The 144,179-nt window shown below is 40.0% G+C and overlaps 2 protein-coding genes across 4 annotated transcripts; one reads left to right on the top strand and one right to left on the bottom strand.

Moving 5' to 3' along the window:
• Nucleotides 1–48,527: 48,527 nt before the first annotated feature.
• Nucleotides 48,528–107,794, top strand: SLC25A24 (solute carrier family 25 member 24). 3 transcript variants are annotated; one of them, XM_079913607.1, is made up of 10 exons: nt 48,528–49,099; nt 69,100–69,226; nt 72,746–72,833; nt 77,114–77,225; nt 79,173–79,331; nt 81,596–81,748; nt 87,883–87,990; nt 89,468–89,635; nt 104,295–104,445; nt 105,709–107,794. In XM_079913607.1, the coding sequence occupies exons 1-10, from the start codon at nt 48,917–48,919 to the stop codon at nt 105,891–105,893; spliced, it is 1,434 nt and encodes a 477-aa protein (XP_079769733.1). In that variant the 5' UTR covers nt 48,528–48,916; the 3' UTR covers nt 105,894–107,794. The 3 variants fall into 3 exon arrangements, with proteins under 3 accessions (XP_079769733.1, XP_079769734.1, XP_079769735.1); XM_079913608.1 differs by lacking the exon at nt 48,528–49,099 and adding an exon at nt 50,417–52,892; XM_079913609.1 differs by lacking the exon at nt 48,528–49,099 and adding an exon at nt 57,030–57,293.
• Nucleotides 107,795–117,629: 9,835 nt separating this feature from the next.
• LOC307195122 (protein LTO1 homolog) lies at nt 117,630–118,770 on the bottom strand (the record flags this gene model as incomplete). The annotated part of the gene is made up of 2 exons (XM_079938909.1): nt 117,630–118,342; nt 118,711–118,770. 2 exons carry the CDS (start codon nt 118,768–118,770, stop codon nt 117,773–117,775), a joined length of 630 nt encoding a protein of 209 aa, XP_079795035.1. The 3' UTR covers nt 117,630–117,772.
• Between the last annotated feature and the right edge of the window lie 25,409 nt (nt 118,771–144,179).

Below are 144,179 nucleotides of genomic sequence, written 5' to 3'. Positions count from 1 at the left end.
TATGTGAAAGTATTCAGCAAAATTTAGTTAGTAATAGCTAGTTGCTTAATTTTAAAACTCAACTTTGTTGAGGCATAATTTACATTTAATAAAATGCACTCATTTTAAGTATTCATTGTGATGAATTTCTATGAAAGTATATATTTGTGTAACCACTATCACATTCTGATTTCTATTGTTTCCCACGATGTATTTGAGTTTTATCCATGTTGTGTGTATGAGGAGTTCATTCCTTTTGAACGCTGAGTAGTATTCCATTGCATGACTATACCACAATTTGTTTATCTACTTATCTGATGAAGAATGTTGCTTCTAGTTTTTGGCTATTATAAAGCTGCTGTGAATATTGGTGTACAAGTCTTTTTCTGGACACATACTTTCATTTCTCTAAAGTAAAAACATAGAGATGGAATTGCTGGATTATATACTAAGTGTATGTTCAATTTATGAGAAACTACCAAACTATCTTTTTGATTATACTATTTTCCATTCCCACCAGCAACATATTAGAGTTTAAGTTGTTCTATATCCTCAGCACCACTTAATACTGTTAGTGTTTTAAATTTTATCCATTCTAGAGTGGTATCTCATTGTAGTTTTAATTCATATTTCTGTAATGACTAAAGATTTTTGAGCATCTTTTTATGAGTTTATCGGTCATTCACATATCTTCTTTTGTGAAATGTTTGTTCAAATCTTTTGCTCATTAAAAAAATTGGGTTGTTTGTAATATTTTAAGTGTTCTTTAGTATTGTGGATACAAGTCCTTTGTCAGATATGTGTATTGAAACATTTTCTCCCAGACTCTGTCTTGCCCATTTTCTTAATGGTGTCTTTTCAAGACATAAAGTTTCAAGTTTTTTTTTTCCTTTATGGATATCCTATTGTTCCAGCACCACTTGTTGAAAAGAGTACCCTTTCCCCATTGAATTGTTGAAAATAAATTGATCATATATGTGTAGGTTTATTTCTGGCCTCTGAAACTTACTCTTTTTCAAAATGGCTTTAGCAATTCAACATCCTTTGCATTTCCATATAAATTTTAGAATCAGCTTGTCAGCTTGTATAAAAAAGCCTGTTAAGACTTAGTTTGGGGTCACAATAAATCTCTAAATCAAATTGGAGAGAACTGACCCAATCTATGAGCCTTTCAATCTATGAAGATGATTTATCTCTCCATTTATTTAGGTATTTTCTTCAACAATATTTTCACATTTAGTGTCAGATATTGCACATATTTAATTAAATTTATTACTAAGTATTTCAATTTTTGACGCTGTTGTAAATGGTATTAGATTTTATTTTCCAATTATTGTTATATATAGAAATATAATTTTTTATATTGACATATCTGGCAATCTTGCTAAATTCACTTATTAATTCAAGGAGCTTTTTTGTAGATTCCTTGTGATTTTCTATGTAAATGATCATGCCATCTGAGAATAAAGAAAGTTTGACTTGCCTCTTTCCAATATGTATGCTTTTCCCTTTTCCTTGCCTTACTGAACTGGCTAGAACATCCAGTACATCGTTGAATAGAAGGGGTGAGAAGAGACATTCTTACCTTGTTACCTTGTCTTAGTGGGAGAAGACACTTAGTCTTTCACCATTAAGTATGACTGTTAGCTGTAGTTTTACATAGATGGTTATTCAGGTTTACTATTTCTTCTTTTGTCAGCTTTGACAATATGTCTTTCAAGGAATGTTTCCATTTCATCTAAGTTGTCAAATTTATTGCCATAACAGTGTTCATAATGTTCTCTTATTATTATTTTAGCATGTCTAGAATTTGCAGTGATGTTTTCTATTGGTAGTTTTTTTTTCTTTATTGGTTTAGTTACAGGTTTATCAATTTTATTAATTTTTTCAAATAAACTAGCTTTTACTTTTACTAATTTTCTTTACTGTCTTTTATTTCAATCATTTCAAGTGTTACTTTAAAATCCTTCTTGCTACTTATTTGGCATTAATTTGCTCTTCTTTTTCTAATTACTTAAGGTGGAACCTTAGATCACATATTTAAAATTTTCCTGTTTTCTAATACAAACATCTAAAGCTATGTTAATTCTAGGCACTATTTTAGCTGCATTCTACATATTTTGATATGCTTTCATTATAATTCAGTTCAAAATATTTTCCTATTTTTCATGTGATTTCTTCTTTGATCCATGTGTTATTTAGAAGTATATTATTTAATTTCCAAGCATTTGTGTATTCTCCACTATCTTTTTGTGATTGATTCCTAATTTAATTCCATTGTGGTCAAAGAACATACTCTGTATGATTTCAGTCATTTAAAATTTATTGACTTGTTTTATGGTCCAGCATATGGTTATGGTTAGTCTTTCAACTTTACAGGTGCAGGTGAAAATAATGGGTATTCTGCTGTTATTGGGTGTACTGTTCTATTAATGTCAATTAGTTGATCATGTTATTGAAACATTTTATACCCTATTGACTTTGCTTCCTCATTCTATCAATTATTTGACTCTAACTGTGTATTTATCTATTTCTCTTTGCAGTCTGTCCATTTTTACTTTATGTAATTTCACGCTTTGTTATTAGGTGGCATACACCTTATGACTGTTATATCATCTTGATGAATCAATCCTCCTAAGATTATAAAATGTCTTCCTTGTCTTAAAGTCTTTTTTGGCTGATATTAATATAGCTACTCCAGCTTCCTCATGATTAGTGTTTGCACAGTATTTCTTTATCCATCCATTTACTTTTAACCTATCTGTATCTTTATATTTCATTTCTGTAGAAAGTATATGGTTGGGTCTTGTTTGCTCTGCCTTTTAATTGGAGTGTATAGAATGTTATACTTAATGTAATTACCTACATGGTTTTAAGTCCCACATCTTTCTTATCTTGCTTACCTCAACTGTTCTTTCTCCTTTTCCCCTCTTATATTCTTTTGTATTAATTCAGTAATTTTTGGTATTTTATTTTATCTCTTCTATTGTTTTATTAGCTATACCTCCATGTTTTTTTCAACGGTTGCTCTAGGGTTTCTAGCATGCAGTTTTAAATGTATACTACCTCACATATAATGTAAGAAACTTTTAGCAGTATACTTCCATGTCTCCTCTCACATCCTTTTTACTATTGCTGTCATACATTTCACTTCTACATGTTATAAGTTCCACAATATATTATTGTATTTGTTTTTGACAGTTAATTATTTTTTAAAGAAAAAAAGTCTTTTGTATTTATAAATGCCTAGCACTTAGAATATTTTCTAAAAGCTTTATTAATAGCTTTCTGTTTTATTATTAATTCCTAAAACTCATTCATTTAAATAACACATATTTTATGACATTTGGTCACATCTTAATTATAGCATATTTTTATTAAGTTGAATTTTGTTTATAAACTTAAGAGCACACTAGATAGTGAGCTTCTATGAGAGCAGATTCAATGTTCTGTATCTTTATATCTCTAGCATTTAACAAAATGTCTGGTATAAAAACTACATGGAATAGATAACATCTTAAGGTTATTTTTATTAAATAATATTTATTAAATAATAAATAAGGTTATTATTATTTTATTATTAAAACTGCTATTTTGAAAAATAAGTGAACTTTACTCTGTGGTCTGGAATTTTATGAGAAAACTTTTCAAAACATTGGTGGGCCTATCATTAGACTGTGCCACTGACTTTCAAAGGACATGACTAGGGATTGAGGACACAAAGCTTCAATGCAACAAATTACAGAACTAGGTTTTTACCTAATCCCTCAACCCTATCTACTGCAATTTTCTAGAGCCTCTGTTTTAGAAGAATTCAGGCTCTTTTTGTGGGAGCCTGTAAGAGAGTTTGAGGAATGGCAGAAATACGTGGTGCTCCAGAAGACAAAGGAAAAGGTATTTCTGGATGGAAGGTGTGGTCATTGGTGTTTAAAAAAGACTGGGATTAAATAAGGCAAGGATTTTTAAGTTTCCTGTGGATTTTGTGACGAGGAAGTTCAGTGAGTTAGGTGGTTAGAGGTGCTGGTCAGAGCAACTTATTTACCTGCTGCCGCAGGTCCGCTGCGTTTGCCTGGTGAGATCCTCGACGCCCGAGCGCTCTCTCGACGCTGGGGTAGGCGTTCCTCTCCCCAAACTCCCCTCAGCTCCCGAGTCGACCGTAGGCTGGAACGGTCTTGGCCGTCGCGTTTGGAGCCTCAGCTTCCAACTTCCGGGAGGGCCGACTCCAGCGTGGCGCCTGGGCCACGGCCTCCCACGTGGCAGACCTTCCAAGGTTCCCTTGGCGCCGCCCGAGAGCCACAGGCGCGGGGACCCTCGCCTTAGGCGGCTCGGAACCGCGGCGGCTCGCATACAGCCGCCGCCGCATTCGCGCTGACTGCGCGGACCCGCCGCCCTGCGCGAGCGCGGCGTCGAGAAGGCGGCAGGTGGCGCGGCCGCCGGCGGGACGCCCTCGCTGGGAGCAGAAGGAGAGGCGGCTTGCGATCCCCGCCGCCGCGGCCCAGCGCCGGCAGGGCCTTGCTGCGCTGGCTGCGGGGCTTCGTGCTGCCCGCGGCGACCTGCCACACCGACGACGACGACTACTTCCGCTACAAGATCCTCTTCCAAGACCTGGACCACAACGGGGACGGGCTGGTGGACATCGTGGAGCTCCAAGAGGGCCTGAGAAACTGGAGCTCCTCTTTTGTCCTGCACTCAGAGAAGGTGAGTGGCCGGGAGAATGTGGCCCCGCCAGCCCAGAGAGATTCCCCACCAGGGTTCTTGGCCTTCCTTAATCAATAAAAATTGATAAGAGGCCAGACAAGAAATTCAGGCAAGGCTTTCTCGGGGCCCTTGCTGCAACAGGGGCTAGTGAAATCAAGCAACAGCTTCCCTTGCTTGCTTCCTCGGGGGGGAGGGGGGGAGCTGGCTCCTAACATGGGATGAGGGCAGGGTGTGTCCAGGGGTGAGGAGGGAGGCGTGGCTTAGGTGGTTTGCCCACCCCTTGGGTGGTGTTGCGTTCTTGGGGCATGCGCAGTACCCTGCTTTTGCTCCCAAACTTATGCTTTTGCTCTGGGCTCTTCAGAAGTGGCAGTTGGGTTCTTGGTCCTTTTGTAACTTGTTGTTCATAATTTGCCCCAACTGTGCATGTAAGCAGTTAGTTTTAGTCCCTTATAGTTTATTTGTATTTTGTTGCTGGAGGAGATGATTGTCCAGGTGCAAGCACTGCAGCAAAGGGTCCCAGGTCCCAGCCTGTCTCAAATCCAGACTCGCCCTTTCCAGAGCTGCTTCCAAGGGCCCTGAGTGGGCTTCTCTTCCGTGAACCCCTCACGAGGGATAAGGCAGCCCAGCAATACACCTTCTCCACCTTCTCAAAACGGTCGCTTTCCACAAACACCGCAGCCTTCTCTCGGGCTTTTTGGGAGATGCTGAGTGGGTTTCTGGTGACTCGTTCACCATTTACTGAACTGGCACAGAATTTCAGGGGCCGCATTAGCCTTTGTGAATGCACGGGTCAAAGACCTTATCTATTCTCTAAAGGTTCACGGCCCAGGATTCACACTTCAGGGCCTTCTTCAAACGACAGGCACACATGTGTCCCCAGAGCTGCTCTCCCACATCAAAGACGGAGGGGGAGTCACACCTTGATCCATGGGTTTACACTTTAGCTGTTTGTTTTAGTACCTTACCTAAATTAGGGATGTCTTTCTTCTCTAGATGAGTCTTGATTGTTTAAAAACGGTTTAGATGGAAGTTTCAGAATACAAAGAGAAAACAATTATTCTATTTCCACTTTATCAATGCAAAACAGTCTTCTGATATTACTGTACTTGTTCAGCTGTATCGGTGAGGGTGTGTGTGTGTTAGAGATCCAAACGGTTCCCATGGCTCAGGAAATTCCTTAAGAGTTCTGTGCTCCAAAATGTATTGCTCTGATTTGATCTTTATCTCATTATCTCAATCCTATATCCTCCCACTCTGCTTAGTACCTTCAGATTGATGACTTAATGAAACCATCTGCATGGCTTTATTTTTCTTTTGTCCCTGAGTCCTGTCTCTGAGGACAGTCTCTGGTTATACATCCTTCTTTTAGGTCAGAATTCCAGGACACTACACCTCAGTCTGTATCTTAGACTTCTGCTTATGTGAGAAGGAATATCAGAGAATTAACCTGATAGAGAGGTAGGAATCAGAGAGGAATGGTAGGGATATAGGAACATTAGCATGAATACTGATTTAGTGTGTATACTCTGTCTTCGAGAATGGTATTCCATTCATGAAGGGTATTATCTTTAAGCTGTCACTTGGAAGAAAACCACTTGTTTGTTCTGTCACTATAGCAAACCAGCAGCTTCTGGGTAGTGCTTTATGTCATAGGACTGGTGGGTCCTGTCGTCATTATATGGCCCCTTTGCAGTATAATAGGACTTTTGGTCCAATGCAATGTACTGTATATACACATGTTGTAAGATCAAACACTCTTAACTGTTGGATTGTTCTGCTAGCTGAGGCTCTGCAGGCAAATAAGGCAAACACATGCTTAGAATATGTGTCAATTCCAGTCAAGATGAAACACTGTATCTTTCAGGGTAGAATAGCTTCAGAGTAATCAACTGGCTGCTCAGTGGCTGGTAAATTCCCTGAAAGGATGGTGTTGTGTCAGTGGCTCAGTAATAGTCTCTGATGGTAGTAGCTTGGGCATTTGGTAGCAGCAGTAGCTATATTAGGCTTGGTAAGTGGGACCCATACTGGTTGGTCCATGGATAGCATCTATCTCCACTACCATGGCTGCTCCATTCCAGAGCCCGTTGTGTCAGCACTGCTGTTCATTATGTCAGCTGATGAGACAGTCTGGCTGACTTCAGCTGGCTGGGTCACTCTGTCTACTTGGTTGTTTTGTACCTCTTCCATGGTAGCAACTATACAATATGAAAATATTATTACTTTGTGTTCACTCCCATATATCCATCCTCATGCATATTCCCCAGACCTCTGTGTCTCTGATCTTCTAATCTTTTTCTTTCCAAGCTACTGATCATCCGACCAAGCGACTCACCACTGCCCATGAGTCTCTATATATTGTTATTGCTGGCCACTTCTCTTTCTACATAAAGTGAATGATCAGGTACACCACTTGACATTCTTCTCTCCGCTTATTGCTGTCATTCTGGACTATTCCTGAGTGGTTGTGTAGTGCATATCAGGCTGTTTTCAGTTTGCATTCACATACTCAGAAACCCATCCATGGACCAAGCTTATCCTTTTTCCTTTTTCCTCCTGTGTTGGCTGGTCATAATGAACTTCCAAATCGTTGTAGGAGTGAGTTTAAGGAGAGGTGATGGTATAACAGTGGTGGGGCCTGGAGATCTGAGCCATTCTTTGTTTTGTTTGTGCTCTGATTCTGCTTGTGCTTGATCTCAGATGTACTGTTCCATCATATGGATTGCTGCTTGGCTCACCAAAACTTATGACTTGGTGGGTCTGACAGAACCCAATTCATGATAGTCAACCCTGGCTGTATGGTCATTTGATGTCCCATATTTAAGCAATCTGTTTCTACCAGGGCCCCATAGCATGTCAGGAACTGTTACAGTTTTCTGCTGCAGACTCTCCTTTTGGGGCTTGCTATAAACTTCACACAATATCTTTTTATACCTCTGATACTTTCAGTACCATAGAGTTTGCTGGGTTAGGTGGCCCAAGAGGCAGGGCTGCTTGCTCTATGACTAGGACATGTTGAAGAGCTCTTTCCCACTGTGGTCCCCATTGAAAGCTATCAGCCTTTCCTTTTTCTCAGAAATGGGTCATAGCAGTGTACATATAAAATGCTTAGAAGTAAGTGCTCAATAAATATTAGCTGTTATTATTATCATTATTATTGTTTTTTCTAACTAACATATGTTCTGCCTGCTTACAGATACTGTCACATATACTTGGAATGCCCTGTCCCATTTGTCTGCCCAGCTAAGGCCAGTTTTTCTCTGCAATTCTCAGTTCAAGTCCTCTCCCTCTGTGAAGGCTTTCCTGAATCCCCCAAACTCCACTGTACCTTGAATACATTCCCATCACATCACCTAACAGATTCTCTTTGGTTATGTGAATGGTCTCTACTAGTCTGTAACTTCCTTCAGGGCAGGGATTGCATCTGCTTTTCTTTTAATCCCTACCACCTAGTCCATTGCCCAGTTCACAGTATTTATTAATTCAACATATATAGATTAAGGACCTTTGAATGTCATACTTTATGCTAACCATTGATGGTACAAGAATGAACAAGACATGGTCTCTACATCTGAGGTAGGAGTCTGCTAGAAATATATATGATGTGCATTTAAAAATTATGATTATTATTATTTTATTTAAAAAAGCAGACCATCCCAGTGAGATTTGAACATACACTCTTACTTCATAAGGCTAGGTCTCAAATCATTAATTTGTGGGTCATACTAGAATGTCACATATTTTCTATCATTTAGTTAATAGAGTGTGAGGTCTCTGATGGCAAAGACTATGTACCTTCATATCTTTATTCCCTCAAGGTTCTTGGCATTCATTGTTTACCTAGGTAAATACTTACATATAAGACTCAAAATTATTTGGAATGACATGATGGCTTTTGACTCCAGTATTGCACAAATTAAAAATCACCTAATGTGCTTAGCTTTGTAGCTGTGATTGAAAAACTAGGACAATGGGTGCTGGTAGAAATCATAATCAGCATGAGTGAAATGTGCCAATGTTAGCATGGTATAGTAGCTTTACTGGCGATAAAGTACTTGAGTTTCTTCTTTCTTGTAGTATACTTTTTTTTTTTTTTTTTTGCGGTACGCGGGCCTCTCACTGTTGTGGCCTCTCCCGTTGCGGAGCACAGGCTGCGGATGCGCAGGCTCAGCGGCCATGGCTCACGGGCCCAGCCGCTCCGCGGCATGTGGGATCTTCCCAGACCGGGGCACGAACCCGTGTCCCCTGCATCGGCAGGCGGACTCTCAACCACTGCGCCACCAGGGAAGCCCTTGTAGGATACTTTTAAAGCTGTAGATGCCAATGCTGATTCCAGATTGGACTTTGAAGAATTTATGTCTTAAAGGCCATGAGAGAAAAATGAGGCTGGCATTTAATAGTATGCACAAAAATAATGATGGTGTGTGTGTGTGTTTTAGTTTCTAATTTATCCACAATTAGATTAATATGAATAATAACTAGGAGTACTAAAGGATATTTTTACTGGCTTTTAAGTTACTCCTACTATCAAAGATTCAATTATGTCTATTGTCTAGCAGTAATTTTTTAATTTCTAAGAATAATATATAAACTATACTTATTAGTATTAAAATTTGTGTGTTTAACCACATTTTTTTAACATCTTTATTGGAGTATAATTGCTTTACAATGGTGTGTTAGTTTCTGCTTTATAACAAAGTGAATCAGTTATACATATACATATATCCCCATATCTCTCCCCTCTTGCGTCTCCCTCCCTCCCACCCTCCCTATCCCACCCCTCTAGGTGGTCACAAAGAACCAAGCTGATCTCCCTGTGCTATGCGGCTGCTTCCCACTAGCTATCTGTTTTACATTTGGTAGTGTATATATGTCCATGCACTCTCTCACTTTGTCCCAGCTTACCCTTCACCCTCCCCGTATCCTCAAGTCCATTCTCTAGTAGGTCTGCATATTTATTCCCGTATTGCCCCTACGTTCTTCATAACCATTTTTGTTTTGTTTTTTAGATTCCATATATATGTGTTAGCATACAGTATTTGTTTTTCTCTTTCTGACTTACTTCACTCTGTATGATAGACTCTAGGTCCATCCACCTCACTACAAATAACTCAATTTTGTTTCTTTTTATGGCTGAGTAATATTCCATTGTATATATGTGCCACATCTTCTTTATCCATTCATCTGTTGATGGACACTTAGGTTGCTTCCATGTCCTGGCTATTGTAAATAGAGCTGCAATGAAGATTGTGGTACATGACTCTTTTTGAATTATGGTTTTCTCAGGGTATATGCTCACTAGTGGGATTGCTGCGTCGTATGGTAGTTCTATTTTTAGTTTTTTTTAGGAACTTCCATACTGTTCTCCATAGTGGCTGTATCAATTTACATTTCCACCAACAGTGCAAGAGGGTTCCCTTTTCTCCACACCCTCTCCAGCATTTACTGTTTGTAGATTTTTTGATGATGGCCATTCTGACCAGTGTGAGATGATACCTCATTGTAGTTTTGATTTGCATTTCTTTAATGATTAACGATGTTGAACATTCTTTCATGTGTTTGTTGGCAATCTGTATATCTTCTTTGGAGAAATGTTTATTTAGGTCTTCTGCCCATTTTTGGATTGGGTTGTTTGTTTTTTTGATATTGAGCTGCATGTAAGTTTTGGAGATTAATCCTTTGTCAGTTGCTTCACTTACATATCTTTTCTCCCATTCTGAGGGTTGGCTTCTCGTCTTGTTTATGGTTTCCTTTGCTGTGCAAAGGTTTTAAGCTTCATTAGGTCGCATTTGTTTATTTTTGTTTTTATTTCCATTTCTCTAGGAGGTGGGTCAAAAAGGATCTTGCTGTGATTTATGTCATGGAGTGTTCTGCCTATGTTTTCCTCTAAGAGTTTGATAGTGTCTGGCCTTACATTTAGGTCTTTAATCCATTTTGAGTTTATTTTTGTGTATGGAGTTAGGGAGTGTTCTAATTTCATTCTTTGACATGTAGCTGTCCAGTTTTCCCAGCACCACTCACTGAACAGGCTGTCTTTTCTCCACTGTATATTCTTGCCTCCTTCATCAAAGTTAAGGTGACCATATGTACGTGGGTTTATCTCTGGGCTTTCTATCCTGTTCCATTGATCTATATTTCTGTTTTTGTGCCAGTACCATACTGTCTTGATTACTGTAGCTTTGTAGTATAGTCTGAAGTCCAGGAGCCTGATTCCTCCAGCTCTGTTTTCCTTTCTCAAGATTGCTTTCGCTCTTTGGGGTCTTTTGTATTTCCATACAAACTGTGAAAATTTTTGTTCTAATTCTGTGAAAAATGTCACTGGTACTTTGATAGGGATTGCATTGAATGTGTAGATTGCTTTGGATAGTAGAGTCATTTTCACAATGTTGATTCTTCCAATGCAAGAACATGGTATATCTCTCCATCTATTTGTATCATCTTTAATTTCTTTCATCAGTGTCTTATAGTTCTCTGCATATAGGTCTTTGGTCTCCTTAGGTAGGTTTATTCCTAGATATTTTATTCTTTTTCTTGCAATGGTAAATGGGAGTGTTTTCTTAATTTCACTTTCAGATTTTTCATCATTAGTGTATAGAAATGCTAGAGATTTCTGTGCGTTAATTTTGTTTCCTGCTACTTTACCAAATTCATTGATTAGCTCTAGTAGTTTTCTGGTAGCATCTTTAGGATTCTCTATGTATAGTATCATGTCATCTGCAAACAGTGACAGTTTTACTTCTTCTTTTCCAATTTGGATTCCTTTTATTTCTTTTTCTTTTCTGATTGCTGTGGCTAAAACTTCCAAAACTTTGTTGAATAATAGTGGTGAGAGTGGGCAACCTTGTCTTGTTCCTGATCTTAGTGGAAATGGTTTCAGTTTTTCACCATTGAGGACGATGTTGTCTGTAGGTTTGTCATATATGGCCTTTATTATGTTGAGGAAAGTTCCCCCATGCCTACTTTCTGGAGGGTTTTTATCATAAATAGGTGTTGAATTTTGTTGAAAGCTTTCTCTGCATCTATTGAGATGATCATATGGTTTTTCTCCTTCAATTTGTTAATATGGTGTATCACGTTGATTGATTTGCATATATTGAGGAATCCTTGCCTTCCTGGAATAAACCCCACTTGATCATGAAGTATGATCCTTTTAATGTGCTGTTGGATTCTGTTTGTTAGTATTTTGTCAAGGATTTTTGCAACTATGTTCATCAGTGATATTGGCCTGTAGTTTTCTTTCTTTGTGAAATGTTTGTCTGGTTTTGGTATCAGGGTGATGGTGGCCTCGTAGAATGAGATGGGAGTGTTCCTCCCTTTGCTATATTTTGGAAGAGTTTGAGAAGGATAAGTGTTAGCTCCTCTTTAACTGTTTGATAGAATTCACCTGTGAAGCCATCTGGTCCTGGGCTTTTGTTTGTTGGAAGATTTTTAATCACAGTTTCAATTTCAGTGCTTGTGATTGGTCTGTTCATATTTTCTGTTTCTTCCTGAATCAGTCTCGGAAGGTTGTGCATTTCTAACAGTTTGTCCAGTTCTTCCAGGTTGTCCATTTTATTGACTTAGAGTTGCTTGTAGTAATCTCTCATGATCCTTTGTATTTCTGCAGTTTCAGCTATTACTTCTTCTTTTTCATTTGTAATTCTATTGATTTGAGTCTTCTCCCTTTTTTTCTTGATGAGTCTGGCTAGTGGTTTATCTATTTTGTTTATCTTCTCAAAGAACCAGCTTTTAGTTTTATTGATCTTTGCTATCGTTTCCTTCATTTCTTTTTCATTTATTTCTGATCTGATCTTTATGATTTCTTTCCTTCTGCTAACTTTGGGGTTTTTTTTCCTCTTCTCAAATTTCTTTAGGTGTAAGGTTATGTTGTTTATTTGAGCTGTTTCTTGTTTCTTAAGGTAGGATTGTATTGCTATAAACTTCCCTCTTAGAACTGCTTTTGCTGCATCCCATAGGTTTGGGTTGTCGTGTTTTCATTGTCATTTGTTTCTAGGTATTTTTTGATTTCCTCTTTGATTTCTTCAGTAATCACTTCGTTATTAAGTAGTGTATTGTTTAGCCTCCATGTTTTTTTATTTTTTACAGATTTTTTTCCTGTAATTGATATGTAGTCTCACAGAGTTGTGGTCAGAAAAGATACTTGATACAATTTAAATTTTCTAAAATTTACCAAGGCTTGATTTGTGACCCAAGGTATGATCTATCCTGGAGAATGTTCCATGAGCACTTGAGTAGAATGTGTATTCTGGTTTTTTTGGGTGGAATGTCCCAGAAATATCAATTAAGTCTAAGTCCATCTTGTATAATGTATCATTCAAAGCTTGTGTTTCCTAATTTATTTTCATTTTGGATGTCTGTCCATTGGTGAAAGTGGGGTGTTAAAGTCCCCTACTGTGATTGTGTTACTGTCAATTTCCCCTATTATGGCTGTTACTATTTGCCTTATGTATTGAGGTGCTCCTATGTTGGGTACATAAATATTTACAATTGTTATATCTTCTTCTTGGATCGATACCTTGATTATTATGTAGTGTCCTTCTTTGTCTCTTCTAATAGTCTTTATTTTAAAGTCTATTTTTTCTGATATGAGAATTTCTACTCCAGCTTTCTTTTTATTTCCATTTTCATGGAATATCTTTTTCCATCCCCTCACTTTCAGTCTGTATGTGTCCCTAAGTCTGAAGTGGGTCTCTTGTAGACAGCATATATACAGATCTTGTTTTTGTATCCATTCAGCCAGTCTATGTCTTTTGGTTGGAGCATTTAATCCATTTACACTTAAGGTATTTATCGATATGTATGTTCCTATTACCATTTTCTTAATTGTTTTGGGTTTGTTATTGTAGGTCTTTTCCTTCTCTTGTGTTTCCTGCCTAGAGAATTCCTTTGTCATTTGTTTTAATGCTGGTTTGGTGGTGCTGAATTCTCTTAGCTTTTGCTTGTCTGGAAAGGTTTTAATTTCTCCATCAAATCTGAATGAGATCCTTGCTGGGTAGAGTAATCTTGGTTGCAGGTTTTTCTCCTTCATCACTTTCAATATGTCCTGCCAGTCCATTCTGGCTTGCAGAGTTTCTGCTGAGAGATCAGCTGTTAACCTTATGGGGATTCCCTTGTGTGTTATTTGTTGTTTTTCCCTTGCTGCTTTTAATATGTTTTCTTTGTATTTAATTTTTGACAGTTTGATTAATATGTGTCTTGGTGTGTTTCTCCTTGGATTTATCCTGTATGGGACTCTCAGTGCTTCCTGGATTCGATTAACTATTTCCTTTCCTATATTAGGGAAGTTTTCAACTATAATCTCCTCAAATATTTTCTCAGTCCCTTTCTTTTTCTCTTCTTCTTCTAGAACCCCTATAATTCGAATGTTGGTGCATTTAATGTTCTCCTAGAGGTCTCTGAGACTGTCCTCAATTCTTTTCATTCTTTTTTTTTTATTCTGCTCTGCAGTAATTTCTACTATTTTATCTTCCAGGTCATTTATCCATTCTTCTGCCTCAGTTATTCTGCTATTGATCCATTCTAGAGAATTTTTATTTCACTTGTTGTGCTGTTTATCACTGTTTGTTTGCTCTTTAGTTCTAGGTCCTTGTTAAAACTTTCTTGTATTTTCTCTATTCTATTTCCAAGATTTTGGATCATGTTTACTATCATTATTCTGAATTCTTTTTCAGGTAGACTGCCTATTTCCTCTTCATTTATTAGGTCTGGTGGGTGTTTGCCTTGCTCCTTCATCTGCTGAGTGTTTTTCTGTCTTCTCATTTTGCTTAACTTACTGTGTTTGGGGTCTACTTTTCACAGGCTGCAGGTTTGTAGTTCCCGTTGTTTTTGGTGTTGTCTCTCCCCGGTGGGTATGGTAGGTTCAGTGAGTTGTGTAGGCTTCCTGTTGGAGGGGACTAGTGCCTGTGTTCTGGAGGATGAGGCTGGATCTTGTCTTTCTGGTGAGCAGGTCCACATCTAGTGTTGTGTCTGTGGCCTTATTATAATTTAGGCAGCCTCTCTGCTAATGGTTTGGGTTGTGTTCCTTTCTTGCTAGTTGTTTGGCATAGGGTGTCCTGCAATGTAGCTTGCTGGTCGTTGAGTGAAGCTGGGTGTTGGTGTTGAGATGGAGATCTCTGCGAGATTTTCGCCATTTGATATTACATGGAGCTTGGAGTTCTCTGGTGGACCAGTGTCCTGAACTTGGCTCTCCCACCTCAGAGGCACAGCCCTGATGCCTGGCTGGAGCACCAAGAGCCTTTTATCCACACGGCTCAGAATAAAAGGGAGAAAATATAGAAAGAAAGAAGATAAAATAAAGTAAAAATAAAATAAAGTTATTAAAATTAAAAATAATTATTAAGAAAAAATTTTTATAAAGTAAAAAAAAAAAAAAACAAAACAAAAAAAAAAACCGGACAGACAGAACCCTAGGACAAATGGTAAAAGCAAAGGTATACAGACAAAATCACACACAGAAGTGTATACATACACACTCACAAAAAGAGAAAAAGGGGAAAAAAAAATCTTTGCTCCCGAAGTCCACCTCCTCAATTTGGGTTGATTCATTGTCTATTCAGGTATTCCACAGATGCAGGGTACAGCAAATTGATTGTGGAGGTTTAATCCTCTGCTCCTGAGGCTGCTGGAAGAAATTTCCCTTTCTCTTCTTTGTTTTCACAGCTCCCAGGGGCTCAGCTTTGGATTCGGCCCTGCCACTGCGTGTAGGTCGCTGGAGGGCGTCTGTTTTTTGCTCAGACAGGACGGGGTTAAAAGAGCCGCTGATTCGGGGGCTCTGGCGCACTCAGGCCGGCGGGGAGGGAGGGGCACGGAGTGCGGGGCGGGCCTGCGGCGGCAAAGGCCGGCGTGACTTTGCACCAGCCTGAGGCGCACTGTGCGTTCACCCGCGGAAGTTGTCCCTGGATCTCGGGAACCTGGCAGTGGCGGGCTACACAGGCTCCGCGGAAGAGGGGTGTGGAGAGTGACCTGTGCTCGCACACAGGCCACTCGATGGCGGCAGCAGCAGCCTTAGCGTCTCCCGCCCGTCTCTGGGGTCCGCGCTTTTAGCTGCGGCTTGCGCCCGTCTCTGGGGTTTGAGCTTTTAGCCGCGGCTCGCGCCCGTCTCCGGAGTTCCCTCAAGCAGCGTTCTTAAGCCCCTCTCCTCACGCACCAGGAAACAAAGAGGGAAGAAAAAGTCTCTTGCCTCTTCGGCAGGTGCAGACTTTTCCCCGGACTCCCTCCCGGCTAGCCATGGTGCACTAACCCCTTCAGGCTATGTTCAAGCCGCCAACCCCAGTCCTCTCCCTGCGTTCCGTCCGAAACCGAAACCCGGGCCTCAGAGCCTCAGCTCGCAGCCCCGCCCGCCCCGGCGGGTGAGCAGACAAGCCTATTGGGCTGGTGAGTGCCGGTAGGCACCGATCCTCTGTGCGGGAATCCCCCCACTTTGCCCTCCGCACCCATTGCTGTGCACTCCTCCACGGCTCCGAAGCTCCCCCCTCCGCCCCCCGCAGTCTCTGCCCGCGAAGGGGCTTCCTAGTGTGTGGAAACTTTTCCTCTTTCACAGCTCCCTCCCACTGGTGCAGGTGCCGTCCCTATTCTTTTGTCTCTGTTTTTTCTTTTTTTTCTTTTGCCCTACCCAGGTACGTGGGGAGTTTCTTGCCTTTTGGGAGGTCTGAGGTCTTCTGCCAGCGTTCAGTAGGTGTTCTGTAGGAGTTGTTCCACGTGTAGATGTATTTCTGGTGTATCTGTGGGGAGGAAGGTGATCTCCACGTCTTACTCTTCCGCCATCTTCCTATTTCCCCCCAATATCTAAGTTTTGACGCTGCATAGAGTGAACCTGTTTCTTTGTAATCTTTGTTTCTTTGTGAATTAAAAGGTAATTGCAATTTGTTGTAGCACTACTAGGTTTTTAACATATTTTGTTTCATTTAATTGTCTCAAAATTTCTATGAAATAGGTCACTACTATTTTAAAAATAAAACAGACTCAGTGATAAGTAATTTTTCCAAGGTAAGACAATTAGTAATTCAAATTTAGTTCTGTTGATATAAAGCTAATGTTCTTTCTATATACTTACTATCTACAGTAGTATAATCATCTTACATAAGTCTAGGGGGACTGTTTCAGCCTCTTAGAGCAACACTACATTGAGACAGAATGAGGTTAGATAGCTTATCATTTGCTCTGCATCATCCAAGACAAATTTTTGCTTATAAAAATTCCAGTCTGAAAGTCTAGAAAAAGTTGTTTTTGAAGGCTAGTGACTTTTCAAGGATGAATAATGCTATGGCCTGAATTGTGTCCTCCCCAAAATTATATGTTGAAGCCCTAACCCCCAGTGTGGCTGAATTTGGAGATAGGGCTTTTAGGAGGTAATTAATGTTAAATGAGGTCATAGGGATGGGGCCCTAATCCCATAAGATTGGTGGCCTTATAAGAAAAGGAAGTGATCTCTTGCTCTCTTTCTCTACTGTATGAGGGCACAAGATGTCTGCAATCTGGAAAAGAGTCCTCACCAGGAGCTGAATTGGCCAGCTCCTTGATCTTAAACTTCCCAGCCTCTAGAGCTGTGAGAAAATTAATGTCTGTTGTTTAAGCAACCCAGTCTATACTATTTGTTAGCATGTCAGTGTGAGCTGACTAATAAAGGTAAAACAGAAGAGCAGAGCAGGTAGCTTTGGTAGAGAAAGCCACATAGATCTTCAAAATGCCCTTAAACTCCTTACATAGGGAAAGAGCATTGAGAAATCAGAACAGGCAAATCCAGGACAGCAGCACTGATTTCCACTGCCTCCAAATTAAAACCGCAAACTAGTCTTTTTGTTACTTTCTTGAGTTATGTCAGTTCCCACTTCACATTTTCATGTTATCTAGTCATAACCTCCTGTTGTTTGACCATCTGCTTCCCATTTTTCTGTCTGTTTTATAGTCTTTCTTCATAATTTCAATTGCTCCATTATAGTTTTTCTTTTAAAAATATATGTGGGACTTACTTCACTCTGCTCCATCCATGTCTCTACAAATGACCCAATTTTGTTCCTTTTTATGGCTGAGTAATATTGCATTGTATGTATGTACCACATCTTCTTTATCCATTCCTCTATTCATGGACATTTAGATTGCTCTGGAGAGTATCATGCAGAGTGTAGTAAGTCAGAAAGAGAAAAACAAATATTGTATATTAATGCATAAATGTGGAATCTAGAAAAATGGTATAGATGATCTTATTTACAAAGCAGAAATAGAGACACAGACATAGAGAACAAATGTATAGATACCAAGGGGGGAAGAGGGGGAGGGAGGAATTGGGAGATTCAGATTGACATATATACACTATTAATACTATGTATAAAATAGATAACTAATGAGAACATGCTGTATAGCACAAGGAACTCTACTTAATGCACTGTGGTGACCTAATCAGGAAAGAAATCCAAAAAAGAGGGGATATATTTATATGTATAACTGATTCGCTTTGCTGTATAGCAGAAACTAACACAACATTGTAAAGCAACTCTGCTCCAATAAAAATTAATTTAAAAAATAAAGCAAATTTCCAAAGGAAAAAAAATATATATGTGGGAATGTTACCTTGAAATAAGCAGAGATCGGTTTAAGAGGTTTAAAGAAAGAAGTTATCTCCATAACATGAAAGTGCAAGGTGAAGCAGCAAATGTTGATGTAGAAGCTGCAGAAAGTCATCCAGAAGATCTAGCTAAGATGCAGGTGGCTACACTAAAAAACAGATTTTCATTGTAGATGACAGAGCCTTGTATTGGAAGAAGATGCCATCTAGAACTTTTATAGCTGGAGAGTAGAAGTCAATGCCTGGCTTCAAAGCTTCAAAGGACAGGCTGAAGCTCTTGTTATGGGCTGATGCAGCTGGTGACTTAAAGTTGAAGCCAATGCTCATTTACCATTCTGAAAGTTCTAGGGCCCTTAAGAATTATACTAAACTGACTCTGCCTGTGCTCTATAAGTGCAACAACAAAGCCTGGATGATAACATATCTGTTTACAACATGGTTTACTGAGTATTTTAAACTCATTGTTGAGACCTACTGCTCAGAAAAAAAAGATTCCTTTCAAAATATTACTACTCAAGGGCAATGTACCTGGTTACACAAGAGCTCTGATGGAGACGTTAATGTTATTTCATGCCTGCTAGCAACAGCCATTCTGCAGCCCATGGGTCAAGGAGTAATTTCAACTTACAAGTTTTATTCTTTTTTTTAATTTAATTTTTATTTTATATTGGGGTATACTTGATTTGCAATGTTGTGTTAGTTTCAGGTGTACAGGAAGGTGGTTCAGTTATACATATACATAAATCCATTTTTTTTAGATTCTTTTCATAGGTTTTTATAGACTATTGAGTAGAGTTCCCTACATTATACAGTAGGTCCTTGTTGATTATCTATTTTATATATAGTAGTGTATATATGTTAATCCCAAACTCCTAATTTATCCCTCCCCTCAACTTTCCCCTTTGGTAACCACAAGTTTGTTTTCAAAGTCTGTGATTCTGTTTCTGTTTTGTAAGTAAGGTCATTTGTATCAATTTTTTTAAGATTCCACATATAAGTGATATCATATGATATTTGTCTTTGTCTAACTTACTTCACTTAGTATGATAATCTCTAGGTCCATCCATGTTGCTGCAAATGGCATTATTTCTTTCTGGCTGAGTAATATTCCATTGTATATATGTACCACATCTTCTTTAACCATTCCTCAGTCGATGGACATTTAGGTTTTTCCATGTCTTGGCTACTGTAAATAGTGGTGCAATGAATATTGGAGTGCAAATATCTTTTTGAATTATGGTTTTCTCAGATATATGCCCAGGAGTGGGATTGCTGTGTCATATGGTAGTTCTATTTTTAGTTTTTTAAGGAATCCCCATACTGTTCTCCATAGTGACTGTATCAATTTACATTCCCACCAACAATGCATGATGGTTTCCTTTTCTCCACACTCTCTCCAGCATTTATACAGTCTCCACAGTCTCCACAGTCTCTCCAGACTTTTTGATGATGGCCATTCTGACGGGTGTGAGGTGATACCTCATTGTAGTTTTGATTTGTGTTTCTCTAATAATTAGTGATGTTGAGCATCTTTTCATGTGCGTTTTGGCCATCTGTTTGTCTACTTAGATCTTCTGCCCATTTTTTGGTTAGTTGTTTGTTTTTTTGATATTGAGCTGCCTGAGCCGTTTGTATATTTTGGAGATTAATCCCTTGTCGGTTGCTTTGTTTGCAAATATTATCTCCCATTCTGTGGGTTGTCTTTTTGTTTTGTTTATGGTTTCCTTTGTTGTGCAAAAGCTTTTAAGTTTAATTAGGTCCCATTTGTTTATTTTTGTTCTTATTTTCATTACTCTAGTAGGTGGATCAAGAAAGATATCGCTGCAGTTTATGTCAGAGAAGGTTCTGCCTTGTTTTCCTCTTAAGAGTTTTATAATATCCAGTCTTATATTTAGGTCTTTAATCCACTTTGAGTATATTTTTGTGTATGGTGTCGGAAAATGTTCTAATTTCATTCTTTTTACAGGTAGCTGTCCAGTTTTCCCAGCACCACTTATTGAAGAGAATATCTTTGGTTCATTGTATATTCTTGCCTCCTTTGTCATAGATAAATTGACCATAGGTGCATGGGTTTATATCTGGGTTTCTATCCTGTTCCATTGATCTATATTTCTGTTTTTGTGCCAGTACCATACTCTTTTGATGCCTGTAGCTTTGTAGTATAGTTTGAAGTCAGGGAACCTAATTCCTCCAACTCCATTTTTCTTTCTCAGAATTGCTTTGGCTATTCGGGGTATTTTGTGTTTCCATACAAATTAAAATTTTTTTTTACTCTACTTTTGTGAAAAATGTCATTGGTAATTTGATAGGGATTGCATTGAATCTGTAGATTGCCTTGGGTAGTACAGTCATTTTGAAAATATGGATTCTTCCAACCCAAGAACATGGTATATCTTTCCAACTGTTTGTGTCATCTTCAATTTCTTTCATCAGTGTCTTGTAGTTTTCAGAGTACCGGTCTTTTGTCTCCTTAGGTAGTTTTATTACTAGGTATTTTATTCTTTTTGTTGAGATGGTAAATGGGATTGTTTCTTTAATTTCTCTTTCTGATCTTTTGTCATTAGTGTAGAGAAATGCAAGGGATTTCTGGATATTAATTTTGTATCCTACAACCTTACTGAATTCATTGATGAGCTCTAGTAGTTTTCTGGTGGCATCTTTAGGATTTTCTATGTATAGTATCATGTCATCACACACAGTGACAGTTTTGCTTCTTCTTTTCCAATTTGGATTCCTTTTATTTCTTGTTCTTCTCTGATTGCCATGACTAGGGCTTCCAAAACTATGTTGAATAAAAGTGACGAGAGTAGACATCCTTGTCTTATTGCTGATCTTTCAGCTTTTCACTGTTGAGTATGATGTTAGATGTGGGTTTGTCATATATGGCCTTTATTATGGTGAGGTAGGTTCCCGCTATAAACACTTCCTGGAGAGTTTTTATCATAAATAGTTGTTGAATTTTGTCAAAAGCTTTTCCTGCATCTATTGACATGATCATATGGTTTTTATTCTTCAGTTTGTTAATGTGGTGTATCACATGATTGGTTTGTGGATATTGAAAAATCCTTGCATCCCTGGGAATTCTCTTGGTTTTGTTTATCTGTAAAGCTTTTGATTTCTCCATCAACTCTGAATGAGAGCCTTGCTGGGTAGAGTATTATTAGTTGTAGGTTTTTCCATTTCATTACTTTAAATATATCATGCCCCTTTCTTCTGGCCTGCAGAGTTTCTGCTGAGAAATCAGCTGATAACCTTATGGAGATTCCCTTGTATGTTATTTTTTGCTCTTCCCTTGTTGCTTTTCATTTTTTCTCTTTGTCTTTAATTTTTGTTAATTTGATTAATATGTGTCTCAGTGTTTTCCTCCTTGCATTTATGCAGTTTGGGACTCTCTGTGCTTCTTGGACTTGAGTGTTTCCTTTCCTGTGTTAGGGAAGTTTTTGGCTATTATCTCTTCAAATATTTTCTCAGGCCCTTTCTCTCTCTCTTCTCCTTCTGGGACCCCTATAATGTAAATGTTGTTGCATTTAATGTTGTCCAAGAGGTTTCTGAGGCTGTCCTCATTTCTTTTCATTCTTTTTTCTTTATTCTGTACCACAGCAGTGATTTCCACCATTCTGTCTTCCAGCTCAGTTATTCGTTCTTCTGCCTCATTTATTCTGCTATTGATTTCTTTTAGTGTATTTTTCATTTCAGTTATTGTATTGTCCATCTCTGTTTGTTCATTATATCTTCTAGCTCTTTGTTGACCATTTCTTGTATCTTCTTGGTCTGTGCCTCCATTCTTTTTCTGAGATCTTGCATCATTGTTACTATCATTACTATGAATTCTTTTTCAGGCAAATTGCCTATCTCCACTTCACCTAGTTGATCTTCTGGGGTTTTATCTAGTTTCCTTGTCTGGAACATATTTCTCTGTCATTTCATTTTGGCTAACTTTCTGTGTTTGTGGTTTCCTTTCCACAGGCTGCAGGATCATTGTTCCTCTCACTTCTGGTGTCTGCTTCCTGGTGGGTGAGATTTATCCAGGGTTTTGTGCAGGCTTCTTGCTTGGAGGGACTTGTGCTTGCCCACTGGTAGGTGGAGCTGGTCTTGTCCCTCTGGTGTGCAGAGATGTGTCAAAGTGTGTGTTTAGAGGTGGCTATACATTCAGGACTTTAGGCAGCCTGTCTGCTGATGGGTGGGGCTGTGTTCCCACCCTGTTGGTTGTTTGGCCTGAGGTGTGCCAGCACTGGAGCTTGCAGGCTGTTGGGTAGGGCCAGGTCTCAGTGCCAAAACGGTGACCTCTAGGAGAGCTCATGCCAATGAATATTCCCAGGGGACTCCACCACCAGGGTGTTTGCCCCCACAGTGAGCCACAGCTGACACACGCTTCCCCAGGAGACCCTCCAAGGCCCATGGGTAGGTCTGGCCCAGGTTCCTATGGAGTCACTTCTTTTCCCTGAGTTCCAGTGCACGTGAAACCTTGTGTGTACCCTCCGAGAGTGGAGTCTCTGTTTCCCTGAGTCCTGTGGAGGAGCTCATGCACTCAAGCCCCACTGGCCTTCAAAGCCAGATGCTCTGCAAGCTCCTCCTCCTGATGCCAGACTCCCAGGCTGGGGAGCCTGACATGGGGCTCAGAACTCTCATTCCTGTGGGAGAACCTCTGTGATATAATTATTTTCTAGTCTGTGGCTTGCCCAACTGGTGGGTATGGTATCTGATTATATTGTGAAGGCTTCTTGTTTGTCTTTAGATGTAGAATATCTTTTTTGGTAGGTTCCACTCGTTTCTGTCAATGGTTTTTCAGCAGTCAGCTGAGATTTTGGTGTTTTTGTGAGAGGAAGTGAGCTCAAGCCCTTCTACTTTGCCATCTTATCTCCTCCGGCCCTCAAGTTTTCTTTTTCTTTTTTTTTTTTTTTTAGCGGTATGTGGGCCTCTCACTGCTGTGGCCTCTCCTGTTGTGGAGCAGAGTCTCCGGATGCGCAGGCTCAGTGGCCATGGCTCACGGGCCCAGCCGCTCCACGGCATGTGGGATCCTCCCAGACCGGGGCACAAACCCGTGTCCCCTGCATTGGCAGGCGGACTCTCAACCACTGTGCCACCAGGGAAGCCCCGGCCCTCAAGTTTTATTCTTTAAGAAATACATTTCATAAAGTTATAGCTGCCATAGATGGTGATTCCTCTGATGGATCTGGGAAAAGTAAATTGAAAACCTTCTGGAAAGGATTCACCATTCTAGATGCCATTAAGAACATTTGTGATTCATGGAAAGAGGGCAAAATATCAATATTAAGGAGAATTTGGAAGAAGTTCATTCCAACGCTCATGGATTACTTTGAGAGGTCCAAAACTTCAGTGGAGGAAATAACTGCAGATGTGGTGTAAATAGCAAGAGAACTAGAATTAGAAATGGACACTGAAGATGTGACTGAACTGCTGCAATCTCATGATAAAACTTGAACAGTTGAGGAGTTGCTTCCTATGGATGAGCAAAGAAAGTGGTTTCTTGAGAAGGAATCTACTCCTGGTGAAGATGCTGTGAAGATTGTTGAAATGACAACAAAGGAGTTAGAATATTATAAAAATTTAGTTGTTAAAACAGCAACAGGTATGAGAGGATTGACTCCAGTTTTGAAAGAAGTCCTATTGTGGGTAAAATGATATCAAACAGGCTTGCATGCTACAGTGTAATTGTTCATGAAAGGTGGAGTCAATCCATGTGGCAAACTTCTTTGTTGTCTTATTTTAAGAAATTGTGACAGCCACCTCAGCCTTCAACAAACACCACCCTGATAAGTCAGAAGTCATCAAGATAGAGGCAAGACCATCTACCAGCAAAAATATTATGATTTGCTGAAGGCACAGATGATGGTTAACATTTTTTTAAGCAATAAAGTATTTTTAATTAAGATATGTACATTTTTTTAACATCTTTATTGGGGTATAATTGCTTTACAATGGTGTGTTAGTTTCTGCTTTATAACAAAGTGAATCAGTTATACATATACATATGTTCCCATATCTCTTCCCTCTTGCATCTCCCTCCCTCCCACCCTCCCTATCCCACCCCTCCAGGCTGTCACAAAGCACCGAGCCAATATCCCTGTGCCATGCGGCTGCTTCCCACTAGCTATCTACTTTACTACGTTTGTTAGTGTGTATATGTCCATGACTCTCTCTCGCCCTGTCACAGCTCACCCTTCCCCCTGCCCTTAACCTCAAGTCCGTTCTCTAGGAGGTCTGTGTCTTTATTCCTGCCTTACCCCTAGGTTCTTCATGACATTTTTTTTTCTTAAATTCCATATATATGTGTTAGCATATGGTATTTGTCTTTTTCTTTCTGACTTACTTCACTCTGTATGACAGACTCTAGGTCTATCCACCTCATTACAAATAGCTCAATTTCGTTTCTTTTTATGGCTGAGTAATATTCCATTGTATATATGTGCCACATCTTCTTTATCCATTCATCCGATGATGGGCACTTGGGTTGTTTCCATCTCCGGGCTATTGTAAATAGAGCTGCAATGAAAATTTTGGTACATGACTCTTTTTGAATTTCGGTTTTCTCAGGGTATATGCCCAGTAGTGGGATTGCTGGGTCATATGGTAGTTCTATTTGTAGCTTTTTAAGGAACCTCCATACTGTTCTCCACAGTGGCTGAACCAATTCACATTCTCACCAGCAGTGCAAGAGTGTTCCCTTTTCTCCACACCCTCTCCAGCATTTATTGTTTCTAGATTTTTTGATGATGGCCATTCTGACTGGTGTGAGATGATATCTCATTGTAGTTTTGATTTGCATTTCTCTAATGATTAATGATGTTGAGCATTCTTTCATGTGTTTGTTGGCAGTCTGTATATCTTCTTTGGAGAAATGTCTATTTAGGTCTTCTGCCCATTTTTGGATTGGGTTGTTTGTTTTTTTGTTATTGAGCTGCATGAGCTGCTTGTAAATTTTGGAGATTAATCCTTTGTCGGTTGCTTCATTTGCAAATATTTTCTCCCATTCTGAGGGTTGTCTTTTGGTCTTGTTTATGGTTTCCTTTGCTGTGCAAAAGCTTTGAAGTTTCATTAGGTCCCATTTGTTTATTTTTGGTTTTATTTCCATTACTCTAGGAGGTGGGTCAAAACGGATCTTGCTGTGATTTATGTCATAGAGTGTTCTGCCTATGTTTTCCTCTAAGAGTTTGATAGTTTCTGGCCTTATATTTAGGTCTTTAATCCATTTTGAGCTTATTTTTGTGTATGGTGTTAGGGAGTGATCTAATCTCATACTTTTACATGTAGCTGTCCAGTTTTCCCAGCACCACTTATTGAAGAGGCTGTCCTTTCTCCACTGTACATTACTGCCACCTTTATCAAAGATAAGGTGTCCATATGTGCTTGGGTTTATCTCTGGGCTTTCTATCCTGTTCCATTGATCTATCTTTCTGTTTTTGTGCCAGTACCATACCGTCTTGATAACTGTAGCTTTGTAGTATAGTCTGAAGTCAGGGAGCCTGATTCCTCCAGTTCCTTTTTTCGTTCTCAAGATTGCTTTGGCTATTCGGGGTCTTTTGTGTTTCCATACAAATTGCAAAATTTTTTCTTCTATTTCTGTGAAAAATGCCAGTCGTAGTTTGATAGGTAGTTTCCATCCCCTTGCATTGAATCTATAGATTGCTTTGGGTAGTAGAGTCATTTTCACAATGTTGATTCTTCCAATGCAAGAACATGGTATATCTCTCCATCTATTTGTATCATCTTTAATTTCTTTCATCAGTGCCTTATAATTTTCTGCATACAGGTCTTTTGTCTCCTTAGGTAGGTTTATTCCTAGATATTTTATTCTTTTTGTTGCAGTGGTAAATGGGAGTGTTTTCTTGATTTCACTTTCAGATTTTTCATCATTAGTATATAGGAATGCCAGAGATTTCTGTGCATTAATTTTGTATCCTGCTACTTTACCAAATTCATTGATTAGCTCTAGTAGTTTTCTGGTAGCATCTTTAGGATTCTCTATGTATAGTATCATGTCATCTGCAAACAGTGACAGTTTTACTTCTTCTTTTCCAATTTGGATTCCTTTTTCTTTTCTGATTGCTGTGGCTAATACTTCCAAAACTTTGTTGAATAGTGGTGGTGAGAGTGGGCATCCTTGTCTTGTTCCTGATCTTAGTGGAAATGGTTTCAGTTTTTCACCATTGAGGATGATGTTGTCTGTAGGTTTGTCATATATGGCCTTTATTATGTTGAGGAAAGTTCCCCCATGCCTACTTTCTGGAGGGTTTTTATCATAAATAGGTGTTGAATTTTGTTGAAAGCTTTCTCTGCATCTATTGAGATGATCATATGGTTTTTCTCCTTCAATTTGTTAATATGGTGTATCACGTTGATTGATTTGCATATATTGAGGAATCCTTGCCTTCCTGGAATAAACCCCACTTGATCATGGTGTATGATCCTTTTAATGTGCTGTTGGATTCTGTTTGTTAGTATTTTGTCAAGGATTTTTGCAACTATGTTCATCAGTGATATTGGCCTGTAGTTTTCTTTCTTTGTGAAATGTTTGTCTGGTTTTGGTATCAGGGTGATGGTGGCCTCGTAGAAGGAGTTTGGGAGTGTTCCTCCCTCTGCTATATTTTGGAAGAGTTTGAGAAGGATAGATGTTAGCTCTTCTCTAAATGTTTGATAGAATTCGCCTGTGAAGCCATCTGGTCCTGGGCTTTTCTTTGTTGGAAGATTTTTAATCACAGTTTCAATTTCAGTGCTTGTGATTGGTCTGTTCATATTTTCTATTTCTTCCTGATTCAGTCTTGGCAGGTTGTGCATTTCTAAGAATTTGTCCATTTCTTCCAGTTTGTCCATTTTATTGGCATAGAGTTGCTTGTAGTAATCTCTCATGATCTCTTTTATTTCTGCAGTGTCAGTTGTTACCTCTCCTTTTTCATTTCTAATTCTATTGATTTGAGTCTTCTCCCTTTTTTTCTTGATGAGTCTGGCTAGTGGTTTATCTATTTTGTTTATCTTCTCAAAGAACCAGCTTTATTTCTATTGATCTTTGCTATTGTTTCCTTCATTTCTTTTTCATTTATTTCTGATCTGATTTTTATGATTTCTTTCCTTCTGCTAGCTTTGGGGTTTTTTTGTTCTTCTTTCTCTAATTGCTTGAGGTGCAAAGTTAGGTTGTTTATTCTAGATGTTTCCTGCTTCTTAAGGTGGGCTTGTATTGCTATAAACTTCCCCTTAGAACTGCTTTTGCTGCATCCCACAGGTTTTGGGTCGTTGTGTCTCCATTGTCATTTGTTTCTAGGTATTTTTTGATTTCCTCTTTGATTTCTTCAGTGATCACTTCATTATTAAGTAGTGTATTGTTTAGCCTCCATGTGTTTGTATTTTTTACAGATCTTTTCCTGTAATTGATATCTAGTCTCATGGCGTTGTGGTCAGAAAAGATACTTGATACAATTTCAATTTTCTTACGTTTACCAAGGCTTGATTTGTGACCCAAGATATGATCTATCCTGGAGAATGTTCCATGAGCACTTGAGAAAAATGTGTATTCTGTTGTTTTTGGATGGAGTGTCCTATAAATATCAATTAAGTCCATCTTGTTTAATGTATCATTTAAAGCTTGTGTTTCCTTATTTATTTTCATTTTGGATGATCTGTCCATGGGTGAAAGTGGGGTGTTAAAGTCCCCTACTATGAATGTGTTACTGTCGATTTCCCCTTTTATGGCTGTTAGTATTTGCCTTATGTATTGAGGTGCTCCTATGTTGGGTGCATAAATATTTACAATTGTTATATCTTCCTCTTGGATCGATCCCTTGATCATTATGTAGTGTCCTTCTTTGTCTCTTTTAATAGTCCTTATTTTAAAGTCTATTTTGTCTGATATGAGAATTGCTACTCCAGCTTTTTTTTGGTTTCCATTTGCATGGAATATCTTTTTCCATCGCCTTACTTTCAGTCTGTATGTGTCTCTAGGTCTGAAGTGGGTCTCTTGTAGACAGCATATATAAGGGTCTTGTTTTTGTATCCATTCAGCTAATCTGTGTCTTTTGGTGGGAGCATTTAGTCCATTTACATATAAGGTAATTATCGATATGTATGTTGCTTCCCATTTTCTAAATTGTTTTGGGTTCGTTATTATAGGTCTTTTCCTTCTCTTGTGTTTCTTGCCTAGAGAAGATCCTTTAGCATTTGTTGTAAAGCTGGTTTGGTGGTGCTGAACTCTCTCAGCTTTTGCTTGTCTGTAAAGGTTTTAATTTCTCCATCAAATCTGAATGAGATCCTTGCTGGGTAGAGTAGTCTTGGCTGCAGGTTTTTCTCCTTCATCACTTTCAATATGTCCTGCCACTCCCTTCTGGCTTGTAGGGTTTCTGCTGAGAGATCAGCTGCTAACCTTATGGGGATTCCCTTATGTGTTATTTGTTGTTTTTCCCTTGCTGCTTTTAATATGCTTTCTTTGTATTTAATTTTTGACAGTTTGATTAATATGTGTCTTGGCATATTTCTCCTTGTATTTCTCCTGTATGGGACTCTCTGTGCTTCCTGGACTTGATTAACTATTTCCTTTCCCATATTAGGGAAGTTTTCAACTATAATCTCTTCAAATATTTTCTCAGTCCCTTTCTTTTTCTCTTCTTCTTCTGGAACCCCTATAATTCGAATGTTGGTGCGTTTAATGTTGTCCCAGAGGTCTCTGAGACTGTCCTCAGTTCTTTTCATTCTTTTTTCTTTATTCTGCTCTGCAGTAGTTATTTCCACTATTTTATCTTCCAGGTCATTTATCTGTTCTTCTGCCTCAGTTATTCTGCTATTGATCCCATCTAGAGTACTTTTAATTTCATTTATTGTGTTGTTCATCGTTGCTTGTTTCATCTTTAGTTCTTCTAGGTCCTTGTTAACTGATTCTTGCATTTTGTCCATTCTATCTCCAAGATTTTGGATCATCCTTACTATCATTATTCTGAATTCTTTTTCAGGTAGACTGCCTATTTCCTCTTCATTTGTTAGGTCTGGTGCATTTTTATCTTGCTCCTTTATCTGCTGTGTGTTTTTCTGTTTTCTCATTTTGCTTATCTTACTGTGTTTGGGGTCTCCTTTTTGCAGGCTGCAGGTTCATAGTTCCTGCTGGTTTTGATGTCTGTCTCCAGTGGCTAAGGTTGGTTCAGTGGGTTGTGTAGGCTTCCTGGTGGAGGGGACTAGTGCCTGTGTTGTGGTGGATGAGGCTGGATCTTGTCTCTCTAGTGGGCAAGTTCACGTCTGGTGGTGTGTTTTGGGGTGTCTGTGACCTTATTATGATTTTAGGCAGCCTCTCTGCTAATGGGTGGGGTTGTGTTCCTGTTTTGCTAGTTGTTTGCCATAGGTTGTCCAGCACTGTGGCTTGCTGGTCGTTGAGTGAAGCTGGGTGCTGGTGTTAAGATGGAGGTCTGGGATATTTTCGCCGTTTGATATTATGTGGAGCTGGGAGGTCTCTTGTTGACCAGTGTCCTGAAGTTGGCTCTCCTACCTCAGAGGCAGAGCCCTGACTCCTGGCTGGAGCCCCAAGAGCTTTTTCATCCACACGGCTCAGAATAAAAGGGAGAAAAAGTAGAGGGAATTAGTAGAAGTATGAGGAAAGAAAGAAGGAAAGGAGGGAAGGAAGGAAGGAAGAAAGAAAGAAGCAAAGAAGGAAAGAAGGCAAGAAGGAAAGAAAGGAGGGAGGGAGGGAGGGAGGAAGGAAGGAAGCAGGGAAAGAAGGAAAAAAGACAGAAAGAAAGAAGATACAGTAAAAATAAAATAAAGTATAATAAAGTTATTGAATTAAAAAATTCTTATTTAGAAAAAAAAAAGGGACGGATAGAACCTTAGGACAAATGTTGGAAGAAAGCTATACAGACAAAATCTTACACAGAAGCATACACATACACCCTCACTAAAAGAGGTAAATGGGGAAAAATCACAAATCTTGCTGTCAGAGACCACCTCCTCAATTTGGGATGATTCGTTGTCTAAAGGAGGGAAGGAAGAAAGGAAAGAAAGAAAGAAAGAACGAAGGTAAAGTATAATAACGTTATTAAAATTGATTATTAAGAAAAAATTTTTTAAAAAAAACCATGGACGGATAGAACCCTAAGACAAATGGTGGAAGCAAGACTATACAGACAAGATCTCACACAGAAGCATACACATACACATTCACAAAAAGAGGAAAAGGGAAAAAAATCATAGATCTTGCTCCTAAAGTCCACTTCCTTAATTTGGGATGATTGGTTGTCTATTCAGGTATTCCACAGATGCAGGGTATATCAAGTTGATTGTGGAGCTTTAATCCGCTGCTTCTGAGGCTGCTGGGAGAGATTTCCCTTTCTCTTCTTTGTTCTCACAGCTTCCAGGGGTTCAGTTTTGGATTTGGCCCTGCCACTGCGTGTAGGTCGCTGGAGGGCGTCTTTTTTTTGCTCAGACAGGGCGGGGTTAAAAGAGCCGCTGATTCGGGGGCTCTGGCGCACTCAGGCCGGCGGGGAGGGAGGGGCACGGAGTGCGGGGCGGGCCTGCGGCGGCAAAGGCCGGCGTGACTTTGCACCAGTCTGAGGCGCGCTGTGCGTTCTCCCGGGGAAGTTGTCCCTGGATCCCGGGAACCTGGCAGTGGCGGGCTGCACAGGCTCCGCGGAAGAGGGGTGTGGAGAGTGACCTGTGCTCGCACACAGGCCCCTCGGTGGCGGCAGCAGCAGCCTTATCGTCTCCCGCCCGTCTCTGGGGTCCGCGCTTTTAGCCGCGGCTTGCGCCCGTCTCTGGGGTCCGCGCTTTTAGTCGCGGCTCGCGCCCGTCTCTGGGGTCCGCGCTTTCAGCCGCGGCTTGCGCCCGTCTTGGGGTCCGCGCTTTTAGCCGCGGCTTGCGCCCGTCTCTGGGATTCGCGCTTTTAGCCGCGGCTCGCGCCCGTCTCCGGAGTTCCCTCAAGCAGCGTTCTTAAGCCCCTCTCCTCACGCACCAGGAAACAAAGAGGGAAGAAAAAGTCTCTTGCCTCTTCGGCAGGTGCAGGCTTTTCCCCGGACTCCCTCCCGGCTAGCCGTGGTGCACTAACCCCTTCAGGCTATGTTCAAGCCGCCAACCCCAGTCTTCTCCCTGCGCTCCGTCCGAAACCGAAACCCGGGCCTCAGAGCCTCAGCTCGCAGCCCCGCCCGCCCCGGCGGGTGAGCAGACAAGCCTCTCGGGCTGGTGAGTGCCGGTCGGCCCTGATCCTCTGTGCGGGAATCTCCCCGCTTTGCCCTCCGCACCCGTTGCTGTGCTCTCCTCCGCGGCTCCGAAGCTCCCCCCTCCGCCCCCCGCAGTCTCCGCCCGCGAAGGGGCTTCCTAGTGTGTGGAAACTTTTCCTCCTTCACAGCTCCCTCCCACTGGTACAGGTGCCGTCCCTATCCTATTCTTTTGTCTTTGTTTTTTCTTTTTTTTCTTTTGCCCTACCCAGGTACGTGGGGAGTTTCTTGCCTTTTGGGAGGTCTGAGGTCTTCTGCCAGCGTTCAGTAGGTGTTCTGTAGGAGTTGTTCCACGTGTAGATGTATTTCTGGTGTATCTGTGGGGAGGAAGGTGATCTCCGCGTCTTACTCTTCCGCCATCTTCAAGGTCCCCCGATATGTACATTTTTTAAGACATAATGCTACTGCATACTTAGTAGACTACAGTATAGTGTAAACATAACTTTTATATGCACTGGAAAACCAAAAGACTTCTGTGACTTGCTTTATTTCAATACTTGTTTTATCATGGTTGTCTGGAACTGAACCCACAATATCTCCAAGGTATGCCTGTAATACCTTAGTCTAAATGCTGAGCATATTCATCTTTGTTAATCATAGTTGAAGGAGATGGAAATTTCTGGCTTAGAAGTCCCAGTGGGGTTGGTAGGGGAGGCCAAGGTAACTTTCCAAGCTTCATAGCTCAGGGGAACAACTTAAAATACCTGCCTTTGCATAGTCATATCTCCTCTTGCTCTCAGAAACCAGCTTAGTTTAGGACCCCTGGGCCTCCACACATTCTCTATAGGTTTCCATCACCAGAAAACAAAGTAATCACCTTCCAAGATGCTGCACTCAATTTTAGAAATTTTGGTGTGTGGGAACTTTGTGAGATCTGCCCCTTCAGAGCCTCAGTCCATCAGCATTTTCTGAGCATTCTCTCTTCGCCTCTCCCCCTGGTGTCCTATCTAGTTTCAGTCTTGCTCTCAATAGTTTATTCTACACATAAGGCCCTCTTTTAGAATACAGCATTTTGTGGAGATTTCTGATATCTCCTACTGCTGAGTCCTCTGTTCTTCCCTAGGACATGTGTTACAAACACCTACGCCAACTTCTTAGGGAGCTTAGGGTAGCACTCATGCCCATTTTTGAGTTTTCAGATTTTTGCTGTCTCCGATTTCACTGAAATGTATTTAAGGGAATTTATTTCCTCTTTCTTTTCCTCGGGTTTCTAGGAGAAGTAGGACAACTAAAAACTTAGTATCTACCTCATTCCAGTGGAACCCAGAACTCCAAGTAAGACAAAATATATTCAGTTCAATATTTAGACAGTTTTTCCTTCTATTTAACATTTGAAATAAAGGAAAAATAAGCATATTTGTATACATACATAGAATTGTGCAAATGTGATAACAACAGATGCAGAGTAACACAGAGATGTTGCTTTGGCAGCTCAAATACCACAAGCAGTGCTACCATCAGTGACATTATTTTCCAAAATGGTAAACATTGCTTGGTAACATTCTGAACAAAAGAAGTATAATTTTTCCTTAATTTACATGATAGTTACATTCTTGAAATGTTTAATGAAAATTATAACTGTAAAAATAGATAATAAACAGGTTTTACTTGAATAGATGGTCCGTGGGACATTTAAAAGTCATATATGCCATATTTTGTGAGAATTGTGCATTGCATTTCAGGACATTTAGCATTCCTGAGTCCTTCCTTGTAAATGTCAGAGCCACCATTACAAACATTATGACAATCAAAAGTGCCACCACAAGTCTGTTAAGACTAAAGGCAAAAGGAACTGCACATGAGCACAATATTATAGTTGATGACAGTTGATTTCCACAGGGGTACAGTTTAACAATTCTGAAAACACTATACATGTATACTGAAATTTAACAGTTAAGTAAATGATGGCAGATGGTGGGAGCCACCTTTGTCACTGTTGGAGTGAGAGATTACAGATAAACAAGGGCAGAAGGCCTTGTACTGTGCAGTAAGGACTACTGCTGGAGACATCAGTAAGAACTCATGTTTATCTTAATATAGATAGAGATAGTTACATATAGGGAACATTGGTAGTTAGGTGTATTTACACAGGTCAGCATACACATGTATATTTCTTTGCATTGTCAGCTGAAATGGCCTCAAAGAAACAACACCCCAGTAGCAATCAGCACACCTTATGCCCAAATCTTGGTTTCTAATACCGTTCTCCAATAAAGAAAACAGGACTCGTGGAATTAACTGATTCTAGGACTGGAGAAATAAATACCTATGATGAGCCTGAAGTGTCTTGTAGTGCCAGAAATTAAAGTGCTCACAAATCCAAATAAAACAAAAAACCCACCCCCACACACACATTGAAGGAGATATGTCAAAGGGGCACAGGAGCCCATAGAAAGTGTTCCAAATCACCAAAGCTGGAAAAATTTGAGCAACAGAATGAAGTAGTATTGGATTATAACCCAATATAAGATATTCATGAGTCCATACTAATGTAAATTAATGATTGAATAAATCAATAAATGGAGGAGAATAGACAAATCTCCTTTGCAGGATAATTCCACATAATTTATGTGGATACTTCTCCCTCAACTCCCCACTCATTAAGTGTGGGCTATGCATAGTGACTTCCAAGGAGAGTATTATGGAAATGGGGAAAAAGTTACTTAGCTTTTTTTTTTTTTTTTTGCGGTACGCGGGCCTTTCACTGTTGTGGCCTCTCCCGTTGCGGAGCACAGGCTCCGGACGCGCAGGCTCAGCGGCCATGGCTCACGGGCCCAGCCGCTCCGCGGCATGTGGGATCTTCCCGGACCGGGGCACGAACCCGTGTCCCCTGCATTGGCAGGCGGACCCTCAACCACTGCGCCACCAGGGAAGCCCCACTGGAGAACTCTGACAAACATTGCCTCAGCCAGGTAATCAAAGTCAATATAGACTAAGTTATATTAATATGATGTACTACTGATACCATGTGATGAGAACGGCACTTTACCTCTGTGTCTTCCTTCCAAAAATCCCATAATTATGAGAAAAACATCAGAGAAATCCCAATTGAGAGGCAGTTTGCAAAATTCTTGTTTAGTACTCCACAAAACTGTCAAGGTCATCAAAAACAAGGAAAGTCTGAGAACTCTCACAGCTAAGCCAAGAGAAAGTTTAAGGAGACATGGTGACTGAATAGAATGTGGTATCTTGGGTGGGATCCTGGAAACTAAAAAGGACATTAGGTTAAAACCTAAAGAAATGTGAATAAAGTATGGGTTTCAGTTGATAGTAATTTAGCAGTATTTCTTCTCTGTGACACATGTACCTTACTAATTGCAAATGCTAATAATAGGGGGAAACTGGGCATGGGGTACCTGGGTATTCTCTGTATTATCTTCACAACTTTCCTGTAAATCAAATACTATTCTAAAGTTAATATTTTATTAAAAAATAATTTTAAAATTCTCTCACAAATTTCCAAGTTGCTTCCTAGGAGCTGGTGTTACTCTTATTGAACACCTACTGAGTTAGTCCCATACTTTAAGCTCTGATGTCTTCCCGCTCCGTGCTCACTTAGAAAAATTGAAGGTAAGATGGAATGCATACACATTTTTTAAAGGAATAGCTAAGGACACTGTTTCACTTGCCATGGGGTTTGTGTGAAATATTTTTACTAGATAATTTGATTTTCTGCCCAGTACATAATTGTAGTGATGATACTAATTATATTAATAATATTGATGACAGGATATTAATAACAAACTACAGAGTGAGGTAGGGAGCAACTCCTGAATAGTTGAGAGTAATACACTTGCGGTAGGATTCTCAGACCTATTACTGGAAAGACAAGGGAAAACTGTCATTGGTGTGATTTTCCTGTAAGCAGTTAGTGTAGTGGACTTTCCTTGCTGTCTAGAGTAGAAACTGAGCTTTAAGAAAAGTAAAATTTTTCTGTTAGAGTACATACTGATGCCAGCCCTGCAGAGTTTTTTTTCATAGCAAAGGTAGTTGATCTATAATCAGAGAGGAAAAGCCTTAAGGGGAAGGAATGAATTTCTGACCTGACATCTGCTATATCTCCTTTAAAATAATTATAATCACTGAAAGTATCAGGAAGGAAAGGATAGAAAAAAGTCCCTTCTATAAAAGCTATGGGTTCTCTGAATGACTAAAAAAAAGTCTGGTTAAGCAAGACACAGGGCTGTTTGAAAATGTCAAATTTCACCTTATCACTGGAAAAGTCAAACCAATAGAACACTGGCATAAGAAAGTAGAAGGTTATGTCAAGGGAAGGACCATATGAGTGTAATAACCTCATAGTACAGTAGCCACACCAGGGAAGGATAGAATAAGCATACCAAGAAGTAGTGGTGCAGCAGACACACTATGAAGCAGAAGGTAATATAGAGACTTCAGTGGAATAGCTCATACAGGTGATCCTAGAAAGGAAAGCTTACTCTAAATTTTGTGGGTCTCTAAAGTTTTTCTTTTTTTTTTTTGCGGTACTCGGGCCTCTCACTGTCGTGGCCTCTCCCGTTGCGGAGCGCAGGCTCCGGACACGCAGGCTCAGCGGCCATGGCTCACGGGCCCAGCCGCTCCGCGGCATGTGGGATCTTCCCGGACCGGGGCACGAACCCGCGCCCCCTGCATCGGCAGGCGGACTCTCAACCACTGTGCCACCAGGAAAGCCCTCTAAAGTTTTTTTTAAGGCATTGCGACACTTTAGCCTCCTATAATTTTTCTTTTGCAAAAATATATACTGCTTAATGCTTTTTTTAAAAAATAAAACTTCCTATAGATTTTTGCTTGTAAATTAAGGAGTTTCAGAATATTTCAGAATATTGAACTATCCAGAGGAAAAATTTTCTTCAGGTTTCTTCATAGTACTGAGTTAGAGATGTCTAGCTGTCCAAAAAGTATGTAATCTCCCCTTCTTCCTTGAAATGCACCTAAAGATTTCTCAGCACCCCTGGTAATTAGGGTGGACATGTGACAAAGTTCTTTCCAATGAAATGTGAGTGGAAATGATGTGTACAATTTCTGGGCGTGAAATTACATTTCCTGAAACTGCATGGAGGAGAGCTACCTGTGACTGGAACACCTGTGTAGTACTATTATGAGAGTGAGAAATAATTACTTTTAAATTTGGGCAGTTACAGTTTTGGGCCTATTTGTTAATGCAAGGTAGCCTATCAATACACGTTTGTTGTTGAATATTTAGTGAATTAATGAAAGAAAAATCATTTATAGGGCTAATACCCTTTTAAGATGTGGGCATTTTATATAGGAAATATTCACTTAATGCAAGACAAAGCAGTAAAGGAAGAGAGGAACAAAAAGGACACAAGACAACTAGCAAACAGAAGTGGTAGGTGTAAATTCAGCTCTATCATTAATAACATTAATATGAATTAAACAATCAAAGCCAGAGATTATTAGACTGAATTTTTAGAAAAGATCCAACTATATACTGTCTAAAAGGAGACATGCATTAGATCAAAAGATAACAAATAGGTTGAAAGTAAAATAATGGAAAAAGAGGCATTACATAAATAGCAATCAAGAAAGCTAAAGTGGTTATACTAATATCAGACAAAATAGACTTTAAAACAACAAATATTAATAGAGATAAAGAGGACCATTTATACTAAATAGGTCAATTTATCAGGATGCTAGAACAATCAAAAACATATATGCACCTAACAACAGAGGCCCAAAAGATATGAAACAAAAATTGTCAGAACTGAAGAGACATAAGCAATTCAACCATAATAGTTGGACACTTTAATGCACACTTTCAATAAAGGATATAAAAACTAAGCAGATCAACAAGGAAACAGAACACTTGAACATTATACACAAACTAGACCTAACATATATAGAACACTCCACTCAAAAACAGCAGAATACACATTCTTTTTTAAAAAAAATTTACTTATTTTCTTAATTTTTTTGGCTGCATCGGGTCTTAGTTGCAGCATGCTGAATCTTGGTTGAGGCATGCGGGATCTTTCGTTGTGGCGCTCAAGCTTCTCTCTAGTTGTGGCACATGGGCTCCAGGGTGCATGAGCTCTGTAGTTTTGTGGCACAAGGGCTCTCTCGTTGAGGCGTGTGAGCTCAGTAGTTGTGGTGCGCGGGTTTAGTTGCTGCATGGCATGTGGGATCTTAGCTCCCCGACCAGGGATCGAACTTGCATCCCCTGCATTGGAAGGTGGATTCTTTACCACTGGATCACCAGGGAAGTCCCAGGATACATATTCTTAAGTGCACATGCACCTTCTCCAGGATAGAGCATATGCTAGGTCATAAAATAGGTCAATAACTTGAAAAGGACTATAATTATACAAAGTATGTTCTCTGATCTCAGCGGAGTGAAATTCGAAATTTCAATCCATTGTGACCATCCTAGGCTATCCTGAACAATTTTGAAGAACAAAGTACGAGGACTCATACTATATGATTTAAAAACTACTCTAATGCTACAGTGACAAGACAGGGTGGTATTGGCATAAGGATAGATATTCAGATTAATGAAACAAATTAGAGATCCTAGAAATAGACTTACACATGTATGGTCAATTGACTCTTGATAAAGTGCCAAGGTTATTCAATGGGGGAAAGGACAGTCTCCTCAACAAATGGCTCTAGAACAATTGGATATTCATATGGAATAATATGAACCTCAATGCCCCTACCTTACACGATACACAAAAAGTTAGTTGAAGTAGATGACAGCTTTATGTAAAAGCTAAAACAATGTTACTCAAAGTATTGTGGATTAAAGTAAGACACAGTTTTCACCTCTTTAATTATGGAAGTTTATAATATTCTAATACCCAGTACTTGCATTTTTTAATTAAATAATCTCATACACTGCCCATGGAAATGTAAATTAGTCCAAACTTACTGAAGGACCATTTGACAATACTTAGCAAAAGCAGAAAAAGCCATAACTGAGCAATTTCATTTCTAGAAATTTATCCTAAGGAAAACATCATGGCTGTTAAAAAAGATTTATCTTTTAGAGTGTTTATATTTTCCACTGTTTATAATAGTGAAGAATTGTAATAATGAATATGTTTAACAAAATATTAGTTTAAATCTAACACAGTACAGTATTAAACAGTTCTTTGAAATAATGATATAGGAGAATGTTAGTGACACGGGAAAATGTCTATACTATATTAACTAGGAAAAGCAGTATTCAAAATAGTATATATAATCTGAGATTATTTTAATAAAAAATGGAACATGCAGGGACTTCCCTGGTGGCACAGTGGTTAAGAATCCACCTGCCAATGCAGGGAACACAGGTTTGAGCCCTGGTTGGGGAAAATCGCACATGCCGCAGAGCAGCTAAGCCCGTGCGCCACAACTACTGAGCCTGCTCTCTAGAGCCCGTGAGCCACAACTACTTAGCCCATGTGCTGCAACTACTGAAGCCCGTGTGCCTACAGCCCACGCTCCTCAACAAGAGAAGCCACTGCAATGAGAATCCCTCACACCACAACAAAGAGTAGCCCCGCTCAACACAACTAGAGAAAGCACACGCGCAGCAATGGAGACCCAACGCAACCAAAAATAAATAAATTTATTTTAAAAAATGGAATATGCAATAAAGTAGTTATACAAAAAAGAAGAGAGAGAGAGAGAGAGAGAAAGTGAAAGGTTTCACATCTAAATTAAATCTCTGGACAGTGAGATCATGTGTATTTTTTTTCTTCTGTGATTTTCTGTATTTTCCATACAATAAACATGTATCATTTTGTAATCAGAAATCAAAGTGTATAGGTCATTTAAAAATAGCAAAAGAAATTGGTATAAAGGAGAGAATTTTAAGTTGGCTAAAAAAGTTTTAGCATAACATAGGTAGCTAATGAAGCCTTGCGTTTAAGATTAACTGCCTTAATACATTTAAACAGAATAAAAATGTAAGACTAAAATGGGCATATTTTAATACATTTTTTAAAACTTAGTAATTTTATAATAGTTGATTTTCTTAGTCATCCTCTCTTTCTTATGAATAACCTTTGTTTTCCTAGGGAGAGGATGGTAATGCCTCAGTGCAAGTTGAAGTGTTGTTTATAATTTTGTTTAGTTACTCACCCTGTCAGATCACAAAAGGCTACCAGGAAGTCGGTGCAGGATGTTGTGTGGGCAGCAGGAAGTTCTAATGAGGTTTAACAAATTTGGCCAAAGAAAATTCAAATAGGTGCACATAGTGGCCAGCCTTGCCACTTGAAGCCTCCACTTCATTCATGTGCAATCTGGATTACTTCAGCCAAGATAATTAGGTTGGTCATGATTTGTATAATCAAAATACATTTTTTGATTCAATGAAACAAATGAAAAGGAATGGTTTCCATTCTATACTTCTATTTTTTACTGGTAGTGGTGTTATGTTTTTAGATCAATAAATTTATATTTAAAGCAAGCATTTCCATTTTGAAATTTTTTTCAGGGAAGATATGACTTTTAGTGTAGTATATCACAAGCAATTTATGAGTATGATTTATGATCCCCCCACATGATTACCTCCAATACAATTCTTCTGTCTGCAGAAGAAGGAACAATAATGTATTGTTTCTCTCCTCTTTGTAGTATATTATCTCATGATTCTTCCAATAACCCTGGAAGGAGGGAGAACAGGCATTTTTTTTTTTTTTTTTTTTTTTTGGGGTACGCGGGCCTCTCACTGTTGTGGCCTCTCCCGTTGCGGAGCACAAGCTCCGGACGTGCAGGCTCAGCGGCCATGGCTCACGGGCCCAGCCGCTCCGCGGCATGTGGGATCTTCCCAGACCAGGGATCGAACTCCCATCCCCTGCATTGGCAGGCAGATTCTCAACCACTGCGCCACCAGGGAAGCCCTGGTTTGGTTTGTTGAATTATTTTATTTGTTTGTTTACTTTCCACATAAGAGTGAAATCATATGGTATTTGTCTTTCTCTGTCTGACTTATTTCACTTAGCATAATACATCCATGTTGTTGCAACTGGAAAGATTTCATCTTTTTTATGGCTGAGTAGTATTCCACTGTATATATATATATATATATACACCACATCTTCTTTATCCATTCATCCATTGATAGGCATTCAGGTTGTTTCCATATCTTGGCTATTGTAAATAATGCTGCAATGAACATAGGGGTGCATATATGTTTTTGGATTGGTGTTTTTTTTTTTTTTTTTTTTTTTTGAGGTACACGGGCCTCTCACTTTTGTGGCCTCTCCCATTGCAGAGCACAGGCTCCGGACGCGCAGGCTCAGCGGCCATGACTCACGGGCCCAGCTGCTCCGCGGCATGTGGGATCTTCTCGGACCGGGGCACGAACCCGTGTCCCCTGCATCGGCAGGCAGACTCTCAACCACTGCGCCACCAGGGAAGCCCTGGATTGGTGTTTTTATATTCTTTGGATAAATACCGAAAAGTGGGATAACTGGGTCATATGGTAGTTCTATTCTTAGTTTTTTTGAGGAATTCCATACTGTTTTCCTTAATGGCTGCACTAGTTTACATTCCCACTAATAGTGCATGAGGGTTCCCTTTTCTCCACACCCTAACCAACACACATTATTCTTGCCTTTTTGATAGTAGCCATTCTAACAGGTGTGAGGTGATATTGTTGCTGAGTATTTTATGTATGGAAACAAGCATAACTTGTGGGATGTAATTACCAGGGCTTTGTAACTGTTTCCCAGAGTCACTCTGAACTCATTTTGTGAGGCTGGTTCTTCCCTTGTTCTAGATGAAATTCAGGGCAGATTGCACAACTTATCACTTTCAGTTAATGAAAGGTTCTTCAAGGGAGTAATTAGTATGTTTGGCCCAGTGTAGTCAACAAAACTTCAATCTCTATTTAAAGCTAAAATTTCTTCCTCTACCTCTGCTCAGGCCTGTTGCAGACAAAAGGCCTGTTAGGAAAGAGATGGACACTTTTGGCTTTTCTTTTTTTCCTTCTAGGATTCATTTTCTCTAGTTTGCTAATCCCATCAGAGTCACAATAGAATAGAAAGGAGAGGAAAGGGCCAGTGGGCCAGTTCTTACCTAATACCGTTGTGAGCAGCACTGAGTTTTCTGCCTTGACATCTTGTGAAACTCTTTCTTTCTCTTATCAGGTCTTTTGCAGGTTCTCTGGAGACCCACCCAGTTCCTAGGAAACTCTTTTCTATAGTTTCTTGGTGGATATCATGTATTCTCCCTGGTTGGTCACTTATATCTCCTTCTTCAATCTCTAGACATCTGTCGGTGCCTCCACCATTTTTTCTGCTGAAGCTCATTTATCTCTTCAGACAGCCCTTTAACCCTTTTAGACAGGATCTAGGACAACTCCACCTTGGCTTTTTTTTCACAGCCCACATCTTTTCACAGGGGAAATATTCACATATTCTTTGTTTCAACAAACTCTGAGAGTGTAACTTGCCTAAGGCAGCAGCTTCTCTCTCACTTTACTGTGAGAATGGTTAGCACACATTTCCTAAGCATGCATCAGATACCAGTTCACTGTGTCTTCAAAACCGATGAGATTTATATCAAACTTTTCAGGTAATCTCACTAAAGTTCCTTGCCCTAGGCTGCAGGTGAGGGACAGGTACCCTTTTCCCTGGGTGGGAGGTGGGGCTGAGTCGAAGGGGCACTCAGTACAGCAGCAGCTCTCTCTAAAAATCCTCTTCTAATTGAACCCCTTTTACCCTCAATGTGCGTGACAGGGGTTCAAGGGCCACAAAACTGACTTCTACTACTACTTCCTTTGAAAATTCTGCTTTATGGCCTTGCATTTCATTTTGTCTTAGGATATATGCTGTCTTGGTATCTTAGTTAAATTTCTATTTAACAGCCTGTTAATTCTGCATTACTTTATATAAAATGTATGTTCCTACAAAGTTGCTTATAAATTTGGTGTTTTTTTTTTTTTTTTCTTTTGCGGTACGCGGGCCCCTCACCGCTGTGGCCTCTCCCGCCGCGGAGCCCAGGCTCTGGACGCGCCGGCCCAGCGGCCATGGCTCACGGGCGCAGCCGCTCTGGGGCACGTGGGATCCTCCCGGACCGGGGCACAAACCCGCGTCCCCTGCATCGGCAGGCGGACTCCCAACCACTGCGCCACCAGGGAAGCCCAAAATTTGGTTTTTAATTGAATCCCATTTTGCCATCGACTTAAATAAGTCAGTTTCAGAGATGCTTTATTTTTCTGTTTTGTTTTCAAGTGGAACTGACTTTTGAACATTTGACAAATTATATATAATCTGATACACTGAAACCTAAGTCAATTAAATTTAATAAGACAAATCTATTTGTACATCTAGATCCTCTTCCAGCAAATGCACTTCTCCACTTTTTGTATTCACTGGGAACTGCAATGCATTGACATAATCCTGGGCCCACGGACATTGTTAATTTCTCCAGTGGTGAGCACCTAACCTAACCTAAGTCAAGGAGTCCCTCATGAGGATTTAGAGAACTTAGTACCAGAAAGAGCATTACAAACGGCTGTCTCTGGTGCCTGAGGTAGTAAGATATAAAACTGGGAGCTGTTAGTTACAACCATGTTTCCTACTATGTAAGGAAAACTGATCTGCATTGTGGGAGGAGACAGAAGCAGGAGCACAGATGGGAGCAGAGACACAACATTCAGAATCTTGAGGCTGTTCCAGTTCATGCTTCTTGTTTTACCTGAGTTCCAGCTGCAGTCCTTCTCTTCTTGCATAAGTTAGCTCAGACTGGGCTTCTGGTAGTTGGAATCTCCAAACACTTTCTCTTTAGAGCCTACTAAGTTTCCTCAAATATTTTTTTTGAAAATAGAAAATATGAAATTAGGGTATGACTAAATTCATGTACACACACATAATATAATGACTTATACAGAGTCAACATCTAGAAGACATTTGAAGACATTAAAGGGGAAGGTTAATTAAAATGAACAACAATAATAAAGAAGAATCAACACTACAACAACTTTAAAAAGCAGTACATTTTGACAACAGAAGGTTTCAAGGTTTACAAAATGAACTTTAACCATCACTTGCCCTTTTTTTTTTTGTAGCACAAAGTTACATTATATACTTCAGGGCTTAAATAGATGATTGAGTCACTGAGAAATCATTCACAGGGATTATAAAGTTCCTGACTCCATATGAAACTTTGATTTTGTTATTGATAGTAGGATGCTGATGCAATAGATTGTGTGTGCAACATAAAAAATAATTTTTAAGATAAGTATATTACATTTTTTCTGTTGATTTACTTTAGTTTTATTGGAGAGCATAGTGAGTGAATATGGACAGAGAATATTTGTTTAAAAAGACAAAAATATGTTGTGTTATACCCAGGTTTTAAATAATATTTTAGTTCTGTATATTTTTGAGTATATTTTAGGAATCCATAACTATTATATTGATTACTAAAAAAATAAAGACCCACTAATCTTCCTTCTTTCCTTTGATCTCCTCCTGCCTGCATTTCCCTCTCTGTTTTTACTAGTATTTATCCCAAAGCTATTCTTCATCTTTAAGTTGCAGCACCCTCTACTGAGTTGGTAGCAACATTACATTGTGGCTATTCTTCCAATAGTGGATCCTTTTCCTTCGAAAGGAAAAATAACACTTCGAAAATGTACTAAAAAGATGGACTTTCTGCAAATTGAATTGCTTGCAGACTATTTCAAACTTATTAAAAAGATACAAGTACAGTCACGTTACTACAAAGAAACAAGTGATCATGAGTTTGAAGGTATTATGAAGACACAAGCAAACAATGTAAAAGACATTTAATTTTTGAGTATATATAGCAATAAGGTATGAATGAAATTAAAAAAGCATAAAATCCCATTTTAAATATGAGTTATGAACACTTTAAAATGAAAAATGTGCATTTGAAATTTCTCTCTGCACAGTAAAACTGTTAAAATGAATGTTAGAGGAGCAAATTTTTATTGTTCTGTAGATTCTTAGTTTTATTGTTATTTACATGGCCCAAATTTCTTCCAGTTACAGTATCCTGGAGGTATAGTTATTTTGTCTCCTCTGACTAAATTGTATGCTCCGTGAGTACAGACACCCCTCTATATTTCTGTATCTAAAAATATTTAAAAACATGAATTCACACCAATACCACTAATTCAAATCCAACACTATAGGGTTCATTCTAGCTTTCCTCTTGGCATATTTGTAACTCACTTCCCTGACAAGAAGCCTAGCTCTCATTATCCTCAGTATATTTATTTATTTGCTCTATCCTCTTGTATGTAACTAGTCTCCCAACCATTAGACTGCTGCCCTGCTCAGCTTCCTTTTTTCCTTAAGCTTTGATCCATGCTGGGCAGCTTTCCTCAAGCCTGCCTAATAGCTTTTAACTGGTGATTCCAGGAGGAAGAGAGGGAGGGAGGGAGGGAAGTAGGGAGGGAGATGGAGGCTTTACATACAAAAACATAAGTATAGAATATTGATACAATTTCCATGATTATTGATTCTTCAATAGATGTGCAATTTTCTTTCCCTGCACTTTCAATCTATTGGTCTTCAGGACAAAATTTACACAAATGTTCACAAACTGAAGATGGTCTGAACACAGTCTTTCACATAATTATTTTCAAAGTGATGAGGTATGTGGTTTTGAATCCAGTTTGAATTTGACACAACTGGTTTGAAATGGGAATTATTTACATGATTCAATAATAATAGCAGTTTTTCAGTAATTAAGTGCCATGTTTTTGTGATTGAGAGTTGTCTGCATTTACCTTTTGGGGGATTGGAGATAGTGGATAGGCTGAGCAAGAGACAGAATTCACCTTTTTATCTGGATTTCGGTCTCCTAAATGCCTTGGAAAACCTGGGGAGAATATCCACTTATCTTAATGTTATAAATGAGTCAAAACTTAAAATGATTATTGTTCCCCTGAAGGCTATAAGAACATTCAAATTTAAAACTCATTGTGTGATAAAATTGTCTTTCCAGTGATGTTTTTACAGTGAGCCAATCAAACTCTTAGCCCACTTTGTGATCACTTAAATTTGAGACAGCAATGACCAGGATTTTGAAATAGGATCAGGTCTTTGTGGACCAGCTGAGACTTTGGTCTTATTGGAATTAAGTGTTCCAGTAAATAAAAAGGGTAAACTTGTTTACCAGCTAAAACTCTGAAAATCTAGAACGATTATTCAAGCAGATCCCCCTAACTATATGGTATTCAAAGTAGGTGTTGAAAGAGGTCTTTGAAGACCAAAGTAGATGAAATTAAGCTCAAAAGTTGTTCCAGTGGAAGACAGTAGTACTTGAGAAGGCTAGATGCTGGGAAAAATGGAAACAAGCTGAACCCCAGACTTCTGTCCTGACCGTGGACATAACTTGGGCTAAGGAAGCGAATGAGTTCAGGGTTTCTGCTCTTGACCTCTGTAGGAACACTGGTCTCTGAGAATTACCAGCATACATGTGGGTAGGGATGCCCTCTCTCATGCAGATGTTTAAATATCTACGTAACATTTTCTTTTCTCATGCTTGAAGTTGCTATTGTTAATTATACCTTTATTAGGTATGGTAACAGTGTTTTCTTAACTCACTGCAGACAGATACTTTTATTTAAAAAATTAAAAATGAATTATTAGAAAACGGAAATAAAAAGATAAGCCTTGAGGTTTTCTTTTTATGTACTAGATTCAACACATAGGAACTTATCAAACTGCTGTAAAGTTTCTAAATGCCTCCTCTTAATCTCTGGTTTACCTTGTTGTGAACAGGTAACAGCCTGCAGTCTGGCACCAGTGTGCAAACTACACTTTGAGTGGTAGCAGAGCTTCTTAAACCTGAATGTGTGAAAGATCACCTGAGGCTCTTGTGTAAGTGCAACTCTTATTTAGTAGACCTGGGGTGGTGGTGCTGAGATTCTGTATTCCTAACAAACTCTCAAGTGATACTGATGCTGCTGGTCTGCAACCACGCTTTTCTGTAGCTAGTCTTGAAGTTTATGTACTTCATAAGCTACTTTGATTTTCACAGTGATCTTTTGAGCTAAGAATTCTTATTCCATTTTACTTATGTTTAAGTCAGATTTATTGAGGTATATTTCCAGAGAGTGCACAGTGCCGTGCATTTTAACAAGCTCATACAGTTGCATAAACACCACCATAATCAAAACACAGAACAGTTCCATCACTCCCTCCCTGTCCCTCAGCACCTGACAACCACTGATCTGTTTTCTGTCTCTATAGTTTTGCCTTTTCTAGAATGTCATGTAACGTATGGTTGCATTCATCAGTTCATTCCTTTTTATTGCTGAGTGGTATTCCACTGTATGTATGTAACACAGGTTGCTTATCTATTCACCCATTTAAGAAATTTTGCTTATTTCTGGGTTTTGGAAATTATGAAGAAAACTGCTATAAACATTCTTGTACAAGTTTTTGTGTGAACATAAGTTTTCTCAGTCAAAATTTTGATAGGTAATTCCTCTATTTACTCCAAAGAAAGAAAAGAAAGAAAGAAAGAAAGAAAAGAAGAAGAAAAACATTTAAGTCTGAGATGACCATTTCAAGCAGCTTCTCTTTAAGTACAGAGTGTTCATAGCAGGGATTGAAAGAGGTTTTTAAAGACGGATAGAAAATCTGATGACGTTTGAAAGCCTTTCCAAAGGAAGAGGATAATTCTTAACAAAACTGGAAATTGTAAGTAAAATAAGCAAACAAATTGGTTTCAAGATGATTTTACTCAACAAGCAGTCCTCAGTTTACAAACTCTCGATTTGCATATGTCTTAAATATATAAAATAGTATGAGGGGAAGTAAATTCAAGGTCTGAGTTCCTGGATTTTGTTGGAACTAGTTTTTGTTTAGTGTTTCAGAAAATGTGGGCAGATCCTTATTTATAGTACAAGTACAGATCTGTATCTCCTGCAGGTAACAGGAACACTGTGATAGTTTCTATAAGCAGCTGTGGATGAACAGAGAATTATTACAATTAATATGTCATCTGATTGGCACTTGAGAGTGTTACGATCTTTCACATACAATATACAACCTTGTTGTTATGAGGCAGATATTCATACTCTCATTTTACTGAGGAGAGAGGCTACCCAGGGAGGTTATGCCACATCTCCAAGTTTACACAGCTGAAGGATTAGGACCCTGTCTGGTATTTTCTTTGGAGGTCCACTGTTCCTTTGCTTATCCCATGTTATGCAGTAAGAATTTCTGTCTTTCCTGGGCAATAAACCCCAAGCCTTGTAACTGCATCCATCTTGAGAAGGAGGGGCCTGAGGTTTTCCTAATAAGTGCTGATGGCAGATGCTCCCTAAGATTTATCGGGGCAGATCACACTAACTAAGCTGTAGGGCAAAGTAAACCCTCTTTTTACCACTGCCCACCTGGATGGATGTTGATAATTTCTGCAAAAGACCCTTGAGTGCCCCCCAACCCCGCGCCCAGTTTTGTGGAGCTATAATTATATGATACTGTATTAGTTTTAAGTGTTCCTTTTTGTTTCTTAATTGCTTTCAGATTTAACTCCTCTGCTTCTTAAAGCTTAATTCCCATCCCAAGTGAGCAGCCACCCAACTCTCTCATTTTTTGTAAATAGAAAACAGTCCCACATATATACACTAACAAACGTAAAATAGATAGCTAGTGGGAAGCAGCCACATAGCACAGGGAGATCAGCTCAGTTTTTTGTGACCACCTAGAGGGGTGGGATAGGGAGGGTGGGAGGGAGGGAGACGCAAGAGGGAAGAGATATGGGAATATACGTATATGTATAACTGGTTCACTTTGTTATAAAGCAGAAACTAACACACCATTGTAAAGCAATTATACTCCAATAAAGATGTTAAAAAAAGAAAAGAAAAGAAAACAGTCCCAGAGATGTGTAGTGTCCTTGGAGCTGCACGAAAAAGTGCGAGATCTGCGCGAGACAAAGCCCGAGAAGGCCCGGTGTCCCTGAAGAGAGGACTGTTTCTGGGCAGTTCGCCAGGGTACCAAGCCCGATGGGCAGGGAGCTTGAAGTTAAGTAACCTGAGCTTCCAGCTGCTCCCTCAATCCTCCCGTTCACCACCACCACCACCCCTCCTCCGTCCCCCGTCCCACCTTTAATACCCTGATGCAGAATCCCACAACCTCCCGGGACTGGCTCCTCGGGCCGCACCCCTGACAGCTCCAGAAGGGACGCCGCAGAGCTTACCTCCCAGGTCCCACAGCCCCTCCCGGGCCGCACCCTGCAACCCTTTTACTTCCTGCCCGCTCAAGGCAGTGCCTAGCCCGTCCCCCGCGCCTATCGGGGAGGCCGGCGCCGGGCGAGCTCCTCCCCAGGCAGCAGCGGGAGCGGCCACTCCCCGTGCACCGAGCCGAGCTCGGGTGGGGACTTGGCTCTTTTCAGCTTGTGCGCCGCGGGTCCCTTACAGCCAGGCCGCGGGCCCCTTACAGCCAGGCCTCGCGCCCCTTACAGCCAGGCCTCGCGCCCAAGCAGCCTTCGGCCTCCCTGGCTTCCCTCGGCTGGGCCGGCCCGCGCCTCCGGGACCATGCTGCGCTGGCTGCGGGGCGTCGTGCTGCCTGCGGCGGCCTGCCAGGACGCGGAGCCTCCGACGCGCTACGAGACCCTCTTCCACAAGCTGGACCGCAACGGGGACGGCGTGGTGGACATCTGCGAGCTGCAGGAGGGGCTCAAGAGCCTGGGCATCCCCCTGGGCCAGGACGCCGAGGAGGTGGGTCGCTGCGGGGCCTGAGGGCCGGAAGGGCTGCGGGGACTCTGGGCGCTTCCAGGACGGAGGGCGGCTGCCCGCGGCTCTGCAGGAAGTAACTGGAAGTGTGGCTTCCAACCCGCGAGTGGGTTCAGAAGCTCGGGAATGGGGCCAGGTACCCCGGAACGGATGCGCATCAGGATCTGAAAGGCTACCGGTACTTTTACAGAAAAATTAGGGCAGTGGACCCTCCGACTCACTCTGAGAATTAAAAATCCTGTGCCCAGTACTTTTGGTCTGAATGCATCCCAGGGCTTTTTAAGCCTATGCAAAAATTTAGCCACTTTTTTTCTTTTTTCTTTTTTTTTAGCTCTCACACTTCAGTGAGCCCCAAGTTCTGTAAAAAGTCTCACATTTTGTATCTCTTCGAAGCTACTTTCTTACACCAGCTAGTTTGTCTACTGTTTCAAAACTGTTTGAAAACCAGTGGTATGTTTCCCCCAACCTCCTGTTGAGGAGGAGAGGCAACATTCCATTGTTTAAGACATTCTTAATGCCCTAAGTACATAAGTTGACCTGAGGGGTTGGCCCATCCTACGAGCAATTTCAGCTTCTCTGAGTCATTTTAATTGTGTCCCTGAAGTGCAGCCCCTATCAGCAGAGATATTTGGAACCTCTCCAACCCCACTGAAACGTAGGAGGACACTTTGGCATTCCCTATCCCAGGAGTAAAGTGCTATTAAGCTATAAGAGCCAAAAACTTTTTATAGTAGTTATATTTTAAGCTACTCATTCAATGTCTTTAGTAGTTACAGGCGTCTTCAGGTTACTATTTCTTCTTGAGTCAGATTTAGTAAGTTACAACTTTTAGGAAACTGCACTTTCTGTCCAAGGCTCATAATATTTATATTCACTTGTGATTTTTAAAAAGTTCTGACTGTTCTGTAGTTATGTTCTCTGTTTTATTCCTGATATCTCCCCCCCACCCCTGTTTCCTCTTCAATCTTGCCAAATCTTTTTTTCTTGCCAACCTTTTTTTTTTCCCTTTCAACCTTTGTCTTTTTTATTCATACACTGAAAGAGCCAACTTTTGGTACTTTTTGAAGATTGTCTCCATTTTTAAAATTTTCTTCCATTAACTTTTGTTTATTTCCTTCTACTTTCTTTGGGTTAACTCATTTGTCCCTTTTCTAATTTCTTGAGTTATTAATAAATGCTTGATTTATTAATTTTGAGCTACAATATCACTTTAATCACTTCTTTAGTTGCATCCCGTAAGTTTGTACTTTTGTTGTAATTTAGTTCTAAGTATTTTCTAATTTCCAATATGATTTCATCTTTGACCCATGAATTATTTGTGTGCTTTAAATTTCCAACTATATGCTTTTTTGGTTGGTTCTTTGAAAATATGAATAAAATAGACAAATCTCTGGCAAGACTGATTAATAAAAAGAGAGAGGAACTCAGGAATAAAAAATGTCTTTAATTTTCCAAAATTTATATAAGAACAAATTATAAAATAAGTTGTATAAAACTGTGTGTATGCAAACATATAGAACAGGATGGTGTATATTTGTCACACACACAATATATGTATTCTATACATATACATAAAATATATTTTATACCTACATACATATACATAGTATCACTCTGTGCTCATGCCAGATATTATTAACTATTCCCAGCACTCTTTTTTGATGGGTATATTCTTCAATTAAATGTTAATAATAATTACTTCTGGATGGTAGGAGTTAAATTACCTTGTTACTTTTTTCTTCACAATTTTTGTATTATTTCAATTTTTTAAAATGATCATGCATTATTATTTTTATGATTAGGAAAAAATAGAGTTTGTTTTTTTTTTTAATAAATATCACCTCCTCTGTGATGAGCTTTTCTGGACCACCCCCTATAGAAGAGTTGGTCTCACCCTACTATTTGTAGATCTTTGTCTCCTGTATCACTACTGCTATAATTTTCAAAAGGTACTGTTTTTATTTATTGACTGTGCCCTCCACTAAGACCAAACATCTTGAAGATGAGGGTCATGTCTCAGTGATCTAAGCACAGTGGTACAAAAAGATTTAAGGCTGTGATTTGAAATACCCTAAACAAGACAGTGGCTCATTTGAAATAATTAAAAGAAAAAAAACCTTAACTGTAAAGCAGTTGTTAGTGCTTTTATTTCCAGCATATGTAGGACAAGAAAACCAAAAATTCTCCTGTTGCTAGATACCTAGAAATGTTGGATAAAATAAGATAAATATATAAAAGACTATTTTTTTAGAGCAGTTTTTTGTTTACAACAGAATTGAGAGGAAGGTACAGAGATTACCTACCCATACACCCTCTGCCTCTAAACATCACATACATAGTCGCCCCCATTGTCAACATCATTCATCAGAATGGTACATTTTTTACCAAAGGTGAACCTACATTGACACCTCATTATCACTTTAAGTCCATAGTTTACCTTAGGTTTCACTCTTGGTGTTGTATGTTCTATGGGTTTGGACAAATGTATAATGACATGTATCCATTATTATAATATCATATAGAGTATTATTACTGCCCTAAAAGTCCTCTGTGCTCTGCCTATTCATTCCCACATCCCCAACCACTGATCTTTTTATTGATTCTATAGTTTTTCCAGATAAACATCTTTTTACATACATAGATGAGCTTGTAAGAAAAATCTAGTCAAACCACCTGGGTTTAAATCTTGGTTCTGCTACTTACTAGTTAACTTTGGGCCATTAAAAATATCTTTTTAGCTTCAGTTTTCTCATCTGTGACAGAGGTAACATGAGTACTTATCTCATAGGGTTATTGTGAATAGATGAATTAAAATACGTAAAGTATTTAGAATAATTCATGGTACCTAATAAGCAATCAGTTAGCCTTTAAATTATCTAAAACTGTTACTACTGTCAAAATTTCCTCTATAATTGCACATTTGCTAACTTTCCTTTATAATTCTGTTGATTTTCCCTTTTATTTTAAAAACAGACTATATAATGGACTATACTGCTGGTGTATTCAAATTTAGCATTGTTTTAGCTTCTCGGTGAATTGCTCCTTTCATCATTATGCTTTCTTGCCTACCCTTATAGCATGGTTCCCCCCATATTTTACAAATGCCTGAGTCATTGCACTAGCCAGGTGTTCCCCTTAAACAGGTTGTTTTCCCAGGTCACCGCTGGGAAATCTTCAGCTTTGGGCTCCCACCTTGTACAAAGCATCATCCTTCCCCCATGTTCCACTCCGGGCTCTTTGCCTGCTGGGCAGTGAATGAGCCAGTTCCCAAACCCCATGTTCTTACCTCTTGTCTTGGGCTACTGCTGGTGCTAACTGCGTCATTTCTGGTTCTCCTAGGAGCAGAAACCACGATGGGATTGAGTGTGCAAAAGAAGGGTAAGGGAGAGGAAACAGGAGTGTTCGCCTGTAGAGTGATCTGACCTGGCCTCCACAGGCCACTCCATGGCACCCACACATGTGCTTCTCAGCATAGGTTTGGGGAGTGCTCCCTTATCGTACTCAGCCTCTCTTCCTCAGGGAGGACAGTGGGACAAACTACGGTCCCCGTTGCTTCACTTGGTCACAACTGGTACTCATGATTTCCCTTCTTGACTATCTATTTTAAATTCCACTCACATTCAGCTAGAATCTCTGCAGATCTTTGTGACTTACCTGGTTGTGTGACCTAAACTTTCCTTTCTGCAGTATCTGAGCTTCTCAGGCCAATGTTGCTGCATGTGCCCATTCACAGTTATAACTGGGCATCCCTGGAGTCCACATGGATCATCTGAGTTCCGTAAGTATTCCTCTCTGTCTCGGTGGTGTAGAAGCAGCCCTGCTTCCTGCTGATCAGGGCCAATTTACACCTACTAAGAGGGTGACTTCTTTTCTTGCCTGTTGGTCCCTGGACACAAGGAGTTACAAATGTCCAGGTGGAAGCTATAGCTTGTAGTTCAGTGGGACCCTCATTGTGTTCCCTGACAGGAGTGTATCTATCCTGCTTGGGGACCAGAAGCTAACACTGCAGAGCCCAGAGTTGTGGGGATGGGAAGCAAAAAGTTCCCATTGGGTCATTGGGAGTGATAGTAAGTGGGACCACTCCTGCTTCCACCTCTTAGTTCCTGGACTCATGTGTTCTTCCTTTTGGGGGCACAGAGCTACATGGTAGGTCTCTGATTTAGTGTACATAACGGTATCCCGAAGGGTGGCAACCCATTTTTGCCAAATATTGTCTCCTAGGTGGTGCTTCGGCTGTGCTTTCAGTAGGACATTGCAGCATTCTGTGAGGTTGGCTGCTTCCTGATGGTGTGGGGTGTGAAATGGCCAGTGGATCCAGTGGTCTCGGGCCCAGGTGCACACCTCTTACACTATGACGGGATCCCCTGGTCAGATGCTGTGTTCTGTAGGGATTTCACGCCTGTGGATCAGGCATTCCACAAGCCCCCAGATAGTGGTGCTATCTGAACCTTTGTGGGCAGGAAAGGGAAACCCCTACCTTCCTCTGAGGAAGACCCAGTGCCCCTTACACCACAGGAGGCACCCAATATAACTGACTTTCCACCGAGTGACCAGTTGGCCTTCTTGAGGAATAGTGTCATGTCAGGGCCAGGCAAGGGCCAGATCATGAAAGGCATTGAGGACCTGCCAGGTGGTTTGGACTTTTATCAATTGAGTGATGGGAGCACTTGGGAGATTTTAAGCAAGAGGGGACACAGGCAGACTTATGACTTAGGAAGATCACTCTGGTGGCTGTGCAAAAACAGGAGGAAGAGAGGGTGTGGAGGGGAGCCTGGGTGACAGTAGCCAATCACATACTTGGAATTAGGGTTACATGGTCAGTCTTTATGGGGGAGAATTTCAGAGGCATAGGTCAAGGGTTTGTATAATGTCAAGGATTGGGGAGATTACCCACTGGAGTATCTAGAAATGAGAACTATGGGGTGATTCTTCAAGGGAAGGTTTCAAGATAATTTGCATCTAAAACAAATACTCAGCCTAAAGTGAAATCTCTATAAATTTCCGTCTGACTTGATCTCATCTCCATGTTGCCAAGCTTTTGTAACGAATTTGGCAAGTAGAAGAGAGCAAATTTCTATTTAAGTTCCTTTAGGCCTTAAATGGAAAGAATGTGGAACATAATAAGGAATACAATAACTAATTGTTACTAAGTGTTCCAAAAGTATACAGGGAAGGGAAAAGACATCAAGGCAAGTTCTGAGACAAAATTAAGAACCAGCTAGAGGCGAACTCACTATGGTTTCTTCTGATATGAGTGACCCTGGTTTTCCATGTGTTTCTAAATCTCCTCATTATGAAATTAGTGTTTTAGAAGAGATAAAATTCACATTAAGTTCTCCTGTGACTCAGGAATTGAGAGTAGAAGATAGTATGAGGAACAAGGAGATACAGTAGTTATTACTAATTTTCCCATAAGAATCTAGTAATCCTGTCTGCTTTTTGCATTATTTTCCATCGTTTCCTCCCTCCTCCCTCTTTGCCTCCCCCTCCTCATTGTTTTTCATCAAAGGCCACGTTAGAACATTTTAAAAGGCAATCCCAATGTTTGGATGTCACTTGAGGTACTCTGAGGAAAAAAATTTCAGAACATCAAAGAGCAGAAGAAATAATCTGAATTTTAATTTACTGTAATGGAAATCAGAAAAATAAACTGATGATGAAGAGTCAGCAGTTTTAGCTGGAAGTATGCTTATTTTGGTTCAATTTAGGCTTGGAAGACTTCAGAATAGTGTAGAACCAAAAAAAAAAAAAATCTGGATTTAGAATTAAGGCAATAAAATGATGAGATGATCAAGTCTATGTTTTGCTCTCTTCTATCAGTTATATAAAATGCTGTTAGTCTGTTTTCTTTATTCAGAAGTCTGGCTGTGACTTCTATCTTTTCTACTTGGTCTTAAGACTCTTGCGCCTGCCTGGATGTCTGTCTTCTATGACTCTTTGTGACTACTTGCATTCTCTGCAATGCCCAGGGAAGGATCATTCCCTGTGGACTGTAAAATTCTCTTTTGTTGGAGAATTCCTTGTTGATTGGGCCACAGCACATCTTGTGAAACAACATTAGATGTTTGCCACTGCTCAACAGCTCTGGGGAGAAACGTTTATTGCGAAGCTTGCAGTAGTACTTATGACTAACCATGGCATAATCTCTTCCTGGCAAACGCATGGGTAGTTCAAGGACATGGGATGGTCCTCTTTGTGTTTTCCGTACTTGACATGATGAGTAAATAGAGCAAAAACTGACAGATAACGGCTTGATTAGATTATCTTTATGAATTAAAAAAATTTTATTTTGGGGGAGCAGTTTTATGTTCACAGCAAAATTAAGAGGAAGGTCTAGAGATTAACCATATCTCACCTGCCCCCACGCATGCATAGCCTCCCCCATGATCAACATCTGACACCGAGTGGTAACATTTGTTACAGTTGATGAACCTACATTGACATATCACCCCAAGTCCATAGTTTACCTTAGGTGTTGTATATTCTATCGGTTTGGACAAATGTATGATGACGTGTATCCATCTTTACAGAATCATACAGGGTATTTTTCACTGCACTAAAAATCCTCTCTGCTCTGCCTATTCATCCTTCCACCCATTTCTCCAACTGTCTGGCAACCGCTGATCTTTTTAATGTCTCTATAGTTTTGCCTTTTCCAGAATATGATATTGCTAGAATCATACAGTATGTAACCTTTTCAGGTTGGCTTCTTTCACTTAGTAATATGCACTTAAGATTTCTCCATGTCTTTTCATGGCTTGATAGCTTTTTTCTTTCTCGCACTGAATAATAGTCCGTTGTCTGGATGTACCACAGTTTACTTACCCGTTCACCTACATCTTGGTTGCTTCCAGTTTTGGCAATTATGAATAAAGCTCCTACAAACATTTGTGTTTAGATTTTCATGTGCACCTACATTTTCAGCTCCTTTGGGTAGATACCAAGGAGCATGATTGCTGGATTATATGGTAAAAGTGTGTTTAGTTTTGTAAGAAATTGCCAAGCTGTCTTCTAAAGTGTACCATTTTGCATTCCCACCAGCATGAGAGTTCTTGTTACTCCATATGAATTTTAACATTCAAGTTTTTAAAGAGTACTCCATATTTTTAAAAGTAACTTATGTAAAAAGTGGAATTTTGACTGTGAAACTACACTTCCACATTTCCAGTGGCGCCTGATGAGGGACCAACAGGTATGTGTATAGGGAAGCCAGAGCTCTCAGTGGTTACGGAAAGTGGCGATTAAGAAGACGCCATAAACATTGTTTATGAGTATCTCCTGGACCCCAGTTGACTTAACTTCTGCCCATTTTGAGATTATCCTCCCAAGTGTGCTGCCGGAATCTGTGCAGATGGAGATGGGACTCCTGTTCAGCAGCCTTGCTCTGGAGCCACTGCAGATACTGAGTGAAGATAAGGAACTGGGGGAGAGGATCACAGAAGGAAAGGCCCACATGGTCAGATTTTCATTCTGGTCCCAAGCTTCATTACAATAATTCCCAAGTGCCTTAACCTTAGAAGAAGAAGTCTTAGGTGTGACCAGACAACTTAAAAAACAAAAAAATGTTGGACCAACACCACCAGTCATTATGGCCCCACAGTCCATGTCTCAAAACTCCCCTACCCGCTTTTCTCTAAAAAGAAGTTCTACCTTTAGAGACAGACCTGTGTGGAGGTCTCTCAGGAAGCTTCTGGAGACAAGGCTCCTCCTGGAGTGAGGTGGGAAACATGGAGTCTGATTGGCTGATCTGGGAGTGAGGCCGGAACTCCATGGCCTCACACTCCAGGCCTGGCCTCCAGCACCAACCCCTCCGAGGCTCCCAGCGCATCTCATGCTTCTGCTCTGGAGCCGTGGCGATGAACCGTCCCCTTTCCGTTCTGTACCTGGCCCAGGGGCTTTGGCTTTGGTAGCAGAGAGGCAGCTGCTACCTTAGGTCTTTTCCAACTCGGCCTGTGGGGGGCAGAGATCACCATCCTCCCTCTCACTTCCACCTCGGGGAGACTAACGGGGGTCACAGCGTGGACCACCCGAAGCACCTCTGCCGCCAGAGACATCCCAGATGGACGCCTTCGATGAAGAACTGTTTTCATACCTAGACCATAATGAAGATGGGACCCTGGACATCCTTGAACTTCAGGAAGGCCTGCAGGACGTAGGGGTCATTCAGGACGAAGGGAAGGTGGGCTTCAGTGGGGCTGTGGTCAGAGAGATGTTGGGTCTGAGAATTCTGGAGGGGCCTTGGGCAGAGAAGGGTAAAGCCAAATTTACACGTTCCCAAGCTTGATGCTGGGCCCCACTATAGTTTTCAGGTCTGTTACCAGCGTTACTGTATGAAGAATAACAACGTTACTAATACTCCTCTCAAGCATTTTTCTCAATTTTCTCCCTGGCTCTAATAACACTTCTAAATTCAAATTGCTCTCAAGATGTTGGCTGCAACCTTGTTTTTGGAGTCACCTTGTTCAGTGTACTCACCTGTTAATAGTAGCCTAGATGTGCATTTAGGCCAAAGATGCTCTCTTCCCACTTTAGGGAACTGGCATAATCACTGTGTGTTTTGGGAGTTGTGTGGTAGTTGGAAATTCTCTAATAGTGGTGTATTTTGGTTTCTGTTCTTGGAAGGAGGGCAATCAGTCTGAGTGGCTTGTACCCTTGGGGTTTCTCCCATGCTGATGTTTCTTCATAAGGTGCCTTTATCATCAGACTTTTTTTTTTTTTTTTGCGGTACGCGGGCCTCTCACTGTTGTGGCCTCTCCCATTGCGGAGCAACAGGCTACGGACGCGCAGGCTCAGCGGCCATGGCTCACGGGCCCAGCCGCTCCGCGGCATGCGGGATCCTCCCTGACCGGGGCACGAACCCGTGTCCCCTTCATCGGCAGGCGGACTCTCAACCACTGCGTCACCAGGGAAGCCCTATCATCAGACTTTTGAAGAATGAGCTTGGGCATTTTTTCCTTTGCAAATCTTTTCCCCAGCAACCTAGATGGGAGGATCCTTCTCAGTATGCCGTGCCTAATGCATATTTCTATCAGTGTATTTCCAAGTTATCTTCTGTTCGGAAGTTATTATTGAGTATAATTATTACTTTCCAGTGATCTTTGCTCTTTGGATGTTTAACCCAATAGATGGAGATCCATGAGAGTTAAAGACTGGCAAATTCATTTAAGATAATTGGCACTTCATGCTCAAAAAACTGTCAAATGAGTTCTGTCGTGTTAAGATTTGGTAAAACTCTTCCTATTAGCCATGTGAACTTTGGGAGTCTTTATTTTGTCATTCACTTAGTCATTGATCATTTGTATTTTGAGCACGTTCTATATGCCAAGCACTGTGTCCTGGTTTCCTCATTTGTAACATCAGAGGCCTGGACTGGATGTTGTCCATGGACCAGACCAGTCCAAAATATTATCTCTGTAAAGTTTACTTGGATTTTTAAATTGTGTTTTTCCTTTTAAACCTAAACGTCCTTCATGCTTTTTTAAAGCTACTCTTGTACTTAGATTTTCACATGTGACTTGTATTGATATTTGTTTATTTGATACAAACTAACCTTTCATAAGAAATTCAGGGTTATGCCATAAACAAGTTTAACGCTTTAAAACACATTTCTTCTTTATCAAAACAAATTTTTTTGCATATTTGTCTTTTGTTTTTGGTAAGAGGTGGTGTGAGCCATATAAAGGCTTTTTATGACTGATGATGTCTCACATATCAAAACTCTGGCAGTCTCTGCACCAGCCACATAGAACCGTATATTTCAGGGAAACTGATGTGGCTTTTCCTCAGGTGATGGTGACATCTCTAGGAAGTTTTGATGTGAGTTTTCACCCCCATGTCTCCAGATTCCGTAGTAGAAGATTATTTATATAGATTGAGAATTCAATTGATATTTTAAATATAGAAATGGTACTTACATACTGCTAAGAAAGAAAAGATACAACTTTTTATTCTGATAACAGATTTTTTTTTTTTTACATCTTTATTGGGATACAATTGCTTTACAATGGTGTGTTAGTTTCTGCTTTATAACAAAGTGAATCAGTTATACATATACATATGTTCCCATATCTCTTCCCTCTTGCGTCTCCCTCCCTCCCACCCTCCCTATCCCACCCCTCCAGGCTGTCACAAAGCACCGAGCCAATATCCCTGTGCCATGCGGCTGCTTCCCACTAGCTATCTACCTTACTACGTTTGTTAGTGTGTATATGTCCATGACTCTCTCTCGCCCTGTCACAGCTCACCTTTCCCCCTCCCCATAACCTCAAGTCCGTTCTCTAGGAGGTCTGCGTCTTTATTCCTGCCTTACCCCTAGGTTCTTCATGACATTTTTTTTTTCTTAAATTCCATATATATGTGTTAGCATACGGTATTTGTCTTTTTCTTTCTGACTTACTTCACTCTGTATGACAGACTCTAGGTCTATCCACCTCATTACAAATAGCTCAATTTCGTTTCTTTTTATGGCTGAGTAATATTCCATTGTATATATGTGCCACATCTTCTTTATCCATTCATCCGATGATGGGCACTTAGGTTGTTTCCATCTCTGGGCTATTGTAAATAGAGCTGCAATGAACATTTTGGTACATGACTCTTTTTGAATTTCGGTTTTCTCAGGGTATATGCCCAGTAGTGGGATTGCTGAGTCATATGGTAGTTCTATTTGTAGTTTTTTAAGGAACCTCCATACTGTTCTCCATAGTGGCTGAACCAATTCACATTCCCACCAGCAGTGCAAGAGTGTTCCCTTTTCTCCCCACCCTCTCCAGAATTTATTGTTTCTAGATTTTTTGATGATGGCCATTCTGACTGGTGTGAGATGATATCTCATTGTAGTTTTGATTTGCATTTCTCTAATGATTAATGATGTTGAGCATTCTTTCATGTGTTTGTTGGCAGTCTGTATATCTTCTTTGGAGAAATGTCTATTTAGGTCTTCTGCCCATTTTTGGATTGGGTTGTTTGTTTTCTTGTTATTGAGCTGCATGAGCTGCTTGTAAATTTTGGAGATTAATCCTTTGTCGGTTGCTTCATTTGCAAATATTTTCTCCCATTCTGAGGGTTGTCTTTTGGTCTTGTTTATGGTTTCCTTTGCTGTGCAAAAGCTTTGAAGTTTCATTAGGTCCCATTTGTTTATTTTTGGTTTTATTTCCATTTGTCTAGGAGGTGGGTCAGAAAGGATCTTGCTGTGATTTATGTCATAGAGTGTTCTGCCTATGTTTTCCTCTAAGAGTTTGATAGTTTCTGGCCTTACATTTAGGTCTTTAATCCATTTTGAGCTTATTTTTGTGTACGGTGTTAGGGAGTGATCTAATCTCATACTTTTACATGTACCTGTCCAGTTTTCCCAGCACCACTTGTTGAAGAGGCTGTCCTTTCTCCACTGTACATTACTGCCACCTTTATCAAAGATAAGGTGTCCATATGTGCATGGGTTTATCTCTGGGCTTTCTATCCTGTTCCATTGATCTATCTTTCTGTTTTTGTGCCAGTACCATACCGTCTTGATAACTGTAGCTTTGTAGTATAGTCTGAAGTCAGGGAGCCTGATTCCTCCAGTTCCTTCTTTCGTTCTCAAGATTGCTTTGGCTATTAGGGGTCTTTTGTGTTTCCATACAAATTGCAAAATTTTTTGTTCTAGTTCTGTGAAAAATGCCAGTAGTAGTTTGATAGGGATTGCATTGAATCTATAGATTGCTTTGGGTAGTAGAGTCATTTTCACAATGTTGATTCTTCCAATCCAAGAACATGGTATATCTCTCCCTCTATTTGTATCATCTTTAATTTCTTTCATCAGTGTCTTATAATTTTCTGCATACAGGTCTTTTGTCTCCTTAGGTAGGTTTATTCCTAGATATTTTATTCTTTTTGTTGCAATGGTAAATGGGAGTGTTTTCTTGATTTCACTTTCAGATTTTTCATCATTAGTATATAGGAATGCCAGAGATTTCTGTGCAATAATTTTGTATCCTGCCACTTTACCAAATTCATTGATTAGCTCTAGTAGTTTTCTGGTAGCATCTTTAGGATTCTCTATGTATAGGATCATGTCATCTGCAAACAGTGACAGTTTTACTTCTTCTTTTCCGATTTGGATTCCTTTTATTTCCTTTTCTTCTCTGATTGCTGTGGCTAAAACTTCCAAAACTATGTTGAATAAGAGTGGTGAGAGTGGGCAACCTTGTCTTGTTCCTGATCTTAGTGGAAATGCTTTCAGTTTTTCACCATTGAGGATGATGTTTGCTGTGGGCTTGTCATATATGGCCTTTATTATGTTGAGGAAAGTTCCCTCTATGCCTACTTTCTGCAGGGTTTTTATCATAAATGGGTGTTGAATTTTGTCAAAAGCTTTCTCTGCATCTATTGAGATGATTATATGGCTTTTCTCCTTCCGTTTGTTAATATGGTTTATCACATTGATAGATTTGCGTATATTGAAGAATCCTTGCATTCCTGGGATAAACCCCACTTGATTATTGTGTATGATCCTTTTAATGTGCTGTTGGATTCTGTTTGCTAGTATTTTGTTGAGGATTTTTGCATCTATGTTCATCAGTGATATTGGCCTGTAGTTTTCTTTCTTTGTGACATCCTTGTCTGGTTTTGGTATCAAGGTGATGGTGGCCTCGTAGAAGGAGTTTGGGAGTGTTCCTCCCTCTGCTATATTTTGGAAGAGTTTGAGAAGGATAGGTGTTAGCTCTTCTCTAAATGTTTGATAGAATTCGCCTGTGAAGCCATCTGGTCCTGGGCTTTTCTTTGTTGGAAGATTTTTAATCACAGTTTCAATTTCAGTGCTTGTGATTGGTCTGTTCATATTTTCTATTTCTTCCTGATTCAGTCTTGGCAGGTTGTGCATTTCTAAGAATTTGTCCATTTCTTCCAGTTTGTCCATTATTGGCATAGAGTTGCTTGTAGTAATCTCTCATGATCTCTTTTATTTCTACAGTGTCAGTTGTTACCTCTCCTTTTTCATTTCTAATTCTATTGATTTGAGTCTTCTCCCTTTTTTTCTTGATGAGTCTGGCTAGTGGTTTATCTATTTTGTTTATCTTCTCAAAGAACCAGCTTTTAGTTTTATTGATCTTTGCTATTGTTTCCTTCATTTCTTTTTCATTTATTTCTGATCTGATTTTTATGATTTCTTTCCTTCTGCTAGCTTTGGGGTTTTTTTGTTCTTCTTTCTCTAATTGCTTGAGGTGCAAGGTTAGGTTGTTTATTCGAGATGTTTCCTGCTTCTTAAGGTGGGCTTGTATTGCTATAAACTTCCCCCTTAGAACTGCTTTTGCAGCATCCCACGGGTTTTGGGTCGTTGTGTCTCCATTGTCATTTGTTTCTAGGTATTTTTTGATTTCCTCTCTGATTTCTTCAGTGATCACTTCATTATTAAGTAGTGTATTGTTTAGCCTCCATGTGTTTGTATTTTTTACAGATCTTTTCCTGTAATTGATATCTAGTCTCATGGCGTTGTGGTCAGAAAAGATACTTGATACAATTTCAATTTTCTTAAATTTACCAAGGCTTGATTTGTGACCTAAGATATGATCTATCCTGGAGAATGTTCCATGAGCACTTGAAAAAAATGTGTATTCTGTTGTTTTTGGATGGAGTGTCCTATAAATATCAATTAAGTCCATCTTGTTTAACGTATCATTTAAAGCTTGTGTTTCCTTATTTATTTTCATTTTGGATGATCAGTCCATGGGTGAAAGTGTGGTGTTTAAGTCCCCTACTATGAATGTGTTACTGTCGATTTCCCCTTTTATGGCTGTTAGTATTTGCCTTATGTATTGAGGTGCTCCTATGTTGGGTGCATAAATATTTACAATTGTTATATCTTCTTCTTGGATCGATCCCTTGATCATTATGTAGTGTCCTTCTTTGTCTCTTTTAATAGTCCTTATTTTAAAGTCTATTTTGTCTGATATGAGAATTGCTACTCCAGCTTTCTTTTGGTTTCCATTTGCATGGAATATCTTTTTCCATCCCCTTACTTTCAGTCTGTATGTGTCTCTAGGTCTGAAGTGGGTCTCTTGTAGACAGCATATATATGGGTCTTGTTTTTGTATCCATTCAGCTAATCTGTGTCTTTTGGTGGGAGCATTTAGTCCATTTACATTTAAGGTAATTATCAATATGTATGTTGCTATTCCCATTTTCTAAATTGTTTTGGGTTCGTTATTATAGGTCTTTTCCTTCTCTTGTGTTTCTTGCCTAGAGAAGATCCTTTAGCATTTGTTGTAAAGCTGGTTTGGTGGTGCTGAACTCTCTCAGCTTTTGCTTGTCTGTAAAGGTTTTAATTTCTCCATCAAATCTGAATGAGATCCTTGCTGGGTAGAGTAGTCTTGGCTACAGGTTTTTCTCCTTCATCACGTTTAGTATGTCCTGCCACTCCCTTCTGGCTTGTAGGGTTTCTGCTGAGAGATCAGCTGTTAACCTTATGGGGATTCCCTTACGTGTTATTTGTTGTTTTTCCCTTGCTGCTTTTAATATGCTTTCTTTGTATTTAATTTTTGACAGTTTGATTAATATGTGTCTTGGCGTATTTCTCCTTGTATTTATCCTGTATGGGACTCTCTGTGCTTCCTGGACTTGATTAACTATTTCCTTTCCCATATTAGGGAAGTTTTCAACTATAATCTCTTCAAATATTTTCTCAGTCCCTTTCTTTTTCTCTTCTTCTTCTGGAACCCCTATAATTCGAATGTTGGTGCGTTTAATGTTGTCCCAGAGGTCTCTGAGACTGTCCTCAGTTCTTTTCATTCTTTTTTCTTTATTCTGCTCTGCAGTAGTTATTTCCACTATTTTATCTTCCAGGTCATTTATCTGTTCTTCTGCCTCAGTTATTCTGCTATTGATCCCATCTAGAGTACTTTTAATTTCATTTATTGTGTTGTTCATCGTTGCTTGTTTCATCTTTAGTTCTTCTAGGTCCTTGTTAACTGATTCTTGCATTTTGTCCATTCTATTGTCCATTCTATCTCCAAGATTTCGGATCAACCTTACTATCATTATTCTGAATTCTTTTTCAGGTAGACTGCCTATTTCCTCTTCATTTGTTAGGTCTGGTGCATTTTTATCTTGCTCCTTTATCTGCTGTGTGTTTTTCTGTCTTCTCATTTTGGTTATCTTAGTGTGTTTGGGGTCTCCTTTTTGCAGGCTGCAGGTTCGTAGTTCCTGCTGTTTTTGATGTCTGTCTCCAGTGGCTAAGGTTGGTTCAGTGGGTTGTGTAGGCTTCCTGGTGGACGGGACTAGTGCCTGTGTTGTGGTGGATGAGGCTGGATCTTGTCTCTCTAGTGGGCAGGTTCACGTCTGGTGGTGTGTTTTGGGGTGTCTGTGGCCTTATTATGATTTTAGGCAGCCTCTCTGCTAATGGGTGGGGTTGTGTTCCTGTTTTGCTAGTTATTTGGCATAGGTTTTCCAGCACTGTGGCTTGCTGGTCGTTGAGTGAAGCTGGGTGCTGGTCTTAAGATGGAGGTCTCTGGGAGATTTTCGCCGTTTGATATTATGTGGAGCTGGGAGGTCTCTTGTTGACCAGTGTCCTGAAGTTGGCTCTCCTACCTCAGAGGCAGAGCCCTGCCTCCTGGCTGGAGCACCAAGAGCTTTTCATCCACACGGCTCAGGATAAAAGGGAGAAAAAGTAGAGGGAATTAGTAGAAGTATGAGGAAAGAAAGTAGGAAAGGAGGGTAGGAAGGAAGGAAGGAAGAAAGAAAGAAGCAAAGAAGGAAAGAAGGCAAGAAGGAACGAAAGGAGGGAGGGAGGGAGGGATGAAGGAAGGAGGGAAAGAAGGAAAAAAGACAGAAAGGAAGAAGATACAGTAAAAATAAAATAAAGTATAATAAAGTTACTGAATTAAAAAATTCTTATTTAGAAAAAAAAAAAAGTGACGGATAGAACCTTAGGACAAATGTTGGAAGCAAAGCTATACATACAAAATCTTACACAGAAGCATACACATACACCCTCACTAAAAGAGGTAAATGGGGAAAAATCACAGATCTTGCTGTCAGAGACCACCTCCTCAATTTGGGATGATTCGTTGTCTAAAGGAGGGAAGGAAGGAAGGAAAGAAAGAAGGAAAGAAAGAATGAAGGTAAAGTATAATAACGTTATTAAAATTAATTATTAAGAAAAAAAATTAAAAAAAACATGGACGGATAGAACCCTAGGACAAATGGTGGAAGCAAGACTGTACAGACAAGATCTCACACAGAAGCATACACATACACACTCACAAAAAGAGGAAAAGGGAAAAAATCATAGATCTTGCTCCTAAAGTCCACTTCCTTAATTTGGGATGATTGGTTGTCTATTCAGGTATTCCACAGGTGCAGGGTATATCAAGTTGATTGTGGAGCTTTAATCCGCTGCTTCTGAGGCTGCTGGGAGAGATTTCCCTTTCTCTTCTTTGTTCTCACAGCTCCCAGGGCTCAGCTTTGGATTTGGCCCTGCCACTGCGTGTAGGTCGCTGGAGGGCGTCTGTTTTTTGCTCAGACAGGATGGGGTTAAAAGAGCCGCTGATTCGGGGGCTCTGGCGCACTCAGGCCGGCGGGGAGGGAGGGGCACGGAGTGCGGGGCGGGCCTGCGGTGGCAGAGGCCAGCGTGATGTTGCACCAGCCTGAGGCGCGCCGTGCGTTCTCCCGGGGAAGTTGTCCCTGGATCCCGGGAACCTGGCAGTGGCGGGCTGCACAGGCTCCGCGGAAGAGGGGTGTGGAGAGTGACCTGTGCTTGCACACAGGCCCCTTGGTGGCGGCAGCAGCAGCCTTAATGTCTCCCGCTCGCCTCTGGGGTCCGCGCTTTTAGCCGCGGTTTGCGCCCGTCTCTGGATTCCGCGCTTTCACCCGCGGCTCGCGCCCGTCTCTGGGGTCCGCGCTTTCAGCCGCGGCTCGCGCCCGTCTCTGGGGTCCGCGCTTTTAGCCGCGGCTCGCGCCCGTCTCTGGAGTTCCTTTAAGCAGCGTTCTTAAATCCCTCTCCTCACGCCCCAGGAAACAAAGAGGGAAGGAAAAGTCTCCTGCCTCTTCGGCAGGTGCAGACTTTTCCCCGGACTCCCTCCCGGCTTGCTGTGGTGCACTAACCCCTTCAGGCTATGTTCAAGCCGCCAACCCCAGTCCTCTCCCTGCGCTCCGTCCGAAACCGAAACCGAAACGCGAGCCTCAGAGCCTCAGCTCGCAGCCCCGCCCGCCCCGGCGGGTGAGCAGACAAGCCTCTGGGGCTGGTGAGTGCCGGTCGGCACCGATCCTCTGTGCGGGAATACCCCCGCTTTGCCCTCCGCACCCGTTGCTGTGCACTCCTCCGCGGCTTCGAAGCTCCCCCCTCCGCCTCCCGCAGTCTCCGCCCGTGAAGGGGCTTCCTAGTGTGTGGAAACTTTTCCTCCTTCACAGCTCCCTCCCACTGGTGCAGGTGCCGTCCCTATTCTTTTGTCTCTGTTTTTTCTTTTTTTCTTTTGCCCTACCCAGGTATGTGGGGAGTTTCTTGCCTTTTGGGAAGTCTGAGGTCTTCTGCCAGCCTTCAGTAGGTGTTCTGTAGGAGCTGTTCCACGTGTAGATGTATTTCTGGTGTATCTGTGGGGAGGAAGGTGATCTCCGCGTCTTACTCTTCAGCCATCTTCCGCCTTCCTCCTAAAATCTACAGAGGAGCAAAGAGAGGACCACAGCAAATTTCTTGTCAGAAACTCCAACAACGCTGAATGTGGACCTCAACTCCAGATGTTTGTCGATTCCAAACAGCCTCATGCCATGGCAGCCAGCACCTCTTGGGGACAGTCCGTCTGAGATCTCCAGAGGGAAATGGGCTCCGGCAGTTGCTGGGGGCTCAGGGAAGGGGCTGCCCCAAGCTGGAGTGGACCTGCTATGGGCACGGACTCCTAGGCTGGCTTCGCCAAAATTGTTAATGCAAGTTCATGTGCCTGACAGCACAGTGAGGCCAAACAAACTGAAACATCAGAGCTTGGAGCAAAGAAAGGTTTAGTTTATTGCAAGGCCATGCAAAGAGATGAGGTGTCTCATGGCCTGAAAAGCCTCACGCTCCCTGTAGGGCTTTGGCAAAGCATTTTTAAAGGCCCCAGATTTTTTGAATGATATTTGTTTTGGTTTGTTTTTTTGCTGTGAAAGGTGAGAGACTGAATATGCAAATAGACAGTGTTAGACCATATTTAAAATTGAACTTTGAATTTCATAATGTGTGCAAATGTCAAATCACTATGTAGTACACCTGAAACTAACTTAATATTGTATATCAACTATATTTCAATTAAAAAAATTTTGAACTTTGACCTAAGGCCTACCCAGAAAACTACCCCTTGTTTATAATAAAAAATCCAGGAAGCCAACCCGCTGTAAGACTTACTGGAAGCCAGAATGCTATCTCTAGCGACAGTCCAGGAAGCTAAACAATAACTTGTGTAACAATCAGCCCCAAATGGCCAGAAATTAATTGATAACTGACATTTTCCCCAATTTTTGTCCCTGCTTCCAACTTAGGACCAACCAGAAAAAGCCAAATATGCCCCCGTAACCAATCACACAGGATGCCCCACTTTTGCTTTAGCCCACCTACAGTTTTCCCAGGCCAACAGTCTCCAATCAGGGCACACCCCAAAACCTTTTTTTTTCTACTATAAAGCTTTCCCGCTCTTCTTCCTGCCTTTGAGCCAAAATACAAGTGACAGTGGTTGACTTCCTTGCTATAGTAATCTCAGAATAAACAGCCTTTCCTTTTCTCCTTTGACTGGTCTTTATTTCCACAGAGGAATAGGCAAGAAAACTCAGAAGTCAGAGTCATTAGACAGTTGTAACTCTGGGAACCTTTATTTACCGTAACAAAGGCTAATGAAATATGGGTAAAAAAATCAGGCTGTTCAAACATAGCGTTAGAGATGTCCTTTAACTTGTAATTTCTAAAATGATAGTTGTTCACTGTTATTTTCATTGACCGAGATATAAACTTCTTAGATGAAACTTCAGTACATAAAGGGGGCCCCAGAATGCTGTGACATTTTCTCTTGGATTATGCAAATCTCAGTGTATGTGTTGAGTAATCAGAAAATAATTTCCAGATGAAAATCATCCTCAGTCTAATTTGTAAAAGTAATTAAATAGCAATAATTATTTTTCAGTGACATTACAAATGTATTTGCTTTTAAAACTGTAAGTAATAATTGATGGCATTTAGGTTGCAGATAAGAGAATCCTAGTCATACTAGTTTAAACAAAAAAGGCTAGAATTCTTTGTAGATACCCTTTATTAGTTTGAGGAAGCACCATTCCTAGTTTGCTCAGAGTTTTTAGTCACAAATGATATTGAATCCATCAAATGTTTTTCTGCATTTATTAAGGTAACCACATGACTTTTCTTTTTTATTCTGTTACTGTGGTGGATTACAAGATTAAAAAAAATATGTTAACCCAACCTGGGATTACTGTAATACATTTATCTTGTGTATGTATGTGTGTCCATATATAGTGTTATGTATATATTTATTATGTACATATGTATGTATAATATATAGTATTATACATGTACATATGTGTATGTATAATACATATAGTATTATATGTGTATATATATAGTATCAATTTATATATTGTATTCATATAATTATATATATAGTATTATCAATTTTATATATTGTACCCATATATATTATGTATATATATATTATGTGTGTGTATATATCAATACATATATTTGTGTGAAATAATATATTATTTCTTTCTCAAAAGGAATGATTTTTCTTAATAGAGATAGACAGTTTGATATGACAGCTTTTTATAAGAATCATCCTTAGGAAAAGATTATTTAATTTTGGAAATTAAAGGGAAAAATACTATTTTAAACATTTAAATTTAGGTCAAGATTTTGTCTTCTATCTTGGGATTTATAAAATACAAGTCTTAATAGGAAAACAGCCAATCTGCTTGACGTACAAAACATCTAGTATTTTTAACCCATATAAAAATATCTCTAATTTTTTTCTTTTTTGTAGAAAATTTTTACTACTGGTGATGTCAACAAAGATGGAAAGCTGGATTTTGAAGAATTTATGAAGTACCTTAAAGACCATGAGAAACAAATGAAATTGGCATTTAAGAGTTTGGACAAAAATAATGATGGTGTGTCTTTCTTTTCTATTTATCACCAGCTATGAAGAAGCACATCTCATGCTTCCAAAAGTCTAAAACAATGTATATTTAGTCAGTCTATTTTTAGATGATAATTATTACTTGTGTTAATACTTGTTTTTCTTAGTAATGTGATTTTTATGTAGAATGTTTTTAGTGGAGAAAAGTTATATGTAGCTTTGCCTAATGAATCATAAACTGTGAGTAGGGCCTTTGTAAAATATTAATTATGGAACCTTATACTGATTTGACTTAAAGCTATGGGTTAAAAATAATAATTATGTTTTTTTGCTCTCTGGGCAACAGTTATTTTTATTCATACTAAGCATGAGTATTATATATTCTAAAATTTAAACAACTTTCAGATTATCTTATATTTGATAGTCTTTTTGAAAGAATTACATGTGATCAAAGAAGATGCTCTGATTCTGAAAGTTAAAAAAGAAAATAGCAGATAGACGTTTAAATATATACCTTCTGATTGGGATTATAGTTTTTCTATTTAGATTAATAGCTTGGAGTTAGAGTCCCAGTCATGTGGAGCAAGAAGTAAGGGCCACTGTAGGAGAAAGGGAAGAGCTATCAAACCCTTATCACCAGAGGCAACCTTTGATAGGAAGAGGGCATTTATTTTAAAAATGTATAACGCAGGGCTTCCCTGGTGGCACAGTGGTTGGGAGTCCGCCTGCCGATGCAGGGGACACGGGTTCGTGCCCCGGTCCGGGAAGATCCCGTGTGCCGCGGAGCGGCTGGGCCCGTGAGCCGTGGCCGCTGAGCCTGCGCGTCCGGAGCCTGTGCTCCGCAGTGGGAGAGGCCACAACAGTGAGAGGCCCGCGTACCAAAAAAATAAAAAATTTAAAATAAAAAAATAAAATAAAAATGTATAATGCAGCCTCAGACCCCTCCCCACGCATGAGTGGTCAAGGCCATTTCATTCAAGATTTGTTATTCAAGAAACAAGTTAAACAAATAAATTGAGAGAAAATATGGTTCATACCAGGGATAGGCAAACTTTTTTTTTTTGTAGAAGTCCAGATAGTATTTTAGCTTAGTGGGCTGTGTGATCTCAGTTGCAGGTACTCATTTCTGCTGTCACAGTGCAGAAACAGTCATAGATAATACGTAAATGAGTAGGCATGGCTGTGTTCCAATAAAACTTTATTTACAAAAGCAGGCAACTGGCCTCATTCGGCCAGAGGGTTATAGTTTGCTGATCCCTGATTTTTACTGAACATTAACTTCAGTTAGACTCAAGGCAAGTTCCTTCAAACAAAGAAACAACTAAACCCTTTGAATGGTTTTGATGATCGTTCAAATCTGTGACTTGGCCAGGAAGAGCTGAGTTTGTGGTGGAAAGTAGTACTGTTAGAATATTTGTTACCACCCATAAACCTTACATTGTATGTTCCAAGTCTACCTTAGTCCAATCTTGCAGCAAAATTCAATTCTTACAATCAAATTTATTTCTTCCCACAAACTTTCATCCCACCCTGAACCCTCTAAAGTTCAGCTGCAGAGAAGGGACTGTCTATATAGTGTTAGGGCAGGCAGTAGCGGGAGATGAAGTTACCTCAGGATCATCTCCGGATAAGTAGAGGCTGATCGTTCAGTATGTACAGTATGCACTATCAATGGTCCATTTCAGAAAATTCTAAATGCACCAGAAGAAATAATTAAAGGTGAAATATTTTTATTTTTTTATTGAGGTATAGTTGATTTATAATGTTGTGTTAAAGATGAAATTTGTAGTAAATACAAACAGTTTCCCCTCAGTTTATCTTGTTTTTGTAATTCAAAAACACTTTTTCATTATAGGTTCATACTTTTGTTTATTAGACTTTCTTAAAGCAAAGCATATACAGTCTATCCTCATTATTCATGAATTCTGTATTTGAGAATTTTTCTACTTGCTAAAATTTAACTCCACAAATAACCCCCACATCAATACTCACAGCGCTTTTGCAGTCATTCATGGATTTGCGCTGAGCAGCCACAAATTTCATTTTCTTGGTGAGCACATTTCTAAAGCTGAGATAGAAAGAGGCGATGCGCTGTGTTCTTGTTTTAGCTTTTTTATTGTAAACAAGTCCTTCTGCAGTCTACTTGGTGCCATGTGTTTTGCATTTTTATGCTTTTTATTGGTGATTTCACTATTTGCAATGGCTCCCAAGAACAGTGCTGAAATGCTGTCGAGTGTTCCTAAATGTGGGAAGGCTGTGACGTGCCTTTGGAAGAAAATAGGTGTGTCAGAAAAGCTTCACTCAGGCATGAGTTATAGTGCTGTTGACCATGAGTTCAATGTTTATGAGTCAATAATATATATTAAGCAAGGTGTCTTTAAACAGAAACACACAGAAAACAAGGTTTTGTATTGATTGGTTGATGAGAATATTGTGACCAGAGGCACAGGAGCCTAACCCTGTATTTCCCTTAGGAACAGCGGTTCGGTTCTTTAGTTCTGTGTTCATGGTGACCTTATAGAAAGTAACTACAGTGAATAATGAGAATCAACTGTACTTCTTTGAGAGTGCAGCCAGAAAGGAGATTATTCAGAGTGGTATTTGAAAAATTTCATCGCTAACAGGGTGACGCCTCTAACTGCTCTTACATTGTCCAGATTCTCGTGCTGCTCCTTTCTTCTCCCTGGGAGAAGTCTCTCCAAATCCTGTCATTCCTTCAAAGTCCTTCCCTTAAAGGGAGTCTTCCCTTTCACCACTAACAGTAATTTTTGTCTTCCTCTTTTCCTGGAGAACTTTGCTGTTAATCCTGGTTTGGCATCAGACCCTTTGGTTTGTTTACCTGGTCCATGCATCTTAGTCTTAGGATCCTCATGGGTCTGTGGGATGCTTGAGGGAAACGCAATCTTACATTTATTGCTTATGTTTTCTCTTTCTTCTTCTCTTCTGATTCTTCTCCTTTCTACAACATGCTCTAATTGCTCTTATAATAATAATTTTCCTACTTCCATCATCCTACTATCCTGCTTTATTTTTATTGCCAGATTTCTCAAAAGAATATTCCACACTCTTTGGCTTCATTTAGTCATTTTCTACTTTCTTTTAACTCAGTGCCTTACATATTTATGTATAATAAATGCTTAATCATTTATTAAAATGTAGAAATGCATGCTTTAAAATGAATAGATCCTAGCTTAATTGAATTTACCTCAAAGTCAGAGTATCTTGATTTGAATCTCAGTTCTGCTGCTTCTTAATGTCATTTCTTGGTAAGGCCATGTATGCTCTCAGTCTTTTCTTTAGATGGAATGTCATTATTTACCTACAAGGCTGTTATGACTTTTGAGTGAAATAATGTGTGTATATTTGTTTAATATATTTGTTGAAATTTGAGTTGGTGTTGCAATATGTACTTAAGCAAATCTATAGCTCATCTAAATTCACAATTTTACCTTAATCAGTCCAAGCCTCTCCCTTATAAAGTGAGGGATTTGAAATTCGTGATTTCTAAGGTCCTTATCAGTTCTAAGTTTATAATTTTTATTTTTTAAAGGAAAAATTGAGGCTTCTGAAATTGTCCAGTCTCTCCAGATACTAGGTCTAACTATTTCTAAACAACAAGCAGAGTTGATTCTTCAAAGGTAAGTGCTTCCTCTATTGACAGTTTTTTTTTTTTACTTTTAGTATCCTGTATTAGAGATCTGCCTTTGTAAGTGTGGCTTAAAACAAATCCTTGTACCTTACCATTCCTCACTATGTACTTTCAATATCTTTCTCCCCTTTTTCTCGCTTTTCATTTTGTGTGTATGCATATACCTAAAGTATAGGACTGGGAAAACTCTTTCAAGGCCTCCAGGGCTGGTGCAGTAGAAGAAGCTCTGTTTTCCCTTTTACGTGACTCCTTTACCACTCACACAAAACACTTCACTTCTGAAACTTCTGGTCACTGAATATGTGGGGTTTTTTCCCCACAACAAGCAATTCTAGCTGACACTAGCTGGGTGTCCTACAACATAACTCAATTCTAACATTTTCTACCTGGAGGTAGTGTCAGATCCCACAGATTAAGGACTCAGTTTCACAAGACTGCTCTCCACTTCAGATGCCAATCGCAAGTAGTAGGTACCCAGATTACCCACATCTTCTGCCTGACTTGACTACACATCAGAGGTTCCCGTGACGTTCTCCCCCTTGGGTTCAGTTACTTGCTAGAGGAGCTCACAGAACTCAGGGAAACATTTACTTATGCTTACCAGTTTATTACAGGATATTATAAAGGATACAGATGAACAGGCAGACAAAAAGATACGTAAGGAGAGGCCTGGAGGGTCCTGAGCACAGGTGTCTTTGTGGAGTTAGGTGTTTCACTCTGCCAGTGTATGGATGTGTTTTCTAACCAGAAGCTCCCTAAATCCCGTGCTATTGAGATTTTTATGGAGGCTTCTTCATGTAGGCATGCTCGATTATTAACTCCATTTTCAGTCCCTCTCCCCCTCTGGAGAATTGGGGTGGGATGGGGGTGGGAAGGGGGCTGAAAATTCCAAGCTTCTAATCATGACTTGGTTTTTCTGGTGACCAGCCCTCATCCAGGAGCCATCCAGGAGCCCACCCAGAGTTGCCTCATTAGAACAAAAGATGCCCTAGTGCTCTTATCACTTAGGAAATTACAAGGGCTTTAGGGGCTCTTGCCAGGAACAGGGAACAGAGACCAAGTTATATATTTTCTATTATCTCACAGTGTTTTAAAAGGCAGAATCGGATTGTGTTTTCAGTAGTGGAAATCACGGACCTTCCCTTGAGTGCTCAGCCATCAGTGTGACTCGTAATACCTCCAAATGTCAGCTTCCTTTCTGCCGTTTCACTGTCTCTTAGTATACTCAAAACTGAATTCATGGGAGAGAAGTCTGAAAGGTGCTGATTGAAACAGCTGAGGCTGAGTCATCAGAGTATGAGAATAGGAATCACTTGGTTGAAATACAGCCTCCTAGTTCTACTTTTTCAGTAGACGATATGGGTGGGGAGTAGCTGAAATAGGTAGGCAGTCGCTCCCAAACATGTGTGCTTCATGTACCTTTATCTTCCGCTCTCAAGTAAAATCCATTTTCCATTTAGGCTTTCATATCCATCCCTCTTTCCTCTAATTTTCTTATCTCTAGTTCCCTCTCCACATTTATTGAGGACCTTGTGGCACTTGTCAAGTAGTCATTTTCTCTTTAGGTCCTAGGAAACTTCAGTATTCGTGCCGGTGACTCCTCTTTCTAGCGTCAGTGTTCCTTGCCTTCCTCAACACACCTGAGACTTTTATTCCATTTTGCTTCAGCAGCCCACTCCCTCTCAGGATTGTATCATAACTTGAAGCCACTCCTCGTCTGACTTCAGACTTCAGACTTCACTCCTCGTCTGAAGTCTTAAAAACCTGTATCCTACCTTCTGACCCTTCTTCCTCCAGATTCTACACTGTCTTGCTCCTATGGTACTTGCGTTTTGACTTACAGATCTCTGGCCCCTTCATTTCCACCAGTCCGTCAATCTCCTCTTAATCGATTCCTTCCACCACTCCTACTTACTTTCCCCCAATCCTGAACCACCCTCTCAGTTGTTCTCTTTGCCCCAGCATTTGGGCTATGAAACATTTCTAGAGAAAAATGAAACCATACAGGCCCAAGAATAACCAAGACATTCTTGGAGAACCCTAAGGAGCTGGGGGCCTGCCCTATCAGATATCAAAGAGTTGTTATAAGCTATAATTAAGACTTAGTGGTATTGCTACACAGATAGACAAGTTGACAAGTGGAACATACCATCCCAGAAACAGACCCATCTGTATTTGGGATTTGTCACATGAGAGAAGTAACTGCAAATCCCTGGGAAAAGGAGAGACTATGCAATAAATTGTTCTGGTGCACCTGGTTATCCATGCAGACAGAAATACAGTTGGGTACCTGCCTCACGCCATGCACAGAAATCACAGACATAGAAAACAAACTTATGGTTACCAAAAGGGAAAGGGAGGGTAGGAAGGATAAATTAGGAGTATGGGATTAACAGATACAAACTACTATACATAAAATAGATAAGCAACAAGGATTTACTGTATAGCACAGGGAACTATATTCAATATCTTGTAATAACCTATAATGGAAAATAATCTGAAAAAATTATACATATTACTGAGTCACTTTGCTGTACATCTGAAACTAACATAATACTGTAAAACAACTGTACTTCAATTAAAAAAAAATCAAACTAAATGTGAAAGTTACACTGCAGTACCTTTAGAGGAAAAAGAAGCAAATGTCTATATCTCAGTATAGGGAAGAATTTATTTTAAAAAAATACAGAAGTCAGTAACCATATATGAAAAGATTGATAAATTCATCTGTATTATAATTAAGAGCATCTATTCATGGACACTGTAAATAAAATGAAAAGACAAAGAGAAGGTACTTGCTAACTTATAACTTGAAGGATTAAATCAACTATATAAAGAACTATACATATTTAAGAAAAAGACACAACCCATTAGAAAAATGGGCAAAAGATATGAACAAGCATTTCACAAGGGGAAAAACATGAATAGCAGATGAATATGATGAGATGCTCAAATTCGTTAGTAAGTTGAAGAGAAACACAATTTAAACCCACAGTGAGACTATCTTATTTAAGAAGTTTGTCAACACTAAGTGTTCTGTAGCTTTAAGCTGCAGAGTTTGGAATTCATTTATTCATTCAACAAATATTTGCTCTGCGCCAGGCACTGTTCTAGACACTTTGGTCATATCAGTGAATAAAATAAAAAATCCTTGCCTTGTGGAGGATGCTTGCATGCGTGTGTGGGGGGTTGAGGGGTAGGGTCAGACAATAAACAATTGCATTAAAATAGCAAATAGTGATTAAAAAATAGAGCTATAAATATTTTAACCCAGAAGAATAGTGTCATAAACATCAGTAGTAACTAGGACTGTTATGCAAATATGGAATGTTAACACCTGTGTGCTGGGACAATTGAAAGTTTAAGTGTAACTTCATGAATGCAATCAAAGTTAAAAGTGACACTGGAAAATATAATCATAAATATCTGAAAATAGCATGTTATCTGACTGCCATCTTTATGCATCACTTTCACACAAGTCATAGAATAAATTCAGAGGAGACACCAAAACTTTTTTTTCAGATATATTCATTAATTCAATAAATAAATGAGCACTTTCTTTGTACTGCTCACTTTAGATGCTGAGTCTACAGTAGTGAACAAAACTATCAAAATCCTGGGCAGTTTAAAGTTGCTTTTAGGAAAATAAACAGGTACAAATGACATTATTACCAAGAACCTACTAAAATAAGCAAAAAGTTAATGGCTACAATATGTTAACATATTAATTAATTAACATATGTTAATATGTTAATTTTAAATGTTGAAGATAAGGTACCAGGATTTCTTAAGACTCAGAAGGCCCAATCACCAAGTTTGATTTTATTTTTTACAATCATTGGTAATTTTCTTAGCTTAGAGAAAATTGGAGAAGGAAATTGATAGTGTATTTTGAGTATATTCTGAAGTCACATCCAAATGTTACAATAGAACATTAAGAACTATCTTCTTGAGCCAGTGTAAGAAAAAATGGATCATAAATTCATTCATTGCTACCCCGCAGTTTTATCTTCCAGCATTAGTGTTTGATAGCTCATTGACTTGGAGTTTGACAGAGCACCAAAAGTAGCCTTTAGTGAGACCTGTAATTTGTGGGTCTATTTTTATCTAAATGATTAAAACAGATCATCGAATGCTTGTTGCTCTTTCCAAAAACCTTTTAAGAATATTAAGTTGGAAGAGAAACTGTCATTCTGCAACATGGCCAATAATGTTAGTTTTATTTATACATTTTATTTTGTTCTTTAATCAGCTTCTTTTTATTTTCAGCATCGATGCTGATGGGACAATGACCGTGGACTGGAATGAATGGAGAGACTACTTCTTATTTAACCCTGTTACAGACATTGAGGAAATTATCCGTTTCTGGAAACATTCTACTGTGAGTACGCTTTATGTATTAATTTATACTTATTTGGAGCTGTAAGCAATTGGTGTGGTTATCATCCAAGAGCACTCTGTAACACTTATGGGCCATGGTGCCCGTCTCAGTAGCTCTTTAACTTGTAGAGTTCTACGTATTCTGTTAGGTGTATACTCAGAGTATATTAAAGCTTTTTTTTTAAAATTAATTTTATTTTATTTATTTTTGGTTGTGTTGGGTCTTCGTTGCTGCGGGTGGGCTTTCTCTAGTTGCAGCGAGCGGGGGATACTCTTTGTTGAGGTGCGTGGGCTTCTCATTGCAGTGGCTTCTCTCGTGGATAATGGGCTCCAGGCACGCGGGGTTCAGTAGTTGTGGCACATGGGCTCAGTAGTTGTGGCTTGTGGGCTCTAGAGCACAGGCTCAGTAGTTGTGGTGCACGGGCTTAGTTGCTCCGCAGCATGTGGGATCTTCCCAGACCAGGGATCGAACCCATGTCCCCTGCATTGGCAGGAGGATTCTTAACCACTGTGCCACCAGAGAAGTCCTGGGGCTTTTACTTTTTATAGATAATATATTGCCTAAATAATCTCAGTACCTCGTGGTTGATAATGACCAAAGATCCCTTCTGAAACTTGCTTGTTCAGTCAACCACCTACATTTATCTCTGGCTTAAGGCACCTATAATAATAATCATGGAAGGTTAAAATATCTTTGGCTCATCTGTTTAGTATTGCACACCTATCCATCTGTATTTTTCTAAACTTTCAAATTTTAATTAAATTACATTAATATCCTACTGAAATATCCTGGGGTAAATGAAATTCATTTCATTCTGCAATCTGTTCCTGAAAACAGTGGGAACTCTTTGAAGGAATTTTTATTTTTCTAATGGGCTTGACTTCTATACATATTCCTGGATTTCAGTACATTTTATATGCACTAAATGAAGCCTAGAGTTCACATTGTTACTAGTAACAATGCCTAAACTTACCTAGAGCATTGTAGAATTATTGGTGACTAATGCCTTTTCAACTATGAGTATAAATACTATATTTGTAGTTCAGTTGCCTTGATAAATTTTATACTTATGTGAAGTCATATTTACATAATCAAATTCTTATTGCATCTTTGGAGATAGTAATAGTTGAGGCTACAATCATGTATCCATTTTATTGATTGTAAAATGAAGAAATAGAGGGTTACTACTATAGCAAAGCTCCTTACCCTGACAGTCTTACCTATAAAATCTTTTACACTAGAATCATTTAGATAATAAAGTTGTAAAAATATTATTATAGAATTTTGTTTCTGTCAAGCTATGTTTGTAACCTATAGTAATATTTAGAGAAGATTGGAAGGTAGATCATTTTAAACAATACCTCTCTGTAAGCTAAATTTTATATAGAATGTCGCATGTTTTAAATGACAAGTCAGATTTATAAAAATATTTACAGACAGTCTATATAGGAAATGAGTTTAGGGGTACTCAAATTACAGTTTTAATTTAATTTTTATTTACATCTTTAGAGCACATATCATGTTATCAAGTGTAATGTGGATATAATTTTGAGATAAAGTGTGTATCTTTGAAGAACTGACAAATTGTTTTCTTTCTGTAGCTAAGGATTCACTACCTCTGATCAAATGCTGCTCTTTCATTCTGACTTAGACCTAGAAGAGAAAAGTTATTCTGAATCTATTAAGAAAAAAGTTGTGATTTTTGGTTTTGTAAATTTGTAATTACTGTTAATTTTCATTTCTTGCGGACCGATACTGTACTTCATTTAGCGTGAATAGGCTACTTATAATTGCCTATATGCTCAGATTGGTTCAGTACAGTACTTTCTAAGGATTGAAGCTGATCTTAATTATAAAATATGTAATTCTTCTTTCAAAGAAGCAAACCTTCTGGAACGATCTGTCTTTAATTGATGGAGCCTGGGGCTCTTTCTTCCATTTTAACAGGGTATTGACATAGGAGATAGTTTAACTATTCCAGATGAATTCACGGAAGATGAAAAGAAGTCGGGGCAGTGGTGGAGGCAGCTTTTGGCAGGAGGTGTTGCTGGTGCCGTCTCTCGAACAAGCACTGCCCCTTTGGATCGTCTGAAAGTCATGATGCAGGTGAGCTTTGCGATCTTCTAAGTTTGCCCAAAATATCCTGAAACAATGAGAAATACGGTGCTTTGAAAAAAGTTTAAAAATTTTGCAGTGATAGTCATACCTTTAAAAAGAAATCTCTCAATTTTATTGCTATTAATCCTAAATTCAGTCCATGTTAAGTATTTCAGTGTTTGACCAAACCTTAAATTGTTGGTACATGTGTGTGATGAACTTTTAATCTTGGCTTTCTGTGACTATTCAAATGTTTAATTAGAAAAGGAAATCTCTAGCCATTATTGTAGGGTTCTCCTTAAATTACTTATATTTTCCTTGTATTTTGTGTTCTTTCTCAAAAGAGGGTTTTTCTGAAATCTAGAATCTTGAAACAAGGATGTAACTTAAAAAATTATTCTAAAGCTGAGGTTGGCAGGAAAGACCTGGTTTTATAAGCTGACTTTCCTATTTACTAGCAGTGTAGGCTTGGCTGGTCAGAGTGAAAAGAAAGAGGGAAAGGAAAGGATTAATATTTATTTGGTGCTCATTATGGTAACCCATTTAATCCTCTAGTAACCCTGCATGGGGGGATTTTATCCTCATATTATCTGTGGGGAACACAAGGCTCAGAGAGTTAAATAACTTTTCCTTTACAACAGATTAGACAAGGAATGGAGTATTTCTGGCTCTAAAGCTCATGGTTCTCACACTGCATGAAACCCCTGAGGCCTCATTTTCCTTCATTCTAGAATGGGAATAGGAATATCTAACAAGGGTGGTTGTAAGAATTAAATAATGTAAGGTATGTGAAAATGCCTGGTAGGCTGGAACACCCTGCTAGAACATACTAGCTGCTTAAAAAAGGGTTTTAAAAGTTGTGTTGTTATACCTATGGTCAGCACTTTTTATATTTGCCATTAGATTTCTGTACAAAATGATTTCTGACAATATTTTAAACCAGCATCCATTGAGAATGTACCTACATCTCAAAATATGTTTAGGGGTAAAGATACTGCTTTAAAAAAAAAGGAGAGGGAATCGGCCTGTATGTTTTTCTTTAGGAACAATAGTAAATTGACTTTGAGAGAGCTTGAATAAGCATTCATCTTTTCCTTTGTCGTATTTTATTGTGAAGTTTATTTAAAATAAAATGGATATATTTAGACTTCTGTTCCTGAAAGTTCAGGGGTTTCCCCAAACTACCTTCAGATTCATTAATTCACAGAACTCACTGGAAGCTTTTATACTCATGGTTATGGTTTATTACAGTGAAGGATATATATTAAAATCAGCCAAGGAAAGAAGAGCATAGGGCTTCCAGGGAAGTACCAAATGCAGAGTTTCTGTTGTTTTCTCCCCAGAGAGTCAGAATGTATTATTTCCTGACATTGGCGTGTGACAACATGCACAGAGTTGCACACCAACCAAGGAGGCTCACCTGAGTCTTTGGTGTCCAGAGTTTTTATTGTGACTAGATCACATACTGCCCTCATGGCTGACCTTTAGTCTTCAGCCTCTCCCTTCCTCCCTTCTTGGTTTTTTTTTTTTTAATAGTAGTCACTCATTTTGTGTAAGCAGAAACAATCAGAAGCATAGCTGACTTCTTTAATTACTTTTGGTTTATTAGATTTAATCAGTTTTATATAGAGGCAAGCATAAGGTCTAGTTTATTTAAACAACTATCACATCGGTAGTATGAGCCAGATAATTCATCAGTATTCACTGGGTTAGGCAGTTGGTACATGAGATTTCGAGATAAGCTGTAGAAGTTACAATTTTTATTTTTGGTGTCAGGCTGTGTGTATTCTATTCTCTATGGCTCTGATAAACATAACATCCAGATTGTGTTGAGTCCCATTTATATTTCAAGTCAGTATTACTTCTCAGGGGGAGGGATAATATATTACATTCAGTATATTTTTCTAATTTTTCTTATACTGAACTTGCTCATGTTCCAAAGGGTGTTCCATAGCCTAATAAATAATAAGTTGGTTCATTTTATCTTACGAACATTGTTCATAATTTTACTTTTGATCATGCCTTCTCTGTTTGCTTTCCCACACTGAGGGTTACGATTTTTCTTAGTTTTAGATTCAGAGTCAGGCTTCTAAAATGATGGTAATAGTTCTTCCCCTTATATATTTTCTCAGCCTTCTATAGTCTATTTTCAAATACATCTTCATGCAGTAATAAATAATACTGAAGAAAAGAGAGTGGATTGTATGGTTACTTTAGAAATAGTAATAATAACATCCCACCAGTATTTCATATCGTTTTGCTTTTGTTTTTAGGTCCATGGTTCAAAATCAGAGAAAATGAACATATATGGCGGCTTTCGACAGATGGTGAAAGAGGGAGGTATCCGCTCACTTTGGAGAGGAAATGGTACAAATGTAATTAAAATTGCTCCTGAGACAGCTGTTAAGTTCTGGGCATATGAACAGGTAATAGTTATCACCTGTGGAATTTGTTATCAAAGGGGAGTTAATAAACTGATTCAATAACAATTATCATACAATGCTTTTTAGATTATTATTTTAATACATGATAATTTTCCACATATACTCCATGAGGAATTTCTCTTATAGGAGATTAGACTAGATAACCTCAGAGATCCCTTATGACTCAATTCTGGGATTCTGAATTTCATATTACTTAAAAAGACTTTTGTGTTCTTTTCTAAGTAGCTCTTAAAGGAAATGTAAGATTTTAGCTTATTCATTTTGAATTCAGAATAGAAGCTGCACACTCACATAAGTTTTTGTGAAAGTATCCCCATCCGGCATCTGGAAGGAAAACTTTTAAGTTGGAGTCCTTTGTGTAATTTGACATTGCTATAAAATTGAGTTGAATTTAGAGTGAAAGCTCCATGAAGGCAGGGGCTTGGCTTCTCCTCCGTGCACTCCAGCATTTAGACAGAGCCTGGCGTGTGATAAGTGCTCAGTAAGTGTAGAATGAGTGAGTGAATGAGTAAATGAATGAATGCATTTACCTCTGAATCAACTTCTCTGTTGACTTAGATTGTTTAGGATGCTTAGATATTAGGATGCTGCTTCAGCATAACTTGGTGTTAAGAGGAAATACAGTAGTGGATTTTAGAGTTTGGCTTCTCTTTGTCATTAGCAGAATTGTCTAGTTAAGCACGCACAAAATGATTCTTTCCGATACTTCTTCCATCATTGTTAACCATAAGAACCTTGAAATTGAATTCCACCTTATATTTTGTATTATTTCAAATAGATTTTTGATAATTTTGGAGAACATTTTGTTCTTGAGCAACAGAAGACTCTTGAGAAGATTACAAAGTCTAGTGGTGTTTTTTTCTTGGCTTAGGAAATAGAGAAGCAAAGAAAACATTGAAGAAAATGTAGCCTCCATGACTTTAATTACAGCTTATCTTTGGGAAGTATATTTTCCTTCTGTGGATGTTTGAGGATACATATCACAACTAGTAAGGGCTAGCATTTTAGATACCTGCAGGTTATTCTGATCACATACTTGGATTTTATGATAGGAAAACCAGACCCTAAAATAAATAAGTATTCAAGTATAAAACCATTATTCCATATGCAGGAAGTCAATATTTTTGAAAGTCTGTATTATTGCAAGCAAATGTATGTATTATACTTTATGCTACTTAGGAGATTCTTACCTTGAACACTACCAACAGGCATCCAGCCAGGCTCCTTTCTCAGGCCTCTTCACAATATTTAATTACTGCATGCTAACTTTTCTTAGATATCAAGAGAAAGCTCTCTGCACAGTGTGGTATAGTGTTCTTGTGGTCTCTGGGACCTATGATGCCTGTCCATTTTCTGCCCCCTGCTGAAGGTCCTTTCATCCCTCAGGGTTCTCTTAAGTCCAAAGCCCAGCTTCCTATGAGAAGCATTTCCTAAGCATCCTAACCAAAACTGATGCCTCTCCTGCCTGGTTTCCTTAGAGTACTATTTTACAGAATATCCAATTTTCCATTGGATATGGAAAACCCATTGTTTTTCCCAGTGAGTTGTAGACTACCTTGGCATAAATGTTATGCCATATATATTCTCAAATTTCCCAGAGTACCTAACTAGCTCACTTCTGTATTCAGGTAGGTCTTGTTCATTGAATAACTAATAGTTTAGAAAACGAAGAAAAGAATATTTTCAGCCTGGTACGTAGCTCTCTTAAACACATCAACATGGGATAAAGCTGCGGTCCATTTGGGTCCTCATTGCCATAGCAGTTCAATTGGATCAGGAACAGGGTGGCAGTACGGTGTTGTGTTCTCATGGTTTCAGCTGCCATCTGCATTCTAACTGCTTTCCATTCTAACATTTTTCTCTTCATCTCTATACCTGCACATCCACCTGAGCACTGCATATCTGTGCATCTCCGCTTACATATCCCAAGGGTACTTTACAGTCATCCCTCCCCCACCCCCCACTCCAGTGACACACACACACACCATTCCTCTTCCTATAGGTCATATGGTGGTGAACATCTTTCAAGACTTTGCTCGGGAGTTATTTCCTCCCTTTGTTTCCCTCTGTTAGCACTCTCACACTGAATTCTGATGATCTCAGTACTTATCTCTCTTCTTAAGGAGGCTGTGAGCTTCCTTAGGCAGGATCTGTTTTCAGGTGTGTGTTCCCGGCACCTTGCCCAGTGCCAGTAAATCCTCATTGAATGAGTGTGAGTCTTACGTCCATTAAGATGAAGGGGAAGATGGGTATTTGAGCAGAAGCAGCAGCCTGTGGACAGAAATGTTGGCACAGGAGAGCATCACTCAATAAGGAAGCTGAAGGTGGTCCACTGGGTTTAAGTGTAGTGGAGTGTGTGTCCGGGAAGATGATGATGAAAGCAGGCTGGACAGATAGGCAGGAGCCAGATGTGATAGGAGTCTAGATTTTATCCTGAATGTGGTGAGAGGGTTATTGAAGCATCTTACGTAGGGAAGTGGAATAAGTATATTTACATTTAAGAAAGATCAATGTGGAAAAAGAGTGAAGAGGTATTGGAAGAGAGTGAGGCTGTAGTTGAGGCAGGGAGACTATTTAAGGAAATATTTCAGGAATTCAGGTAAGAAATGAGTACCAGTATAAGGAGACGGCTGTAGTGATTGAAGAAAAACTGAAATGAACTGAAAACTATTTTGGGAAATAGAAACAACAGAACTCACTGAGTGAATGTAGAGGTGAGAAAGAGGAATCAAGGGTGATACTCTGGTTTCTAACTTGAGCAACTAAGTATGTAGAGAACACAATAAGAGGAACAAGAGGAACTGATTTTGAGGGAAGACAACAGGTTGCATTTTGGACATGCTGGGTTTGAGTTGTTTCTGTAATACGTACAAGGAGCTGTCCAGTAGGACAGGGAGGTTGTGATTGAGGTGAAAAGCCTTTGGAATGGAGCCCTTAGGAAGGCTTACAGAATGAGAACAGTTCTGGGGATATGTCCAGGGAGAAGTAGGAGAAACTTGTAGAGGAGACTGAGAAAGAGAAGCCAAAGAGACAGGAGGAAATCCAGAGAAAGTGACGGCCTAGAAGTCAGAGGAAGAAGAGGGTTCCATGAAGGGTCAAATACTGCAGGGTACTAAATACAATAAACAGTTTATCTTTCAGAATTTACCAGCTCCGAGACGGGAAAGCTTGGTATAAATGTTTCAGTGAGGTAATGAGATGATAAACCAATTGAAATGAGCTGAAGTGAACAGGAGGTGAAGAAAACTGGACAGTAGACACCTTTGTTGGGAGCTTGACTTCAGTGAAGGGAAGGAGAAAAGAAGAGGGAGAGAGTGATAGGTTAGAAGCATGTTGGGTTTTGATACGTTTCATTTTGATGACATGCCTATGGCTGAAGGAAGCATGTCAATACAAAGAAAGAGGTTAAAAAATATAAGTGAGAGAGACTGATGACAAGTGCAGCAGGTATTCAGAGGAAGTATGTGTGTGGACTAGGGAGTGGGGGGGTGGAGGGGCTGGGGGAGAAATAGGTACTAACCAGTCTGCTGGCAGGATTAGCCTTTGACTGTGTGGAGGACTGTTCTCATGTCAGCTCGGGAAGAAAAAGATATAAGTGGATGTGGGTGATTTTGTGGGAAGTGGGCAGGAATACCAAGATATCCTTGCTTGGTGGCCTCTCTGTTCTTCCTTGAGTTCCCAAGAAAGGACTTTTTTTGAGAATGAGGGAGGAAGCGGTATTGGAAGCTGGAGGAGAATGGAGAAGGTTGAAATGGTATTCAAACAAATGGAGAGAGAGTTGAGATAGATAGGATGGATGGAAAGAAAGAAAAAGAAAGAAATAAAGAAAATTGTAAGAAAGAAAGGAAGGGAGGGAGGAAGGAAGGAAGAGAAGGAAAGAAAAGAAAAGAAAAAAGAAAAGAAAAGAAGGAAGAAAAAGAGAAAGAAAGAAAGGAAGGAAAAATTAAAATCCTGAAAAGGATTTTAGGCTGGCTTTGAGAGCACAGCTAAGTCATCTTTGAGAAAGTCAAATTCTGTGGCCTTGAGCAAGCCACCTAAAGTCTCTGTGACTGTTACCTCCTTTCTGGGGTAGGAATTAAGCTTGGTGACATAGTGTTAAGCACCTGTCCCTTTGCCTAACCCTGTACAGGCTCTCTGTCCTCAACTCTTACCTTTGTGCATTGTATGTTCTGGGGTGCAGGGGCCCCAAACCCCTACACTTTAAATATTTATTCACCAATCACTAAAGAATACTTTTGATAGGTGCTTTTGGGATGGGGGTACACTATGTAAACGATGTCTCTGAGGTTCCTGTTCATACGCAGGACGGTTTTCAATAAATTATATTTAATGATGGTGATAATCTGACATGCAGGAAAATCAATAGGGCCTATGCAGAAGGGAGTTTTGGTTAACATTCTGATGCAGTTCAGGAAATGGAGCCTGTGGAAACATTGCTCTTTGGGGGTAAGCAGATATCTGCTATTTGGGGAACTTTGTGAAATCATAATATATTTAATTTTTATCATGAGCAGAGAAACACAGTTTTACTAGGAGGAAGTATTCCTGTGTTTTTGCATTGGGCTCTTTGGATCCCAGGAACAGAGACTGGCTGGCTCAGGGAAGGAGGCTGGAGGTGCCTGCGGCATTAAGGGGAGGAGCCTGCGGCATTAAGGGGAGGAGCCTCAGGAAGTGCAGAAAGTGGAACCTCACTGACCTGTCCCTTCTCCATGCGTCTGCTTCTCTATTGCTTTATCCATTTCTCCCTCAGGTGTCAGTGCCTAATTATACCTGTAGACCCACCTCACATTTCTAGGAGAAGGAATCTGGTTTACCTGGCTTATAAACACAGTCTGTGTTTGGACAGAGATTTTCTCTCCAAGTTGTAGAAAGACAATATTGAATATATTAGTAATAACAACAACAATAACATTTACTGAACATTTGCCATTTGCCCAGCACTGTGCTGTGTTACGTGTATTATCTGATCAAATTCTTTCAACAACCCTGTGAAACTGGGGTTATCACAGATGAGGAAACTGCATGTGGACATGTTCATAAACTTGCTCAGGGCCACATAGACCTAGGGTTCAAGCCCAGGTCTGCCTGACTGTGGAGCCCATGATGCTAACATCCTGCCCTATCGGTATTTCGGCTGCATTTGTGCCAGATTTCCCCCTTTGGCCAGATCAGCCATGTCGGTTGCTTTAGTACTGGTGGGCCAGGCGGGCTCTGGGGTCGAGATGTTAGTATGGTTAAATGTATTACCTACAAAAACTGTTTTTCTAAGTTGTTTTGTTAATATTTGTCACTTATTTATTAGTTTTACTTATACTGGTGAAAATAAACTCATCTTAAAAAAAGGAAAACTATGGGGAAAATATCTAAAAACTGTGAACACTTTATTAACCTGTGCATCTGAGGAAGAATGTTGTGATGAATCTGTTTTAGCAAAGGAGCTACCGGGTCCCCTCTGTGATCATCTGTGTTTTGTGGAATTCTAACTTGAAAATCACTGTCCAGTAAACTGAATGTATTAGCATTCAAACCTTGCTTTTCTGTTAGATATTGTTAATGCAGTGCATTAACAATTAATAATTAATGTGCGTTTTGAGAAACATCATATTGTCAATTGATTTCTAGGAGCTGATTTGTACTTTTGTATTGTCTTAGCTTGGCCTGCCATAACAAAATACCATACGCTGGATTGTTTAAACAACAGAAGTTTATTTCTCACAGTTCTAGAGCTGGGGAGTCTGTCATCACGGTGCTGACCAATTCAGTTTCCAGTGAGGGCTCTCTCCCTGGCTTGCAGATGGCCACCCTCTCACTGTGTGCTCACATAGCCTTTCCTTGGTGCATACATGTTGGGGGAAGAGAGAGAGAGGGGTGAGGGATAGGGAAGGAAGGAGGGAGAGACTGAGCATGTGTGTGAAAGAAAGAGAGAAAGAGAAAGAGGCCCCACCTCATGATCAAACCATAATTACCTCCCAAAGGCCCCAGCTCCAAATACTATCACATTGGAGGTTACAGTTTCAACATATGAATTTGTGGGGGGGGGGACGCGAAAGGGGGGGGAAGAACACAATTCATTCTGTAGCAGGTATTAATGTGCATTTAAAACTTTATTTACACAGTACAAGAAGTTGCTTACTGAGGAAGGACAAAAAGTAGGAACCTTTGAGAGATTCGTTTCTGGTTCCATGGCTGGAGCAACTGCACAGACACTTATTTATCCTATGGAGGTAAGTACCATTGTGAAGTCTGATTGCATTAACGGTGTTTGTATTATTATCTATTACTGTGTAACAAGTTATCCCAAGATTAACAGTTTAAAACAACAAGTATATATAATCTCACGGTTTCTGTGGATCAGGAACCTGGGTGTAGCTTAGCTGGGTTCCTCTGGCTCAGGGTTTCTCACAGCCTATAGCAGGGTGTCAGCCAGGGCTGCAGTCACTGCAAGGTTCAACTGGGGATGGATCTGTTTTCAAGCTTATTCACGTGTTTGTTGCCAGGTTTTCCTGGCTGTTGGTTGAAGATATCAGTTCCTTATTGCAGGGTCCTCTCCATAGGATGCTTGAGTATCCTCACAACATGGTAGCTGGTTTTTCCAAATCAGTTATCAAAGAGAGCACCCAAGATAGAAGCTGCAATCTTTGGTCACATCTGCTCTATTCTGTTGGTCACAAAGACCGCCCCTGGTAGAGTGTGGAAGGGGACTACACATGGTGTGAATACCAGGAGGCAGGGATAGTTGGGGGCCATCTTGGAGGCTGGCTCCCATAGTGTTGATAAGAATTATAGCACCCATTCCTCTCCAAAGAGTTTCTGTACCATAAAGTTCATAATGGAACCTTAGAATTTGGTGGTAATCTAACTGGACATCCTTTTATTAGAGCATAGCGTAGCAAACCATGGACCTGTGGACTGTTTTGTACAACCCTTGAGCTAAGGATGGTTTTTATATTTTTACCTTTTTAAGGTGGTTTAACAACAACAACAACAACAAAAAAGCAATACCAAAGAATATGCAACAGAGACCTGGTATTTCAGTCCTGCAAAGACGAAAATATTTACTTTATAGAAAAAGTTTGCCAACTCCTGCTTTAGAGCAAGAATAATATTGTAGATGTGGATATCTTTATTGATATGACAAAGCGTTTTTCAATAACTGATAAGACTTAAGAAATACTGTTAGTTTTCACCTTTGTGGTATGCATATTAATATAGCTTTCCTTGCAGGCATCTTAATATGATTGTTCATATCACTCCACACACCCCTCAAAAAATATCCTAACTCAATACATAGGCTGCCTCTTATATCCTCCATCTCAGTTAATAGCATCACCTTCCCTCTTCTCTGCTGGCCCCATCCCAAGTTCCAAGCTAGAAACACTGGGATCATCCTTTACACTACCATTTTCCCCACCCTCCATATCTAATACATCACAATTTTGTTAAGATGTCAATAGATTATCTTCTATTTCCTCTGCTACTGCCCTAATTCAGATCATCTTTACAGCAAAAGGGATCTTCTTGGCTCTGGTCTTAGACCCTTAGGAGAGATAATTTGTGAGAGAGAACACATCAACAAACTGGACAGTCATTTGAGTGACAATATATGCTAGATATTTGTTCTTTGTAAAGTTACGTCTTTTGAATTCTGTGATGATAGCGTTGATGTGAATAATAATACTCATTATATTCTTTCATAACCAGGTTCTGAAAACCAGGCTGGCTGTAGGCAAAACTGGACAATACTCTGGGATGTTTGATTGTGCCAAGAAGATTTTGAAACATGAAGGCATGGGAGCTTTTTACAAAGGTTACGTTCCCAATTTATTAGGCATCATACCTTATGCAGGTATAGATCTTGCTGTGTATGAGGTGAGTTTGTAGCAATCTTTTGAATCTGAAAATGTAGTTAAATAGTTCTCATTGTTAGAATTTGACTTTATATAGAGAGGTACATATGTACCAGGAAACAGTTTGTGACCAAAAGTAGATTCAAGGGTGTGTTCTTTTATCTTTCTTTTCAAGTTCCTTGAATATGAGACCCCATATGCCTGTGGTCACTTTTGTATTAGATTTCCCTGTTAATTATTTTTATTAATGAAGAGAATACTCTCACATTCAGATATAGTTGTTCACTTTTCTAGCACCATATACACAAATTAAATCAAAATAGATTAAAGACCTAAATGTATGACTGGATACTATAAAACTCTTAGAGGAAAACATAGGCAGAACACTCTTTGACATAAATCACAGCAATACTTTTTTGGACCCGTTTCCGAGAGTAATGGAAATAAAAACAAAAATAAACAAGTGGGACCTAATTAAACTTAAAATCTTTTGCACAACAAAGAAAACCATAAACAAAACAAAAAGACAACCTATGGACTGGGATAAAGTATTTGCAAACGATGCTACCAACAAGGGATTAATTTCCAAAATACACAAATAGCTTAATATCAAAAGGACAACCCAATCAAAAAATGGGTAGAAGTCCTAAATAGACATTTCTCCAAAGAAGACATACAGATGGCCAACAGGCACATGAAAAGATGCTTGATATCGCTAATTACTAGAGAAATGCACATCAAAATTATAATGAGGTATCACCTCACACCAGTCAGAATGGCCATCATTAAAAAGTCTACAAATAATAAATGCTGTGGAGAAAAGGAATAATAATGGTGTGGAGGAAAGGGAACCCTTCTGTACTGTTGGTGGGAATGTAAATTAGCACAGCCACTATGGAGAACAGTAGTGAGGTTCCTTGCCAAATTAAAATAGAACTGCCATATGATCGAGAAATCCCACTCCTGGGCGTATATCCAGAGCAAACTCTAATTTGAAAAGATACATGCACCCCAGTGTTCATAGCAGCACTGTTTGCAATACCTAAGACGTGGAAGTTAACCTAAGTGTCCATCAACAGATGAATAGATAAAGAAGATGTATTTATACACAATGGAATATTACTCAGCCATAAAAAAGAATGAAATAATGCTATTTACAGCAACATGGATAGAACTAGAGATTATCATATTATGTGAAAGACAGAAAGACAAATATCATATGATATCACTTATATGTGGAACCTAAAAAAATGATATAAATGAACTTATTTACAAAACAGAAATAGACTCACAGACATAGAAAACAAACTTATAGTTGCCAGAGGGGAGAGTGGGAGTGGGAGGGATAAATTAGGAGTTTGGGGTTAACATATACATACCACTATGTATAAAATAGTTAACAACAAGGACCTACTGTATAGCACAGGGAACTATATTCAATGTCTTGTAATAACCTATAATGGAAAAGAATCTGAAAACAAGAATGTATAACTGAATCACTTTGCTGTATACCTGAAGCTAATAAAACATTGTAAATTCACTGTACTTCAATTAAAAAAAAAGGTTATTACAGATACAGTTGTTCAGCTTAGCAGATGATATTAGGGATTTTTTTGAGGAGAGAAAAATAAGCAAAAATAGCACATTTTCTTTGGTTTGTTAAAATTTAACATTGATAAAACCAAGAGACTGATGTGGGTAGTACAGATTCATTCCTTGTACTTGTCAACCTGAAGAAACCTAGGAGGCAATAATCAAACACAGTGCATTTATTTGGGATCAAAGAATTGCAATTCAGTACACACAGATTTGCGTATCAATCTGAACAGTGTCTGTTAGGGAATAAAAGTTAGGGGTTTTCTGGGGGGTTTTTTCTTTGTTTTTTTGCGGTACGTGGGCCTCTCACCGTTGTGGCCTTTCCCGTTGCGGAGCACAGGCTATGGACGCGCAGGCTCAGCGGCCATGGCTCACAGGCCCAGCTGCTCTGCGGCATGTGGGATCGTCCTGGACCAGGGCACAAACCCGTGTCCCCTGCATCGGCAGGCGGACTCTCACCCACTGCGCCACCAGGGAAGCCCAAGTCAGGGGTTTTTAATGGTAAAGAAGGGAGGTTTGCATTACAAAGAATTTTAGTTGGAGCTGAAGGCAGAACCTAGTTGACTAAACATGATTGATTGCTAAGGCTATCATTAGAGGGAGGTAAGAGTTCATTACTGTGACAAGTTGCAGGTGTTCTTGCAGAGTTCTTGGACTATCTGTGGTGTGGCCCAGTTCATATGTTTATGGTTCCACCTGGTGAGACAGGCATAAGGTCCACCTCTTGAGTGGCCTTGCAGCTTCATTTTAAAACCCCTTGACATAAGTGACTCCATCTTATGTCACATATCCCTCTTTTGATCAAGATCATTCTCTAAAAGCATTGCCAATCAACTTACAGATTTGCTTTGTCTCACATTGCTGGGATGGACCTGTCCCAGAAAGTCATGTCCCATGTTGGGGGGGAATTTTTAATTTCCAGTGGTTATTTCAAGGAGTCAGTGTCATAGGGTTAGACCACTGGGCAACAGGGAGGCACAGGAAATGACTCCTAGGAGATTTGGTGGCTTGTAAGGCAGTTGTCCTTGTGGCCTGATTAGCCAAGTTATTTCTTTTGGTTTCATCTGAATTTAATTTTGGATGCCCAGGTACCCTAATGATGGCTAGGACAGGTGGAAATTGGATCGATTCCAATGATTTATTGACCCAATTTTCATTCTTAATCTGGCTTCCCCCTGAGGTTAAGAATCCTCTTGGTTTCTAAAGCATGCCAAAGTCATCAGCTACCGTAAAGGCAAAGCGACAATCTGTACAGGTATTCACAGTTCTACCTTCTGCTAGGGTGCAATCTCTAGTTAAACCATGGAGTTCTGCCTGCTGGGCTGAAGTAGCGGTCAGCAGTGGAGCTGCCTCAGTTACTTCAAAGGAGCAGATGATTGCATACCCAGTACAGTATTTTCCTTTGCCGTTTTTCAAACAAGAACCATCAGTAAGCCATGAAATCTCAATGTTAGCAACAGGGGTTTCTTGTAAGTCAGCTCTAAGGGTTAATAACTGATCAGTCAGGGTCAGACAGTCATGAGGAGTTTTGTCACTAAGTAAAGGGAGAAGGGTTGCAGGGTTGAAGTTGTTGTAGCGGGAAAGGGTTGTGTGAGAAGTCAGTAATGAAATTTCATGCGGGGTAAGACAGCTTGCAGGAAGGTGTTGAGTGTGATGAGAATTGTGCAAGCCTCCTACCACATGGGGGAACATAGATGGTGAGTGGAGAGCCCGTAACTATTTCCTCAGTTGATGCTGTAAGGGCTGTTGCTGCTGAAATAGCTCTCATGCTGGAGGAAGGCCTCTGGCTACAGGTCTGATTGTTGAGTGTAATATCCAAGGGGTTGGTGTTGACCTCTGTGCCTTTGAGTAAGCGCTCCTAAGCCATTTCTCTTCTTTCGAACATGGAGTGGAAAAGGGGAAGCTAATAATTAGTATGTCGTAAAGCAGGGGACTGCAGAGTCCACTTTTCAGGTTCTGGAGCCCTAAAGACGTTTTCTTCCCACTCTAAAGGATCTGGTCTTTAAGCTTTGAGAGGCTGGGCAACTAAAAAATTAAGTATCCAGTTTCTGTAGTATCCAGTCAGCCCGAAATATCTTTAAAGTTGTCTTTTGGTCTGTGGCTATGGGAAATTTAAGACACTTTGAATCCTATTAGGGTCTTAAAGGAGTCCTTAATCCGAGATCAAGGGTCCTAGGTATATGACCTGTGTTTGAATAAGTTGTAATTTCTCTTTAGAGACCTTTATGACCTTTAGTTGCTAACAGCCTGGGGAGATGGATGCTATCTTGCTCACTTGCCCCGTTGGAAGACAAGCAAAGAAGGTCATCAACCTATTGAAAAGGATGGACACTTACAGAAAAATGACACCTGCTAAATCTGCTTTTAGGATCTGTAAAAAGTAGGAAGGGCTTTTAGTCTAGACTTGTGGCATGACAGTTCAGATGTATTGTCCTTCCCACATGAAAGCAAATAAAATTTGACTTTCACAATCCACAGAGATGCTGAAAAAGGTGCTACAGAGGTCAGTTATAGTGAAAAATTTATTCTCTGTAGGTATTGCCATTAAAAGGGTATGAGGGTTAAGGGCAACTGGATGATGATTGATAACAATGTTATTTTTTTTATTTTATTTTATCTTTTACATCTTTATTGGAGTATAATTGTTTTACAATGGTGTGTTAGTTTCTACTTTATAACAAAGTGAATCAGTTATACATATACATATGTTCCCATATCTCTTCCCTCTTGCGTCTCCCTCCCTCCCACCCTCCCTATCCCACCCCTCCAGGCAGTCACAAAGCACCGAGCTGATCTCCCTGTGCTATGCGGCTGCTTCCCACTAGCTATCTACCTTACGTTTGGTAGTGTATATATGTCCATGCCTCTCTCTCACTTTGTCACAGCTTAAAATTCCCCCTTCCCATGTCCTCAAGTCCATTCTCTAGTAGGTCTGTGTCTTTATTCCTGTCTTACCCCTAGGTTCTTCATGACGTTTTTTTCCCTTAAATTCCATATATATGTGTTAGCATATGGTATTTGTCTTTCTCTTTCTGACTTACTTCACTCTGTATGACAGACTCTAGGTCTATCCACCTCATTACAAATAGCTCAATTTCGTTTCTTTTTATGGGTGAATAATATTCCATTGTATATATGTGCCACATCTTCTTTATCCATTCATCCCATGATGGACGCTTAGGTTGTTGCCATCTCCGGGCTATTGTAAATAGAGCTGCAATGAACATTTTGGTACATGACTCTTTGAATTATAGTTTTCTCAGGGTATATGCCCAGTAGTGGGATTGCTGGGTCATATGGTAGTTCTATTTGTAGTTTTTTAAGGAACCTCCATACTGTTCTCCACAGTGGCTGTATCAATTTACATTCCCACCAACAGTGCAAGAGGGTTCCCTTTTCTCCACACCCTCTCCAGCATTTATTGTTTCTAGATTTTTTGATGATGCCCATTCTGACTGGTGTGAGATGATATCTCATTGTAGTTTTGATTTGCATTTCTCTAATGATTAATGATTTTGAGTATTCTTTCATGTGTTTGTTGGCAGTCTGTATATCTTCTTTGGAGAAATGTCTATTTAGGTCTTCTGCCCATTTTTGGATTGGGTTGTTTGTTTTTATGTTATTGAGCTGCATGAGCTGCTTATAAATTTTGGAGATTAATCCTTTGTCAGTCGCTTCATTTGCAAATATTTTCTCCCACTCTGAGGGCTGTCTTGTGGTCTTGTTTATGGTTTCCTTTGCTGTGCAAAAGCTTTGAAGTTTCATTAGGTCCCATTTGTTTATTTTTGGTTTTATTTCCATTTGTCTAGGAGGTGGGTCAAAAAGGATCTTGCTGTGATTTATGTCATAGAGTGTTCTGCCTATGTTTTCCTCTAAGAGTTTGATAGTTTCTGGCTTTACATTTAGGTCTTTAATCCATTTTGAGCTTATTTTTGTGTATGGTGTTAGGGAATGATCTAATCTCATACTTTTACATGCCCTGTCCATTTTTCCCAGCACCACTTATTGAAGAGGCTGTCCTTTCTCCACTGTACATTCCTGCCTCCTTTATCAAAGATAAGGTGACCATATGTGCGTGGGTGTATCTCTGGGCTTTCTATCCTGTTCCATTGATCTATCTTTCTGTTTTTGTGCCAGTACCATACTGTCTTGATTACTGTAGCTTTGTAGTATAGTCTGAAGTCAGGGAGCCTGATTCCTCCAGCTCCGTTTTTCGTTCTCAAGATTGCTTTGGCTATTCGGGGTCTTTTGTGTTTCCACACAAATTGTGAGATTTTTTGTTCTAGTTCTGTGAAAAATGCCAGTGGTAGTTTGATAGGGATTGCATTGAATCTGTAGATTGCTTTGGGTAGTAGAGTCATTTTCACAATGTTGATTCTTCCAATCCAAGAACATGGTATATCTCTCCATCTATTTGTATCATCTTTAATTTCTTTCATCAGTGTCTTATAATTTTCTGCATACAGGTCTTTTGTCTCCCTACATAGGTTTATTCCTAGATATTTTATTCTTTTTGTTGCAATGGTAAATGGGAGTGTTTTCTTGATTTCACTTTCAGATTTTTCATCATTAGTGTATAGGAATGCCAGAGATTTCTGTGCAATAATTTTGTATCCTGCTACTTTACCACATTCATTGATTAGCTCTAGTAGTTTTCTGGTAGTTTTAGGATTCTCTATGTATAGTATCATGTCATCTGCAAACAGTGACAGCTTTACTTCTTTTCCGACTTGGATTCCTTTTATTTCCTTTTCTTCTCTGATTGCTGTGCTAAAACTTCCAAAACTATGTTGAATAAGAGTGGTGAGAGTGGGCAACCTTGTCTTGTTCCTGATCTTAGTGGAAATGCTTTCAGTTTTTCACCATTGAGGACAATGTTGGCTGTGGGTTTGTCATATATGGCCTTTATTGTGTTGAGGAAATTTCCCTCTATGCCTACTTTCTGCAGGGTTTTTATCATAAATGGGTGTTGAATTTTGTCGAAAGCTTTCTCTGCATCTATTGAGATGATCATATGGTTTTTCTCCTTCAATTTGTTAATATGGTGTATCACGTTGATTGATTTGCGTATATTGAAGAATCCTTGCATTCCTGGAATAAACCCCACTTGATCATGGTATATGATCCTTTTAATGTGCTGTTGGATTCTGTTTGCTAGTATTTTGTTGAGGATTTTTGCATCTATGTTCATCAGTGATATTGGCCTGTAGTTTTCTTTCTTTGTGACATCCTTGTCTGGTTTTGGTATCAGGGTGATGGTGGCCTCGTAGAATGAGTTTGAGAGTGTTCCTCCCTCTGTTATATTTTGGAAGAGTTTGAGAAGGATAGATGTTAGCTCTTCTCTAAATGTTTGATAGAATTCGCCTGTGAAGCCATCTGGTCCTGGACTTTTGTTTGTTGGAAGATTTTTAATCACAGTTTCAATTTCAGTGCTTGTGATTGGTCTGTTCATATTTTCTATTTCTTCCTGAATCAGTCCTGGCAGGTTGTGCATTTCTAGGAATCTGTCCATTTCTTCCAGGTTGTCCATTTTATTGGCATAGAGTTGCTTGTAGTAATCTCTCATGATCTTTTGTATTTCTGCAGTGTCCGTTGTTACTTCTCCTTTATCATTTCTAATTCTATTGACTTGAGTCTTCTCCCTTTTTTTCTTGATGAGTCTGGCTAATGGTTTATCAATTTTGTTTATCTTCTCAAAGAACCAGCTTTTAGTTTTATTGATCTTTGCCATCGTTTCCTTCATTTCTTTTTCGTTTATTTCTGATCTGATATTTATGATTTCTTTCCTTCTGCTAGCTTTGGGGTTTTTTTGTTCTTCTTTCTCTAATTGCTTTAGGTGCAAGGTCAGGTTGTTTATTCGAGATGTTTCCTGTTTCTTGAGGTAGGATTGTATTTCTATAAACTTCCCTCTTAGAACTGCTTTTGCTGCATCCCATAGGTTTTGGGTCGTTGTGTCTCCATTGTCATTTGTTTCTAGGTATTTTTTGATTTCCTCTTTGATTTCTTCAGTGATCACTTCGTTATTAAGTAGTGTATTGTTTAGCCTCCATGTGTTTGTATTTTTTACAGACCTTTTCCTGTAATTGATATCTAGTCTCATAGTGTTGTGGTCAGAAAAGATACTTGATACAATTTCAATTTTCTTAAATTTACCAAGGCTTGATTTGTGACCCAAGACATGATCTATTCTGTTGTTTTTGAATGGAATGTCCTATAAATATCAATTAAGTCCATCTTGTTTAATGTATCATTTAAAGCTTGTGTTTCCTTATTTATTTTCATTTTGGATGATCTGTCCATTGGTGAAAGTGGGGTGTTAAAATCCCCTACTATGAATGTGTTACTGTCGATTTCCCCTTTTATGGCTGTTAGTATTTGCCTTATGTATTGAGGTGCTCCTATGTTGGGTGCATAAGTATTTACAATTGTTATATCTGCTTCTTGGATCGATCCCTTGATCATTATGTAGTGTCCTTCTTTGTCTCTTCTAATAGTCTCTATTTTAAAGTCTATTTTGCCTGATATGAGAATTGCTACTCCTGCTTTCTTTTGGTTTCCATTTGCATGGAATATCTTTTTTCATCCCCTTACTTTCAGTCTGTATGTGTCTCTAGGTCTCAAGTGGGTCTCTTGTAGACAGCATATATATGGGTCTTGTTTTTGTATCCATTCGGCCAATCTGTGTCTTTTGGTGGGAGCATTTAGTCCATTTACATTTAAGGTAATTTTTGATATGTATGTTGCTATTCCCATTTTCTTAATTGTTTTGGGTTCGTTATTGTAGGTCTTTTCCTTCTCTTGTGTTTCTTGCCTAGAGAAGATCCTTTAGCAGTTGTTGTAAAGCTGTTTTGGTGGTGCTGAACTCTCTCAGCTTTTGCTTATCTGAAAAGGTTTTAATTTCTCCATCAAATCTGAATGAGATCCTTGCTGGGTAGAGTGATCTTGGTAGCAGGTTTTTCTCCTTCATCACTTTAAATATGTCCTGCCAGTCCCTTCTGGCTTGCAGAGTTTCTGCTGAAGATCAGCTGTTAACCTTATGGGGATTCCCTTGTGTGTTATTTGTTGTTTTTCCCTTGCTGCTTTTAATATGTTTTCTTTGTATTTAATTTTTGGTAGTTTGATTAATATGTGTCTTGGTGTGTTTCTCCTTGGATTTATCCTGTATGGGACTCTCTATGCTTCCTGAACTTGATTAACTATTTCCTTTCCCATATTAGGGAATTTTCAACTATAATCTCTTCAAATATTTTCTCAGTCCCTTTCTTTTTCTCTTCTTCTTCTGGAACCCCTATAATTCGAATGTTGGTGTGTTTAATATTGTCCCAGAGGTCTCTGAGACTGTCCTCAGTTCTTTTCATTCTTTTTTCTTTATTCTGCTCTGCAGTAGTTATTTCCACTATTTTATCCTCCAGGTCACTTATCCATTTTTCTGCCTCAGTTATTCTGCTATTGATCCCATCTAGAGTATTTTTCATTTCATTTATTGTGTTGTTCATCATTGTTTGTTTCATCTTTAGTTCTTCTAGGTCCTTTTTAAATGTTTCTTCCATTTTGTCTATTCTATTTCCAAGCTTTTGGATTATTTTTACTATCATTATTCTGAATTATTTTTCAGGTAGACTGCCTATTTCCTCTTCATTTGTTAGGTCTGGTGCATTTTTATCTTGCTCCTTAATCTGCTGTGTTATTTTCTGTCTTCTCATTTTGCTTATCTTACTGTGTTTGGGGTCTCCTTTTTGCAGGCTGCAGGTTCGTAGTTCCCGTTGTTTTTGGTGTCTGTCCCCAGTGGCTAAGGTTGGTTCAGTGGGTTGTGTAGGCTTCCTGGTGGAGGGGACTAGTGCCTATGTTCTGGTGGATGAGGCTGGATCTTGTCTTTCTGGTGGGCAGGTCCACGTCTGGTGGTGTGTTTTGGGGTGTCTGTGGACTTCTTATGATTTTAGGCAGCCTCTTTGATAATGGGTGGGGTTGTGTTCCTGTCTTGCTAGCTGTTTGTCATAGGATGTCCAGCACTGTAGCTTGCTGGTCGTTGTGTGAAGCTGGGTGCTTGTGTTGAGATGGAGATCTCTGGGAGATTTTCGCCATTTGATATTACGTGGAGCTGGGAGGTCTCTTGTGGACCAGTGTCCTGAAGTTGGCTCTCCCACCTCAGAGGCAGAGCCCTGCCTCCTGGCTGGAGCACCAAGAGCTTTTCATCCACACGGCTCAGAATAAAAGGGAGAAAAAGTAGAAAGAAAGAATTAGTAGAAGTAGAAAGAAAGAAAGATAGAAAAGAAAGAAATAAAGGAGGGAGGGAGGAAGGAAGGAAGGAGGGAAGGAAGGAAAAAAGAAAGAAAGAAGATAAAGTAAAATAAAATAAGATAAAATATAATAAAGTTATTAAAGTAAAAAAATAATTATTAAGACAAAAAAAAAAGAGACAGATAGAACCGTAGGACAAATGGTGGAAGCAAAGCTATACAGACAAAATCTCACACAGAAGCATACACATACACACTCACAAAAAAGGAAAAGGGGAGAAAATCATAAATCTTGCTCTAAAAGTCCACCTCCTCAATTTGGGATGATTCATTGTCTAAAGGAGGGAAGTAAGGAAAGAAAGAAGATAAAGTAAAATAAAATTATTAAAATAAATAGTAATTATTAAGAAAAAAATTAAAAAAAGAAAAAAAACACGGATGGATAGAACTGTAGGACAAATGGTGGAAGCAAAGCTATACAGACAAAATCTCACACAGAAGCATACACATACACATTCACAAAAAGAGGAAAAGGGGAAAAAATCATAAATCTTGCTCTGAAAGTCCACCTCCTTAATTTGGGATGATTCGTTGTCTATTCATGTATTCCACAGATGCAGGGTACATCAAGTTGATTGTGGAGCTTTAATCCGCTGCTTCGAGAGATTTCCCTTTCTCTTCTTTGTTCGCACAGCTCCCGGGACTCAGCTTTGGATTTGGCCCTGCCTCTGCGTGTAGGTCGCTGGAGGGCATCTGTTCTTGTCTCAGACAGGACGGGGTTAAAGGAGCCACTGATTGGGGGCTCTGGCTCCCTCAGGCCGGGGGGGAGGGAGAGGCACTGTGTGCGGGGCGGGCCTGCGGCGGCAGAGGCCAGCGTGATGTTGCACCAGCCGGAGGCGTGCCGTGCGTTCTCCCGGGGAAGTTGTCCCTGGATCCCGGGACCCTGGCAGTGGCGGGCTGCACAGGCTCCCCGGAAGCGGGGTGTGGATAGTGACCTGTGCTCGCACACAGGCTTCTTGGTGGCGGCAGCAGCAGCCTTAGCGTCTCATGCCCGTCTCGGGTCCGTGCTCTTAGCCGCAGCTCGCGCCTGTCTCTGGAACTCCTTTAAGCAGCGCTCTTAATCCCCTCTCCTCGCGCACCAGGAAACAGAGGAAAGAAAAAGTCTCTTGCCTGTTCGGCAGGTCCAGACTTTTCCCTGGACTCCCTCCCGGCCAGCCGTGGTGCACTAACCCCCTGCAGGCTGTGTTCACGCCGCGAACCCCAGTCCTCTCCCGGCGCTCCGACCGAAGCCCGAGCCTCAACTCCCAGCCCCACCCGCCCTGGCGGGTGAGCAGACAAGCCTCTCGGGCTGGTGAGTGCCGGTCGGCACCGATCCTCTGTGCGGGAATCTCTCCGCTTTGCCCTCCACACCCCTGTTGCTGTGCTCTCCTCCGCGGCCCCGAAGCTTCCCCTTCTGCTACCCGCAGTCTCCACCCGCGAAGGGGCTTCCTAGTGTGTGGAAACCTTTCCTCCTTCACAGCTCCCTCTCACTGGTGCAGGTCCCATCCCTATCCTTTTGTCTCTGTTTATTCTTTTTTCTTTTGCCCTACCCAGGTAAGTGGGGGGTTTCTTACCTTTTGGGAGGTCTGAGGTCTTCTGCCAGCGTTCAGTAGGTGTTCTGTAGGAGTTGTTCCACGTGTAGATGTATTTCTGGTGTATCTGTGGGGAGGAAGGTGATCTCCGCATCTTACTCTTCCGCCATCTTCCCGGAAGCCATGCGACAGTGTTATTAATAGCCCTCAAATCTTGGACAAATCTCCATCCTCTTTTGTGGAGTTTCTTAATGAGGAGAATGGGTGTATTACAGAGACTAGTGTAGGGGACTATGAGGTGTTGTGTTTTGTATTCCTCTATGATTGGTTTAATTCCTGCTAAGGTCTCAAGATTTAAAGAATATTGTTTAATGTTAGGAAGAGGCTGACTGCGGTCAATTTGAATTTTAATTGAGGGAGCCAAATGAGCCTGCCCAACGTGGGTTGTGGATTTTGCCGAGTCTCTCAGGGACGTTCTTGAGTTTTAAGTCTATGTTACCTTCCAAGCTTGTCTTAAGGGCAAAACCTGCTGATAGGGTTGAGGAGCTTGGAATGCCATCAGTTGTTGAGGGGTTGAATTAATTTCAAGGATACTTTCACCTCTTGGGACAAAGGGATACAAGTATTGATCTCTCTTCAAGTCTGTGCTTTCAGTTCCTTTGGGTGTATACCTATCAGTATACAGAATTGCTGGGTCATATGGTAATTCTGTGTTGAGCTTTTTGAGGAACAAACTGTTTTCTATAGAAGCTGCACCATTTTTCATTCCCGCTAACAGTGCGTTTTCATTCATCCTTGTTAATATTTGTTAGTTTCTGGGTTTTGTTTTTTGATAGTGCCCATCCTAACAGATGTGAGACAATATCTCATTGTGCTTTTGACTTGCATTTCTCTGATAAGTGATGTTGAACATCTTTTCATATGCTTGTTGTCCATTTATTTATCTTCTTTGGAGAAATGTCTATTCAAGTCCTTTGCCCATTCTTTAATTAGGTTATTTTTTATTGTTGTTTAATTGTAGGAGTTATTTATTTATTTTGGATATTAAATCCTTATCAGATATATGGTTTACAAATATATTCTCCCATTCCGTAGGTCACCTTTTCACTCTATTGGTTGTTTTCTTTGCTTCACAGAAGTTTTTAAGGTGATGAAATCCATTTGTCTATTTTTGCTTTTTTGCCTGTGCTTTTGGGATCATATCCAAGAAATTGTTGCCAAAGCCAAGGTCCTAAAGCTTTTATCCTGTGTTTTCTCCTAGGAAATTTATAGTATTAGGTCTTATGTTTCAGCCCTGGATTTATTCTGAGTTAGTTTTTTGTATATGTTGTAAGATAAGGATCCAACTTCATTCTTTTGCCTGTGGGTATCCAGTTTTCCCAGCACCATTTTTGTTTATTAATTTTTGGCCCCACTGCACAGCATGTGGGATCTTAGTTCCCCGACCAGGGATCGAACCCGTGCCCCCTGCAGTGGAAGCACAGAGTCTTAACCACTGGACTGCCAGGGAAGTCCCCCCAGCACCATTTGTTGAAGAGACTATCCTTTGCCCAATGTGGGGTCTTGTCACCTCTGTTGAAGATCATGCGCCCATGTATTCAAGAATTTATTTCTGAGCTCTCTATTTTGTTCCATTATTCGATGTATCTGTCTTTATGCTAGCACCACATTATCTTGATTGCTGTTGCTTTGTAATATACATTGAAATCAGGAAGTGTGAGGTCTCCAACTTTGTTCTATTTCAAGGTTATTTTGGTTAGGTGGGGTCCCTTAAGATTCTATTTGCATTTTTTTTCTATTTCTTCAAACTGTGTCATTGAAATTTGAATAGGGATTACATTGAATTTGCGGTTTCCTTTGGGTAGTGTATTAGTATGTTTGGGCTACCATAACAAAATACCAGAGACTGGGAGGGTTAAACAAAAGAAATTTACTTTTTCACAGTTCTGGAGGCTAGAAGTCCAAGATCAGGGTTCTGGCTGATTTGGTTTGAGGTGAGGCTCTCTTACTGGCTTGCAGACAGCTCCCTTCTTGCTTTGTTCCCAGAGGGAGAGGGAGAGAGAGTTGAGTGAATGAATTCTCTGTTATTTCTTCCTATAAAGACACTAATCCTATTGGATCAGGACCCCACTGTTATGACCTTGATGTTGCCAGAGAACCTTCATAAGGTGATAGAATTTTGAGAATATCTATAAATTGAGGGGTACAAAGCCAATAAAGAGGGGGAGACAAAAATAAATAAAATGAATAAGTAAGAAAAATATAGTGAGATCTGAGAGGCAAGGAATGATAATGGATCCTAGGATGTAGAAGAAAATGATTATGGGACACACAGAGAGGACTTACAGGATCATGTATATTTTATAGGATTTTAAATTAATTGTTTTAAAAGTGCATTTTCCTACCTCCCCCCCCCCCCATTCTGGTGTTAATAGTGTAAATAGTTGCTTAGTTTCTAGTGAATCACTTTTCTTTTCTCATGTTTGTAGTTCAGACATGGTTGTCTTTAGCCTTATTGACTTTTTCTTGTCATATTACAGTACTAAATGGACCTTAAATAAGACACTTAAATATAATCTTTGTTTTCAAATTTATAGAGATTTTCTTGTTATATAATTGTAAGGTCCAAGTATGCAGTTACATTTTATCTTAAAATATTTAAACTAGTATATAATTTCCCCCACATATTAGCATATATTTTAATACTTCAGATATTTTTTATTTAAAAAGTAGATTATACATTTCTCTCAATTAATTGCCTTCTAATGGAAACACAAAGACCTAGGATAATAGGGAAGAAGCATAGCCTGAGGATCCATATACTTGATTCAGCACCCTTGTTTAGAAAACCCCACTGAGACTAATTTTCGTCATTTCTAAAATCAGAAGAATAGCTCCACCTCAGAGCTCTTGTAGAAGGGCTGAATGAAATAACGTATGTGTAAAGTACAAAATTAGATGCAGTTTGTAGTATTATATTATTTTCATTGATAAGCACCGTAGGAAATGTTTAGATCCTAGTCTGGTGTGCTGTTGATCTTCACATTTAGTTAGAAGAAGATGAGCACCCAGTCACACCTCTCATGTTTTGAATCCCCTGTGGCTTCCCCACCTCTCTACAGAGCTGCTGCTTCCTACAGTGGCTGTGCCGCCCAATCTTGCAGAAATGTGTCCTGTCTCATAAGGATGAGAGTAGCTGTGAGAACATTCATGTTGAGTGAAAGCAGTTGTAAAGTTAGTTGTTTATTATTTTTCTTCTTTTCTGCTTCTCTGGCAGCTCTTGAAGTCCCATTGGCTAGATAATTTTGCCAAAGACTCTGTAAACCCTGGAGTCGTGGTGCTGCTGGGATGTGGTGCCTTATCCAGCACCTGTGGTCAGCTGGCCAGCTACCCCTTGGCTTTGGTGAGAACACGCATGCAGGCTCAAGGTGAGTTTTGGATAAAAGGATGACACTGATAAAGTAGTGCATCAGTAACGTGCTTTTGGAACTTCAGGTTCCACTGAGACAGCAGAGTGTGGTTTTAAGAGAGTATTTCTCAACGTTTTTGCATTATTGCCTCCTTAAGGAAGCTTTTTAGAAATTCTTTTCCAAATCAGTTCCTCTTCATGAAATTTTAATACCACGGCTACTCTGTGCATATATTGTATGTATATCTGTGGTTTATGCACAGAGTAAGATTTTCATGCTCCCGCTGAGAGTGCATGTTTTAAGAGTACAGTTGGCCCTTCATATTCGTGGGCTCTGCATTCATGGATTCAACCAACTGTCGATCGAAAATATTCAGCAAAAAGACTCCCAAACTCCAGAAAGTTCCAAAAAGTAAAACTTGCATTTGCCATGCAGTCCACTCTTTACATTTGTATTTACAGATCATCTACATTGGAAGTACTGGTTAATTAATGATTGACTGCTTGGTTGGGGGAGGGAGGTTGGTACTCGGAAGAGAGATTGGGGATAGAGGCGTCTCAATGCTCAGGGAGTACTGTTTAAAGAAATGGTAGTGGGTGAGATTGGCCAGGGATAAAGCAGAAAGTGAAAGAAAGGCACAGAATGAATACTACTTTAGCATAGCAATAAAAACCAGCAAATCATAAGAAAAGAGAATACTGAATCAGACGGCAGGAGAGCCAGGAGGGCGCTGTGTAATCAAAGTCGAGGAGACAGTGTCACAGTGGGGAGGAATCACAGTTCAGAAGTTGTAGGTTCCATAATAACAAACGACTCCAGCCACCATTTACTGAGAATTTGACAGATGCCAACTGCTTTACATATGTTGCTACTGATTCTTTCAGTGCTGTGCAGTTTTCATTCCATTTACAGAAGAGAAAGACCATCAGCTTTCAGCTCTCCCACTTGGCTAGCTAAGTGTGTTGGGACAAGTTTCTCTATCTTAGATTCTAAACCTCCGATTTCTTACTTATTAAATGGGTATAATAACACTTGCCTTAGAGGATTGGTATATAAAGTAACTAACTCAATATCTAACACAGAGTAATCACTCATATTTGTTATAATCAAGGCATTCACTGTTAGGTGCCATACAGGGAGAATTATTTCTTGGGCCCCTTGGAATAAATTTTATCCTTTTATTCTGTTCGTTCTAGAAAATCATTCTGAATCATAATTGCATAGTCATAATAAAACATGCATGAATATTAAATTAGCCTGGTTTATTTTTTAATTTTCTAGCCATGGTAGAAGGAACCGCACAGCTGAACATGGTTGGGCTCTTTCGACGAATAATTTCTAAGGAAGGAATACCAGGACTTTACAGAGGCATCACCCCAAACTTTATGAAGGTGCTTCCTGCTGTAGGCATCAGTTATGTGGTGTATGAAAATATGAGACAAACTTTAGGAGTAACTCAGAAGTGATATGCTGAATTTTTTGCTTTAGCATAGTTATTGAAACTTTCAACCATCTCCAGAGTGACCTTTTCTCCTAGAGCTGCAACAAGTCCATGGCAAAAAGAAGCTGTATTTTTTTTTCACAAAAGGGAAGAGCAAATCATTGGTAACTTCAAACATTTGGACTCAGTTTTATACATTCAGAAATGCTAAAAATCATTGTCTTGATAAGCTCATACAGTCTTGAAAAGGCAATAAAATTATATTTTTTCTTATTAGTCCTTTCTACAAATCTCTGCCTGGAATCCTAAATCTGAAAAAATGTACTTGCTGAACTAAATTTGCTTTGTGTGAATTATAAATCTTTGATCTTTATTTTGGTTGGTTCAAGTTTATGCCAGTTCCTTTATACTTAAATATCTTTTTCTTAAAAACAAAATGATTGGAAAACCTAGAAACTTAAATTATTTATGTATTTTGAATGTCTTTATAAACTACTTAAAATTTCCTTGTAGGACCATTCATGGAGAATCATTGCATGAAAACATAATCTTACAGCAGCCAAATAGGTATAAGGTCTATAATCTTTTTTTAAGCTGAATAAGAATGAACATAAGTGGCAGAACTTCAAGGCATGTGAATACCCTGGTCCACTTATAAGATTTTTGTGTAAGGAAGAGTGATAAAATAATATTTATTTCAGTGTGCACTTCTCCATTTGTCTTGTACTGTTATTTGGTTCCCAGGATGACACACTGATTGTCAGTATATTACTGTTAAATTATCAACACAAGGCAACTTATTTGAAAAATTCTGTTTATTGTCATTGCTTTGAAAAGCACCAGGAAACAAAACCCTTTTACTTGTATCAGTTTCTGAAGAGCATCTCTCTTCTCTTTGTCCTTTGTTTCCTACTTGAGTCAGACTTCCATTTTAATCAGGAAGGCTTCTGGGGACCATTCTTGGTTATCTGAAATTTCTTAATTACATGAAGTAGGTTGATCATGGGTGAATGGCGTTCTCACTTCCCCCTCACTTTTAATTTATTTGACCCTGCAATTCTCAATTTGGGCAGCACAAAGCTAGGAGAATAGTATATATTAATAGTAGTATATATTAATTTTATATATTTGGTACTATGAATGAAAGGCCCAATTTACAAACATGTACATTCATATTTTCTCTTTCCCCCAGCTTAGAAACACATTATGATATAGAAAATTTGATTTATAATATTGATAGCATGTTTTTATTTTACTGAAGCCATTTTTTTTAATCAGCTATCTTTTCTGATTTGTGTGATTAGGACTTAGAAAAATATTTATTAATTGAAGTTATTCTTATCATTTTTCAATTTAGTTCTTTTTTTTAAATATCTTTATTGGAGTATATTGGCTTTACAATGGTGTGTTAGTTTCTGTTTTATAACAAAGTTAATCAGCTATACATATATCCCCATATTCAATTGAGTTCTTAAACTCAAGTTTTATTTCTAGTAATTTGTTATAAATTGCCAACATTTTAATGGAAATGTAGTGACATAATAGACATTTACTTTATTTGAAACTACCTCTCATATTTTCCGAACCAGAGAGAAATGTTGGACTTGTGTTTGTGAAACATATCCTAACATATAGTTTTCATTATGTTAATTATACCTGATAAATGTCTCAGTGTTTTTATAATACATATGATAAGAATGGGACTCTTCAGAGTGTTTGTACTTTTGAATAATACATAAATGACAATATTAAGGAACATGATTAGCTCTTTTTTCACTTGTAAAATTATGAAATGAGTAAAATTTCAGCTACTGAAAAATATTCATTGTTCATTATGAATTTAAATTGTTTGCTCTTTAACATTTGTAAGGAATGAATGTGATTTATCTGTGTATCTTGTATCTTTTGAAAAGAGCCTGGAGTTGAAGATAGTTTATTTCTGGCATTACTGCATATTTACTTTCTGTTTATATTAAAATGTTTTTGAAATGTCTTGTTTCCTCATTTAAAAAAAATAGTGTAACTAAGGCAAAAAAAATGGCTGTGTCTTGCAGTTTATATCTTTGGCAGCAGTTTGAATAGTCTATAGAATTACTGAATAAGACTCACTGTAGTCTTTCCAAATATTTTGGCCTTTTCTGAACAGCTATAACAGTTATTACCTCTGTCATATATTTTGGTATAAGATGATGTTTTTCGTGATGTCCAGATTCCACATTCACCATTTAGGGTGATACCCCCGGGACTCATAGTGCCAAAGAGAGTCCAAAGTCATGGGGCTCCTTGGCACATCTTGGTGGAGTAGCAGTTTGTCTTGAAGTTGTGGGAAACAAAAGCTAAGTAAGTTTACTGGTAAGTAATTAAAACAATTTTATAATGCAGATTTTACACCTATAAAGATTATAAAATTTGATTAAAAAAAATAAAACAAGACTGCAAAGAAATTCTGCTTTCCAACTTGAATGCTACCCGGCCTCCAGGAAAAACGTATTTGCCCTCCTTGGCTCTCAGGGACCCTTTATTAGAAAAATGTCGCCAATTTGTTTCTTACACGTTTGTCTTGTATCCCCATCCAGAGCGTAAGCTTCACGTGAACAGGCATTGCATTTTATACTATTTTGGTTTTTGAGCTTTACATCAGGTCACATGTATAAAAGTATAGCATAGGTTCCCTATGCCCAAATAAGAATTTTCCCAGCTCTTTTGTTCTCATGGAATTTCTTTGTTTTGAGAAGAGCACCAAACGAGTAATGATATGTGTGAAGAGGAGCAACCAATAACCCTCCTTTTCCTCCTTTGCCATATTCCCTGCTTGGGAGAAACACAGAGCAGACTGAGCTCATCAAATCGCTCTCCGGGAGAGCATGCCCTGCAAAATTCCATCTGCCCTTCTGCTTCCATGTAGGACAGAGCTGTGCAAAGGTCCAAGCTGCCTGGGCCTGGACCTGGACCTGCTGCAGCCCTCTGACCACAGTGCAATTGAAGACACCTGTTCACAGCCTTCTGGTTTTTTTGTTTTTTGCTTGTTTTGTTTGTTTGCAAATTGGACTCCACAAGCCTATACTCAGATGCTCGGCCATAGCCACTGCAGCGTTGTTTGTTGTGAAAGCAGAAGTGCCCCAAGCCTGGGCCACTTGGCATTTATTCTGTAAACATTCACTTGCTCATTGGTTCTTTCAGTGAGAATTTATTAAACACCTACTGTGTGTCAGATACTTTTAGGGGCTGAGGACACAGCCTTGAACAGGACTCCATACTTTTCCTAATGGAGATTATCTAGTGGAGACAGACAACAAACGAAGTAAGTAAAATATGTAATAGGTCAGATGGTGATTAAGTGTAGAAGGCAATGCTGGGGCCGAGGTGGCAATTTTAGGCAGAGAAGACCTTGCTGAGAAGGTGCTGTTTGAATAGAGGGCTGAAGAGGGCACGGGAATAGGCCACACTGGTGTCTGGGAAGGGCCTGGACCTGCTGCAGGCACTGGTGTCTGGGAAGGGCATTCTAGGCAGAGGGAATGCAGGTAAAGGCTGTGGGAGGAGGGAACATCGGGGAGGTCAGTGTGCCTGGAGTGGGGTGAGCAAAAAAGAAGGTATTAGGCGATGAAGCCACAGAGAGCTGGAGGGAGGCCTGTCTGCTGAGCACTTCCGGTACTGCAATAGCCACAGTTCCTTGCTAATGTTTCCTAACCAAGATTCAGATGTCTCTCCTCTGGGGGTGGGAGTCTCATTATAGGAAACATCACTGGAAAACCTTCCAGTTTCTGTAACTGTCGTGTCCATCACACACAATGGTTTTCCCTGAAACTGCTGTCCCAACATGATGGCATGTGTATAGGCTACTCTTTGCCTTTCCTTCTCTGGGAAGGGTTTTAATTTTTAAAAAGACAAATTAACTTAGAGACCTTAAAATCTTTCTAGACATTTTCCTAAGAATTAGAGAACTTGAATCTTAGCAAACCAACAAAGCTGTCATTGTGCTCACTTCCTTCTCTGGCCACCTTGTAACTGCCCAGGATTTATTTGTTTATAATTTATACAAATTGTACAATATTGAAAACAGTCCTTTTATTTTTTGTTAGTTGATATTGTCTTGCTTTGAATTTACTTCCACCAAGTCAAGATAATAGTAACTGAAGAAGTGATTTGTATTTTGTTACTTTTAAAAGAGGGCCAGGGATTTTAAAGCATTATGAATTACTCTTTCAAACCTAACCTTATCGCAGATCCGTGGTATTTGCTAATCAGGTGTGTTTTCCAAGAGTTTACACTCATCTTTTTACACACCATTCTACAATACAGTCACAACCATGGGTTCAGGATGAATTAGCTTAAATTCCAGAACCTGTAATCAATGTCAGCCACAGATATGCATCACTCAACCCCCAGGGGAGGTCTCCACATGAATCTTAGTGTGCCAACTGGGATGTGCAAAACATGTGACATTTCTGAATTTTCTTTAAATTAGCTTAAATCCAGCTGGAAGCTCCTATACCACTCAGTGTTGTGCAAGTGACCTGGGATCTTGGCCCCTATGGACACTGGTCATGGTCTACCATGACCAGTTGCTGCTAAGGGGCCCTTTGTTGCAGCCTGTGTGGTCCCTTGGACCCCATGGCTGTGCTGTGCTTGGCATGGAGGTAGTTGGTAAGACATGGGGCATCTGTACCTGGGGTCTGGCCTTTCCATTCTGCAAGGGTTAGGAGTTGAATGTGAATCTCTCCATATCTTAGGATCCACCAACCTATGTCTCCTTTCCAGGCCCTGGGTTTGTCCCTTTTCCTTTTTGCTCCTGAAGGCACCCATCTGCTCATCCCCTGGGACTCCTGGCATCCTCTCTGCAGGTAACTTAGATGCTTGCAAAAGACAGAAGAGCCTCTGATTGAAAGTGACTTCTGTTTTCCACTTTTAAAAATCACTGAGGGAAGGAGATATTAAAGCCCTGCCTCCTTGTCTGAAATGAGATGAAAGGGAACGTATAAGGGGAATAAATACAAATTAGTCTTTCACTCAGTTATCTTGCTGTTGGCTCTCAAAACACCTCCTGCCCCTTGTACTCTGTGTCTCAGGAATGAGCATTATTGTGCCGCAGAGTGGTGGGCTCTGCTCACGTGAAACAACACATCATTCAGCCTACTGAATCTCTAAATCCCCAGAACGTTACTGATATGTGGCAATGTAGCCTCACAGCCAGACGGTTCAGTAAATAGTGTCCTGAGTGAAAAGTCAACAGTATAATTGAGAGCTGACACTTTTCAAGGAGATGGAAGGAGATGGGAAAGAGGAGATGGAAAGAAGAGGGTAAAATTAATTGTAATGTGGAAAAGGATGATAAGATTCTTCGGAGTTAGAACTGTTTCTAAATCTGTTTTGTTTTTGGATGATTTAGGGAATATGAGTGTAAGCCCTCAGAAGACATGGGTGATAAGGTGCAAGTGTAGACTTACAGGTAATAATGACTCGGGTGCTCGAGGCTTTTACAGTGAAAGAATCTTCAGGCAGACTAAAGGTGAGGAGAAGTTTTTAAGTCCATCCGTTTGTGATTTGTTCCTCCTCTGATTTTGTTCCCTTCCCTCTTTACTCTTTATAAAGATGTCCCTTCTGGAGAAAAATGAGAAAATCTTTCATAAGGTAATAAAACTATATCAAGGAGAGGAAAAAGTCAGTAAACAACTGAAGAATTTTGCTGTAGTTTGAAAATTTTGCTATTTCATATGTTTGTTTTCTTTAGTAAAAATGTATGGCTATTGTTTTAGGGAATTCTGACCAGATTATGAGAGATGCTCCTCTCTTTGTCAGGCCTTAATAATTCACTTATTTTTCTTACAAGGCAATGAGCACAAAGATTGAGAACATCAAGAGCCATACATTGGCCAAGATGATGTTATTCAGCGAAGTTCTTTCTATTTTTTTATGGTACTATTAACTTATAAGCAGATGGTGACTCCTGGTGAGGTATTTCCCTCCCCTTTTCAGAATTCCCAGCAGTGGAGTTCCCCTTGGTCAGGAGGGGTAGGAAGAAGGACCTGGAGAAGAAGGTTCAGTACAGTGCTGTGGACATGCCCTCAAGGTGAGAAGTGAACCGACAGCCTTATTTATCACCATGATAATTGCTTATGATGTTATTCAACTATAGATTTGCCCATTTGGGGCACCATGGGCCATAAATATGGTTCTCTAGTCACTAATATAGACTTTCCAAGTATCAAGCATGCCTAATTTCTGAGAGAGAGAGAGGGGGAATTGACTGATGAGTTTTGCAGCCCACTTCATGCCTTCCCTTGTTGAGCTTGTATAAATTCTCTCTTTAAAAGCAAACAGCACAGCCTTTGGGAACACTCGTACAATCAAGCTCTTCCTTTCCCAGGTGGTTGGATAGTCATATAGCAAATGGCTAGGAGCCTCAGCCCAAAGGAACAGTATTTTCCAAGGATTTCTTGCCATAATTTACCCTTTGTCTTACTGACTGGGAACAGAGGAGTTACAAAACTCTTTAAGTAGATCCTTGTATTTGTTCCATCATGCAATCAATGCAAAGTGAAATGGGAAGGCTGATTTTTACCTGTGGTGGTGATAGCACAGGACCAGTAAAATAGTGACACCTGGCCCACAGAGCAAGGCTTCGAGGGTGCTGGTCATGGGAGCTTTACCCACAGCAGCCCAAAGACCACCATTCCCAAAGTATAAACTGTTAGTTCCTAGTTATTGATTTAATTTTTTAATTTTAACACTATGGCCTATCTTTTTTTTTTTTTTTTTTTCCCGGTACGCGGGCCTCTCACTGTTGTGGCTCCTCCCGTTGCGGCAGGCTCCGGACGCGCAGGCTCAGCGGCCATGGCTCACGGGCCCAGCCGCTCCGCGGCATGTGGGATCTTCCTGGACAAGGGCATGAACCCGTGTCCCCTGCATCGGCAGGCGGACTCTCAACCACTGCGCCACCAGGGAAGCCCACTATGGCCTATCTTGCATTAGCTTTTCACTTAGGACCAGATACGATTGTTCAGTTTCAGATGATTCAAATTAAGATGATCTACAAAGTGAGGTAAGGCCAAGTTTACTTCAGCCTTTTAGGTCCAAAGTTTATACTCTTGACTCTCATAAAGTGTAATCCAAATAGTATATGCTCCTTCTGAGGGAAATCATTTTTTGCCAGGCAATAGAATGGTAACTTTAACTGGGGTGGGGGATGGTCTCTGTATCCTTGTTGATTGCGGCCCTTACGAGGATACTGACAGCCTTGGTTGGGTAACTTAAATGGACACATGTACATAATTGCCAATTTAATGTTAGAATGAACTGTCGAGGCTTTTCCCTGCTATGGGAGGAGTCATCTATTGCAGTGCATATTTCTTAGAGCAAAGCCAGGTATTTTTATGGAACCTCCAGGATTTCCAAAGTGAGCCAATAAGTATGTACCTCATACCAATTGCATATATAATATGTACAAAGTAATACAGATTAAGGAGGAAGTTACAAATTTAATAAACTTGTTTGGAAGAACAAAAGTAAACTAATTTTTAGTAAGGAGACATTGTAACTTCTCAAGCAGATCTTCTTAGACATAAGTTGAATCTTCAAAAGTCATATTTTTTACATGGCCTTCGTGACGTATAATTGACATTTGATAAACTACTCATATTTAAAGTGTATAATTTGATGTGTTGACGTATCTATTTACCCATAAACACAATCAAGATGATGCACATACTATCACCCCTAAAAGTTTCCTGTTGCCCAGGACATCACTTATCTGCTTCCTTGTTATCACTGTAGATTAGCTTGCATTTTATAGGATTTCATATAAATGTCTGGCTTCTTTGACTCCGCATACTGGTTCCTTTGTGTTGTTGTATGTGTCAATAGTCCATTCCTTTTTATTGCTGAGTAGTGTTTCATTGTAGGGATATTCTACTATTTGCTTATGGACACTGACCTATTGATGAGCATTAGCACTGTTTCCAGTTTCGGCTATTACAGATAAGCCGCTATGAACATTTATGTACAAGCTGTATATGGGCATGTGTTTTTAATTTCTCTTGGGTAAATACCTAGGAGTGGCATGATTGTCCCACTTGTTCCACATCCTTGCCTTTGTGGATATTTCTCAATTTTAGCCACTCTAATAGGAGTTATGGTATCTTATTGTGGTTTTAATGTACATTTCCCTCAAGATATGTGCTTTTTTTTGCCACCAGTTTTGGTAAAAACTGTGTTTATGAGTGTATACATATGTCAAGGCTTATCAAATTATAAGTTTCATCATGGTTAAGTGTCTTTTCAGATATTTTGACCATTCTGGGGGGTTGTTTGCCTTATTTTGGAGTAGTGAGAGTTCTCTCTATATATTGTGTATGAAGGTCCTTTTTCAGGTATATCCCAATCTGGTGATTGTCTCTCCACTCTCTTAGCTATGTCTTTGAAGAGCAGTTTTTAATTTTGATGTAGTCCAATTTATCAATTTGTTCTTTTTGAATCATAGTATTATATCTAAGAAAAATTTCTTAGCTTTTAAGATTTTCTTAAAATTTTAAGAACATTTTCTCCTGTGTTTTCTTCTAGAAATTTTGTAGTTTAAAGGCCTTGAATTTAGATCTATCATCTGTTTGGAATTAATTTCTGTGTATGGTGCAAGGTATGGATTGAAGTTCTAGCTTTTGCATATGAGTATTCAATTGTTCTGGTACCATTTGTTGAAAGGACTATTCTTTCTCTACTGAACCACCTTTGTACCTTTGTTGAAAATCAGTTGTCCATATATATGTGGGTCAATTGTTGGACCCTATTCTGTTCTGTTGATCTATTTGTGTATTTTAATGCCACACTGTCTTCATTACCGTGGCTTCATAAGTCTTGAAATCAAGTACTGTAAATTATCCAAACTTGTTCTTCTTTTTCAAAGTTGTTTTGGCTATTCTAGATCCTTTGCATTTCCATATGAATTTTGGAATCAGCTTGTCAATGTCTACAGTGAAGCCTACTGGCAATTTGATTGGGATTACATTGAATCTATAGATTAATTTGGGGAGAAATGACATCTTTCTTAAGATGTCAGAAGAGAAGGTATCTCTCTCCATTTATGAATTAAAAAAATTTTTCTTGATAATATTTTGTAGTTTCATAGCAATATGTTTGAATCTAACAAAAAGTCATAACATTGAGTAAAAATTGCAAGTTGTATAAGAATACTTATGATATGTCACCTTTCATATAAGTTTAAAAAAACCCACCACAATTAGTTACCAGTATAGTATTTAAAAATAACATATAGTTTAAAATATAGTTTTAAGAAAAGCAACATTCAGATTAGTGGTGGTTGTTGGGTGGGAGGGGGTTATAATTTAGGGGGCTTTCTGGATACTTCAGCAATACTGTTACATCTTAGGCTGAGTAATGGAGACACATCATATTTTATATATACATACATATTTTTATATAGAATATTTCATTGAACTATTTGAGTCAAAACTGTAAAATAGCTGTATAATTTCTAATCTACTTAAAGAAGACAAAGGAAACATGAGAACTTAATCAGCCTGACAGAATTGAGCAAAGGGGATGTAAAAGAAACAGTGAGAATGTGTTATGTACATATCACATGAGCCTGTGTCTATAAAGCTTGTAAATGCACAGATAGGATCTCTACTGAAACCCACAGTGTTATCCTCTGGGGCAGGGAGTATCATGGGTGGGCTGTGCATGAGGACTTTCACTTTTTAATGGAGACCTACATGTTGTTTGAATTTGTACAACTAGTATGTTTTACTTTTATAACCTTTAAAACCATAAAAAGCAAAGTGAGATTGTATTCCGTATGACATTTTGTCATCTTAATTGCCCTGGTCCTGGGCTTGTCTGCCTTCAGATTTATCCCTTGCCCTTGCCCTTCCCCTGCCCTGCTCTGTATTCCTAGATGTGACTCCTCCAGGTAATGTTTCCCAGGCTCTCAGGTCTGCCTGCTCCCAGGGGGAGCTGCCCAGTGGGGGCACTGGCAGGAGACTGGAGGGCAGAGGAAGAGGGAAGCCAGGGTATTTCTCCCTGTGCCTCTGCCTTTGGAAGCACCTCTGGCAGCACACACATCTAGACCCACCATTGCAAAGTTCAGAACACCAAGGGTAAAGAGAAAAGATCTTAAAAGCTTCCAAAATGGAGGAGGAAACACAGACCATCTGCAAAGGAATAAGAATCAAAATGCATCAGATTTTGCAGCTGTATCCCTAGAAAGTAGAAAAGTGATAATCTAGAGTCAAAAGCAATGCAACTGTTTACTAAACTGAAGATGAGAACAATAAATTTCCAAAGTGAAAGGAAGTTTACTTCCCGCACATTATTTCTTAGGATATATTCAAGTAAAACTAGGGAGTAAATATACCAAGAAAAAAAGGAGAACGGGATATAGGCAACAGTGGATCCAACCAGGGAAAGCAGTGTCAGGAAGTCTGAGGCTGACAGTAGGTGCAGAGAGAAGGAGTCCAGACTGGAGCAGCACCATGGAGGGCACTGCAAAGAAACTCCACAGAGAAAAGGGGTTCAGCAGAACACCTGATCCCTGATGGGCAGAAGAGGTTAAGGAAAAATGTCATTATGAAACAAAGGCAAAAAGTGCAAGAACATTAAAAGACAGAAACTTCAGGAAAAATGGAAAAGACTGAATACAAAAGAAATGTAATTATAGTGAACACCAGCTCTGCAGTGAAAAATACTGTGTAGTCACATAAATGCACTTATTTTTTGCTTTAAAATATGCTGTTTATTTTTTCTCCAATTATAAAAATAATACATTATCCAAACAGATAGTTTAGGGAGCACAAAAATCCACCCAGGAAAATGACAACAAAAGCCCCTCCATCCCACTAGCCAGAGATAAGCGCTGCTGGTGTCTGTGACAAAGGGGCATCTGAGGCCGCACGGTATGTACAGATGATGCCTTTTAAGTCCGGCAGAAGACAGAAGAACTCACACTAAAAGGAAGGCTGCAGTAAGGCTCCTAAGTTTCTGCACATAGAAGGGTGGCCTTAAAGTCTCCTCCTCTTGACCATTTTTCACGCTGCAGAGCCCCACCCACCAGGGGACACAGGAAGAGCACGTCCTGGCTCCCTGGGGACAGGGCTGGCCTCTCCTCTCAGCCAGATGCCCACGTCCATGGCCACAGGGGACGATGCCCCAGGACTCCACGGGGCATAGCAGGGACCTGCAAGCAGGAACCCCAAGCCTGTGGGTGTGACTGTGCGTTCCAGAGCGGGCACCAGGAGACAGGGCTGGAGTCCCAACTCTGCCGCCCAGTGCCCTTGGATCAGGCAGTCTCTTGGGCCTCAGTTTCCTCATCTATAAGACGGGAATAACGCCCACCTCATGGGTTCCTGAAGGGACTAAATAAAACATGAGAAGCAGGTCACAGCACTGGCACATCTCAAGGGTCAATAAATGTCACAGAACCCATGACTCCTTCCCATTAACCTGCTTCGTGTCAACCCTGTGGCTCTCATTTTTTAAAAAACTGTCCCTCTGAGCACTGACCAAAGCCCAGGGGGTAAAGGGGAGGTTTATCCTATCCAGAGCCAACCGGAGTCTAGATCCAGCCAGGCCTGCCAGGTGATGAGAACCTGTGAGCCAGCGGCCTGGACCCTGGACCAGAGAAGAGCAGCCCTGCGAGGGCTCTGCCAGGGCCATGTTCACACAGCAGAGCAGACAGGGCCCAACAAAGGACGGGCTTGTGTGGAGGGGCCCCATGGGGGGCACCGAGGTGACCTGGCAGACCTCGGGGGAAGGAAGCCTGTTCACAGGCCAAGCTGGAACCCTCCCTGCAAAACAATGAATCCCCCATCATTGTTTTGCCTTTAATCACATTTTTAAACACTTAACATACGAACATCTGTTCCTTGATGTTTCGTCTTTGTGCATCTGTCATCCTCAATATGAAAGTCTGGAACCTTCTGCACTAATTTTAAAGTCAGGCTGAACGTTTAGTAATGAACAAAGCTGCTTAAATTTCCCTCTAATTCTGTCTAAGTCTTCGTGAAGTTTATCATAAGTAGGGTCAGCATAAGGGAATTTCTGAATCATTCCAATCAACGATTCTAAGACCTTCATCTTTTTGCTGTCTTTCTCAGTGGCGGAACCGTGCAGGAGACATCTCCTAGCAAAAGCAAAACCTTGGTAGCACCCGATCTCAGATCCGATTTTAGCTCCATGTAACGTGCCATACTGTCTTCCTTCAATCATACCCAAACTACTTCCTTCTTCATAGCCTTCCTGATACCTTTCCCGGTGAAACCTCTCATCCGCCATCACGATGGCGTCGAACATGTCCTGACTCCCGGGCCGGTAGCCGGCCCGACCCCAAACCACGCCCCTCGAGCTCCGGCACCTGGCGCTGCGGCCGCAGACCCGCGAGGCTTGGGCACGGACGCCTAAATGCACTTTTAAAATTAAACTATAGGCTGAACTCCCAGGACTTAGTATAGCTATAGAACAATGCAACTGAGAAAGAAAATATAATCAGAAGTTGAGAGGTGGGAGGCTGGGCGGTGGGGTGGTGTCTGCAAGTCTTCATCTTAGAGGATGAGATGCTGCCTATTGTGGATGGAACAAAAAAGAAAGCTGTTAGTATATACTGAAAGTTACAAGGATTTCCAAAGAAGGATTAAAAAATGGTGGTATTGGGAGGATGGGAAGGGGAAGTAGGGTGTGTGCTAGGGACTTGCTCATCTAGGTACGATGGCTGTAGTGGGTGCAACCAGTGCCCTGCCCAGACACCTGGTCCTGCCCATGGCAGCACACAGCAGCTCTGTGTCCAGTTGCCAGCTTCTGCATTTCTTTGCTCCCGGGTTTTGCCTGCCAGAACTCACTTTGCTGACAGGAGCAGCCCTAAACCAGTGATCCTGGGCTCCGTTGTCCACTGGCTCCATTTTGCCCTGGGGTCTAGCTCCAGGTGCCCACAGTGGCAGCTGGTTTGGTGATGTACCCTTTCCTGGCTGCCTTCCCCACCTCATCTTACTTCCCCATCCTGCTCTTGAATCCTTGTCTCATGGTCTACTTCTGAGGGAACCCAAACTGAGGCAGTCTGCCCCCCACAGATCTGAAAATAGCAGCAGAAGCATTTTACTCAGAGAAACAGCTGACAGACATACGGGGAGTTACCTCTACCTGGACCAGGACTGGAGGTGGGAAGGGGTGGAACTGATGCCTTCAAATAGATGCCTGTATGTGTACCTGAAAAACAATCATTTAAAACATAAAGCAAACTGGAATAATGTGACAAAAGAAACCAAAAGAAGAGAGCACGAATGTATATGGGCGGCCTGGCCTGGGCTCTAGGTCCAGATCCCTTAACTTTTTTTTTTTTTTTACATCTTTATTGGAGTATAATTGCTTTACAATGGTGTGCTAGTTTCTACTTTATAACAAAGTGAATCAGCTATACATATACATATATCCCATATTTCCTCCCTCTTGCGTCTCCCTCCCACCCTCCCTATCCCACCCCTCTAGGTGGTCACAAAGCACCGATCTGATCTCCCTTTGCTATGTGGCTGCTTCCCACTAGCTATCGATTTCACATTTGGTATTGTATATATGTCCATGCCACTCTCTCACTTCGTCCCAGCTTACCCTTCCCACTCCCCATGTCCTCAAGTCCATTCTCTACGTCTGCGTCTTTATTCCTGTCCTGCCCCTAGGTTCTTCAGAACCATTTTTTTTTTAGAAAAAATAGATTCCATATATATGTGTTAGCATACAGTATTTGTTTTTCTCTTTCTGACTTACTTCACTCTGTATGACAGACTCTAGGTCCATCCACCTTACTACAAATAACTCAGTTTCGTTTCTTTTATGGCTGAGTAATATTCCATTGTATATATGTGCCACATCTTCTTTATCCATTCGTCTGTCGATGGACACTTAGGTTGCTCCCATATCCTGGCTATTGTAAATAGAGCTGCAATGAACATTGTGGTACATGACTGTTTTTGAATTATGGTTTCCTCAGGGTATATGGCCAGTAGTGGGATTGCTGGGTTGTATGGTAGCTCTATTTTTAGTTTTTTAAGGAACCTCCATACAGTTCTCCATAGTGGCTGTATCAATTTACATTCCCACCAACAGTGCAAGAGGGTTCCCTTTTCTCCACACCCTCTCCAGCATTTATTGTTTGTAGATGTTTTGATGATGGCCATTCTGACCGGTATAAGGTGGTACCTCATTGTGGTTTTGATTTGCATTTCTCTAATGATTAGTGAGATTGAGCATCCTTTCATGTGTTTGTTGGCAATCTGTATATCTTCTTTGGAGAAATGTCTATTTAGGTCTTCTGCCCATATTTGCCGATCCCTTAACTTTGCTTGAACATGTCAGTCACTTTTGAAAGAGAGCCATAAACTGAGGTACATTATCGCATGGATCTGAACAGATGAAAAATATTCTCTGCAGATACTGAAAAAGTACAACTTTAATCATAATAATGGGGGATAAATATCCTTCCCACCTTGTTTTCACTATTGAGTAGGAAAAGACACACAGAATACATTGGTAATCACTGTAGAAATGAGACAGGATTTGTTAAACACTCAGTACTTTATGTGGTACTACTTTATGCTCTTATATAGGGCGCTACTGCATAGTTGTCATTTATAGAACATTTTGTGTCTTGGGTTTAAGTATGGATGCTTGTTGTTGGCATTTTCCCGATAGTACACCATGTCTCGAATGGAAGCTATGACTCAGGACCCCGTAGAAGCAGTTCTTGATGTCCCAAAAGACCTGCACCAAACTATTACAAGTAACCGTCATGGCCTCCATCCTCCACTGGGTGGCCGACTTCTCCCAGCTCTGCGGACTGCAGATACCCAGAGCTTCTCAGCTTTCTCCCTTTGCCTCCATCTGGAAAATCACTGGGCTGCCTCTGGCCAGATTTGAATTTCCTGCATGAACCATCATTGCCTTGTTTAGAGAAGGGAAGGTAGGGTCAGCTTGTTACCATTCCGGGAGAGAAGGTGACAAAGAAGGTCCTTTATGTGTAACATTGAAGAGAAAGGCTTGTTCTTATTTTTTTTAGACAATTTTTCAAAAATAGAAAAATTCTGTGTTTTACAAGTTCAAATTAGAAATGATTGAAAAAAAAAACAAGCATTACTGGTCATACACAGAGTTATATTTAAATGTTCAGATATGAAAACTGTGACCATAGAAGATATTTGGGGATATTTGTTTTAATGGTGTGATGAATATTTTTTCATTTGCTTAAAATATTTTGAGAAGTGTACTCATAATTCAAGCTTGGAAGTACAAGGAGGGGTAAAATAAGTGTAAAAATAAAATAAAACAAGTAAAATGCACCACAGAATTGTTTACTCACAAAATTGAGTTTACTCTAGTCTCCTTTGTTTTTTGTTTTGTTTTGTTTAAACAAGAAGTTGTTTTCCTTGATTGCACTGTGGTTGACATGTTTTAAAAGCAATACAGTTTAGGTTTCAGATTAAGACAAGCTTGCTCTGGTATATCCCTGGAATAATTAGCATCATGGGAAAAATTTAGTATTACTATTAGGCAAATCAATCTGTATTTTTGGATTAATCTAAAGTATCCTTCAATTCTAGTAAACAGGGTTTTTTTTTAATGCTAAATTCTTATTTCAATGTTATGCAACTGCATAAGTATAAATATTTGTTCGATGTACAATTGTGACATCCGTAGGGAATTTCTCAGGGGAAATAAGACTGCAAACACTTTATTGCACAGATTCTAACAAATTTGAATCAGAGGAAAATAGAAATTAGGATGGGGAGGAGAAATGGTAGGTTCTGATGTAATGATGGCCCCCCTCCCCACATGACAGTGTCCACCAGCTGCTCACCTGTTTTCCCAACTTCCTCTGATAGCAGGAACTGAGAAGTGCCAGCCTTCACCTCCTTTGCCTCTTTTTTCCTCCTTCCTCTCACCCACCACTCTTTGAGTTGTTTTTCCCTATCATTTTTTAACTTCTCAATTGTCTCTTTCCCCTTGTTTGTTAACTTATTAAAAAAATGCAAACTGGTCACCCCACAGCCTGATGCCTTCAGAGGAAAATGCTCGAGAACTGAAAAAGAAAATCAAGATAATAAAACTGGCCTTCTTAAATTGGTATAGTCCTTCAACCCTGCCTAATATTGGGATGAGCTTTTCAGCTCATTTCCCTCAAGATTCAGAGAAATGTCAGTGCTTGAAAAGAAAACACAGAAAGGATCCAGAGCTGAGATCTGGTGATAATCTGGCCAGTTTTTAGCCGGGAGTACAATTTTCTCATCAAATGATCAGTATATAGAACTAATAAAAAAGATTCTTATAAAAATGAGAAAGAAAAGATTATAAAAGTAAAGATTGAAATTATAAGGCCTATTCAAAAAGAATAGAACATATTGGTATAGATTTCCAGTTTTAATTATTTTTATTGTTTATTTTAATTCGGGGGATATTGTTTTTAGTGTGTGATACTGATTCTGAAATCTACTTGACATTTAAACACTGATTAATACTAATGATTTTCACCAGGTCTCTCTGGGGCTCTCTCTTTAAGCCCTAAAACTTGACTGCACATTAGAATCACCTGGGTGGGGGGCCAGAAGCGGATCAATTAAATGAGAATCTCTGCAGGTGGGATACAGGCACTGCCTCCCGCCCCCCCCCCCCCACCAAGCAATGATTCCAGTGTGCAGCCAAGGTTGAGAACCACAGCAAACTTGTTTCCTTCTGACCACTGCATTTAAATGATGTCATTAATGGTTGAGATGAAAGGACTATAAATAAAGGGTAATGTTCTCTGGCCTCCTACAAAGAGGAGAGCAGGATAGAGAGCTGATAGGATTAGATGACAGATTAGACAGAGGTTTAAAGGAAATTGTTGAGTCAAGGATGACTAAGTTTTTGACCCAAGAAAGATAGAATGATGAAGTTGCCTTTTATTGAGATGGAAAGACTATGTTAATACCAAAAAAGGTGGGGCTGAGTGGGCAGGTAGAGAACTGGGTTTGAAGCATTTGAAATTTGAGATGCCTCTGAGATATCTAAGGCTAAATTCAAAAAGGCATATCTGGGGCTTCCCTGGTGGCGCAGTGGTTGAGAGTCCGCCTGCCGATGCAGGGGACACGGGTTCGTGCCCCGGTCCGGGAAGATCCCACATGCCACAGAGCGGCTGGGCCTGTGAGCCATGGCCGCTGAGCCTGCGCGTCTGGAGCCTGTGCTCCTCAACGGGAGAGGCCACAGCAGTGAGAGGCCCGCATACCGCAAAAAAAAAAAAAAAAAAAAGAAAAGAAAAAGGCATATCTGGAATTCAGGGGAGAGGTAGACATAGACATTGAGAGTCAACAGCATCCAGGTGGTATTTAAAGCCAGAAGCTAATTATCAGAGAAGTGAGTAGAGATAAGGAGGAGATGACAAGGGATGAAGACTGAAGCTGGGTGCTCCCGTCTAGTAAGAGGTCAGAGAGATGAGGAGGAAGCAGTCCAGGTGATGAGAAGGAGTAACTGTGAGGTTAGAGGAAAATCTGAAACATGGGCTGTGTTAGAAACCAGGTAAGGTGAGGACTGAGGATGGACTCTTAGCTTTCCCTTCATGAAGGTCACCTGGACAATGAGAGGAAGAAGATAAGTGGGTGACAGAAAAGAAAATCCTGCCCTCCCACACGTGATTTTCTCCAGTATTTATGTTCCTAATGTAAGCACCAAGAAAGCACATAGCTTGATTCACCACCTAGGGTTTAACTGGGCAGGTGCTGTGAAAGTGCAGACCAGAACGGAAATTGCAAATACTGGAGAGGGAATTGTTGACGTCAGGAGCGTGGAGTCAAAGCAGAGGAAGGGGAAAGGAGGAGATGGATGCATAGCAATGTGTGGGTTGTTGGACCAGAGGTCCTAATGAATTTGCAAAACAAAGGTGGTGGGAATGATTAGCATATAAATTGAGAGGAGAGAGGGTGGGTCAGACAGATTTTGAGTTCTGAGAGAGAAACAGTTTGGAGAGCTGACAGTTTCTCATGATCCAGCTACTTAAAGTCTTTAATGAATGAGAGTTAGTGAATAAGTGGTCAGATGGCAGGACCTTCGGTGGGATAGGGTTTAACAAGAGGTGGATGTGGCAGAGAACTTCAAGATGGCGGAGGAGTAAGACGTGATCACCTTCCTCCCCACAAATACATCAGAAAAACATCTATATGTGGAACAACTCCTACAAAACACCTACTGAATGCTGGCAGAAGACCTCAGACTTCCCAAAAGATAAATATTTTTTTTTCCCTTTCTCTCTCTTTGTGAGTGTGTATGCGTATGCTTCTTTGTGTGATTTTGTCTGTATAGCTTTGCTTTTACCATTTGTCCTGGGGTTCTGTCTGTCCTTTTTTTTTTTTTTTTTTTAGTATAGTTTGTAGCACTTGTTATCATTGGTGGATTTATTTTTTGGTTTGGTTGCTCTCTTTTCTATCTTTCTTTTTAATACTTAAAATTTTTTAATTTTTAGTAATTTATTTTATGTTTTATTTTAATAACTTTATTTTTTTCTCTTTCTTTCTTTTTTTTCTTCTTTTCTGAGCTGTGCGGCAGACAGGGTCTTGGTGCTCTGGTTGGGTGTCAGGCCTGTGCCTCTGAGGTGCGAGAGCCGAGTTCAGGACACCGGTCCACAAGAGACCTCCCGGCTCCATGTAATATCAAACACTGAAGCTCTCCCAGAGATCTCCATCTCAACACTAAGACCCAGCTCCACTCAATGACCAGGAAGCTCCAGTTCTGTATACTCCCTGCCAAACAACCAGCAAGACAGGAACACAACCGCACCCATTAGCAGAGAGGCTGCCTAAAATCATAATAAGTTCACAGACACCCCAAAACACACCACTGGACGCGGTTGTCCGACCAGAAAGACAAGATCCAGCCTCATCCACCAGAACACAGGCACTGGTCCCCTCCACCAGGAAGCCTAAACAACCCACTGAACGAACCTTAGCCACTGGGGGCAGACACCTAAAACAACGAGAACTATGAACCTGCAGCCTGTGAAAAGGAGACCCCAAACACAGTAAGTTAAGCAAAATGAGAAGACAAAGAAATATGCAGAAGATGAAGGAGAAAGGTAAAAACCCACCAGACCAAACAAATGAAGAGGAAATAGGCAGTCTACCTGAAAAAGAATTCAGAGTAATGATAGTAAAGATGATTCAAAATCTTGGAAAAAGAATGGAGAAAATACAAGAAACGTTTAACAAGGACCTAGCAGAACTAAAGAGCAAACAAACAATGATGAACAACACAATAAATGAAATTTAAAGTTCTCTAGAAGGAATCAATAGCAGAATAACTGAGGCAGAAGAATGGATAAGTGACCAGGAAGATAAAATAGTGGAAATAACTACCAGAGAGAGGAGTAAAGAAAAAAGAATGAAAAGAATTGAGGACAGTCTCAGAGACCTCTGGGACAACATTAAATGCACCAATATTTGAATTATAGGGGTCCCAGAAGAAGAGGAGAAAAACAAAGGGACTGAGAAAATATTTGAAGAGATTGTAGTTGAAAACTTCCCTAATATGGGAAAGGAAATAGTCAATCAAGTCCAGGAAGATCAGAGAGTCCCATACAGGATAAATCTGAGAAACACACCAAGACACATATTAATCAAACTATCAAAAATTGAATACAAAGAAAAAATATTGAAAGCAGCAAGGGAAAAACAACAAATAACATACAAGGGAATCCCCATAAAGTTAACAGCTGATCTTTCAGCAGAAACTCTGCAAGCCAGAGGGAGTGACAGGACATATTTAAAGTGATGAAAGGGAAAAACCTACAACCAAGATTACTCTCCCAGCAAGGATCTCATTCAGCTTCTATGGTGAAATTAAAACCTTTACAGACAAGCAAAAGCTAAGAGAATTCAGCACCGCCAAACCAGCATTACAACAAATGCTAAAGGAACTTCTCTAGGCAGGAGACACAAGAGAAGGAAAAGACCTACGAAAACAAACCCAAAACAATTAAGAAAATGGTAATAGGAACATACATATCAATAATTACCTTAAATGTAAATGGATTAAATGCTCCAACCAAAAGACATAGACTGGCTGAATGGATACAAAAATAAGACACATATATATGCTGTCTGCAAGAGACCCACTTCAGACCTAGGGACACATACAGATTGAAAGTGAGGGGTGGAAAAATATATTTCATGCAAATGGAGATCAAAAGAAAGCTAGAGTAGCAATTCTCATATCAGACAAAATAGACTTTAAGACAAAGACCATTACAAGAGACAAAGAAGGATAGTACATAACGATCGAGGGGTCAATCCAAGAAGAAGATACAACAATTGAAAATATTTATGCACCCAACATAGGAGCACCTCAATACATAAGGCAAATACTAATAGCCATAATAGGGGAAATCGACAGTAACACAATCATAGTAGGGGACTTTAACACCCCACTTCCACCAATGGACAGATCATCCAAAATGAAAATAAATAAGAAAAAGAAGCTTTAAATGATACATTAAACAAGATGGACTTAATTGATGTTTATAGGACATTCCATCCAAAAACAACAGAATACACTTTCTTCTCAAGTGCTTATGGAACATTCTCCAGGATAGATCATATCTTGGGTCACAGATCAAGCCTTGGTAAATTTAACAAAATTGAAATCATATCAAGTATCTTTTCCGACCACAATGCTATGAGACTAGATATCAGTTACAGGAAAAAATCTGTAAAAAATGCAAACACATGGAGGCTAAACAATACACTACTTAATAACCAAGAGATCACTGAAGAAATAAAAGGGGAAATCAAAAAATACGTAGAAAAAAATGACAGTGAAAACATGACCACCCAAAATTTATGGGATGCAGCAAAAGCAGTTCTAAGAGGGAAGTTTATAGAAATACAATCCTACCTCAAGAAACAAGAAACATCTCAAATAAACAACCTAACCTTACACCTAAAGCGATTAGAGAGAGAAGAACAAAAAAACCCCAAAGTTAGGAGGAAAGAAATCATAAAGATCAGATCAGAAATAAATGAAAAAGAAATGAAGGAAACGATAGCAAAGATCAATAAAACTAAAAGCTAGTTCTTTGAGAAGATAAACAAAATTGATAAACCATTAGCCAGACTCATCAAGAAAAAAAGGGAGAAGACTCAAATCAACAGAATTAGAAATGAAAAAGAAGTAACAACTGACACTGCAGAAATACAAAGGATCATGAGAGATTACTACAAGCAACTCTATGCCAATAAAATGGACAACCTGGAAGAAATGGATAAATTCTTAGAAAGTACAACCTTCTGAGACTGAACCAGGAAGAAATAGAAAATATAAATAGACCAGTCACAAGCACTGAAATTGAGACTGTGATTAAAAATCTTTTAACAAACAAAAGCTCAGGCCCAGATGGCTTCACAGGTGCATTCTATGAAACATTTAGAGAAGAGCTAACACCTATCCTTCTCAAACTCTCCCAAAATATAGCAGAGGGAGGAACACTCCCAAACTCCTTCTACGAGGCCACCATCACCCTGATACCAAAACCAGACAGGGATGTCACAAAGAAAGAAAACTACAGGCCAATATCACTGATGAACATAGATGTAAAAATCTTTGACAAAATACTAGCAAACAGAATCCAGCATTACACTAAAAGGATCATACTCCATGATCAAGTGGGGTTTATCCCAGGAATGCAAGGATTCTTCAGTATATGCAAATCAATCAATGTGGTACACCATATTAAAAAAATGAAGGATAAAAACCATATGATCCTCTCAATAGATGCACAAAAAGCTTTTGACAAAATTCAACACCCGTTTATGATAAAAACTGTCCAGGAAGTAGGCATAGAGGGAGCTTACCTCAACATAATAAAGGCCATTATGACAGACCCACAGCCAACATCGTTCTCAATTGTGAAAAACTGAAAGCATTTCCTTGAAGATCAGGAACAAGACAAGGTTTTCCTCTCTCACCACTATTATTCAACAAAACTTTGGAAGGTTTAGCCACAGCAATCAGAGAAGAAAAAGAAATAAAAGGAATCCAAATCATAAAGGAAGAAGTAAAACTGTTATTGTTTGCAGATGACATGATACTATACATAGAGAATCCTAAAATGCTACCAGAAAACTACTAGAGCTAATTAATGAATTTGGTAAAGTAGCAGGATACAAAAGTAATGCACAGAAATCTCTAATTATGAAACATCTGAAAGAGAAATTAAGGCAACACTCCATTTACCACTGCAACAAAAAGAATAAAATACCTAGGAATAAACCTACCTAAGGAGACAAAAGACCTGTATGCAGAAAACTATAAGACACTGATGAAAGAAATCAAAGATGATACAAACAGATGGAGAGATATAATATGGTCTTGGATTGGAAGAATCAACATTGTGAAAATGACTATACTACCCAAAGCAATCTACAGATTCAGTGCAATCCCTCTCAAACTACCAGTGGCATTTTTCACAGAACTAGAACAGAAAATTTCACAATTTGTATGGAAACACAAAAGACCCCGAATAGCCAAAGCAATCTTGAGAAAGAAAAACAGAGCTGGAGGAATCAGGCTCCCAGACTTCAGACCATACTACAAAGCTACTGTAATCAGGACAGTATGGTACTGGCACAAAAACAGAAATATAGATCAATGGAACAGCTTAGAAAGCCCAGAGATAAACCCATGCACATATGGTCACCTTATTTTTGATAAAGGAGACAAGAATATACAATGGAGAAAAGACAGCCTCTTCAATAAGTGGTGCTAAGAAAACTGGACAGCTACATGTAAAAGAATGAAATTAGAACATTCCCTAACACCATACACAAAAATAAACTCAAAATGGATTAAAGACCTAAATATAAGGCCAGAATCTATAAAACTCTTAGAGGAAAACATAGGCAGAACACTCTGTGACATAAATCATAACAAGATACTTTTGACCCACGTCCTAGAGAAATGGAAATAAAAACAAAAAGAAATAAATGGGACCTAATGATACTTAAAAGCTTTTGCACAGCAAAGGAATCCATAAACAAGATGAAAAGACAACCCTCAGAGTGAGAGAAAATATTTACAAACGAAGCAACTGACAAAGGATTAATCTCCAAAATTTACAAGCAGCTCAATATCATGAAAACAAACAAGCCAATCCAAAAATAGGCAGAAGACCTAAATAGACATTTCTCCAAAGAAGATATACAGATTGCCAACAGACACATGAAAGAATGCTCAACATCACTAATCATTAGAGAAATGTAAATCAAAACTACAGTGAGGTATCCCTTCACACGGGTCAGAATGGCCATCATCAAAAAATCTACAAACAGTAAATGCTGGAGAGGGTGTGGAGAAAAGGGAACCCTCTTGCACTGTTGGTGGGAATGTAAATTGATACAGCCACTATGGAGAACGTATGGAGGTTCCTTAAAAAACTAAAAATAGAGCTACCATACAACCCAGCAATCCCACTACTGGCCATATACTCTGAGAAAACCATAATTCAAAAAGAATCATGTACCACAATGTTCATTGCAGCTATATTTACAATAGCCAGGACATGGAAGCAACCTAAGTGTCCATCAACAGATGAATGGATAAAGAAGATGTGGCACATATATACAATGGAATATTATTCACCCATAAAAAGAAATGAAATTGAGTTATTTGTAGTGAGCTGGGTGGTCCTAGAGTCTGTTCTACAGAGTGAAGTAAATCAGAAAGAGAAAAACAAATACCGTGTGCTAACACATATACATGGAATCTAAAAAAAAAAAAAGGTTCTGAAGAACCTAGGGGCTGTACAGGAATAAAGACGCAGATAGAGAATGGACTTTAGGGCACGGGGAGGGGGAAGGGTAAGCTGGGACGAAGTGAGAGAGTGGCATGGCCATATATACACTACCAAATGTAAAATATATAGCTAGTGGGAAGCAGCCGCATAGCACAGGGTGATCAGCTCGGTGCTTTGTGACCACCTAGAGGGGTGGGATAGGGAGGGTGGGAGGGAGATGCAAGAGGGAGGGGATATGGGGATATATGTATGCATATAGCTGATTCACTTTGTTATACAGCAGAAAGTAACACACCATTTTAAAGCAATTATATATGTATGCATATAGCTGATTCACTTTGTTATACAGCAGAAAGTAACACACCATTTTAAAGCAATTATATATGTATGCATATAGCTGATTCACTTTGTTATACAGCAGAAAGTAACACACCATTTTAAAGCAATTATACTCCAGTAAAGATGTTTAAAAAAAAATAGAGGTGCATGTGGAGGGAATGTCTAGGAGTTGAAGTGGACAGTGAAGAGCACACATATCCCGCCTCTCACCCCATGGAGGGCACGTGGTGTCCTCATGGGAGAGAGAGGCTGGAGTAGGAGAGGGGAGGATGGGAGAGGCTGGCGGGGGCAGGGTAGACTTTTATGAGGCTACAGTTTGCAAGAAGGTAATGAGAGGGGGAGTTTAAAAAGTGTGCAGGTAAGACTGTGCTCAGCAATGACACCTGTCAATCTCCCTCCCCTGTTGGGGTGGGGGGAGGTGCTCCTTGAAGCTTGTGCTTCCGAGAGTGCTTCTCTGTGGCCTGAGGCAGGGCACTGCTGGGGGCTATCATGGGGGGGAGGGACAGCTAGTCCAAACAGAATCATCGATTCACGGTTGGTAAGAAAGTATGCGGCCATGGTACAAACCCCAAATGTGGGAGTGTGAAGGAACCTAAACACTGAGTGGGAGAAATAATGGGATGCACAAGTGGGCAGGGGAGGGGACAGCATCCTGGAGGCAGAGCAAGGACCTGCTTTTTTGTGCAGTGACTTTTTAATTCAATCCCAGTGAGGTCTGGTGTGTGGGCGTGGTTCATTTACAAGGGCAGGAATAGGCTGAGCAGAAGGCAAGATTTTCAAAGAGGGGTATGTAGTAATTACTACACAATGACAAAATTAGAAAGAATGAAAGGAAATGAAACATTGTAAACTGTAGAGGCTGTGCTTTTTAAATCAAGAATAGCCAATTAAGCTGTTTTGTTATATAATATCTCACTCATTAGTCATTGCATTTCCTCTGGTTGTATGTACCATTTCCATGAAGTTGATTTTTATTCCATTATGAAGGAATAAATCAAATCCAGTGAAAGGAAATCTGTCCTCATTGCTATCTACAGGAGGAGGGGCTTGAACCAAAAGTCTTTTGTGGTTTAAGAAGTTTGGTTTCAATTTAATAAAGAAGAGGAGCCTGAGGGATAAGAAAAGATGTCAGGTTTTGCCTTTTCCTCTTGAAGTACATAAATAGAACAAAAAGAAGGAGTGAGATGTAGACAATGGGAAAGAACATGAAATCAACCCAGGACATGTTAAATGTTGATGGGATGCACAAGTACCGAGGATTTGTGGTACCACTGAAAATAGAGTAATTAATTCTACACGTTTTTGTTGGTGTCTGTTAATAACTGTCTACCGGGGACTTTGCTAGGCATTAGGCATGTGTGAAAATAAATAATATGTAGTTTTTGTTCTCAGAGCTCACAGTCTATTGAAAAGGCTGACATGAAAAAACAATTTCAATTTAAAGTGATAAGTGATTTAACGAGTTTGTACAATGGGAACAACAGATGGGGTGTTGACAAGGCGTCATAGAGGAGATGACATTTTTGCTCAGTTGTGAAGGACGAAGCGAATTTTGCCACACAAAGAAGATAAGCAAGGGTGTTCTAGAGGGAGGGAGAGAGGCAGAGTATGGAAAGGCAAAGAGGCATGAAAGGGTGTGTGTGTTTGGGAAATTGTGAGTTGTTCTGTGTGATTGGAGTGTTCGCTGTGATGAATGGCTAGACAGATAGATTAAAACCAGATATATGCCATGCTGAGGAGCTGGGCTTAAAAAGAGAGCCAGCCATTGGAGGGATTTCATCAGAAGGGAGTGACAGGACCTGTCAGATCTTTCCAGAAGATGGATGGGTTGGAGGGGAGTGAATTGGAGGCCGGTACAAACTGGAGGCAGAGAAACTACACTCTCATCTTTCATAGCTGCAGCCCCAGGGTCAGGTACAGTATTCGGCATATGGTTGGTGCTTGACAAATACTTGTTGAGTGAATCAATGAAGGAAGGAAAGGCAGGACTAGTTGGGGTGGTGGTTGCAGGATGTTGAGAGGAGCTGTATCTGAGGATGGTTGTGTCTCCCTTCCGCTCCTTGCCAGGTCCACTCACGCATGCCTCACAGCCCTGCCTACTCATAAAAGCAGAGAGCCCATGAGGGAGACTGAGAAGGAAGGAAGGAAGCACCGAAAAGCTGGCATCACAGAGCCCAGGATGAGACAGTTTTTCACAAAGGAAGACATGGCCAACACCGTCACGTGCAGCAGGGACGTCCAGCAAGGACAGGTCCTTGGGCATTGCCAGGTGTGAGATCCTGAGTGACTGCAGTGAGAAGAGTTTCTGGGAGCGGCAGCAACAGGCTCCAGCTGGCAGTGGGCTGAGGAATGAATGGGGGGAAGAAAGAGGAGAGCGTGAGTGTGGACCTTCGCTCGGAAAGCTGGACTGTGAAGGGAGGAGGGAGCTTGAGGGGGAGGCAGGATCAGTGGCATGCTCTTTCGTTTTTTTTGTTTTTAAGGATGGTAAGTTTATGAACTTTAGAAAAACCAGCAGAAAGCAGAGGTTAGGGAGATGGGTTTGGCTAACTAGGGATAATGAAAAGTTTTTTAGTTTTAAAATTGAAACCTGCACTGTAAAAGAATGAATAGATGTCAATAATGGAAATAGGATGAGGTGGAGGAGAGAATGCTAGATGAACGATTGAAAACCTGGAAACTAGTCCTTTCTTTGCTACGACTCAACTGTGTGAACTTCACTAAGCTATTTATCTGCTCTGAGCCTTTGTTTCACCTTTAAGACAAGTGATGCTCTCTGGAATGGTCTGTTTCAGCCACAGAACTCTATAATTCAAAGTGTTATAAGTTTGGTAATATACACTTATAAAAATAAGACTTTTCCCCAAATGCAGTTTGCCTCACGTATAACTTAGCTATATTGTTTTCGGAATTTTTGCTTTATATTATCTTTAAGAATAAATGAGATAGTGTGTGAGAAGGAACTTTAGAGTTTTAAGAAGTAAAACAGCTAAATTTCTACTCATTAATGATCATGCTAGTATTCTTGACCCAGAGACCTCACATGTTTTCCCTTTTTTGTATATATTACCCCAGAGTATGAAATCTTAGCAGAAGGGGAACTAAAATTAAATTAGCTCCTTATCTAAAGATTTAGATGCCCTGGTACAAGTCTCTTAAGGATAATAAGCTAATAATTTCCCTGTGGATAGCAAAATTATGGTTTGCATAACTATTTCCTCATGATTTAACTGAAAATATTAAACATTAGGCACTCGGATACCAGGGACTCTAATACAGGATAACCCATTTCCATCTTCTGTCTCTGCAACCCTTGCAGCTGATGAGTTTTAAATGAAAACAGAAATGCTCATGAAAGACACAGCTGCATTTAGACGTGAGTTGGGCCATTCTCGGACATATTTAAGCACTTGGTCATGGGCCATGAGGTAGATGCCATTTCCAGGGTTCAGTGGAGAGCAGAGGCCAGTAGCTGCCTTGTCCGGCATCACGCTCCAGTATCTGGTGATGCCACCCAAGCATTCACACCCTCAGACCTGGCAGCGCAGCAATCGGCTGGCTTGTCCTTACGCCGAACTTATAAATAGACCTGCTGCACGGCTCTCTCCTCCACCTCCTGAGGTCTGTGTTTTAGAGATACAACCAGTCGTGCTGGCTGGAAACCGGACGGCCATCCTCAGCTTCTTCCTTTTTCTTTTCCCCATGTCCAATGCATCAATTACTTTGGATTTTGCTGCTTCCATAGTCTCTCTTCTGGCTCCCTTTTGCTCTTACTGTGTTCATTGCTCTAATTTCAGCAATAGCTCCCTCCTTTTTCTCCTGCTTCCCAGCTTTGCTCCTTTCATATCCACCCTCCATCCTGCTGCTAGATCTTAAAGATGGCATTCAAGGCCTTCCTGTTTGGGCCTCTGATGCCTCCAGGGTCTTCTTTCTCACCCCTGCTACTACTTTCATGTCTAGATTCCAGCAAACGGTGGCGGTGCCCTGTTTCATCTCTTTGCACAAGGCTTCTGCTTGCCCATACTGCCTTGTCCTGACTTTTTCTGCCTCTGAAACTTCTATTCATGTTTTCTATTATCTTCCCTTTGAAAGCCCTCCTAGTCCAGTCTCTCCAATGAACTATAGAAGGCACGGCCAATTTCTCTTTTTGTATAGATTAGAGGTTCTACATCGTATTTACAGGTTTAGTTTCATCTGTCTCCACAACTAGACTCTGAGCTTCTTAGGGGCAGGAGACTAGGTCGTACTCCTCTAGCACATAATAGGTGCTCAACACATGCACGTGAATGGAACTAAATTTTGTCCTTCTTTGCCAGCTATATAACCCTTTCATTTTTATTTTCACAAATACGTTTCTAGTAAAACAGAGAGCTCTTCTTTTGCTTTTCACACATATCCTAATAATAATAACAGCTTCGATTTATTGAATGCTTTCCAAATGACAGCCACCGTTCTAAGAATTTTACATACTTTATCTCCTTTATTCCTCACAACAGCCATGTGAGGGAAGCAGTATTGTCCTTATTTTGTGCCTGAAGAAACTTAGTCTCAGAGATGAAGCAACTTGATCAAGGTCCGGCAGCAGACTTTGGAACGTGCCTGCAGACCTGGCTCTCCTGAGAACGAGGTGTACACTCTCAGTTATCTTGTACCTGCCTCTTACCGACAGTAGTTACCATTTGTTGCATGGGTTTTGGCAACATGATCTTGGTCACTTCTTTTAAAAAGATATGTTTAAAAATGCACAGTGTGTGAATACCTTCTCTTATTTAAAAGAGAAACATCGCAGAAAGAGTTCTTTGACCACTGATCTCAAACCCATCCCCCAGCCCAGAGGAAACTATGAACTTTGTGTGTAGTCTTCCAGATCTTTCTCTGTACTTTTACACACACTGCACACACCTACATTGTACAGTTGACCCTTGAACCACCTGGGTTTGAACCACATGGGTCTACTTATATGTGGATTTTTTCACTAAACATGTACCAGAAAATATGTAAATAAGTACATGAATCCCTGGATGTGGAACTATGGATGTGAGATCCTGCAGGGGGGTTGGCCCCCTTAACCCTCACATTGGTCAAGGGTCAACTGTGTTAGTTGGGTAAAAGCAAGCTACTTCAGCAAAGAGGACCCCAAATACAGCTGATTAAAGAAAATAGACATTTATATTCTCTCACATAATAGTTGCAAGGTGAACAGTTCAGGTAGAAATATGGCTTTGTCCACATGGCCCATCACATGCCTTCCTTCTGTTTTATTCTTGTCTGCATGGTTGAAGTTAAGTCAAAGAGAGCTCCAAATCCTACCGTCAGGAAGATGCCAAGAGGCGCTCACACCTGTGTTCTCAGGAATGGACCTAATAAAGGCACACCTCACATTTGCTGACGTTCCATCAGTGGGATATGAACATTTCAAATCTGAAAAATCTTCTGTCAAATAACTTGCGGTATTGGGCAGCTGTTTACATGGTTGCCAGCTGTACAGGAGAGTCTTCCTAAATTCTCATTATCACTTGATATTGTTAGATTTTTAAAACTTTTACCAACTGAAAGGATGAGGAATATCTCATTTTTCTGTTGACTTTTTTTTTCTTATTGATTTGTCAGACTCTCTCCATAGTAGACTCTAATCTTGTATTGGGGACATATATGCCAAACAGCTTTTCTCTGTCTTTAACTTGTCTGTTAACCTTGTTTATGGTTGGGTTTCTCAACCTTGGCGCTACTGACAGACTGGGCTGGATAAGTCTCTGTTGTGAGGGCTGTCCTGGACGTTGTAGGACGTGTAGCAGCATCCCTGGTTTCAGGGCGTTCGATGCCAATGGTATCCCACCTCACTTCCCCAGTTTCGGCAGGGAAAATATATCGCCAAATGTCGCCCAGGAGGCAAGATTACCCCCAGTTGAGAACCACTGTTTATAAAAAGCTTAATTCTTAGTACAATTGATAATGCTTTTTCTTATGATTTTGCTTTTTTCATCTTGTTTAAGCAAGCCTTTCCTACTCCCAGATGATACAGCTATGCTCTTTTATTTTCCTCTAGTATTTTTTTTTTTGCGGTACGCGGGCCTCTCACTGTTGTGGCCTCTCCCGTTGCGGAGCACAGGCTCCGGACGCGCAGGCTCAGCGGCCATGGCTCGCGGGTCCAGCCGCTCCGCGACATGTGGGATCTTCCCGGACCGGGGCACGAACCCGCGTCCCCTGCATCGGCAGGCAGACTCTCAACCACTGCGCCACCAGGGAAGCCCTCCTCTAGTATTTTTGTAGTTTATTGTTCTTTGAAGAATCGTTAAGTCTTTAATGCCCTGGGAATTATTTTTGTGTAAAATGGGAGGCGAGGATCCGTAGCAGAGCCAGTTTATGTGCCATCTCAAATCTCCTTGGCTCTGCCTGGAGTGGCTACCTGCCCTGTTTCCTGGCCAGAGTTACCCTGGCAATGGTTCTCTTTGCTCTCATGGTTATAAAGCCATGGCCACTGAGGCCATAGACTAAGGAGCTCTTGCGTGACACTGACTGAGAAGGAGAGTGCGTCATACCCGCACCCTGAGTAGATGGGACCTGGGAAGGCTTGGAACTTCTGCAGGGGCTTCCTGGAGGGACACAGAACCAGGGAGTGCGAGGGAGTCAAAGCCCCAGCAGGTGGACTTCTACCAAGAAAGAAAAGAGGGGAAGGGGAAAACCAGCCTTTATATTGCTTGTCTGTGCTCCTCCGTGGAGTTCCAAGACACAGTGCTTTCATGTCACCTTTTGGGAGGCGTCCTGCGAGACCAAGCAGTGAGCTGTTCTGGTTGCAGGGCTGTGGCTCAGTAACTCACCTCCATGCATTTGTTCTCCCTCCTTCCTGCAGTGCAGGTTTAGCACGTAGGCATTTACCCAGGCCTGTCTTCACTTCAACATTTACCTCATATGGATAACGAATTTCCTTAACAGCTTTTATCAAATTCTGCCCCCCCTTTTTTCATTCTGATGATGATTTTTGCTGTGAGTAACAAAAGTTGCAACAAAAAGTAGCAGGGCCAGGACTCGGGTAAAGTAACTGAGGGACTCGCCTTGGGCACAAATTTGGGGGAGGGCACCAAAAAAGTCAGTAATAAAGACTAATACCATTTAAATGCAATGTTTAAACAAGTCAACATTAATGCAAAAATTTCACAATGAGCAAAATATTGAAATTTTAAATAAAGCCAGAATCTGATCTTACATTTGCTTGATTTACACACTCCCCCTAATCCTGGGGGAATTTAGTAATAAGTAATACAGTAATAAGAAATTACTGTATTACATGACAAGAAATCTATAGGAAGATAAGGGCAGGCAGGCTCCAGGCATGTCACAATCATCAACTCAATTATGTCATCGAGGACCCAGATTCCTTTCTTCTTCTATTCTGCTAGCATCAGTGTCAGCTTCAGCGTAACATTAGTGTCCCATGGGATTGCATCTTGCTGCAACATCCCAGAAATTACATCCACAGGTGATCACATGCAGAGGCAAAGAGGGGACACACCTGCGGGTGAAATTCTACTAAATTGTGTTTTGGACCAAAACAGGGGAGCCTTTGTGTAAATTAACTCGATGATATGTTTTCTTCCTAATATCTAGTGTAACTTCTTTGAGGGAGATTGAATTTTGGGAATGGGAATAATTATGGGAAAAGTGGAGACTTAATTTTGTGATTTTGGGGGACGCTTCAGGGAGGGCAGGTCTGGGTGGGCTCTGGGAAACCAGAGGTACAAGAGCACTGGGAAATTTAGGCAGAGAGATGAGGTACCAGAAGGAAGGGAGGGGAACGAGGGGCATGAGAGAAGGAGGCTGAGGACTGACTTGTTGAGGACTGACTGAGTGTGTAGGACCTGCCTGCTCCCTGCTCCCTCCATACCCTTCAGGACCTTGGATAAGGGTCTCATTTCCAGACAAGCCTGAGAAGTCATTTGACCTTCAGGCTGTGGCCACTCTCTCACCTACTCCAGTGAGTGGCTCCATTGACATTTGCACGGGAACCTGGGGACATTTCCCAAGCTGGCTAGGCAGTGCCCTAGGAACTGTGTGTGTGTGTGGCCTTTCTGTCTCCAGTGGCACTGTGGAGGCCATCAGCCTGGTTTGAAGCATGAAGACATCTTCCCTGTCTCCTGATGTGGCAGCTCAGGCCAGGTCTGGAGGGCCCTCTCTTGGTCACCTGTCACACTGAGCTGGGCTGGCCCTTTGTAGGCTCAGCGTCATGACCCCAGCCTGGGGTTCACCAGACCCTTGGCTAACTGCTGATCTGATGGAGGTGGCTCTTTCCAGGATGAAATGATGCATCTGACCTGTACTTAATCCATTGCTCAGCTCATTCCTCCCCACGTGTGGAGAGTGGGAGAAAGCAACTTATTTGATTGACTTTGGGAGGACCTGAACACGTGTGGCTCAGCCAGCCCCCCTCCACTTTTTTTTTTTTTTTAAAGAAGATGTTGGGATAGGAGTTTATTAATTAATTTATTTATTTCTGCTGTGTTGCGTCTTCGTTTCTGTGCTAGGGCTTTCTCTAGTTGTGTCAAGCGGGGGCCACTCTTCACCGTGGTGCACGGGCCTCTCACTATCGCGGCCTCTCTTGTTGTGGAGCACAGGCTCCAGACGTGCAGGCTCAGTAGTTGTGGCTCACGGGCCTAGTTGCTCTGCGGCATGTGGGATCCTCCCAGACCAGGGCTCGAACCCGTGTCCCCTGCATTGGCAGGCAGATTCTCAACCACTGCACCACCAGGGAAGCTCACCCCCTCCACTTTTACTCCTTTTGGAGTTGCCTGTCCACAGAACAGGCTTATTTTAATCTGATTTCTGCCATACATGATGTGGCCTGACCCGGTCAGGGAGGCCTCTGATTATTCAGCTGGGGATGAGGGGTGGGTGCTGGTAAGTCTCTTCAGTCTGGGGGCGTTAGGAAGTGCATGTAGTTACACATCCAGGCCACATGCTCTAATCCAATTACATCAGAAATAAAGCTGTCTGATGCCTTCCCCCTCACCTCAATGACCCCTAAAGTCCTACCCCAACAGTGGAATTTATTCCAAAGGAGAGAGGGACATAAAGAATCTTCTTTTAAATTTGCTCATTTATTCAACAGATACTTATTAAGTGCACACCAGGTGCTAGGTGCTGGATATGTTGCAGTGACCAAATCCAGCATCATGAAGGTAATATCCAGTGTGTGCGTGTTGGGGTCAGGAAGGGGGGAAGGTCAGTAAACAGAGAATCCGCAAATTAGTTAATGACAAATGTTAAAAAATTTTACTATGAAGGAAAAGTGCTGTAAGAGTCACTTTCTCTCATCCAGATCAGCCTTCCCCAGCTTCAAAGACACCTTCCCACACCCCGTTTCCCACAAGGCATGGGGCACCGGGCAGAGTGAGCCTTGGAATACCCTTATGTGTCCCCGGGGTAGATATGCAAATTACACTCATAGTAGTTCTGGCTTACAGAAGTGTCTTTAACTAGAGATGTTAAATTGCCAAATTAAAAGAAGAGGGAACAACTGCCAGAAAGAAAAATGTTGAAAAAAGCATTGTATCAAGGAAATAATTGCTTAATCACCCCACGCTGTTCTACTCCTTTAAGAATATGAACAGGAACAGTCTTTTGGTCTTGGAGGGTTCAGAGCAGGCATCAGACTCCACTTAGAAGTCAGGAGCAGTTCTTAAGCTGTGCTCTAAAGCGTGTGGATATGGAGAGAGGGCCCAGAGAGGCAGGGGGATCCTCCTGTTCAAAAGTATCTCTCCAGTATGCCCATGAGAAATTTTTCTTGATTTATGAATAACTGATTCTGAGGGTTAAATCTGTTAATAATCTTTTTCTTTTGTATAGATTAAGATAATCTGTATTGGGATACTAGCAATTTGAGTTGAGAAATTGAGGAAGTAATAATAATGACTATTGTTTACCGATAATTGAACTGACTGAGTTCCATGAATTATCTGTTAAGGATTTTTTGAGGTTGGTACTATTATTCCAACGGGTTTTGAAAAGGTAAGTGAGTTGCTGAAGGTTGTGCCTCTATCAATTGGCAGAGTTGTGATTGGAACCCAGGACATTCTGACTCAGAGTCAATGCTTTAATCTATGGAGCATTTCTGGGAAGAAAGGGCGGCAGTATCTCTGGGAGGCCAGGAGGCAATGTGAGAGGGAGATGGAATAATAATGATAATATTGAGTCAGGTAGCTGCAGTTTATTGGTTTACTCTATGCAAACCATCTCATATATGTCATAGCATTTACCCTCTCAACAACCCTAGAAGGACAGCACGTGGTCCTCATTTTACAGATAAGAATAGGGAGGCTGAGAAATGTTGCACGACATGCTCCAAGTTACACATCTTCAGGGTCCAGAAGACAGCTTGGATTGCCAGACAAAATGATACCATTTCAGTCCATCCCCAAGGCCATAAACTGCTGGTGCTGCTTAGAGATGGACATGCTGTTAGCAGCAGGAAGTACCCTCAACTCCATGATTCTGGGCATAAACTACCTTGGGAAGAAATTGAGACCCAAGAACTAGAATTCTATTAAGTTTATTTTCCTACTCTGAATTTGTTATATTTACATATCTAATTAGCTCAGAATCACACGTAGAGTTTAATCTGCATGTCTTCCTTCGGGAGCTTTGGGCCTATTGCAGGAACTCCGTTTACATCGGGAGTCCTGGACCCTGAAGGTAAGTGTGGGGAGGAGTAGCTGGAGGAGGATAGACTCAGGTGGCCTCTGTGGCTGCCTGAGAGTGGGCTAGCCTGGATGTGTGTCAGCTTTGCCTCACATTCCCTGAGCCCCCAGTTTCTCCCAAAATGGTATGGAAACCCCCAAGTTGCTTGGTGTTACTCTGTCAAGGTCATCAGAAGACACCCCATCTCAGAGCCACTCACGAGCATGAGCCCCTGGGAAGTATGGAGGGGACCATCAGTCTCTTTTTAAAAATGCAGTGACCTTCTGGGGAGAAATAATCTGTGTTATGGCAGCATTTCATGGGGACTGAGACTAGATCCCTGAGTCAGGGTGGGCTCAGGAGTTTGTTGCCAGAGACTGGAGCAGATGGGCCCCTGTCACTATTGCTGCCAAGAGCTGAGCCTAATCTACGGTGTTCCAACTACCACCTCAATTCCTTCTTTGTGGACTCCCCAGAAAGCCCCAGGTGCTCTTGCCATGCTACTCAAGTCCCAGGAAATGAAGTATGTTCCCCAATTTCCCTTGGTGTGTAAATGCAAACTAAATGTGATGTAGGGCTACATTCACAGATTTGGCAAGTTAATTAACTGTGTTTTCAGGAAGTAGAATTAGGCATGCTAATAAGACCTTAAGTGAAACACAAGCCAGGCTGTCTGATGAAAAAGGGCTTTGCTGACAACTTCATTAAACATATATGAGGAAGTGAGTCACGCATTTCAGCAGAGGAAATCCAGTAGACAGTGGGTAGGAAATAATAGGAACACCAGCAAAGCTTAGAGATACGTGAATGCAAAGCATAGTTCTTAGGAAAAGAGTAATTGGTGTTGGGATGGATGCATGCCATTACAGAGAATTAATGAGGCTTCGTTTATTCACTCATTAAAGAAAAGTTTATGGAGCTATTTCTTTTATCCCAGGTACTGTACTAGACAAGGGAAAAGGTATGAAGAACAAGATTTAGGGCCGACCCTCTTGGTACTTTACAAAGTCTAATGGGTTAACATTATCAGGAGTTTTTTAGGGAACTATAGGCTAGTGGACAATTTGGGCAAATTATTTACTAATATTCTTGCTGTTTTGAATTTTGAAACATAAGTCAAAGGTGTATAAAATGCAAATGTACAGTTTAATGAAAAATAAGAAAACAAATACCTGTGTAGCTGTGCCACAGTTTAAGGGACCGAACATTACTAAAACCTCAGGAGGCTCCAGTGAATACCTTCCCAACTTAATGCTCTTCTCAGCGCCCCCCAAAAATAGCTACCCTAAAATTTGTGTTAAGTATTCTCTTCCTAGTTGTTTTCCTTTTGTATGTTTCTCTAAACAATATTTTGGAAATCTGCAAAGTGTATAAGTGAATCTAAAGGTCACTTTGATAAGAATTCTCTTCAGTATGATATTAAATCTTTCTCACCAAGAATAGGACATGTCTCTCCATTTGTTTAGGTCTTTCACACCCTTGCAATAAAGTTTTTTTTTTTTCTGTAAAAGGATGTACAGCTTTTGTTAAGATTTTCCCTTAGCTAAATGTATTTTTTTTTAAAGTATCTTAAAGTGTACCTATTAAAAAATTATGATCTCTGACTGGTTGTTGAGGGTGTAGAGCAATGCAATTGACATTTTTGTAGGGACTCTGTGAACAGCAATTGCTAAACTCTGATACTAACTCTAATGATTTGTAGCTGCTTTTGAATTTATATGTGTACTGTCATATAATATTCAAATATTGGCATATTTATTACTTTCAAATCCCTTTTAAAAATATTTTTCTTATCTTACTGTACAGGCTAAGATCTCTAGTACAATGTTAAATAGAAGCTGAGGTAAATAGGCATCCATGTCTTGTGCCAGGCAGTGACTGACAGTGAAATGCTGAAAGCACTAGGTTTTAAATTTTTATTTTTATATTTATTGACATATAATTGACTTACAATATTGTATTAGTATCAGGTGTACAACATAATAATTTGATATTCTTATACATTACAAAATGATAAGTTTAGTTACTATCTATTACCATACAAAGTTATTACAATATTATTGACTATATTCCCTATGCTGTACATTACATCCTCATGACTAATTTATTCTATAACTGGAAGTTTGTACATCTTAATCCCCTTCACTTGTTTCACCCATCGCCTTACTGTCTCCCCTCTGGTGACTGTTCTCTATATCTATGAGTCTGTTCCTGTTTTGTTATGTTTGTTCATTTGTTTTATTTTTTAGATTTCACATATAAGTGAAACCATACAGTATTTATCCTGAAAGCACTGTATTATGTATGGTTGGCTACTGGTTATTTTTAGATATCCTTCAATAAGTTAGGGACTTACTATTTCTAGTTTCTTAAGGTTTTTAAAAAATAATAAATGGATACTGAATTTTATTAAATTATTTTCTTATTTCTATTGAAATAATCACTTAGATTAGTTAATGTTTAATTTTAGGTCAAACTTTTATTCCTGAGAAGGAAAATCAACTGATCATGTTACATTATTATTTTATAAATTTTGGGATTCAGGGTTATTTTATTTCCTTAGAATATTTCCATTTGCGTTCATGAGTAGAGCCTAACTTGGTGATCAGTTTCCTTTCTTGTAGTGTCTTTGTCTGGGTTAGGTATGAAATTATGGTAGCCTGAAAATATGAGTGTGGGAGGGATGATTCTTCTTTTCATGTTCTCTGGAAGAATTAATGTAAGATTAGAGTTATTTTTTACTAGAATGTTTGGTAGAATTTGACTGTGAAGCTCTCTGGGTCTAGATTTTTTTGTAGAAAGGTTTTAAAATATTGATTAAATTTATTTAATGGTTGTAGGAATATTCAAATTTTCTATTTCTTCAGTTATTGTTGATAAGGACTTTTCTCCCCCTAAGGATTGGTATATTTTGTCTGGTTTTCAAATTTACAAAAAACTGTTTATCATATTCTCTTTTTAGTATCCGTGTTTAAAATATAGCCCCAAATCCCAGTTAAGCTTATTATCTTTTCCCTGAGCCATTTTTTCCAGTGAGAGGATTTATTGGTTATTACACCGCTAGTTCAACCTCTACTCCCAGCCACCATTATCATTTTGAAGATATTGATCACTAATTCAGGTGTCCGTACCTTGACCAGATATTTTCCCCAAAGCTGAGTTTTAATTGGTCATTTTGTACCAAAACTTCCTCAATTGTTTTTTACCCCAAGGTTGAGAGACACTGTACAAGTCCATCAATTTGTGGACTCTCTTCTTTCTCGCCCTTTTCTGCAAACCAGCCAAATCCTCTGTGAGCTCCTATCTTCCCCGTGGCAACTTGTTGAATGCAGCCAATTGTAACTAAAGCATATAACTAACATTTTGCTTTCTGAACTCTTTCCCTAGGGTTATAAATTCACTAGATATATGATCTGCCTTCTGGGTTACTGTGGTGATAGTAGTTCTGCCAAATGCTTCCCACTGTATAAAACCAATTGCCATTCTAGCTTCTAATTAATT

Source organism: Stenella coeruleoalba (genome assembly GCF_951394435.1).
Source record: "Stenella coeruleoalba genome assembly, chromosome: 1".
In the NCBI taxonomy this organism is placed as follows: domain Eukaryota; kingdom Metazoa; phylum Chordata; class Mammalia; order Artiodactyla; family Delphinidae; genus Stenella; species Stenella coeruleoalba.
The sequence above is the reverse complement of the archived record's forward strand: the minus strand, read 5'-3'. Positions and strand labels throughout refer to the sequence as shown.

Bases quoted from the DNA above. Each gene is read 5' to 3' on its own strand.
- SLC25A24 (XM_079913607.1), top strand. From the start codon at position 48,917: ATGCTGCGCTGGCTGCGGGGCGTCGTGCTGCCTGCGGCGGCCTGCCAG. The intron at 72,834-77,113 runs GTAAGTGCTTCC...TTTTATTTTCAG, and splicing joins GCAGAGTTGATTCTTCAAAG to CATCGATGCTGATGGGACAA. The intron at 89,636-104,294 runs GTGAGTTTGTAG...CTTCTCTGGCAG, and splicing joins TAGATCTTGCTGTGTATGAG to CTCTTGAAGTCCCATTGGCT.